The sequence below is a fragment of the Lactuca saligna genome, chromosome 4 (assembly GCF_052625555.1).
Source record: "Lactuca saligna cultivar CGN05327 chromosome 4, ASM5262555v1, whole genome shotgun sequence".
Taxonomy (NCBI): Eukaryota; Viridiplantae; Streptophyta; class Magnoliopsida; order Asterales; family Asteraceae; genus Lactuca; species Lactuca saligna.
This window is the reverse complement of record NC_136420.1, coordinates 8203636-8347814: the sequence shown is the minus strand read 5'-3', so window position 1 is coordinate 8347814 and position 144179 is coordinate 8203636. Positions and strand designations below refer to the sequence as shown.

At 33.5% G+C, this 144179-nt stretch overlaps 4 protein-coding genes, 4 long non-coding RNA genes and 1 pseudogene across 8 annotated transcripts; 5 read left to right on the top strand and 4 right to left on the bottom strand.

Annotated features, from left to right (window-relative positions):
- Positions 1-22871: 22871 nt before the first annotated feature.
- Positions 22872-24879, bottom strand: LOC145044323 (uncharacterized). Its single transcript, XR_013681284.1, has 2 exons — positions 24453-24879; positions 22872-23162 (listed from the first exon to the last, which is right to left on the bottom strand). It is a non-coding gene; the product is annotated as an uncharacterized LOC145044323 (long non-coding RNA).
- Positions 24880-55117: 30238 nt separating this feature from the next.
- LOC145039252 (uncharacterized) lies at positions 55118-61377 on the bottom strand. The gene is made up of 9 exons (XM_078987330.1): positions 61363-61377; positions 61218-61290; positions 60898-61146; positions 60717-60788; positions 59936-60606; positions 59577-59817; positions 57677-59493; positions 56421-57634; positions 55118-55169 (listed from the first exon to the last, which is right to left on the bottom strand). Exons 1-9 carry the CDS (start codon positions 61375-61377, stop codon positions 55118-55120), a joined length of 4404 nt encoding a protein of 1467 aa, XP_078843456.1.
- An 836-nt stretch (positions 61378-62213) lies between these two features.
- Positions 62214-63770, top strand: LOC145044322 (uncharacterized). Its single transcript, XR_013681283.1, has 3 exons — positions 62214-62321; positions 62406-62470; positions 63655-63770. It is a non-coding gene; the product is annotated as an uncharacterized LOC145044322 (long non-coding RNA).
- On the bottom strand, positions 63556-64057 carry LOC145044321 (uncharacterized). Its single transcript, XR_013681282.1, has 3 exons — positions 64011-64057; positions 63862-63937; positions 63556-63760 (listed from the first exon to the last, which is right to left on the bottom strand). It is a non-coding gene; the product is annotated as an uncharacterized LOC145044321 (long non-coding RNA).
- Positions 64058-64837: 780 nt separating this feature from the next.
- LOC145044320 (uncharacterized) lies at positions 64838-65948 on the top strand. The gene is made up of 3 exons (XM_078993188.1): positions 64838-65103; positions 65223-65509; positions 65620-65948. The coding sequence occupies exons 1-3, from the start codon at positions 65050-65052 to the stop codon at positions 65690-65692; spliced, it is 414 nt and encodes a 137-aa protein (XP_078849314.1). The 5' UTR covers positions 64838-65049; the 3' UTR covers positions 65693-65948.
- A 1347-nt stretch (positions 65949-67295) lies between these two features.
- Positions 67296-68705, bottom strand: LOC145044319 (uncharacterized). The gene is made up of 2 exons (XR_013681281.1): positions 68151-68705; positions 67296-67514 (listed from the first exon to the last, which is right to left on the bottom strand). It is a non-coding gene; the product is annotated as an uncharacterized LOC145044319 (long non-coding RNA).
- Positions 68706-74060: 5355 nt separating this feature from the next.
- On the top strand, positions 74061-109373 carry LOC145039251 (cyprosin-like). Its single transcript, XM_078987329.1, has 8 exons — positions 74061-74130; positions 108148-108242; positions 108325-108437; positions 108663-108672; positions 108916-108955; positions 109043-109107; positions 109197-109310; positions 109356-109373. The coding sequence occupies exons 1-8, from the start codon at positions 74061-74063 to the stop codon at positions 109371-109373; spliced, it is 525 nt and encodes a 174-aa protein (XP_078843455.1).
- Positions 109374-123070: 13697 nt separating this feature from the next.
- LOC145039250 (branched-chain-amino-acid aminotransferase-like protein 2) lies at positions 123071-125423 on the top strand (annotated as a pseudogene).
- Positions 125424-135148: 9725 nt separating this feature from the next.
- On the top strand, positions 135149-136592 carry LOC145041154 (Transducin/WD40 repeat-like superfamily protein). Its single transcript, XM_078989105.1, has one exon. The coding sequence runs from the start codon at positions 135245-135247 to the stop codon at positions 136493-136495; it is 1251 nt and encodes a 416-aa protein (XP_078845231.1). The 5' UTR covers positions 135149-135244; the 3' UTR covers positions 136496-136592.
- Positions 136593-144179: the final 7587 nt, after the last annotated feature.

Genomic DNA, 144179 nt, shown 5'->3' with positions numbered 1-144179 from the left:
GTTTTTTTGCCATATGTCATCTTCTCATTCTTTTGGACACATGACATTTTCTAGAATTTTTAAATTTTCTATTTTCCACTTGTCATTTTATTGTATTTTTCATTTTATTAAATTAAAGTTACACATTTAATATATAAGGTAATATATATGTAAGGTATTTATTAGAAGTATTTATATATGTAATATATTAAAGCCTCATTAATTTTAATAATTCAAAAAAACTCTCATTTTTCTTATAAATTCAAAAATTTCAAATTGTTAAAATTTTAAATTTAATTTTTTTTTAAATAAACTTATGTAATACATGGATCTCACACCTAGTTATTTATTAGAATAGATTGAGAACCGAATACTCTAAAAATACAGAATAACAATTATTAATTTAAATATATAAATATTTATTTTTAGTATGTTTCCTCAACTTTTTATTAATGTACTGCATCGTTTGTTTTATTGATATTAGACATGTTCCCCTACTCCAAAAAATATATATATAAAAGAATAGTTTATTATTATTATGATTATTATTATTATCGTTGTTGTTATTATTATTATTATTATTATTATTATTATTATTATTATTATGTTGTTGTTGTTATTGTTGTATTTGATTATGAATGGAAATCGTATAGAACAATTGGTACCTATATTATATTGGAAGTTGATATAGTATATAACAAAATGACATTGTTAACATGAATAACATTTAAAGAAAAGATGCAACTAATTGAAATTCAAAAATAGATGGAAGATAAATAGAAGAATAGAAAAGTTAGCAAGTATATTAAGCATGTGTGTGTGTATATATATATATATATATATATATATATATATATATATATATATATATATATATATATATATATATATATATATATATATATATATATATTTTGTGATAACTCAAACAAAAAAAATGTATAAATATATATTATTTGACTATATTATTAAAATAATATAATGGTGATTAAGTAGGAGTAAATAGAGAAATTATGAAATTTTAATTCCAAAATCCATCACTTTGATTAGTGTCATAAATTTGGACTTTTGGGTTAACTATAAAGGTTACAAACTTGGGCATTATAAAAGGCATGAGAAATAGAGTGTAATGCCCACAAAAAATTGCAAGAAAGGTTGGGGAAACAAAGGAGAAATCGAGGTTTGAAGTTCGTGAAGGTTTTCAATGCTATTTTAGAAATTAAGGTATGTCTCTTCGATTTGAGTTTGATTAAGTTGTTTGAGTAGGTTTATAGGATTTGAGTATCTATTTTGGTTCAATCCTATGTCTCTTTTCGGCCAAGGAATACTCGAATTTGGTGAAAAACAAATGTTACGTTTTGGTAAAAGAAATGGTGAATTTGAACTTGCTTTATAATAAGTTATTCAAAATTTCGTATATGAATATGTTAGTATGAAATGGAGATGATTAACGGTGATTTTATAAATTTCATTTGACACAGTTTTTAAGTTTTACTGTGATAAAATGGTCGAAAACGTTTTTATTGTTCGGGTAAAGAAGAAAAGAATCTGGATTTTTTGTTGAAACGTTACCTTGATGTTTCAAATGATAAAAATGATATTTACATAAATGGTCCCACTATTGTTGATAAGTTAGCAATTTTAGTTCTCACAAATAGGTAACAAATGTGTTACTTGTGTATCATAACAAAAGATATAAAAATAGCCCCTTTAGTTTTTATAATTTGACAATTTTTAGTTTTGTACACCATCACATAAATGGTTGTTATTTTAAATTTGCTATCTTATATTGATGTTAATATTACTTATTGTTATTATTCAAACAAAGTCTTTGTTTTAAGGTTTAGCTATTTTGACAATTGCCTATTAAATCTTTTACGGGTAAAACCTCATTAAATGGGAATGACGATATGAAAAGAAAATGAAGAAAAAGATAATAATATTTTTATTAAAGTTGTTACGCACATTCTAATTAATATGATGAAGTAATTATTGGTTGGCGGAAGGAGACATATGTGTGATGGAACCAAAACAAACACATAAGATGTTTATATGATTAAGCCTTAAAAAATAAATGTTTGTTAAACGTATGGTGCATGTCTGCGAGTAGCGTGACGACATCCGGTTAAGACTAACGCCATCAAGGTGAGTTTTTTTCGTGTTCTGTGGTTGCTCGCACGTAAGTGTTTATCATGTGGTTTATATGTGGCTTTTCAATTATTTATTGATGGTATATTTTATGATAAGTATGGTTGTGTGCAAATGTTATTTTGAGTTGTTTATCTATTGGGTGTGTTTTTTGGGGGGGGGGGGGGGGGTGACATGTTTAGTGGGAATGAGTGGGTGTTTAATCGCCGTGAGCATGACAAATGTGTGTGATCGGCGGGGATGGGAAGTGAGAATCATACTCATTTCCTTGGATATTTAAAATACTTGAGTACAATGGATGATGAGTTGTCTCAAGGAGAAGGGAAATGAACCTTTGGTTCTTTCTCTGGATAATTAATCGTTCTTCTAAATTATGTCATCGGATGATATGTTTTGTTGTATGATTTATTGAAACTATATGATAAAACCTTTTGTTTTTTTAAGTGATGAACATGTATGTGCAACACGAACTCACTAGGCACTAGGCTTACCCATTTAGATACTTTAAATGTGCGCAACCAGAAAACTATTTAGCAAGTGACAGGAAAAAAGTTCAAGGAGAAGGATTGATCCAGAAATCGAATTTTAAGTGATGAACATGTATGTGCAACACGAACTCACTAGGCCCTAGGCTTACCCATTTAGATACTTTAAATGTGCGCAACCAGGAAACTATTTAGCAAGTGGCAGGAAAAAAGTTCAAGGAGAAGGATTTATACAGAAATCGACAGAGAAACTCCGCAAAGACGTAACACCCGACGTTGTTTAGTTGAAGACTTTGTTTTATTTTATTTTGTTTCCGCTGTAGGTTAGTCTATATGTAAGTACTTAATTGATCTTGGGAGATGTTGGAACGATTATTTGTTATATAATCTATACATGAAAATTAGGGTGGGGTTATATATATATATATATATATATATATATATATATATATATATATATATATATATATATATATATATATATATATATATAACATGCAAGCTTGAATTTTTCTAAACAATATTATAAGAATCTAGGGAATTAAATCAGCATAAAACAAAACTGGAAGATAACTACGAAAAATAATTACCAAATGGCAAATATTTGAACAGCCGCCAAAAGTGTAAAACGGTAAAACCTACTATAAAAAAAACCAACAACCAAAATCAGAATTTAAAAATAAAAAGAAATAAAAACCATTTCAGAGTATCTCCAACCTACTCTCAATCTCCATTTGTTCTCGATTTTTTCCCCGATTGTTCTCCAACCCTCCCCCATTTATTCTCCTATTTTGGGGGATATGAATAGTATTACACCAAATATGGTGTTATACTATTCATTTTTCCCAAAATGAGGATGAACTTTGCGTTATCGGTTTTAGTCTCTCTGTTTATATATTTATACATTTTTATTTCAGTTTACGTACTAATTATAAATTAAATATAATATTTAATACTTATAATATTTTGTTATATATTAAATTATATTAATTAATTATAAATATAAAGTTTGTTATAGATATCAATCTTCTATTTAGTAAATTTAAACGTCTTAGTGTTCGTCTCTCTCTAGCATCATTCTAATGAGTTTTATTATTTAAATCTATAAAATTGTATGATATCATTAATATCAAAAATTAATAACATTTCAATGGTAAATATTACTAATAAATTTATAAATAATTTCACAAGAAATATAAATAATTGTTTTAGAACGGTTAAAAGATTTATAAAAGTTTACAATTTCCTACAAAGTGGTAGTTTTCTAATATTTATATTGAGGTTGTAATGAATAACACTGTAACAATATTGAAATATTCACATTCAAACGAAATAATAGAGTAAAATATGATTAAATTTCTAAATTCATTGGAGTTTAAACCTAAAAGGAAAATAGATGAATAATTCAACATTTCATAAAACCCAAAATGTATTTAACTCATCAAAATTCTAACCCAAAAACGAATAATATGAAATAAAGTCATCTAAAATCAAACCCCAAAACCAAATAGTATGTAAACAAAATATGAAATGAATAATATTCAAATCACTCAATTACTCAAACAAAATCATGAAAATCATATATTATTTATCTTGCTTTGAAATTAACATCTTTGGCTTGCCTTCTCTAGAAGTACGATTTGTCATTGATGTTGATTGTCGTTTGTTTGAGGATATGATTGTCAGATTATCAACATCGTAAACATATTACCAGTTGCGTTTTAATTCTTAATGTCCATACATTTTTTAAAGGATGTCCACTTAGTTAGTGGACTTGTTGCAGTGTTTTTATTAAGATTTGAAGCGGGTGTGGCATTATCACCAGTAAACAAAAACAACATCCTAAATGTAGAAAATAAATTCATATGTTAATCTAAAAGTTAATAATATTTTAAAGTTTTAAAATATTAGATTTAGTTATATTATATTTAAAACATTCTAAGTTAATGTGTCTTGAGATCCGACTTCTGCCAATAAAACGTTAAACGAATCGGATTCTGATGCCTACATTTGTAGTACATAGAAATATATTAGTTGGTCAACTGAAATATAAAAAACGAAATTTAATAAGTGTAATGTTTGTAGTATTCTTCGTAAAAGAATGTTTCCTATTCGATGCTAATTTTTTCTTTCCAATTCAACAATGATTGTATTATCAACAGTGAAATTTGATATTGTATAACCATCAACTTTGTTCTTCAAATCATAATGTGAAATTTGAATTTGAAGACCAACTTTTTATCAAAAAGTACATTCAAAGCAAATGGATAAATCTTCATATTACCCTCCTAAAAATTTTAAAAATTGTTACAAAAATAGATAGACAAAAAGTAAAAAATTAGTTTTATATAAATGAAGTTAATATCGATAACCTCATTAAACTTTTGAAGCAACTATTGTGCGGTTTTCTCCAGAAGTTTCTTTATGTCATGATCAAATAATGTAAGTGACACCACACAGGTAAAGTCTTGTACTTGAATGTCGATTTTGAAACTAAAGTTATTGATATAGACAAATACAATAACATAAAATTAGAAAACTTAACTAAAGAGTATAATAATATGTATAAAAGAATTATCAAAAAACTTAGAACAATATATATGTATTTGTTCATCCAACTTGAAGTGTAACAATAAAAAACTTCTTCATCTTGCTTTTGGCCCGCTCCATGAGTTTTGACATCATACGTTAAAACGACTTTTATGACTTTGTTTTGACAAACATAGGTCAGCATATTAAAAAAATTAATATAAAGGATATAATTTTGTTTCTATAACTAAATGAATGAAACTAATATAATTAAAGTAGATTGATTAATTTTTTTCATGAACTCTCAACAGGAATACAATAATAACACGTAATAAGAACAAAGTAAATGCAAGAAATTGTAGATGAAGAAGGAAAACAAGATAAAGAAAGAACCTAGAATGTAATCATGTATATATATATATATATATATATATATATATATATATATATATATATATATATATATATATATATATATATATATATATATACGACTTAAGCCAAAATTCTAAGAAGAACAACTTCAATGTAATCGTATATATCTATATATATATATATATATATATATATATATATATATATATATATATATATATATATATATATTGTTTTTTAATACGGAAATCATTATCTTTCAAAAACAATGGGATCCTAAAATGTTATCTTGGAGATTTTCGATTATTCATTTGGAAAAAAATGATATCATTTATATTGAATCAAAATTTCAAATTAATTGACTTTGCTTAATTAATGAGTTTTAAATTCAAAACCATTATCTTAAATTGATTTATTTTACGTGCGATATAGCAGGAGATAAATTATAAATAATATTGACTTTATTTTTTACTTTTAAATATTGTGCTAATTTAATAGGCTTAGATTAGATTTTATAAGTTAATGACGAAATTATTGATATGCTTATTTAATGAGTTTTTTCAATAAAAAAATTTAAATAAAAGCTAAACAGGTTTGAATTTTGAAGCCAGAAACTATAAATAATGAGTTAAATTAGGAACGCTATTAATTAGAGATACTGATATCTTGTATATAAATAGAATGATATATTGTAATTGATAATGTAACTATTGAATTTAAAAAATTTATAATTATTCATTATTCTATAATTAAATGTAATTATGTTTGAATTTTAGTTGAAGAAGATGATGTTAATGGTGGAAAACATATGATTGAAATACAATCAATATTCCTGATTGTTTCGTTGGTGAATTAAGGGTTCTTTTTTAATAATATTTAGATATTACAATATTTTATGTATTTTTTGAAAAAAAAAACGGTAATGTTTTTTATTATTTTTTTAATAAAAAATGATGAAAATAATATTTAAAACAAAATTTCGAAAATTTTCATTTATTTTGTATTTTAAAAATATTTTTTTTATTTTCAAAATAAATGGCTAGAATTACATCCCATGTATCACAAAATATGATGGTTTCACATGAAACAAACATATCTCTCTCTCTCTCTCTCTCTCTCTATATATATATATATATATATATATATATATATATATATATATATATATATATATATATATATATATATATATATATATATATATATATATATATATATATATATATACACACCACAAATGAGAAAATAACGTATTGACAAAGATCAATGATATCAATGGGGCTACAAATGAACCAAGTTGAACTACAGATAGATTCGATGACTCGATGAATTTTTATGATATCAACAAGTATAATTCGAGAGCTCTAAACTTAAAATACCATCATTATTAGGTTTAAAAATGGATGACAGTCAAGACACAGAGGGATTATATGTGTTAGAAATTGAATAAACAATTAAAGAATTTTAACAGTAAAGAAGAGCTGGATAGACAATATTATTATATCATAATCAACGTTCAACAAACAAGAAACCTACTTGATATTTGCATATTACAAACAGTTAACACAAGATTGAGGCCTTCTATAGTAATGTCCGAAGACAAATATTGCGTTGTTATGAGTTTGTTAGGAATCAACACTATGTTGAATGTTTCCATGAAAATAAAAAGGACAACTAAAAGTTTAAAATATATATGTTTTTCTTGTGTGTATAAATTGGCACCAAGTCTAACTATATATAGATTGATTCCCAAGAGCCAATAACACCAAACCAGAATAAGTGTCATAATCCTACCAATTGAGTAATCTAACTATAAATGCAATTAAGAAAATTAATTAATTAATAAAAATTAAAAGGAAATTGAGCAATCTAACTATAATGTAAAGTGTATTCGAAGAAAACAATCAAAAATTTTGTTTTTGGAAAAGTAACCATCAAAGTCCGGATTGCAAAAAAAAAAAAAAAAAAAAAAATTCTCTGAAAAAAAAATAGTTATAATTTAGACGGGTATTCCAGATTCCAAACCGATATTCCAGATATCGGATTGAAATTTCGGAGTTCGAAAAAATAAACTTTGGAATTTTAAGAACAAATCTGAAATCCGATGAATAATTCGGAAATTTCGAGAAAAATATTTGTTTTTTACTAAAATCTAACAAAAAGTTAAACAAAAACGTAATAAATAGGAATTATATATGATTATAGGGCTTAAAATCAAACATTTGATTGAAAAATAATGATATTAAATACTTCAAAATGAGCAGAAATATCTTTTCAGGTTCAACTTGATAGACTTTATCATTTGGAGTCGGACCAAATTTGTTTGATTACAAATTGGTCTTGGCACCGGAGGTATGCACCAAGGCCAATTTTGCATATCTTTATTTCTTCTGTTCTGGTTGATAGGCTGTGTTATTTCCTTGAAAATATGAACATTTTGTTTGGAGTATATTGCTTGATCAAATGCTTAGAAGAGTTCATTTGTCTAAAAGATGTGTAAATCTGGATTCCAATAGTAGTTGTCATGTTTGTCTTTTACATGATAAGGAGTCCACTAATCATGTGTTGATTAATAGTGAAGTTGCTTCTAGTATTTTGTGTTAGAAAAAGGGATGAATAGATTGCTTGGATTCTCTGAAAGTCGTGATTCACTATCAAATTGAAGTATTTCGATGGTACAGATCGAACACTTAATTGGATGAAATTCAGAGAATGAAATTTGAGAATGTATATGAAAATGTTCTTCAACATATACCAGAATATGGTACAGATCGAACACACTCGATCCCAGCCAGGGGCTCTACCCCTTGGACCCCGCCAGGGGCTGCTGCCCCTGGGACCCCGCTCCCAGGGGCGCTGCCCCCGGACCCCCGTTCGTTTAGGGGTTTCGCCCCTAAATAGCAATGTACTTTAAATCTTGAAAAACCTGAACAAGTGTGCACTCCTACACCATCCTAACTTGTTCAATATTCAACAAGATCACTTTTGGTCAACAAATTTAATCCTATTACACTTAAATAATATTTGATGATATAAAATCACCAACAAACCTCCCCCATTTAAGTGTAATCCTGATTAAACTTAAAAACAAAACATAAACAATAACAAACTGATGCATAAATGAAATGTCGTGACGATTGAATTTCATATTAGTATATTACTCAATCCAAATATTCGAATATCAGGGTGTCTCTAAGGATTGAACCCTTTCTATTCAAAGTGAATACATGAAGATAATACACACACCAGTTTACATTCTCATAATTTCTAACTTGACACTATATTTAACTAGCTTGTGTCCCATCCTTCAATAAGCATATCAAAGCCAAGTCCCAACTTTTTGAAGTAGCTAAACTTCATGCTTATATAGGTAGTTCTTTTATTCTTGCACCTGCAAATGCAATTTTTCAAAGAACTATTAAGAAATAATTTTTCAACCTCCTTAACTTGCAGTACTGAACACATACCTTGGGATGATCATAAAAATGTGTTCCAATCTTCAAGTATTAAGCTTTCCACATTGAATTCAACATCTAATATTGCATTAGATGGGAATTGGGTATCTTAATATAAAAGATTTTAAGTGGACTTTAAACCCATCCCTATAGCCGCCTTGTGCACAAGATCTCTTGCTAACCCTTTGGTTAGATGATCGGCTAAATTCAACTGAGTTCTTACAAACTCCACAGATATCACACCAGTCATGATGAGCTCACGAATCATACTATGTCTAACACCTAAATATCTAGACTTTCCATTGTACACTTGACTATAAGCCTTAGCCAAGGTTGCGGCACTATCACATCTGATAGAAATGGTAGATATCGGTTTGGGCCATAATGGAATTTCATAAATCAAATTCCTTAACCACTCAGCTTCTTTACCAGCAGCAGACAATGCAACAAACTCAGACTCCATGGTTGAGTTAGTAATACAAGTTTGTTTCTTAGATGCCCAAGAAATGGCACCTCCTCCAAGAAGAAACACCCAACCACTTGTAGAGGAGTGATCCTCTAAGTTGTTAATCCAGCTGGCATCTGAATAACCTTCCAAAACAGAAGGATATCCACTATAAGTTAAACCATAATTAATGGTCCCTTTCAAGTACTTGAATACTCTACTCACAGCTTGCCAATGATGTGAACTAGGATTACTAGTATACCTACTAAGCCTTCCCACAACATATGCTATATCAGGCCTAGTACTAATCATGGCATACATTAAACAACCAATAGCCCTAGAATATTCAAGCTGAGACACTGGAGATCCTTTATTTGGCAAAAGCTTGAGACTAGGATCTATAGGAGTGCTAACAGGAGAACAATTCTCAAAGTTAAACTTTTTCAATATCTTCTCAATATAATGAGATTGAGAAATTGAAATCCCATTGTTTCCTTGTTTAATTCTTATACCAAGAATTACCTCAGCCTCCCCCAGGTCTTTCATTTCAAAACTGGATGATAAGAATTTCTTGGTTTTATTAACTTCTTCTAAATCAGTACCAAAAATTAACATATCATCCACATATAAACAAATCATGACTCCTTTTCTAGAAGTATCAAATTTGCTATATACACACTTGTCAGCTTGGTTTAATGCAAAACCATTAGACAAGACAACATCATCAAACTTTTGATGCCATTGTTTTGGTGCTTGTTTCAAACCATATAATGATTTCTTTAACTTGCACACTTTGTGTTCATTTCTAGGCATCACAAACCCTTCAGGTTGTTTCATGTATATTTCCTTATCCAAGTCACCATTCAAGAATGCAGTTTTCACATCCATTTGGTGAATCACAAGATTATGTATAGCTGCAAGAGCTAATAATAATCTAATAGTAGAAATTCTCGCAACCGGAGCATAAGTATCAAAGAAATCAATACATTCCTTTTGTCTAAAGCCTTGGATAACCAATCTGGATTTATACTTATCAATTGTGCCATCCACCTTCATTTTTCTTTTGAGGATCCATTTACATCCTAATGCCTTGCAACCAGGAGGTAAATCAGCCAATACCCAAGTATTGTTATGCATAATAGAATCAATCTCATCATGAATTGCCTCTTTCCAGAAATGAACATCCCTAGAAGCCATAGCTTCATTGAAAGTCTTTGGATCCTCTTCAATATTAAAACAATATTGATGTTGAGAAATAGTTTCATTCCTTGTTCCTTCAACTAAATATAGTTGAAAATCAGATCCAAAAGACTTAGCTTTTCTAGCTCTGGTGCTTTTCCTAGGTTCAGGTACAGAAGTTGCACCACTAGAAACATCTTCAGCTTGAGTAATACTCTTGTTGGAAGATTGATGAATCATGTCCCTTGGTCTAGGTATAGATGTAAATCTTTCTTCATCAAAGATAGCATCTCTTGACTCTATCACTGTGTTTATAGACACAGAGTCATTAAATTCTAAGACATAGAATCTATATGCTTTGGAATGCTCATCATATCCAATAAAGATACAATCTATACCTCTCTCACCCAAAGTTTTCCTTTTGGGTTCAGTGAGCCTTACAACTGCTCTACAACCCCAAATTTTGAGATAACTCAAATTTGGCACCTTTTTACACCAAAGTTCATAAGGAGTATTCTTACTCCTTTTATTTGGAGTTCTATTCAAGATGTAACATGTAGTTAACATTGCCTCACCCCAAAACCCTTCACTTAAGCCAGAATATGACAACATGGAATTAACCATTTCTTTTAAAGTCCTATTCTTCCTTTCAGCTACACCATTTTGTTGTGGTGTATATGGAGTTGTGGTTTGATGTATTATTCCAGTCGATTCAAAATAAACTGGATCATAATACTCACCACCTCTATCAGTACGCAATACTTTTATTAATTCATTTTTATGAAGCTCAACTTATTGTTTATAAATTTTAAATTTATCAAGTGCTTCATCCTTAGAATGTAGCAAATAGATATAACAATATCTAGATGCATCATCAATGAAAGTAACAACATACTTCTTGTTTCCAAGGGAAGGTGTTGCATGGAAATCACATAAATCACTATGTATAAGTTCCAACACCTTGCTTTCCCTAACAACATCTTTGAAAGGTTGTCTAGTGATTTTAGTTAGCAAGCATGTTTTACATTTTTCTTTATTTTGCATATCAAAAGCAGGAATTAAACTCATTTTAGACATGTCTTTTAATCTCTTATAATGAATGTGTCCTAGTCTAGCATGCCATAATTCAAATTTGTAAAAATTATTGCTAGTACTACTAGAAGCCATGCAAATAGAATTATCACTAGAAGGATAATTAATATTAAGCCTAATCATTCCATTACATACATATCCAAATCCTATAAAAGAACCATGTCTTGACAAGATATACTTGTCACTTTCTAACACTTGTTTGTAACCACAATTATTTAATACAATTTCAGACACGAGATTCTTACGAATCCCTGGAACATATAAAACATTGTTTAAACACAAACATTTCCCAGAAGTAAAAGTAAGTAAAACAAATCCTATGCCCTTGATTGGTTCAGTTGCAACATTTCCCATCTTCACAACAGATCCATCTTCAATTGGTTGAAAGTCATTGAACCAATATAGATCTTTGCAAACATGACTTGTTGCTCCCGAATCAACCCACCATGCAACTTTATCATCCTGCACATAAAATGCTTCAGAAATCACAGAAATATAATTCTGAATATATTTAGAATTCTGCAATGAAACAGAAATCTGACCTTGTTGCTTTTCTGGATCCTTGGATCCACTTGGTCCAGCACCATCCTTATTCACTTTGCGAAGACGACAATCTTTCTTGAAGTGACCCGGTTTGTTACAATTCCAACAAACCAACTTAGCCTTCTTGTTGGAAGACTTGTCATCCTTTCCTTTAAACTTCCTTTTTCCATTAGACTTCTTGGGATTCTTTGAACTTTCTCCTTCCACCATGTTCACAGAAGAGGAACCAACTTGGTTCTTGCCTTTAGGATTGTTATCAAGTTCTTGAGTCCTTAAGGACTCTTCAATCCCTAAATGACTTCCAAGTTGAGTCAAAGTTAATTCCTCTTTGTTATGTTTTAGATTATGTTTAAAATCTTTCCAGGAAGGGGGCAGTTTGTCAATTATCACAGCCACAACAATGGCTTCATCCATTTTCAGATTGTGTTGAACAAACTGTCCTAGGATCCTTAACATTTCATGGAATTGTTCCATAACAGGCCTGGAGTCAATCATCTTGTAACCCATAAAATTACTGACAAGAAACTTCTTGCTAGAAGCATCTTCAGCCATGTATTTGGATTCAAGAGAATCCCAAAGTTCTTTTGCAGATTCGAAATTTTGATAGATATCAAAAAGAGAGTCAGACATACCATTGAGAATATGACCACGACATATGTAATCATCATTTTCCCACTTTGATCTCCTTCTTGTTCCCTCCAAAGGTTCATATTCAACAGATTCTGGTAAGACTGGCATGGGTGTACTAAGAACATACACCACTTTCAGAGTGGTAAGGAGAAAGTGCATCTTCTTCTGCCATCTACGAAAATCTTGCCCTTCAAACTTGTTCAATTTGTTAAACTTGCTTGTCATATCCTTCACAGAATCACCACTTGCCATGATTACAGAATACTTCAATTTTTGTTAGAAAAAGGGATGAATAGATTGCTTGGATTCTCTGAAAGTCGTGATTCACTATCAAATTGAAGTATTTCGATGGTACAGATCGAACACTCAATTGGATGAAATTCAGAGAATGAAATTTGAGAATATATATGAAAATGTTCTTCAACATATACCAGAATATTGACCAAAAAACGGATATATCAATCCTGTCTGAAAACTATCAACAGACAGTTACAAACTGTCATAAAACTACCAAACTGTCATTAAACGGATGTCATGGAATAAAGGGTCAACTTTCTAAAATTGGATTTTTGATGCAATTTTTAATATAGCAACATAGTCCAAACGGATGTCATGGAATAAAGCTCGATCCCAGCCAGGGGCTCTGCCCCTTGGACCCCGTCAGGGGCTGCCGCCCCTGGGACCCCGCTCCCAGGGGCGCTGCCCCCGGACCCACGTTCGTTTAGGGGCTTCGCCCCTAAATAGCAATGTACTTTAAATCTTGAAAAACCTGAACAAGTGTGCACTCCTACACCATCCTAACTTGTTCAATATTCAACAAGATCACTTTTGGTCAACAAATTTAATCCTATTACACTTAAATAATATTTGATGATATAAAATCACCAACATTTTGTGCAAGATTGGTAGGTGGTGGGAGCTCACACTTCCTAAGGTTACTTTGATTTTTTGAGTTGTTATACATCTTGGGTCGACTCATTGAGGACGACTGCGTCCTAGAGAGCATGTTTGGATGTGGTTTGCATGGTGTTTTTTGGGTGCTATAGAACAACAAAGGCACAATACTTTTGATTAAATTGTTTCGTTTTTGTTGGATTGATCATAGAAATTCCTCAATTATGTTCTTTGTTTACAAACTTTCTAGGTCTTAGCTCGTTTATAAAATTCAGCCATTAAAAAGGTTTAATTAAATTATTGTAATCTCAAAATTACTTGCTGTATGTCTCGAACTTACTTTTATATTCGAAATCGAAGTCAAAATAAAAATTCGACTTTACCGACGTGAATGAAGTTCCCATTAAAATAATGATTATAAAATTTGGAGTGCATTTTGTAAGTGAATGGAAAATTCTACACCAATTGTTCTTGAATGTCGACAAGTGGCTCTTATATTATAGTTTTATATACAGGCTAATAACATAAACAAAAACATTATATTTTATTAATTTTTTCAGTTTAAATCATCTTCCAAAAAAATCCCTTCGATTAAAATTATATCATTATTATTTATTTTGGAACGACATACATTTTATTAAAAAAACTAGCAAAACACAAAGAACATTACACTAAAGTAGAAGATAAAACAAGATTATGGAGCCAAGAGGTCGAAGCCAATCTAACTTTTTTACGACTATTAGAAATCATAAAATAATGCCTATCAATGACGTAATCAAAAATTAAAGATTTCTAGGTAAAGTCAACCTGAAAAGAATGGAATTCTGAAAACTCCAAAGGCTCCAAAGCGAATTCCACAATACAAAGCCTTCCTTTGCCCACCTGTCATCATGACCGTATTCAGCCAAGAAATCAAAGAATGCATATCGGGTCGGGAAGACCAACACCCCACCATATAACGATATGAGTCCACAACTTAATAAGATCACTACATCCTGTAAAAAGGTGATCAACCGTCTCAACTGAATGAGAACAAACTGGGCTCATAATCATATTCACATCAATAAATACCCTTGTAAGACAATCTCTCTCTAGTAGGGATACAATATAACCGCAGCCGCCAAATACATATATATTCACTTCGATAGGAATGCAATTATCCCAACGAATCTCCATAGCTCCCGAAAACACACTCCTAGAAAAACAGCCTTTAACGACGTGCAAACCACGACATGCGCTGATTTATATTACGCAAAAGAGAGTGATCTTAAAATAGTGTCATCTCTTCAAAAAATTTAATAATTTACGTCACGCATTATTGTGTGCCCTTAGATTAGTGTCTAAAGAAAAAAAATTAAAAATACGGAGGGTACTTTTTTTAAACGCGCGTCCTCTGTACCTGTCGCTTTATAATTTTAATGAAACGCGCGTTTAGACGGGAAACGAAATCCCCAAATTTTTGAAAACCCGCCTTCTACCTTTTTTCTATCATTCATCTTTTAAATCGACTCTCCCATCTCGGTCCATCTCTTTCCTCTCCGATCCGCTTCTCCGCTACTCCTGACCTCCTTCTTATCAGTCTCATCAAACATCTCGTTCCTCACCTTTGTCGTTGACCACTGGTCCTTCCCCATCGGCCATGCTCCTACCGAATGATCATATCTCCAAGAACAATCGGTGGTGTCTATCTACTTTTCTTCTCCTGTTTTTGCACCCTGAAGATGATGACGCTTTTGAAGCTGTTTTCTGCACCTCTATATCATCAGTATTACAACCCTCCTGGGTCAAAATCACTGATTATTGGATCGATTGTGATTTGTCTTTTTAGGGTTTTTTTTTCAGAAGAGACTGGAGGTCCTATACTACCAGAAAGATCAGAGCTTTTTGATGATGATAAACGGACCCATCCACACTCATTCTGTTATCTACTGAAGTTAATCTTCTTTCATTCTGCTGATATTCTTAGAAAAGAACCAGAGCACGAAACCTTTGTAAGGCTGAGAATCATCCCATCTGGTAATCTTCTCTCTCTCTCTCTTTCTCTCTCTCTCTCTCTGTCTCTCTTCAATTTCATCTACACAGAAACACATACATACACACACAAGTATATGAAAAATGAATAATCCTCCCATAAAAATGGCAGTTTGTTGAAGATTACTCTGAGTGGGAGTCGTCGGTACCGATCGCCTTTAGAATCATTCATGCTAAATTCATCAATTGGGAACCTTCTACAGAATGGATCGGTGCTTGTTGACATCTCATTGGTTGATGAGAAATTTACAGCTCAAGGTACCTGCTATGGCTGTATATAGATCTTTCCAAAGTTGTTTGAGTATCATTTTTAGACTACAAGAACTCAATTGATTTTACCTTGTTTCCAGTTTAGTGTGATGCATGTGATCATATATTTATAGTGTTTCTATGTGTGATATTCACTCATTGAGGTGTATAAGTGTTTCAGTTGCATTAGTTTAGTTAACAGAGACACAATAGGTGAAACTGAGGTTGACTTTTGTTTGTGTTGCAAACTAGTGGTACCGATATGAAAGTTCTTGCAGAAAGAGCAACAAAGTCCAAGAAACTCAGTATACATGTCTTAATGTATATGGGATTGTAGTTATTATTTATTATCTAAGAGAAGACAAAATCATTATCCTATAGGTTAAAGAGATCAATTACTCAGGGGCCAGGGGCTGCCTACATCTTACTTCTTCCCTTCCATTTAAACCATTCATGTGAGATGTAGGTATTGATATTGATATTTATTGATAGAGATAAAATAATTTTTCATAGTAATGGGTAAGATCATATTTATAGTATACTAATTTCACTACTTCTATTATCTTAAATGTGTAGATTTACTCCCCTGCACCTTGTGCACCAAGGCAAAGAAACAGAAGAACGGGAAAGAAAGATGAAGCTAGTTGATTTAATTGTGGCAACACCTGGAAGATTAGTTGATTTACTTGAAAGGGCAAAAGTGTCATTACAAATGGTAAGGTATTTAGCTCTTGATGAAGCTGATCGTATGTTGGATATGGGATTTGAGCCTCAAATAAGAAAAATTGTGGAACAAACAGACATGCCTCCACCTCCTGGAATACAAACAATGCTTTTCAGTGCCACTTTTCCTAGAGAAATCCAGGTTTTTAATTTTATTTTATTAATTTGAATCATTTTAATATATAGTTTTTTAATTTATATAATGTTTTCCTGCTACTACAATTCATGGAGACAAAACACAACCGGTAAAAAAAATTAGAGTTATAGTTAAAAAAATGAATAAAAGTTAATTTCTAATTTTTGTTTTTTATTGATAGGAAAGGGAGTTGGCATTGAGGTCATTTAAGAGTCGGAAGACTCCAATTCTTGTTGCTACTGACGTGACAACATGTGGGTTGGAGGTGATTGATGTTGGCTCAAGGGCAGTTTGGTCATTACCGTAAGTGGAGTTCGAGATTATAGCATATGTTCATGTCTTATAAAATAAAAATCTCCAATGGTTGTGGAACAATATTTATCTCTTTGGTTCAGGTAAATATCTACAAGATTTATGCTATGAAAAAAAACATGTTTGTTTGGATCAAGGGGTAAAGTGTAAGTTCTCATCGTTTTTGCAGTTTAGAAATGCTACAAATAAACAACTTCAAAGTGGATTCGATCATATTCCTACCACATGTTCGATAAAATGTAAGTTCTCATCATTTTTGCAGTTTAGACATAGCTGTGAAGTGGATAGAGTAATGATGGAAGATGTTAACATTTTTTTCTTGATGTCTGCTTTGTGCCTTGTAAGGATCCATACATATGAAGTTAAAGGTTAATGATATTTTACTTGTTTGTAATAAAATATCTATTGAGTCACCGAACAAATTCTTATTTCCATATATGATTGTAAGATGTAGGGATGAGCATAGGCGGGTACCCGGCCTAATTGTCTGGAACCGAAACCGGAACCGCCAGTTCTTGAAACTTTGGAACCGGAACCGGAACCGCCGCACCGGTTCCGATACCGGGTACCCGGTTTCTAATTAAGTTTTGTAAAATGAAATCAATAAAAATTATAAGACTAACAATCTGTCGTGAATTAAAAAGTATTTGTGAGTGGTTATTAATAACCATTATTAATTCACAAGCAACAGATTGATATATATATATATATACATATATATATATATATATATATATATATATATATATATATATATATATATATATATATATATATAGTACTCTTCTCGTATTCACTTTTTATTCTTGATTTTGGCAGCTATATATGAGTTGAAATAGTATGGGAAAGAAATTTAAAAACCATTATGTTGTTATAAAATTAGTAATAATGCATACACTCGGGTCCAACTTCATTGACATTATAAAATTCAGTTATTAACAAACTCTGACTCCACATCACTACACTAGCTTTTCAAAAGCACTGAAGGGTCCTCTGTGCTACTAGAGGACCCTTCTGTCAAAACATTCAAACTGTTGCAGTAGTCTAGATTCCTTCAAAGGGGGGTTTTGAATTGAAATTCTGGTCAAAACTCAAAAGTCAAACAGAATTATTTGGTGGCAGTGTTGCTAAATCATTCCAGCAATACAGAAACTTTATAACGTTTGCAGCTGAAGGAAATGCCTTCAAGGACAATGTAGAGAAGCTGGTAAGATTCTTGAATATAATTTTCAAGTTATTACCCCATGAGCTCGTACTGCATTGACTTAACTCCTTAAGTACTATATGTATGTTCATTTAAAGTGATTATTAGTTTATTACAGTTTGCTATTACTAATAAATGTTTTCTTTTGTAAGTTACTTCATTCTATAACTCCTCATATCCAACCATTTAAATGCAAAATATGTTACAACTTTAACTCCAATTGTTAGATATCATCAACCGAAGATAATATATTGATTTGAAGACAAAAAACAATTCATGAAAAGGGTTGAATTTGTACATTTAGAATTCTTATTTTTTTCTTGTGGAGTAGGACCTTGTGATTATTATAAGCAATGAGGATTATTGCGGTTGCATTGTCACCTGCTGCACCAAATTTGTTGTTAACATTTGGGCATTAGGAAATCATGGTACCCGTGATTTCTATGTTCCCTGTGTTTTTTCTGTTTAGGAAGCAAACACAATTAGTGCTTTACACATAAAGTTGACAAAATGTTTATGCATAGAGTGATTGTATTCAAGTCTATGTTAAAAGGCTGGGGATTACATTTGTTAAGCACCTTTTTCTTCATATGAGTTCAATAACCTACAATAATTTAGAATTCATATCATTAATATAATACTTCCCTATATAGAAAAATTCTTTAATTATTGACCATTATAACGAATGAAATACAGTAAGAAATTTTCCTTAATCGTCTTAAATGACTTGAAGTTTATATGTTAAAGTCTATTTTAATGACTAATCCATCTTTTTTCATCACTTTCAACAAGCTAAGAAGCACAACATATACAGGGAAAGAATCATATACAATTATCAAGTAATATATTTGATATATATTTTATATTTTATATGTTGTATAATCAGCAATCACTGATTTCCTTTTCCTTGGTTTTCAGCCTCTTCATAGAGAACTATATGAACTGAATCCCTCAAGCTTCTTTGTGCCCTCTTTCATAAACGCATTCATGGCTAATGATGATGTCAGTAGAAATCAAAGTATCAGAAACATAATGTCTGAACTTGTTTCAGGAGTTTTCACATTCGATATGCTCCACCCAGATTTCTGTGCAAAGATGCTAGCTAAGGTGATACTAATAGTCTTCTATTTCTATTTTTTTTTTATATACTTTACTTTTTATATTCTCTTATCAAATTCTAATTTCTTAGGTTGAAAATTACGAAAAGTGGATTCTAGAAACAAAATCATCCACCATTCGCCTAAACACCATGAAAAAATACCAGATACTAACAAATGACATGGTGCTAATAGTCTAGAAGTTGTTGTTGTTCGTGTCATGGCCCTGTGATGGGTGCTGTTGAAACCAGAATGTATGAACAAGGAATATGAGGTTTTGTAACACACAAGTTTTGGGAATGTGGGCCACACAACAATGATTTTACCTTGTCTATTGTTATATATGTGCCCCATAGGTTGTTTTTTTGCTGTTTATAAAATATTTTTATTTAATATGTATATAGATTTTTTTCCGGTATAACATTTTTTGAACATGTGATGGTTACAGGGATGCTGTAGTTTCTGCTATTATTTTCCATCCAAGTCGTGTCATGGCTCTTAGTGCTTCTTATGGTGTTGATTTCAAGTAAAGTTTTTTAATTTATTTTATAATTGTGAATCTATGTTTGTATAATTAATTGTTGTTTGTGGCTTTGTTTGTTTGGGTTAGCAATGGTGAAGATAAGTTGATTTAGAGGAGCAGATGTAAATGGGCATGAAATGATGTTGGTTCATACAGGAAGAAAGTTATGACTGATGTTGCATTAAGTGAAACAGGTAGGCACGTTACACAAATCTCAAGTAACTAAAGGTAACCACCAACTACATTATTCATTTTGTTGCTAGATCCAAATACCAAATTTACAAATGTATATCTGTTGTTGCTTCTTAAATTTCACTTTATGTTTTATGCGTTTAAGCTTTAAAATCCAAATGGAACATTGTTAAAAAGGATGCAACTCAAGATAATTGAAGGTAATTGAGTTAACTGGGATAAATGCAAAAAATAGCAGGGTACTTTCATTTATTTGTTTATTATAGCATCCTACTTTCAATAGTTTTTTTATGAAGAGATCATACTTTGAAAAACCTACAAAATTATAATATTGTAATTAATGAACTAATGATACGAACAAATATATGAACTAATATTGGAGTTCCTGCTGTTGGCATGGCGTTCCCTGGCTACGTTACTCAGCCCAATGGAATGGGGAATTCAGAAATGACATGGTACTTTAAATATATATATATATATATATATATATATATATATATATATATATATATAAGTAAATAAATATTTAAGATAATAATAGTTAGGTGATTAAATGGTTAAAATTGTGAAATTTTGTTGTAGGCTACCTATTTTGGGTGGTGCTGCTGGGGCTTTTGGTTGCTTCACCTTATATCACAATGGATGGTGCTTATCATGCTATGCCATCTAGCCAGACCTCTGCATTGCCTCCTACAAGGTCTGTTACTTGTTATTATGATTAACGATTCTGAGGGTATTTAGGTCATTTACTCAGAATTTTGCGTTTTCAAGTTTACTAGTAGATCACACTTGCTTGGCTAAATGTTATTTTGTATGCTTTCAAACTTGTCTTCTTCCTGAATTCTTTTTCTTTGTAAGTTTAGCCTTATTCTTTTCTTCAATTAAGTGTTGTCTGGAGAGTGTTGTATGAACAACAATAAATCAACATTTTTTTCCTTCTTTTTCTTGTATGAACAATACATAGTCATAGTTTGACTTAATTAGTTGCTTATTTTGTTTATTAGTTGCTTGTTTTCTAGCTTATTATAGTCACTGATTGGTTTCTTGTTATGCTTAAATCTTAACAGCTATCATGGCAACCTTCAACAGTAGTTTTGGACAGGCACCTTCTTGCAAAAGATATCGTGTACGATTTCTTCTGCTGCTATTGTGGATTCGGGAACATCCATGCTTACTGGTCCAACTGTATGTATCTCACGTGAAGCTTCTGCTAGAATTATTAATCTTAGAGATTTCAAGTTTTTCATATTTCTTGTATCTAATTAGTTTGTAAATTTTCGTTATAACTTTTATTGATTTGTTTTATCTTTCCATGGAACGATTATTTGTATGACATTATATTTTGTGCAACGAATTGTATTTTTGTATATATGATATTTTATTTATTAAGTGACATTAAATGAAAATTTAATTCAAAAATTAGTAAATCTAGAAAAAAAATGTTTTTTTTAAAACATATAAAATACGATACGCAAAAATGTGTGTCATTTTCATTTATGACATGGCCTTTCTTGACAGGGGCTTCCTTGATACGCAATGCGTGTCATAAACAAGCACGTCGTAAGGTTACGACATGCAAATGCATGTCGTCTTCCTTTATGATAGGGCCTTCCTTGATACGCATTGCGCGTCGTAAATGAGCGTCGTAAATGCGCGTCGTCTATAGACGACGCGCAAAAGCGCGTCATCTCTCTTTATGACATGGCCTTCCTTGACGCACATTTGCGCGTCGTCTGAGTGTTTTACGACGCGCAATGAGCGTCGTAAAAGGCTGTTTTTCTAGTAGTGACAACACCCCACTATCCAAAAGGCTCTAGCAGAATAGACTGAAAGGGAATCAAAGACATCAACTAACCAACCAAGTCTATCCGGTTTACTATGCAACTAAAGATCTTGTAATAACCTAGTGAATTCATCCCTTTGAGTCTGTTCAACACCTCCCTTAGAAAAACATCCACTACTAGAAAACTAAGTAATTAGCTACAACATAATTGGTAGTAAATCCGTAGGAAAAAGGCGTTACCTACAGATTTCCTACAAAAAACGGGTTGTAGGAAAAACCCTCGTGGGTAATTTTTTCCTACATATTAGCTACAAATGTTCCTACGCATTACCAACAGAATATTCTGTTACAAATGTAATTACGGAATACCTACGGAACACGTTAACTACGGAGTACTTACAGATTACCTACGGGTTATTTAGCTACGAAACTCATACAAAATACATACAGATTATTTTCATACGGAATACCTGCGAAATGGTTTTCCTACAGAATACATACCAACTACTTTACCTACGGATTACCTACAAACTGCTTTTCCTAAAGAATACCTACCAACTACTTTACCTACAAATTACCTACGAACATATTTTCCTACAAAATACCTACAGATTTTATTGGATTTTATTTCGTACCGAATACCTACTGAATATTTATTTCCTACAAATTTTCTATGAATTTTTTACCAGTTTTTATTACTATATTAAATTTATAATTCCTACCTAATATTTATTTCCTACAATTCAGCCAAAAATCTATTGCTATGTTAAATTTATAATTTAAAAAGTATCCAAATTTTCTACTAACAAAAACCAAATAAATAATTAAAATAATAGTCAAATACCATTACATTCATTACCATTAAAATAGTCACTAACATGCCATTCATACATTCAAATACTCAAAATACCATTACAATACCATTACAAAAACTAAGAACTACTCAATAACATAACATTAATTTAGTGTTTTAAAAAAAAAACTAAGAACTACTTGGTGGATTCCCGGACAGATTGATTTGTTTCATAAAGGCCGCTAATTGTCATTGCACTTGCAATTCCATTTCATTTCGCATTTGTTGCATTGATAATTCATTTCCCTTTGCTTTTCTTCCATGGCTTGTTCCATGTTTGACATTTATTATCGCAACTCATTTACCTAAATATAGCAAGACAATTACATGCGGTTAGTAAATGTAATTCAACTTTAAACCATGATAGTAATGTACTTTACTTTTAATTCAATATAAAAACATATTATTGATAATAACAATGTACATTGTTTTTAATATTCATAATAATAACTTTTAATATGCTTAATAACATACCACAAATGAGACAAATTAAATGAAAATTGATAGTTCAAAATCATAATCATTAATGCCTTTTTTTTGAAGCAGTTATTAATTTAGATACTTATCCGATTAACTTTATAAAAATTGATTCAAATTAATAAAAAAATAAAAGATGTTATAAGAAAAAAAATATGTTTTACAATTAACAAATAAAAATGTTATAAAAAATTAACATACTGGTATAAATTCCTAATTAATGAGTGGTAAAGGAAAATACATATAATGACATTTTAATATATGGTTAAGTAAATATGACAAATCAATTTTATGCCATCGAATATTTTTTAAGTTAAAAAATTTCTTTCGTATCTGTTTGGAAAATAAATGGATTGAATTATATAAATATTTTTATTAACAATCATGTAAAAAATATGAAAAAAATGGATTGTTTTTATAATTACATTAAAACATATACATAAATTTAAATTAACTATGTCACTTTTTCTTCAGCTATTAATATTAATAATAAATTTCACAATTAGTACCGTAAACATATGCACTCCATAGTTGTTTTGGTTGAGATTTTGTTAACAAATAAATGGTATAAAATAACTAATTCACTTTGAAATCTTTATTCATTTTCAATATTTCCTAAATTAACAAATAAATATTAAATAACTAATAGCTGAAATCTTTATTCATTTTTATTTTCAATATTTCCCAAATACTTAAACTCTTAAAACTAATAAAATAACAATAAATTGAAATAATAATGAAAATATCGTATATTTTTGGAGGTAGAATTGTCAAAGGTTTGACAGTTGCTGAATTTATCTACATTTTTGGAGGTTGGTGTCAAATAAAACTATGAAAACTATTGTGTCAAATAAAACTGTGAAATGTGAATTTGGGACAGGGGCAATTCGGTCTTTTTTGTCTATAATTTTTTTTGTGTTAATATAATTCTATGGCTACTGAAATACACATCAACTTCTAAATAATCCAATTTGTGTGTTTGTGTGTTTCCCTGTAATATGTTGTCTATTAAACAATCCAATTAAAAGTCAATAATTCATTCCTTAAATCAAGTTAATAATACGCTGAAAAATTGAAGATTTGCAAAAGTTTGAGCAAATTGAAATCACAATACATACCCGCAGGTGCCGTTGGGGCAGCGAATGCAACTACGAAACAATACTAGCAGCAACTGAGGCGTCTAGAGGCGATAACATCTGCGACGACTAGGGTTGGCCATTAGTTGCCAACGAACGGATGGCGGCGGCAGCGAATGCATTTCCCACCGTTCCAGCGCAACAGGGGTAGCAGCCTCGGTGTTTTACGACCCACGATAGTTTCTTGTCCCCGACAGACGGCTGGATGGTCGCCAGATTGCGAATGAATGCTTGAATGGCGGTCTTCCAAGCGAACGACGGCAACACGCACCCAACTTCATTCCCCGGTGCTAGGATGGACACGAGGTGGTTGCTCTGGTGGTTCGAGGCTCCAACTGTGGTGATGCGCGACTCGGTGGAGGAAGGTAGCGGAACCCGAAGTTGAGAGAGCAATGGTGGCAGCTGAATGCCTCATTAGGTTTAGGGTTAATTAGGGTGTGGACGGGAAGGAAACGGTTATACCCGGATCCTTAAACTAGTTCCCATATTAACACATGTAGTCCCTCTCTTTCTTTTTCTTTCAAAACAAAACCCTAATTTACCCTTTACACCCTTGATTTCAATAATCCTTTTCATTACAAGTCCAACATTTACAAAACAACCCCTTTCTCTATAAATTATTCTCAATTAAGATCTGTAAATTACCATTAACCCCTCCTTCTGAAAATCCTTACAATTCAAGTCCAAAATATAATGATGTTGTGAAAAAAAAATGTAACGATAAAAATGACATTAGACCCTTGAAAAATATAAAATAAAAAAAAAAAAAAACTGTTGGTAATCCGTAGGTAATCTGTAGCTATTTACCTACGGATTACCTACATTTTTTTTTTTCTATTTTTGAAGGTGTAATGTCGTTTTTTTTTTTCGTTTCATTTTTTTTCCAGAACATCATTATACTTTGATTGCTTTGTTTTCAAAAAGTTATACATCATAACGTATGTAGAAGAATGTGAATCATTAGAACTCATTACTATATATGATTCAAAAAACTATTTATGTTTGTTCTTGACCCACAATTAACCTCATTAAACAAATACATAATACTCACATATCTTTTGTACATAAATGTGTGTATTTATTTGTATTTGTATATAGAAACTAATTTTCATTTATATTATATAAAAAAAAATTGTAAATAAGTAGTGGGTTCTAACGATCCATATCTGTGTATGTAAGTTTATGTTATGTATAAGTTGTTGAAAACAAAACAATCAAAGTATAATGATGTTTTGAAAAAAAAATATAACGATAAAAATGACATTAGACCCTTGAAAAAATAGAAATAAAAAAAAAATTGTAGGTAATCCGTAGGTAATACCTACGGATTACCTATCCGTAGGTATTTACCTACGGATTACCTACGTTTTTTTTTCTATTTTTAAAGGTGTAATGTCTTTTTTTTTTCATTTAATTTTTTTTATAACATAATTATACTTTAATTGCTTTGTTTTCAAAAAGTTATATATCATATAAACGTATGTAGAAAAATGTGAATCATTAGAACTCATTATTATATATGATACAAAAGGCTATTTATGTTTGTTCTTGAGCGACAATTAACCTCATTAAACAAATACTTGATATACTGAACATAATACATACATATCTTTTGTATGTAAATGTGTGTATTTATTTGTATTTGTATATAGAAAATAACTTTCATTTATATTATATAAAAAAAGAATAATAAAGTTGTAAATGAGTAGTTGGTTCTAACGATCCATATCTTTGTATGTAAGTTTATATTATGTATAAGTTGTTAAAAACAAAACAATCAACGTATAATAATGTTTTGAAAAAAATGTAACGATAAAAATGACATTAGACCCTTGAAAAATAAAAATTAAAAAGAAATTGTAGGTAATCCGTAGGTAAATAACTATGGATTACCTACGGATAAAGGCTATCCGTAGGTAATCTGTAGGTATTTACCTACGGATTACCTACGTTTTTTTTTTAAGGTGTAATGTCATTTTTTTTCATTTTATTTTTTTCGGAACATCAATATACTTTGATTGCCTTTTTTTTTCCACAAAGTTATCCATCATATAAACGTATGTAGATGAATGTGAATCATTAGAACTCATTACTATATATGATACAAAAAAAAACTATTTAATTATGTTTGTTCTTGAGCCACAATTAACGTCATTAAACAAATACATGATATACTGAACATAATACGTACATATCTTTTGTATGTAAATGTGTGTATTTATTTATATTTGTATATAGAAAATAACTTTCATTTATATTATATAAAAAAAGAATAATAAAGTTGTAAATGAGTGGTGGGTTCTAACGATCCATGTCTGTGTATGTAAGTTTATGTTATGTATAAGTTGTTGAAAACAAAACAATCAAAGTATAATAATGTTGTGAAAAAAATATAACGATAAAAATGACATTAGACCCTTGAAAAATAGAAAATAAGAAAAAAAATTGTAGGTAATCCGTAGGTAAATATCTACGGATAAAGGCTATCCGTAGGTAATCTGTAGGTATTTACCTATGGATTACCTACGATTTTTTTTTTTCTATTTTTGAAGGTGTAATGTCGTTTTTTTTTTTTTTTTTTTTCGTTTCATTTTTTTTCAGAACATCAATATACTTTGATTGTTTTGTTTTCACAAAGTTATCCATCATATAAACGTATGTAGAAGAATGTGAATCATTAGAACTCATTACTATATATGATACAACAAGCTATTTATGTTTGTTCTTGAGACACAATTAACGTCATTAAACAAATATGTGATATACTGAACATAATACGTACATATCTTTTGTATGTAAATGTGTGTATTTATTTGTATTAGTATATAGAAAATAACTTTCATTTATATTATATATATATATAAAAAAAAAAGAATAATAAAGTTGTAAATGAGTAGTGGGTTCTAACGATCCATACCTGTGTATGTAAGTTTATGTTATGTATAAGTTGGTGAAAACAAAACAATCAAAGTATAATGATGTTGTGAAAAAATATAACGATAAAAATGACATTAGACACTTGAAAAAAAAAAAAAAAAAAAAAAACCTGTAGGTGATCCGTAGGTAAATACCTACGGATAAAGGCTATCCGTAGGTAATCTGTAGGTATTTACCTATGGATTACCTACGGTTTTTTTTCTATTTTGAAGGTGTAATGTCATTTTTTCCTTTCATTTTTTTCATAACATCAATATATTTTGATTGCTTTGTTTTCACAAAGTTATCCATCATATAAACGTATGTTGAAGAATGTGAATCATTAGAACTCATTACTATATATGATACAAAAAAAGCTATTTAATTATGTTTGTTCTTGAGCCACAATTAACGTCATTAAACAAATACGTGATATATTGTACATAATACGTTCATATCTTTTATATGTAAATGTTTGTATTTATTTGTATTTGTATATAGAAAATAACTTTCATTTATATTATATATAAAAAAGAATAATAAAGTTGTAAATGAGTAGTGGGTTCTAACGATCCATGTCTGTGTATGTAAGTTTATGTTATGTATAAGTTGTTAAAAACAAAGCAAACAAAGTATAATGATGTTGTGAAAAAAAATGTAACGATAAAAATGACATTAGATCTTTGAAAAATAGAAAATAAGAAAAAAATTGTAGGTAATCCGTAGGTAAATACCTGCAGATAACGGCTATCCGTAGGTAATCTGTAGGTATTTACCTACGATTACCTGTAGTTTTTTGAGTAAATTACACGAATGGTCCCTATGGTTTAGGGTAATTTGCACGTTTGGTTCCTAACTTATTTATTTAACTCGGAAGGTCCCTATTGTTTGTTTTTGTTACATGCTTGGTCCCTGTCTTACCTAAAAAGACTATTTTGCCCCTGATTTTTTAATTTATTTAAATAAACACACTCTCAACCCTACTCTCCTCACCTTACCCTACCTATCCCATCATTTTTCCATATTCAAATAATAGTATTTTTAGGTAAGACAGGGATCAAGCGCGTAACAAACACAAATAGACGGGATCAAACGCGTAACAAAAACAAACAGTAGGGACCTTCCGAGTTAAAAAAGTAAATTAGGGACCAAACGTGCAAATTACCACAAACCATAGGGACCATTCGTGTAATTTACTCCAGTTATACATCATTATACTTTGATTGCTTTGTCTTTTTTCGTTTCATTTTTTTCAGAACATCATTATACTTTGATTGTTTTGTTTTCACAAAGTTATACATCATATAAACGTATGTAGAAGAATGTGTATCATTAGAACTCATACATACACATACATAAATATATGTACATATACTCACATACATACATATATAAATAAATACATACATACACTTATACAACTATATATATATATATATATATATATATATATATATATATATATATATATATATATATATATATCCCTAATTATGATATTTTTTTATTATTCATACATTAAATGTATATTATTTTACCTTATTGATATGTTAAAGTTGTTTTTTTCGTTTGTTCATTTGTTTGTATGTTAAACACATTCGTTACGATTATTATATATTATCATTATGTTTATAATTATTATTATTAATAGTACTATTATTCTAATTTTTAATTTTTTGTTTTTTAAATATTCAAAGCAAAAGGATCAAAAAAAATTTAAGACTTGATTATTGAATAATAATAATAATGGTAATAATAATAATAATAACAATAATAATAATAATAATAATAATAATTTAAAGTCGTTGGTCTTTTGTAGTTATTCTGTAGCTATTTTCTTATGTGGGTAGTCTGTAGCTACTCTATAGCTAATTACCTGCGGAATACCTACATATTTACTTCCGTCGTTATTCCCTAGTTATTCTGTAGGTAATTACCAACGAAATACCTACAAATGTCCGTCCGTTGTTATTCCGTAGCTATTTTGTAGCTATTCCATTATTAATTTAGGGCATCCCATTCCATAGGAATTCCGTTAGTATTATGTAGGTAATTACCTACGAAAATTTTTCGTAGTTATTTTTCTGTGGCAAAACACTTCTAAGGGACTTTACCTCCATACCAATCAAGAAAATATCTCTACCTGAAGCCTATCTATGCAAATCAACGGTATAAATCCAATGGAAACTGACTTAAATGGGAGAATAACTCTGCCAGACATCTGACCAGAAAGTAGTGTATCTCCCATCACCCACCGGAATCGAACAAAAATACATAAGATCAAGACCACTATTCTTTAGTTGAATCAACATACAAATAATACTAATTCAAGCAATAATGGAGGGGCACCCACCATCTATACCATAAATACCTTGGACCATCCTAACCCATGTCATGGAATGGAAAAAACACCAACGGTACCCAAAAACCATACCCTATTAAAAAAAGGCTCCCTACACCCAAACCGACCTCACCTCTATTGGCTAATACTTTATCCCATCTCACCCAAGGCATACGTTTATTAACAATACTCGATGCCCAAAAGAATCTAGCTCTAAGCATCTCCAACAGAAGTATGTGTTCCAACTAGAGGATGGTGTAACATTTCTCGGGGAGAAAGCCCTTTTCATTAATCTACTTGAGGGTAAGGTCGGTGTGCATGTCAAGAACTTCGATGTTGGGTATCGCCTTCCAACGTCAGATTTCTTTCTAGAGATTCTCAGTCATCATAAAGTCCATATCAACCAACAGGTGCCAAACAGAGTGAATAAGATAGTCGCGTTTGAGATGTGTTGTAACAACCGTCAAAAAATTCAGTTTCTTTCGAGACGTGAATAACCTCATTTTCATGTGTAGAGATGACACACTTTAGACTTAGCAGTTAGAAATTAAGTTATGACCTGCTAGAAACTTAGATCCAAACAGAAATGAGAAAAAGTACACTCAATATTCACATTGGTGTGTGAATTATTCAATTATCTTATAAAATGTCAAAGCTTAATCTCAAAACTTAACACAAAAATCAAACTCAGTAGATCAAAGCTCAATGGTAGGTTGAATACCCTAACTTCTTAATTCAAACTTATGAAGTGCTTAACTAGTTTAAGTATTTAATGAAATCAAATTAATTAACTCATAATATGATTTAATTACAAGTCGGAAATATTATCCGCACATCATAATTCAAATTATGAATCAAAAACATAATTCAAACATTCATCTAACCATAGATTCTCATTCTATAAACACTTATTTCATTATGTGAAATATAAAACTTATGTTTATAAAATATAAATTATAAGCTAATTTATTTATCAAACTAATGAATTAGAATACAAGAAGCTATTGACTCATATACACAAACTACTTAAATATAAACCAACAAATAATCCTTGAAATTCATAAAATTAAACCTAAAAATTTATAAAAGTTTAATCCCAATTTAATAAAAATGATTAAGATGACATATTAACTGGAGATGTATCCTTCAAAGAGCCCCATAAAGCCTCTCTTCTCCCCAAAAAATCGGCAATGCACACCCCACCACACCTTCTCACATTTCCAAAATCATTTCATCATTCTCCACACTTTTCTCTTTCTAAAATTTATCTCTTCCTTCTCTCTAGAAATGTCGAACTTAGAAGCAAAATATGTGAGAGAGATTTAGCTATTCCATTCTTCATGAGTGTAGACACATTTTTGGAGTTCGGTGACTGATTTTGGATGAGTAAAACCTCAAATAGACGATGAGAGATAGAGGATATCCAGAAAGATAGAATCTCTATTTTCTTCTCTCTAACCCCCCCCCCCCCCCCAACACACACACACACACTCTCTCTCACTCTCTCTCTCTCTCTCAAATTCATTCCCAAAAGCCACGTATTTACAAGATTAGATGGTGTTTTTGAAGCCACATATCATAGAAAAAGTACATCATATACATCTTTGAAGATCTAAAACAATTTTTACAAGTTTTCTTGTCATTTCCATCTTTTGTTTTCGAACTTTTAAGTATTTTCTTCATCTTCATCTTTCTCCATGTTGAGTGTATGTGCATGCTCACCTACATTTCGGATTTAATGATGATGGACGTAGATATTGACCAAAAACATATTTCATGTTATAGGATGGTGAAGAGCCATGACCCAACCTATGTCAAACTAAAGAAATGAGTTTATCTACAAGTTATGGTGAACATCACCCACATGCACTTCGACTTTTCTTTTAGGACTACATTTTTAAACACATCAAAACCATGCAAGGTCTTCAAACCATGATGCATGTGGTGAACTTCTAGCTTGAATTCTTGATGTTCAAAGTTCATTGCTATTTATTACAATTTTCATGTTATTAAACACCCTCCATGAAGTTTAAACTATTTTTAGTAGTATTTACTATTTATTACGATTTTCTTGTTATAAACACAAATAAATTATAATATTAGGTTATGCTATTTAAAAATAACATTACATATTTCTTCACTTCAAGTCATTATATAATAGTTACAGAAAACTTCTAAGAATTTTCCGTGATTATTTGTTAATTTTCCTTGATTTAATGATCATTCAAGGGTTTAAATGTCTTAGACTCATTAAAAATCATGAAAATGTGCCCCAAAGTTCTTAATTACTATTAGAACCATAAAATAAAGTTTAACAATTTGTGGAATATTTATTTCGATTTTTGTTCCTTTAATCATTATAAAAACTGAAAACCGGGTCATACTCATCCAAATAACATGACATTTTACAAGCATCACAAATTGGGTTACATATGATCGTAATAAAATTTTCAGGATTTTTTAGCACTGATTTGATAGTTAATCATATTTTTTATTGATTAATTAAAGTAAAAATGAAAATAAATGTAATACACCTCCATAAATTCTCATATTTTAAGAGGAGAACCATATCTTTTGTTAAGTTATAAAAACAAATTTTGAAAAATTTGGCTACTGTTTTGTTACTGTTTGATAGTTATTTTGATTTATGTGTTATTAATCATGATAAATTCATAAAACTTCAGTTCCACAATTCCAAAAATCTTTTAAATTTTACACAAACCATATAATGGAAATAATGTGTATGAAAAAAATCTAATAAATTTTCATGACTCCTTACTATTAAATCAAAATTTATCACTTCCTTTAAGATATAAATTGTAATAAATAGTTAAGCGCATCCACAAATCCTAAAACTTTTACATGGACTCCAAACTTAATGTTAGGTAATAAAAACAAATTTGGTTAATTTTGGATCTATTTTGCTAATATTCTTGATTTATGAGACTTAAAATGTATAATAAAACCCTTTCGTATATAATAAATGAGAAACTTTTATGACAAATGATATTGCAAACGTTCTAATGCGTATAAAATCTATTGATACCAAATATGGAGACTATATAAAATATGGTTAAATTATCAAAAACAAATATAACAATTAACTGCAGGGCCGGCCTTATAGTGTAATGAGTTAAGATAGGGCTTAGGGCCCCAATTGTAAGGGGCCCCGTTTAATTTCAATAAGCTTCTCGTTTCCAAAAAAATTATGCTGCAAGATCGAATCGATACATATCCCACTCACCCGACGATTCAACTTCTATTCTTTTCCTCCCTTCTCTAATCGATTCTGCGATTCAAGCCTTCAAGGGTTCAACCGTTCAAGGCAGCAATCAAGCAAGCAATCACTGATTTGCTGTTGTCTTCACTCTTCACTCCTCGGTTCTTCTTGCTTCTTCAATCTTCAATCTTGGTTTCCTGTTGATGTTGATGATCTGGAGAGTGGCGATCTGGATTCTGGACTGCCACTATTCTTCTTAATTCTAATCTGCCCTCACTGAAACAAAGAAACGGTATTATCTTTGAATCTCAATTAGGGTTAATCTTTTGAGTTTTGACGATGGACATTACAGTTTAGTTGTTTAAACAACCACATATTTTTTATTGTAAGTTATTAATCAATGGACCATTTGATTGCATCATGGAATTTTGACATTAGCAGACTACATATGCCGATATCTAAAACTCCCACTCAAAACCACGATAAGTTATTAATCCACGATATTATCTCTGAATCTCAATTAGGGTTAATCAAAGGGTCCTCAAATTTTTGATTCGCTTAGAGCCCCCAAACTCGTTGAGCCGGCCCTGCAATTAAGGCAGTTTATAAAAGTTGGTATCCAAGTATTAATTGAATTCGAGATCCAGGCACAAAGCTTACTAGAATTTTTACATTTCGTAGGATCGAATTAGGATTGGAAATTTGGGTTACTATCAATGGATAAACTGTAGTTTGTCTATCAAGCAAATGTAAATTGCCTATGACCATCATATTGAAAATTCATAGCGTCTTTTTACTACTTTCAAGTTTTGGGGTGAAAAATGCATCTTATTTTTTCTTTTATGTTCGTTGTAATTTATTTAAATTGCATCAAATTTAATTATTGTGATCTTATGTATGTGTATGCTAATGTTGATTCTGAGACCTTATCACATCTAAGTCATGGAAACTTTTCGCAATTCATTGACTCTTTGAGCCGATGGTCATTATGGATAACGTTATTAGGAATTGACAACTCCTCACTCACCTTGATCGTGGAGTTTAGATTACCATATTCTATCTATGTTAAGGATAAACAGAGATCTCGGTAGGGCATCTTTCGGTCTCACTAGGACATGTGCCATGCTAATTAGATAACTCTTAATGCGTGAGTTTTTCATCATTTCTTTTTATTTGCTTCAGCCTCTTTCGGTGAGAACTACACATTTGTTGTTCACAAGTATAGCAATGGTTTGGTGGTGGAGCAGAAGAATTCTCCTTATATTTTCCTTATATTTAATATATAAGATAAATATAGATGTGTTTATCATCTTCTTAAATCTTTAAAATATATTCAAGGAGTTATATTTTTTATTCCTTCTTTTTTTAAGCACCAAAGTTTTTAGACATTATAGATTTCTACCCAATAAAAGGTGTTCATGCTCATAATCACTTAATTAAGCAATTATTAAGCAATTAACGGTGATAAATACTTTTAAACTTTTCTTAAATTAGCATCCTACTTTGCAATTTGCAACTAGTTCCTAACTCCTAAACTTGTTTTCAGAAATATTTTTGTAACACCTATAAAATTCAAGCCAATTTTAAACTTTTAAAAACATTTAGAAACCAACAGTTATTACCAATTTATTTTCAAAACAGTTCTATATCAGAGTATCCCGGAAACATAGTCATAAAAGTGAGGAGCTGTACGATCACGCCTTTGCTTTGCCACGATCCCCTGATGTACCTGAAACAATAAATTTAAACTGTAAACCCGAAATCTTAGTGAGTTCCCCCAAAATACCGATACACATACAGTCCACATAGCAATATCAACATTAACATATCGTATCAATCAAAACAGAAAAGCATGCACTAGGTCCATAACTTTACAAGCTGGACTACCCCCTGGGCCCTCAGTACGAGTCTGGAATGCCTACCGGGCCCTCAGCTCGTATCTGGAATGCCATTGAACCCTCAGTATGAGTCTGGAATGCCAACCGGGCCCTCAGCTCATATCTAGAATGCTCCCGAGTCCTCAGTATGAGTCTGGAATGCCTACCGGGCCCTCAGCTCATATCTGGAATACTCCAGAGTCTTCAGCATGAGTCTGGAATGCCTACCAGACCCTCAACTCATATGTGGAATACTCTAGGGTTTGTTGGCTATCGCACGGAGCAGTACAACCTCGACCCATCCCACATAACATGTCGACATGTAACAAATAAATACACATACAGGAAATCAGACAATATCAAAGGTAGTCCTACAGACTTACCAAACCAGCATATCAACTGGAATACATCACTAGCATGCAATACTAAATCATGATCAACATCTAACACTGCTAGGATAATACATCCAATGGGCCGACCTTGGTGCCTTAGACCCGTTAGTATAATGAGGATAACTCACCTGGCACTACTGAAGTCCCGCAGATACAACCCCAGCTGCTGGTTGACAGATTCCCGCACTGTCAACATAAAACAATACCCAATTAATAATTGGGTTCCAAGCACAAGGTTCAACTCACACTATAAAAGCCCGATAGCCAAATGATGGGCCAAAGCCTAACATATGGCCTAACTTTCCAAATTGGGCCTAGACCTCTACATGGTCTTTCCTTAAGGCCCATCCAATTCTCCTAATCCAATTCCCGTGGCCCAATATCAAATGATCATAAAGGCCCATTTATGGCCCAATTTTCCAAATTGGGCCCAAGACTCTCACATGGGCCTTATCCTAAAACCCATATAATTATTTAGTCCATTTGCTTATTCTTGGAAGTCCATTAAGAGTCCAATTACCAAAGCCCACTAGGAAGGCCCAAATCAGATTAGGGCTTTCACATGAAATGATGATTAGGGTTAAGTGTGCCTACTTAACCCATTAAGGACCTAATCTACTAAGGACTTAATCCATTAAGTCCAATATTGCTTTTAGGTTAATTTTGCCAATGATTATTATTTAATATTTCAAGTTATTAAATAATCTCGTGTGTGTCCCGATTAATTCTCAAAATTAGGGTCTTATGCCATTAGGGTTTTCCAAACCCTAATTAAAGTTTTCCAACCCAATACTAGCCCTTTAGTCCATTGGTTGGGCTTTTAGGTCAAATTGGGACTTATTGGGCCCATTAGGGTTCCATTGGGCCCACTAGGTTTTCTTTGGGCCCATTAGGGTTTCATTGATCCCACATTGTCCAAACATCCCCCAAACGAGGTCCAAACGCAATCAAAGCACACCGCCACCCGACACGGCAGCCGGTGGCAGTAGGAGGCGGCAACCACCACCTCACGGTGGTGGTTGTATGTTTTTTTATTATTATTCCGGTTACAATTACAAAAATACACAAAATGGACCAAAAATAAACTTCCAATAATCACACCTACAATCATCTTGTGGCAGCAGACGGTGGTAGAGAGTGGCAGCCACCACCTCACGGTGGTGGTGGTGGCCCTCTTGTGACTCCGGCCAAGACAACTACACACATGACAGCAGAACTTGTTTCATAATGGCAGCCACCACCTCACGGTGGTGGCGGTGGTTTCCTTTGGTTTCCAAACACGCAGCAACACACCCAAGCTAACTGGATACCCACGAACCGACGGCACATGTCTTCAACATAAACAGCAGTAGCGACACCATTGGTCGGAAACGGCGGCGGCAGGTCATGGCTGACGACAGAACAAAAAGGAGAAGTGAAGAGGGTGGCGTAGCAGCAGCGAGGTTCTAACTCCTCCCGCTTCATCGTCGTCGGCGGTGCTTGCGCTCGTAGGGATCCGACGGCGGAGTAGCAGCGACCAAGTGGCGATCTCCTCACCAAGGCGGTAGCTAGAGGGTCTCGACGCTTCTAGTGGTCCCACGGTTCCAACATCGATGACAGCTCCTCCGACGAGGCTCATTCGACTGGTCAAGATGGTTCCCTCCCATCTACGTGCGACATTCGGTGACATGATTAGTGGTGGCGGCGTCTGAGCGCAAGGAGGGGGGTTGGCGGATGAAAAGTCCCGATGATGGCGGCTGTAGAGGTTTAGGTAGGGTTAGGGTTTCGTAGCTTATATACCCGACACATCCAAACTCATTCCCATAATAACACTCTTAATCCCTCCTTATCTCATTTCTTTCAAATAAAATCCAGAATTTACCATTTAAACCCCTCCCTTTTAAAATCCTTTCATGTTCAGTTCAAAAGATGCCAAATAGCCCCTCCTCTTACAAAACCTTTTCAAAATAAGTCCTTTACTTGCACTTCAAACCTCGAAACCAACATCCCGGTAATTATTGTTTGTTTTTGGGCTATAATAATCTAAAATAATAATAAAATTACCTCTCGGGGCTCCAGATTTATTCTTTAATTATTCTATTTAAACGGGATGTTACAACTCTCCCCCACTTAATTTTGATTCCGTCCACGAAATCGTTTCTTATCATTCCTTACACACCAAACAACTTGAACTACTTGGCTACAACCCCGAGCGAAACTCTAGCCTCTCCAAGGCAACCATATCCAACCCTCGCAGGGTTCGGAAGGGAGGAAAAATAAACGAATCCCTTACAATATGATCACATTTATTCAATCCGAAATCTGGAGTCTCGAGATGGTCTGGCTTCCTGGCAAACTACCCACATTGGATCATTGCCAAGTTCATTGCACTTATCTCCAAACTAGCTACTCAACTGCTAAAACCCTGGGGTTCCCACCCGAAAACAGAATCACAATCCCACATTGCTACCTGTAATTCTATTTTTGACAATAGATTTGGTACTCCTTTAGAGAAATTCATCTTGATAACCAATTCCTAGTGATATAATGAACAATGGGATGTAAACTGGGAGATGAACCCTTTTTGGATCAACAAAACAAATTTTCCTTTGGTTCCTGAATCACATACATATAATAAACGGCTCCTAAGCACAAATACTCATACCTGGCCCAATCAGCCTCGGGCTCCAGGCAAGTGTACGACGGGTCCAATCATCCCTAGGATGGAATACCCTCGTATCAAACACATGTTTGGTCCAATCAACCCTCGGGATACCAAACACGTCAGTTCCACTCAATCGCAGGGTCTGGTCATCCTCACAATGGAATACCCTAGATTGGAATACCACTATATACATAACTCGGGTCTAACCCATAACTTGAAATACAAGGATCTATCCTTGCATCTTATCCAAAATCCTCTGATTCGTCACAACCGAGTAACACTCATCTGAAATATCGGATTCCATCCCAGTCGCAGAGCTAAAGGATTCCCACATAGTTGCCTCACACGACTTTCGAACGAAATCCTTCCCTATACTAGTTGCCACTAGTTATAATGCCTCTGCGACTCTAACAACCTTTTGGTCTAACTGATCGGATCCATACGCCACATCCTGACGTCACCAAATCCAAGGGTAAAAGTGATTGCTAACTGACCAACAGTAGACTTATATCGCAAACAACCTTAAGCAATTCCTTGTTTCCTTGATCTCTTAACTGTAGTGGCGTTCCTACAGTCTTATCGTTGGCTTAACCAGGTCCAATCCCTTTGGGAAAACCCATAAACCAATTCGTGGATTTTCATTTCCTCACTGCTACATCCGAACTGGTGGGTACTACTGCCCCTTCTGCGTCCTAACAACGCACTCATGCGATCTACCTACCTAGTTAATGTTGTGGCTACACCCACATACTTACATCACTCCCCATACTACTTGATCATTAGTGAATGCTACGGTTATCCCCGTAGTCTTACATCACTTTCCACACCAATCGAACAAACACTTGTCCTAACACACAACTGAGCTTAATTCATGGCTAGAATCCCAACCTGATTCCCCAAATTCTGCTACCAAGCACTGAGAAGATGCGATTCCCATGCTGAGGTGTTTTTACCAAACTCCCAACTCACACGACCTTCAAACCAAACAACCATTTGGGTTGTCTCCCCTCCTGATACAATGCGAAACTTATCCCATTTTCAAAACCGATGCCGCTTCTGCATTCTGGGTCGATTCTCCCCCACTTAGATTCAACTAAATCTTCACAATACATGAAAAATTAAGAATTCCTAATCCTACTTACTTTCCAACGATCAATCTGAGGACAACCAGACCTTTCCGACTAGTATTCTTTTACTAGCCAACCACATGTGATCACACACTTCTAAGGACTAGTTGAACACTTCCTGAACCCCAGTGAAACCGACAGTCCCTATTACTTGAACAATCCCCCACTCAAATCCTGAAGTCAAAAAGGTAGATGATCCAAACAAAACTCCCGCTCTCAGGATCAAGAAGTCATATCATGTAGGGTCGCGCACCCTCACTCACTTACCCGCTCAACCGTCTCCAATCCCAAAAGCACAATCGATTGCATAATCAGTCATTTCCGTCCGACACTAGAGATCCAAGGAGAATCGGACCTCACATGATACTTGTGATACATCGACCAACCCGCACTTACCAGCGCTGAAATACTGTCACCAACCCCTACGACTAGCTGACCCCGATCTGGAATACAACCTGATCCTAGGGTCACAAGTCTGCTCAATCCTCCGAACTTGTAAACTGAAAGGGCATAATCCTTACCCTATAAAATGATATTCGAATCCACCAATTACCCATTCTACTTCCGGGTGCAAAACCCCAGCTAAACATAATCATCACTCCCTTCCGGAGTCCTTACAACTCACTTCCGGCCTCAAGCAAAACCCCCCGAAGCCTCAACTCTAGAAACTCATGTACTAGACTCTCCTTCTCAACCCGCGGAATGTAACAAGTACATAATATATCCCTGGTCCCAAGTAATTACAGCTCTCTTCTCATCAGAATATGTCCCAGTAACGAGTCCCGGTACTGGAAAGCTCAACCAGCTCCTCCCCTATCGTTGTTACAGCTGCTAAAGTTGTTGCGGCAGCCATCTCAGCAATGGATGCGTAGCGCTCATTGAAATACTTAACCATGGCGGTCTAAATAGACCCAATCATCTCCGGTAATTTTCCCTAGACAAAACTCGATCACCTCTTCCCAGATGATCTCACTGACACGGTCCTTTGATAATGTTGGCCTATCCTGGCTGCCAGCTCCGGATCCTAACCTGGATCCAGTCAAGACATCTCGTAACCACCATTCTGGTAAGACACCAAAAATATCTCTAATAACCCATATAATGACAAGGAATCAATTCCCAACCAAACCCTAGGGGTTGTGACTTCCTTGCAACGCGTATGGGTCCTGTGCTTTCAGTGGTACGGGCCCATACTACCTTCCACACCTACCCATATTTGTCTCAAGTATCATCATAACGCCCTAACAACCCACCCATCCATGAAACTTCCACCAACCCTGGAGCATTAGTGTATGCTAGCCATACATAATGCTGGACCCCATAGACTTTTGAATATCCAATCCTACCCTCAGCTCCTAATCAAACAAGAACAGAACATAAGGCCAAATCAAACATTCCCAGGCTATACGATCTTAATTATGTATAACTGTTATGCATACACTAAACAACTTCAGCAATGATGTCAATCTCATATAGAGGAAACCCTAGGCTATCAGGCATCATATAATCAGACAATTCTATCATGCAATTCCTGAAGATCCCTAGCCTAGTACTAGCATGCTATTCTAACATATCACAATATCAAATAACTGTATGGTATTTTTGATGGGTTTTTGTCATAAGAACATCCTATATGCTCATACAAACCTTAATGCTTGGATCTAGGTTTCTCTATTGTACATGCAATTAATCCAAGACTATAAACCCTAATACTAGCATGTGATAAATGATATTAGCACAATAATAGGTTTAAGATATTACCTTGATTGTTACGTAGTAATAATAGTCACAATTCCTTCTTGTAATGACTTTAGAAAGCTTAGAGTCACAAATGTCACTTCTCTAATGGTTTAGAAACACCAAGAGCAAGAGGATGAAGAGGAGAAGAGAAGGAGGCTGCCCAAAATCGTCCAAAACCCTAGAAGGAAGCTTCACCACGTTTTTGGGGCTTAAGGGTGCTATTTATACATGTAGGCTATTAGGGATTTAAACTAGGAAACCCTAATCTGACTGCTTAAGCCCTAAGCAGCCCATGGATTCCTTTCCTTAAAGCCTTGGACGATTTCTTATGGGTTTCCCCATAGAATTCGTCTAATCGTATAATGTAAGGTAATCCATAGCCCAATTTCAATTATCTTATAATTACAATTCCAGTCTCTTAAGTTTAATTAATCTCTTTTAGCCACAAACTTAATTCTTATTAATTCTTGACTAATATTAATTAAACAATATGATTTCTCCTTTAATATATTATTCCCATAATATATTAATAAATCATATTTAATCCTTTCTCTCCATAATTCATCCTATCAAGTTGCTTTGGTGAAGGCAACCCAAAAGGACCATGCACCATCGGGTCAAGTACATACCAAAATAGTTATGGACTTAGACACTAATCCAATAGTCTCCCACTTGGATAAGTCTAATAACTATTATGCGTATGACTTCAGATCCTGATCTGCAATCGTAGCTTTCCAAAGCCGCTGTCAACTCTGATCCTATCAGATACGCGTGTCCTTTAGATAAGGGATCATATATTCCTCTATTCTAGATATCGTATAAGACATGATTTCAAATCATTCTTTCTATACTATTTCTCGATTTTCGATTTATGACGACTGACTAATTGAACAAATTAAATTAGCCCTAGCCCGGCCGAGCATTTACGTTTGTCATCACTAAATCATCGAGGGGCCCAAAGATATCGCTTTTATCCTACTTTGGATAAAAGGAACGAATAAACTTTGACTCAATGTTCGCTTGTACTCACTTACCGAATCACACACAATAATATGTTTTATAACACCAAGTTACTAGTGCGTTTACATATTATCAATGTGCAACCGACTCGCAAGATACAACTCACACATCTCGGTTTTAAGAATATAAGATGTTATCGTCTCACCAATCACTCGTGATAAAATCCATAAAGTGATCCAAGTGAGCGTGGGTTTAATCTAATGCTCAAATCATATTCATAAGCACTCATGAACGTTGCAGCAACCATTTGCTTATGTCTAATACTCTTTAGACAATCCATACACCAATTCACGACAGTCTTCATTCATACATACTTCCAACATATGAACGACTGTGGCCCGTTCGAATAATTTGACTATTCTTAACCAATTAAATTATTCAGGAAGTCAAAACATGCAAAGTGAAACACAAGGATAATACTAATCCCATATGGCCCCAAACCCTTGAGTATAAATAAAACACCTTTTAATTATCACCATATCGATTACTCATTATTTGTCGTCTCGGGTAATCAACTTCTTACTTTGTAAAATAGATCAAATGAACACATTTCCAATCATACTCATTTCACAACTCCTAATCCTTTCCACAAGTGTAAGAATATCAAATTCTTGCCACTTATAGAATATGTTAGATTCTAATCTTTTATGCAATGATCCTTTCGTAATGTCATTGCACTAAAGTCACAATGACTATTGCCAATGAAATTACAAAGTTCTCTATCGGAGATTGTTACAAGACAATTCCATAGATGTGATGTCTCTCACTCAAAGTACATCTCTTTGAACATCTTTTTGCATAAAAGTTTCTAACCTAGACATAGATTCTCAATATCTAACTCCCAATATGGAAACCTTTCCATACTTACCATATGACAACTTATTCTTAATAGAATCTTATCTATTCATAATAATGTCGGTATACTCCATTCAATACTATAATTCAAACTACTCACAAGCGACCAATCCTCGATGAACTTGGATTGTCCTTTGATAGTTGTTTAATTATCTTAGTCAAAACCGATTCTTGTCCTTTTTCCCTCTAAATGCGTTAGTCATTTGGAAAATTTTAGAATGATCAAATATTATAGCATTTGCAATCAATCCAATACCCGAAGCGTATGGGACACGATTCATAATGTCTTACAAAAAGATTTGATACTTTATCAATCCTCTGCCTTAATATTCTACGTACTATGTTCTTATAATTCAAATTATGAAGAGGAATCCCGTAATCATAATCGAAATTTAAGAACACACTATGTATCCTTGACTAAATTATTAACATTCCACAACCTAAGCCTTTAGATTTGAAATGAAGCATAATATTATCTCCCTTAATTATAGCAAAACAACTATTCAACTCTTACAACTTTGCAAGGTATGACTCTTGTTTTCTATAATTAATATTGCTAACTTGCAACACCTGCCTTAATAATCATACAATCATAACATTTATGCTCCCACTATCATGATTATTATTATAAACATAACGCTTATGCTCCCACTAGCGTTGACATGTATTCAGAAAATAGCTTAACTTACAGAAAACAATACCTATTGAATTTCTTAAGTTCATGTTTCTAATACTTAATGCTTTGATAATCCTTTATCAAGGCTTCTTAATCTCATACATCTTTATTCAAGATAGCTCATATGTGTCTTAAACAATTAAGACTAATTGCCAAATCTCACAATTCGAATCATGGAGAGGGATACCGTAACCATAATCAAATTTGAGAAAACAATTTTACAATTGCTATCTTCTTAAAATCTCTATTAGTGAAAGTATTTTCTCATAGTCATTTTCATGAAGGAAAAAAATCTTACGACACTTAGATTTTAATGGTGTATGTGTTCCTTTCCATGTGAATTTGTCAAAACCAAGGTTTACGACAAATTCAAACTTATATGGACCGAACTTTCTTAATCTTGATTTCTTGCCTCATGGTAGCACAACTGCCCACCATGTCTTCCAAGTAGTTAAGCAGTTCACCTTTTCCTATCAATGTATTTTTCATTGATCAAGGTCCTTTCCTTTTATGCATTCAAATGAGAACTCATAGTACTCACATGCATAATTAACTCAATTGGAATGGCACAGAAACAAAATAATGTCGACACGATAGGTTGTAAACCTCAAGTCGTGTGCTAGTGATGTTAGATAAGGTTTATTTTGATTTGTTCATGAAACCTTTGAAGACCATTGAGACTCCCACTAACTCCTTGACATATAAGATTCTCTTATCAATAAACATTTCTTGACAAATATTCAAGAGTTAGTGTAGTTTTTATCAAAAACACTTCATAAATTGGTCCTAGTTGGTCTTTGTCTTATCCAAGACATCAAAACTTTCCACATTTGATGAATGTTATAAACCTTCTTAATACTTATCACTCAATGTCACAATCTTAACTCTAAGATTTGTTTTGGAACGAAGTGTGGTTGACTTCTTGATTTAACCATTTCTTCAATTCTTGATTCCTCTTCTTAGACATACAATTGTACTAAGACTTACTTAGAGGATCAATTGAGATATGGTCCTTAATCATTAAGACTTATCAGAAAACATAATAAAAGGTACTCTCCCTTCTTCTTAGAATGGAGAAACTTTTATCTTTCTGCCTACTTGATTCTTCTTATTCATTCTGCTATTGATTTAAACTTTTCAATCAATTCAGAATTACACTTAATCTTACAAGTATAATCATATTTATTAAACCTTTAGTAAATCATGACGAATATCTTTGTTACTCTTATGGTGGACTTGATAAACACATAACCTTGTGTACTTGATTTCCTAGTCCTTCACTTGACACTTTGTCAACAAATTAGTCTAATTTCCAAATGTGAAAGTTTATTCATTCATCATACAATTCTTGTTGTACGATTCCAAATCTATATCCAATTGAAACTTGGGCGATGAGAAATTTTCCCTATTTGGTAAATTCTCGACATTTCCACAAACAACAACATTAAGAATCACATCCATTTGTTGTAAATATACGAACATCAATTTTTTCATAATGATTTCATTGCAAGGAAATAAATAAATAAACACGTCAAACAAAATTTATTTTAATTATAAAAGCAGCGAAAAACATTTGTCCTTACAATGCAAAATCAACTGAAAAACTATGTAATAAATATTCCTAACAACTCTATCTAAGCTCAAAATCTAATCTTCAAATCCATGCAATCGATATCCATTTCTTCGTGATTAGACTCATCTTGCTCTATTTCATCAAGCTTCCTCTCTTTTCATCGATCCTGCAAAACATTCAAATGCAATCTTATCACATTATGTATTAAGAATCAACGAATAGGAACTTAATCGAGTTAGATAGTGGATTTTACCTGAAGTACAGCCATACTCTTTGACTCTCCCATCTTCTGGACTCTTCAGGCTCTTAGGGCAGACTTGTATCCAACGCCCTTTCTCTTGGCAGAAAACGCAGGTCGGTTCTCCTAGAACGTCCTCGGAAGCATGGTTGGTTGACTTTCCCAACAAATATGCTCCATTGCTTTGCCAAATCATTTCTGATTCAGCAGCAATGAGCATGTAAGTTAGGTCAATGAGGCTTTCGTCATGATCCATCATATAATACTTTCTTTTGAACTCATTATATGATTCGGGAAGTGACTGCATAACCCAGTTCATAGCCAACTTATCCAAGAATGACACACCCAACATTATCAACCTATCAATGTGTGATTTCATTCCTAGAATGTGGGCACACACGAATTTACCATCTTCAGGTTTCATTTCCAGTAGGGCTTTAGTGACATTGAACCTTTCAATTCTTCGATCTTGTGGGTTAGGGAGAACAACAGGAGGAGGAGGAGGAGGAAGTGAAGCATGATTTATTGTTCCTCGATCGAATCGTGGAATATCATCTTCATGTGGAAAGCTTGTTCCACGGGATTTGGGAAGACCATAGGCGTCGAACTTTGACATCTACAAAACGAGAGAAAACAAATTCAAGTTAGTTGATTGATTGAGTCCTTAATAAATCGCCCAAAACAGATACTAAGGCTAGGACCCAACACAATACGCTACAACCTAGAAAAGGGATGCCGTAATCTAGTTGTAGAATATTAGAAGGTAAGTGAATAACGATTCACTAATTTTCCACCATGAAAAACGAAAAAGAAATTTAAGTTTTAAATCTATGAAAACTCCTAGATCCTTTGAGATTCATTGAACTTTTCAATGGCATGTTTGAATCTCGATATGCCCCTCTAGTTTATGACTTGGATGCCGAGGATCACAAAGCAGGTGTGAATAACCATGCAAACTTACATGGTGCCCTCACATGTTACGGTCACCTATTCGATGTGCCGGTAAACCACACACGCTCCACCGAACTATGACAAACATTGAGTCACCCTTTTCTACCTTTTCTTAGAACCATTTAGTGTGCCGGTAAACCACACGTGCTCCACTAATATCTTCGCAAGGGCACAAAGTGTAATTTCATGGAATTGCATTAATTCACTTTTTCCTAAAGTAACTAAGATTGGGAATTTGTAAAACATTTAGTTACTTTTGTACTTCATTATACTTATAATGGAAGGTTTTGTCCTATCCTACCTGTTCGGCTAATGACCCTCCACTAGTCAAGAGTGCGGTGGGTAAGAGCGGATACCCATTCAATCGCCATTTTATAGGCAATTTCCTTAAACACCCCTTATAGACCAGCTTCGTGAATGAGGCCTACTAACGGTAATACTGACTTTTACTAATACATATATATAATGTTAGACTTTTAATGTTATATATAGTATAGGGTGTATTTTACACTTTTAAAATACTAGGTGGTCTAATTTAACGATTATACTTTTAATTCAATTAAATTGTAAACCAAAACTTTGAGAATTTATTAAACCTTTTTTAATTATACACCTTAATTAATTAATAAACCATAAGGGTGTGATTTGAACTTTTCAAAACAATACTAGGGTTTAAGAATTTAACATTTCTAAATTAACTTATAATCAACATTTAAATTCAAAAACTTGAGGACAAGTTTTGAAACATTTCAAAACATTAGGGTTTAGAATTTAAATATACATCAAAATTAAACTTTTAATCATAATTTAAATTCCAAAACTTGAGGGCAAGTTTTGAAACAATTCAAAACATTTGGGTTTGAACTATTTAAATTTCAAAAACAAAACTTGTATGTTCAAATTTAAACTATAAAACCTAAAGGGGAATAATCAAAACTTTTCATAACACAAAGATCAAATAACAAATAATATAAATTAAACAATTAATTTCATCATTATCTATATTTGACCTAATTTCAATTTTTTGCAAAATAAGTTACCCAATTAATACAAATAATTCAATCTTTATCATATGAAGAAGTTATTATCTAATCAATTGGTAATTATCTTGTGTTTTGGCAAGGATATTCATTAAGAAACAATAAAATTCATATTTTATAGGTTTAAAACGAATATGGTAATTATCTTTAAGCAAAACAGCTATAAAATCCGAAAATCCCTCTGTCTAACGCTCCGACTCGCCGAGTCACACTGTGGAACTCGCCGAGTAGGGCTGACTCACCGAGTCAGGTCGAACAGAAGGCCAGAAAACGATTTTTCAGCTACATAATGCATCATTACAATAGAAATCAATCTAGGCTCTGATACCACTGATGGGTTTTTGTCATAAGAACATCCTATGTGCTCATACAAACCCTAATGCTTGGATCTAGGTTTCTCTATTGTACATGCAATTAATCCAAGACTATAAACCCTAATACTAGCATGTGATAATCAATATTAGCACAATAATAGGTTTAAGATATTACCTTGATTGTTATGTAGTAATAACAATCACAATTCCTTCTTGTAATGACTTTAGAAAGCTTAGAGTCACAAATTTCACTCCTCTAATGGTTCACAAACACCAAGAGCAAGAGGATGAAGAGGAGAAGAGAAGGAGGCTACCCAAAACCGTCCAAAACCCTTGAAGGAAGCTTCACCACGTTTTTGGGGCTTAAGGGTGCTATTTATACATGTAGGCTATTAGGGATTTAAACTAGGAAACCCTAATCTGACTGCTTAAGCCCTAAGCAGCTCATGGATTCCTTTCCTTAAAGCCTTGGACGATTTCTTATGGGTTTCACCATAGAATTCGTCCAACCTTATAATGTAAGGTAATCCATAGCCCAATTGCAATTATCTTGTAATTACAATTCCAGTCCCTTAAGTTTAATTAATCTCTTTTAGCCACAAACTTAATTCTTATTAATTCTTGACTAATATTAATTAAACAATATGATTTCTCCTTTAATATATTATTCCCATAATATATTAATAAGTCATATTTAATCCTTTCTCTCCATAATTCATCCTATCAAGTTGCTTTGGTGAAGGCAACCCAAAAGGACCATGTACCATCAGGTCAAGTACATACCAAAATAGTTATGGACTTAGACACTAATCCAACAATTTTGGGGTCTACTTACTAGCTCCGACTGATTGTACACCCTGCATCCTTCTTTACTTATTTTGAAAACCATTTCAAAACCATTTTGAAAATCTTTCCTTGCTTTGAGACTGGATTCACACGAATGTTCCACCAATTCACTTAAACCAAGGCCCTGATACCAACTTGTAACACCCGTAAAATTCAAGCCAATTTTAATCTTTTAAAAACATTTAGAAACCAATAGTTACTACCAATTTGTTTTTAAAATAGTTCTATATCAGAGTATCCCAGAAACATAGTCATAAAAGTGAGGAGCTGTACGATCACATCTTTTCCTTGCCACGATCCCCTGATGTACCTGAAACAATAAATTGAAACTGTAAGCCCAAAAGCTTAGTGAGTTCCCCCAAAATACTGATACACATACAATCCACATAGCAATATCAACATTAACATATCGTATCAATCAAAATAGAACAGCATGCACTAGGTCCGTAGCTTTACAAGCTGGACTACTCTCTAGGCCCTCAGTATGAGTCTAAAATGCCTACCGGGCCCTCAGCTCGTATCTGGAATGCCATTGAGCCCTCAGTATGAGTCTGGAATGCCAACCGGGCCCTCAGCTCATATCTGGAATGCTCCCGAGTCCTCAGTATGAGTCTGGAATGCCTATCGGGCCCTCAGCTCATCTCTGGAATACTCTCGAGTCCTCAGCATGAGTCTGGAATGCCTACCGGGCCCTCAGCTCATATCTGGAATACTCTAGGGTTTGTTGGCTACCGCACGGAGCAGTACAACCTCAACCCATCCCACATAACATGTCGACATGTAACAAATAAATACACATACAGGAAATCAGACAATATCACAGGTAGTCCTACAGACTTTCCAAACCAGCATATCAACTAGAATACATCACTAGCATGCAATACTAAATCATGATCAACATCTAACACTGCTAGGATAATACATCCAATGGGCCAGTCTTGGTGCCTTAGACCCCTTAGTATAATGAGGATAACTCACATGGCACTACTGAAGTCCCGCAGATACAACCCCAGCTGTTGGTTGATAGATTCCCGCACTGTCAACATAAAACAATACCCAATTAATAATTGGGTTCCAAGCACAAGGTTCAACTCACACTATAAAAGCCTGATAGCCAAATGATGGTCCAAAGCCCAACATATGACCTAATTTTCCAAATTGGGCCTAGACCTCTACATGGTCTTTCCTTAAGGCCCATCCAATTCTCCCAATCCAACTCCCATGGCCCAATATCAAATGATCATAAAGGCCTATTTATGGTCTAATTTTCCAAATTGGGCCCAAGAATCTCACATGGGCCTTATCCTAAAACCCATATAATTATTTAGTCCATTTTCTTATTCTTGGAAGTCCATTAATAGTCCAATTACCAAAGCCCACTAAGAAGGCCCAAATCAAGGCCCAAATCAGATTAGGGCGTTCACATGAAATAATGATTAAGGTTAAGCATGCCTACTTAACCCATTAAGGACTTAATCTACTAAGGACTTAATCCATTAAGACCAATATTGCTTTTAGGTTAATTTTGCCAATGATTATTATTTAATATTTCAAGTTATTAACTAATCTCATGTGTGTCCCGATTAATTCTCAAAATTAGGGTCTTATGCCATTTGGGTTTTCCAAACCCTAATTAAAGTTTTCCAACCCAATACTAGCCCATTAGTCCATTGGTTGGGCTTTTAGGTCACATTGGGCCTTATTGGGCCCATTAGGGTTCCATTGGGCCCACTAGGTTTTCTTCAGGCCCATTAGGGTTTCATTGATCCCACATTATCCAAACATCCCCCAAACGAGGTCCAAATGCAATCAAAGCACACCGCCACCAGACACGGCAGCCGGTGGCGGTAGCCACCACCTCACGGTGGTGGTTGTAGGTTTTTCTATTATTATTCCGGTTATAATTACAATAATACACAAAATGTACCAAAAATAAACTTCCAATAATCACACCTACAACCATCTTATGGCGGCAGACAGTGGTAGAGAGTGGCAGCCACCACCTTACGGTGGTGGTGGTGGCCCTCTTGTGACTCCGGCCAAGACAACTACACACACACGACACACACATGACACACACTCTTCTGTTTGCGAGATAAGCCCAGCCACCCACCTGGTGGCACATGAAGATGACAGCAGCAGTTGTTTCACAATGGCAGCCACCACCTCACGGTGGTGGCGGTGGTTTCCTTTGGTTTCCAAACACGCAGCAACACACCCAAGCTAATTGGATACCCACGAACCGACGACACATGTCTTCAACATAAACAGAAGTAGCGGCACCATTGGTCGGAAACGGTGGCGGCAGGTCATGGCTGACGACGGAACAAAAAGGAGAAGCGAACAGGGTAGCGTAGCAGCAACGAGGTTCTAGCTCCTCCGGCTTCATCGTTGTCGGTGGTGCTTGCGCTCGTGGGGATCCGACGGCAGAGTAGCAGCGACCAAGTGGCGATCTCCTCACCAAGGCGGTAGCTAGAGGGTCTCATCGCTTCTAGTGGTCCCACGGTTCCAATATCGACGACAACTCCTCCGACGAGGCTCATTCGACTGGTCACGATGGTTCCCTCCCATCTACGTGCGACATTCGGTGACATAAGTGGTGGTGGTCGCGGCGTATGAGCGCAAGGAGGGGGGTTGGTGGATGAAAAGTCCTGATGATAGAGGCTGTAGAGGTTTAGGTAGGGTTAGGGTTTCGTAGCTTATATACCCGACACATCCAAACTCATTACTATAATAACACTCTTAGTCCCTCCTTATCCCATTTCTTTCAAATAAAATACAGAATTTACCATTTAAACCCCTCCCTTTTAAAATCCTTTCACGTTCAGTTCAAAAGATGTCAAATAGCCCTTCCTCTTACAAAACCTTTTCAAAATAAGTCCCTTACTTACACTTCAAACCCCGAAACCAACATCCCGGTAATTATTGTTTGTTTTTGGGCTATAGTAATCTAAAATAATAATAAATTACCTCTCGGGGCTCCAGATTTATTCTTTGATTATTCTATTTAAACGGGATGTTACAATTTTGACTCCATGTAAAGTTGTATTTCGCTTGACTTTAACAATTGGATAATTTTTCAAATAAGTAATCAAAACATTTTTATATAAGTTCCTTCATTGAAGACTTAGACCTGTAACCATAATGAATTTCTTTCTTCTTTGACTACGTCGTTTGGTCACCGTATATGTATCTCATTCTCTTGGAATTATTACACATTTTGATAACAATGAAGTTACTTTTCATTTCTAAACTCTTCTAATATTATCTAGTTGTGTTACGTCTATATGCGAAAGGTTCCGTAAGTCTGTCATGTATAAGTATTTACTGATTTGCATACAAATGGATTGTTTACTTCTCATATATATTTTATTACTTAGGTTCGCAACTTAGGTTGTTGACTTAGGTATCCTGACCTCATTGGTCAGAGCCTAACAGACTCTTCTCTCACGTAGTATATATAGGATGATTAGTTAGATAGAGAGAGAGTATCTTGTAGAGTTTAGTTCCTTCGTCATTGTATTGAACTATTCTTTACTCTCTATTGAAATCATCAATCTTATTTACTCTCGTGTGTTCATCTAATTTGATTGTATTTTCCATGTCATTTTTTATTTGAATTTATTCATTCTTTTTATTCTAACAAAAAGTGTAACCATCGACTTGAATGGAAATGAATTCCATAATGAATTGTTTCCTTCAAATTAAATAAGTTTGATGTCATCTTTGGCATGGAATGGTTGAGAGAAAATCTTGTGAACATATCAAGTGGAAGGAAGATCGTGTGCACCAATCCTCCTGGAAGATAACCATTCATCGTATATGGTGGTAAGAGTAGATTGAAGTCCGGAATCATTACAATGACGAATGATCTAAACGAAAGTCGTAGTAGTCGTGAATATGAATATGTCAATGTAAAGAACTCCAAAATCTGACTTTGTATGAGGAGGTTATGATTTTTCAAAGATTTGAATTCGGAACGATACAACTATGTGTGCAATAAAAATCAAAATGAAAATAGGTTGCCTGTTGGACAAAACAATTTAAATGAAAGTTGTAGTACTTGATGATACAAAACCGAGGATATAAAGAAAGTCGAAAATGGAGCTCATATGTGAAGTTGTGATTTTTAGAACAATAAGAAATTTGGATTGTCAAGATCACAACGCATGTCGTAGTTTGGTTGAACCCCTAATCCCGAAGCCTGGCATGTAGATGCTAACACATGGTAGGGCGCGACGCGCCTTCCGGAATTTTATATGTATATGTCCTTTTTGCACTCATTTTTCTCACAAAAACTCATCCAAATTCTTCCTAATTTCTCCCAAACTCTTGAGGCCTGACTCCATGAGTTCTTTTGTTTTAGTAGCGAAGCTCTATACTGCTAGAGACCCCAAAGAAATAAAGCTTTTGGTTTCGAAGTTATGCCCGTGAAGTGTCTGGTTTTCCGCTAAACAACCTATAAGTTGAGTTATACTTACTATGCTTTAAGTGTAACTTATATTTATGTTCATAGTCGTTATTATGAACCTATAAAAAAGATTTATCAATAACGCCAATTGTTGTACTAATTGATTTACTTACAATAATGATGTCTAGGCTAGATTTGTGAGGTATTAAAGTGGAATTTCCAAACAATATATCTTTATATGCCAATCGGATCCTACTTCCAATATGATCTTACCTAGTTGTTCCTTTTCAACTATAAGTGAGCATTATTTTGGGAATATTGATAAATCTGAGAAACCATTATTATAATCACAAATAATATAAACGATAACCAAGACGTAGTAATGTTTATATGTGGCCCTTTTAAAAGAAAAGGCGGATGTATTAAGCGAAGCAAAAACATAACCAAAAGTCTTTCACCTTAACCAGGTGAGTGCGTAGTTACTTTCAAGAGTATAATCTTAATAACAGTATTTATTACTTAAAAGATTTAATAGGCGTTGAATGTATCATCTGTATTTTGTGCTATTTGTATATTATGATAGCATTATCAGGAACTGCATTGGATGTCGATTACTTTTATTATAGTCTTTTTTTAGTTATAAAACAAGACTTGTAAAGGATGCTTAGTTAAAATTAAGTTGAATAGTGAATAAGTCTCATTATGTGGTAGAGTGTGAGATTAAAGCGGAGTGTAGCAATACTCCTCTTTTTAGACAACCATAAATGGTGTATCAGTTTTGGACAATCGACATGTAATTCTGATTCATCTATTAGAATAGGATGACAACACTTGGATAATCTATATTGTCTTGTGAATTACGTTGCTAGTATGGACTTATAACCCACAAATGTTAAAGGAGATTGATTTTGATTTGTTTTCCTTATTCTATATTGTCTACTAATCTAGTTTCCTTTTTTTTTTTTTTTTTTTTTTTCTATTTTTGCTTGCTATTCAAGCAATATTCATGTATATATTTTCAATGGTTCTTCAATTATAATAGAATATCTGGAACACAATTCTTTTTGTTAACCTTTTCTTGTTTTCTTTAGATGTAGATAAAATGATATACCATATTTATCAATACTCTAAACATTGGGTTCCTTTAAATGACTTACACTAGCCAAGGAATCCCCTAGTTGGGTAGTCATACAGTCACTCAAAAGATTCATCGGGTAAGGTGATTCTTCCAGATGCTTGTTTAATTAAGATTTGTGAGCATCAGTTGGACAGGGTATGTACGGGTTGACAGTCTTATAAATATCTATGTTGGTTTAATTATCTATGTTGTCTGGTAATGGTTGTTTTGCAAGATTATTATATATGATTATTTATCATTAAAATATTATTCGTTTAAAAACTCTATGTGTCACATCAGGTTTTCCAACCTGACTCGCTCAATTTATATGCATTACATGTAGTAGAACTAAAGTTGCTGAAAACTAAATAAGATGTTGAGTGAAATAAGAGACAAGCTTGTAATAGTATTAAGGATCTTATGTCTTTGCGTTGTAACATATGTTGGATATGAATTATGACATCCATAGTGTTTTTAATATTTTGAAACAATATTGTTATCTCATAAAAATGTTTTATTTAACTGGGATTTTCCACAACAAAGACACATAATATTTTAAAGTGTAAAGAAAAAGTTTTTTTTTTGAAAAATAGGGGATGTCACAGTTTAAGCTTGGGGTGATTTGTTAGATGTCATTTTATGCATATTTTATATTAGTTTTTATTAGTGTTTTGCATCATATTTTATGCATTTGTGCTTTGCATTAGTTTGAATAATTTTTAAATCATTTTTTCACCGAATTCTCGTACTGGTCATATTTTTATGTTATTTTCAGGTATTTCGAAGGAAGCAATAAATGGGAAGCTTTTGGAATCAGCTCGGATGCATTATAGGAGCTTAATGGAGCTGGAAATAGATGATTGATGTTGAGGAATGATTAGAAGCTTCCTTAATCGAAGAAATAAGTCAATAAACTGCGAAATATGGAAAACAATATCGTGTTTCCCTAGGAAACTATCGTGTAAAGGCATCGAAGTATTCTTTTGGATAAATATATGGACTTTGGAGCTTTTAGGCAAAAACAAAATCATGTTATTTATCGTGTTTCTCGTACGCGACATTTTTCGACTTGGAAATCCTTGAAGACCCTCCACGACCACAAAACACGAATGTGGGACAAGAAACACGATCGTGGAAGTTAAAAACATGATCGTATAATAACTTTAGAGGCCAGAAATAAAATTGTACTTCCTTTAATTAGCTTTGGATGCGCGTATTTCGGAAAACACAATCGTGTAAGTCTTGTGTCATTATTTGTTGTTGTTTCTGACCTATAAATACTCCCTTATCCTCTTAGTCAAACCCTAGACGACTGCAGATGAGTTTTAGAGGCTTTTTAGATAGTTTTTTCAACGTTTTTCATGTCTTCTAGCAAGATACGAAGATCTGAAGATTGCTATCCTACCAGTTAGTTCAATTAGTTTAGTTTTATCTTTTAATTTACTTTTTATTGTTTTAGATCCGATTTTAGTTGTGTCTGGTTAAAACCTTAGTTTTTCAGTACTGCAAAGATTAGTACTTTTTATGTGATTAATAATTAGATTTGGTTTTATTATGTGATTCTATCTAGATGTTTCAATTTTAAGTTTAATGAATGTTTGATTTTAGTTCTTTTCAGATAGATCATCTGATTAGGATTAAATCATTCCGATTAATCAGTTATTAAAATTCATAATTGATTTAATAAGGCGGTAATAAATAACAGTTCAGTGTTGAGATTTGATTCTGATATAAACTGAAAATCACATATTTTTCACTTTGAGGCGTATGAGAAATATTGAATATTGTTCTAAATTTTACACAAATCATAATGCTTCTTTTCTAACTTGATTAAGAGTTTGTTTAATTAGGTTAGTAAAAAGTTAAGCATAACTGAAGAACTTGTTTTAGTTATTTAATTTAATAAAAGAGAACTTACTAAAGCTTGTTAGTAGTTTTCAATACCAACTTAGAAAAAACACGTCTTAAGTAAGCAGATCCGGATTGATTGCATAATTAGAAATGTTGCGTCAGAATTGAAACGTCTTTTTATTATTGAATTTTTGTAAGGTTATTTCACTGCAATTTTTAGTTTTAATTAACAAGGAAAAATCCCCCTTTATATTTTATGTTTTTATACTATGTCCCTTACGTAAAGAAGTATTAAATGTTAGGTTGTGTCATTGAGTATTCGATTATGTTTCCATGTGCTACCTATTAGTGCAACCAAGTAGTGATTTTATTTGTTAAGACACTAGCCGTCTACCCGCGCAAAGCGGCGGGGCACGTGAGTTCTTTCGGTGATATGTTTCCATTACAAAATTGTTATGTTAAAAAAAAGTACATGTTGAAGACAATATAATCAAACTATGGTGTTATTTGTTACATCATGCATCAAATAACCAATAAAAAGCAACCAGTCAAGACGATACAAAATATTAATCGTGCAATACTTCTTTATACACCACATTTGCTGTATAAACCCCATCACCTTTTGAATTTTCGTTAGGCTGTACTAATACTTTTGTATTGCAACGTGAAACCCCTCTGGACAATGCAACATAAAGTTGTCCATGCGAGAATACTGGTTCTGGAAGATAGATACCTACATATGGAATTGTTTGTCCCTGAGCTTTATTGATTGTCATTGCAAAGCACAATCGAATAGGAAACTGTTTCCTCTTTAGCTTGAATGGGAACATATCATCATCAGATGGACATAAAGGAATCTTAGGCAAAAATATCCTTGTTCCTGCATGTTGACCAACAGCTATTTCTGCATCAATAACATTTTGCTGAAAGCTTCTACATATCAATCGGGTGCCATTACACAACCCATTTGCTGGGTCAATATTCCGTAACAGTATTATCGGACATCCAACTTTTAATCGAAGGTAATGCGGAGGTAAACCACTAACACTGATCGAGTTTAAGAATTCCAACGGATAGAAGCCATTTTTATCATCTATGGCTTCATCGACACTATAGTAAATTCTCTCTTCTCCTTGAAACCGATCGATCATGTAATCGTTAATCGCATCGACACTATCATTTTTTGTAGATAATATTGCCCGCGATATGATATAATCTGATTCAGACCTATTAAATTCCAATGAGGGAAACACTGCATCAATCAAAGAATCTAATGATTTTTCTTTATCAGTGTATGGAATGACCATATCATCAGGGATGCGAATAAAACTTCCGTCCACTGTTTCTTCAACTCCATCACCAACCCGTAATAGAAAGTTTGAGAACCATGGATCAGTAAGTGCTCTCATATTTATTGTTAACCGCAACTTTATAATCGAAGACCAAAGAGGCGACATTCGTAGGCTAGAGTCTACAATTTGTGCTCGTGTCCCACGTCTTACGACTGGCAATACTTGTCTGAAATCGCCTCCCAGAACCATTATCTTTCCACCAAAAGGGAGTGCCACCCCAGTGATATCTTGCATTGTCCGATCAAACGCCTCCACCACCTGTTGCTTTGCCATCGATGCCTCATCCCATATGATTATTTTTGCAAGCCGAAGTAGTTGAGCGGTACCGCTTTGTTTTTGGATTCTACAGAATGAGTTATTATCTGGAGTTAGAGGAAGTTTGAAATGCGAGTGAGCTGTTCTCCCCCCAGGCATGTTATTAGCCGCAACACCCGATGAAGCTGTGGCGAGTGCAATATGACCAAGTTTGCGTATATTAGCAAGTAAAGCTTTGTACAGATATGTTTTTCCTGTTCCGCCAGGACCATCTATGAAGAACACTCCTGTACAATCAGTACACACATGCCTCATGATCTCATCATATGCATATTTTTGTTCAGGATTGAGAAACTCTTTGGCACGCAAATGGTCATCTTCCACAATTATAGAGCATTCTTCTTGTACCTCTCAAAAAACTCCAGACTGAAAATTCAAATCGGTGTTTACAGTCGGGAGATCAAAGTTATCAAGCTTGTTACCCATAGACTGTAGGAATACGCTTATGTTTGTAAGGACCATATTTTGTACTCGATTGACATTATCGTATTGTCTACTATAATCTTCGGAGAGAGAATTGTAGTGGGAATTCCATATCTTGCGAACATCTCCAGGATCACAAAAAACTAATATCGTTGCAAACAACCTTCTGAGAGCATTTGGAAACTGAAACAAGGAGGCCTCTACAAGACACTGCGATAAACTATCATCTGTCTCTATTAACCCTCTTTCAAGAGCCGCTTTTCGAAATGTGGGATGTCTTACGTTATTGACTGTGTACAGATCTTCAAAACATGTAGGACCCCTAACATGACATAATAACACACGTAGATAGTATCGCTCACCTTCAGCAGGATTTGCAGAAACCAAACGACCAACTGCTCGTGATACTTTTCGAGGATTCCATAGACGCGATTCTTTATTCCATGTGAAGTGTTTGGGAAAATCTTTGTATAAATATTCTCTTGCATTAACGTTATCTTTATTCATCTTGAAAAATGCAGTCAACATTGATCTCTTATCTTTCTCCCTCTCAACAACTGATTTCATTGCATCATCATCAGTGAACCTAACCAATTGTTGGTTTGGAAGATGCAATTGCAAAGTGATCACATTAGGGTGGATTTGATTAAGAGAAAAGCTAAAAATTCGCCATACTGCTTCTGGAGCGGAGACGTATCGTGCATCCTGAAAACGTTTTATCTCATTGATAACAACAGGTTGTGCATCTGGATCAATATGGATAACTTGCTTGTCATGACCCTTGTAAATATACTTAAAGATGTATTTCACTGATGTTATACTCGAGCAAACCTCAACATTTAGATGGCAGTTGAACATCATCAACAACTTTGGGTTATATGGGACAACCCATCTATTATCCATCATAATACCTTGTTTATTCACAGCAATTCCATTATCTCTCCTTCGATAAACCGGATATGTGTCCTTTCCTTGTGTTGTGGCTTCGTTGAATTGTCGAGGGTATCTAAAACGACAGGTTGGTGGATCACCTTGCATACAAGAACATTTTTTGTTTAATGTACCACAAGGACCATGTATCATGTGTGATTTGACCAGATCGTGTAGTATAGGATACTTTGTCGGGTTTGGAATTTCGGCACACACATACTTGTCATAATGGTCTGTATTGGTGAGCTTCCATTCAGGTTTCATTATTAAGAGAAAATGAGCATGTGGTAAACCACGTTTCTGGAACTCTATTACATAAACATATGCACTCACCACACCAAGGACGTGCCTCTTCAAGAGTTGTTCCTTAAGGTCATGTAACTTAGCACGAAAAACTCTTGCAACCAGATCTGGTCTATCTTGTGCTGTTTGAAAATGAAGTAACTCATTTTGGATTTCAGGCCAATTCGGATTGCACGTTATTGTAAGGAATATATCAGGTTTCCCTCCATCTTGAACTAAAGCCATAGCATCGAGAAATCGTCGTCGCATGTCACGAGGACCTCCGATGAAACTTGCTGGCAAAACAACACGTTGCCCAATCATACTTGCTTGTACCTCACCGGCATTGACACAATCCACAACACCTTGGTATAACTCCGCTCTTATTGTAGATTGGTTTTTTCTACAAAATTCCAAACGCGAAGTCTCAATCTTGATGTAGATATCTACCACAAATTGTTGTAATAATCTCCCTCCTAACATAATTACCTTCAAGTTTGATCGAATCTGCAACTTGTAACAGTAGTACTCCCGCATAGTTACAGTTTTCCTACCCGTTCTTATATCAGTCTCTACATAATGATTAAATTGAATAAATTATATCAATTTTTACATTTGTAAAATTTAACAATATTAAAATTGTGGCTATGCGTACCTTCTAGATCTTCATCGAAGATTTGGTCGTCATTAACCATCTCATTGAATGAAACCCCTTGCCTTAGTATGTTAGAATGCCATCCAGGTTCACCATTTGGAAAGAATAAAGGATAACACAATGGGTCATAACATCCCCAATAAGATTGAATTGTTTTTGGTTTGTCGGACCTTCCATATACTATAATACTTCTTTTATATGCGGTTATGTTGTCATTGCCTTCAATCCAAATACCAGCAACCTGTGAAATTATACAATAGAAAAAATATGATTAAAACTGGTACGTAATTTGCATAGTTATATTTAATACATGAAACATCTTTTTTCTCAAAAACATATGTACATAATTAATTTCAAACCTCGGATGTGGTTGGCCGGTTGTACACCCTTTGGTCTAGTTCTACTGATGCATTTAAAGTGACTCTGTAATTGTCGAGCGGTCCTAGATCAGCAAGGCTACGAAATATTGCAACGTATGGGTTTGTAGCAAGAACGCGAGTCAAAATTTCAACAATTGGTTTAGCAAGATTCTTCCATTCGAGTCTATTTGACATCTCAGCTTCAACATCGTAAAAATACAATTGTAAGAACTTAGGTTCATCCTTTTTCCTTGGAACTAACTGATCGATTCTATGGTATATCCCTCCATTCACACAAAAAGTGTATACCCCAGATGTCATATTGGCCATCGATTCATCCACTTCTACGCCCATAGATGCAAATGAATAGTTGGTGTTGTATGCACGTATATTCTTTCTAAACAATTTGCCTAATTTTGTTTCTGAGGTGAAAAGATTGTGTAATTCGTCAGGAATAGATGAGTCTGCCAACTTTGTCTTTCCACTCATGCAACAAAAGCCAGCAGATTCAAATTGTAGTCGTTTTGCCCCACAATAACTACATATATCATTGAACTTCACCACACGATGTTTTTTACGGATACCGGCGAAAACAAAACTATATGGATCATCCGAGATGCTACCATTTTGTACTGATGGAGTGACATTGCCATGGATACAACCTTGTGGATCTGTAGACATTTTATTCATTAGTTAAATGTAATATAAATAAAATTAAAATAATTACACATAATTATTAGCCAATATATATGATATTTTTCGGTAAAAATCAAATACTGACCTATTGATGTTGAAATTTGAGTTATCAATTCATCGCGTGGAGGTAGTATTACGTCAGGCTGACTTTGAATACCTACGTATAAACAAAAATTTCTCATTAAGAATGTAAATTATGAAAGATTATGGTTAAATGTAATGTTGTACTACTTAGATTGTAATATGATAACTTTAGACATAGTTACCTGGTTTTGTTATGGTTGGTTCCGTCTGACGTTGATAAGGGTTTCTATTATAAATCAACTTTTTTTGACCAAAATCCATTACACATGTAGGAGATGCATTGGTAATATCCACCAGATTCCTATTTACTGTTGACACATTTGACAAAAATGTTGCGTTTTGACTATTTCCTTCCCCATTAGCTATTCGTCTCATTTTGTTTTTCTCCTTTCGTCGTTCGTAACATGCCTTATTATATGCTTTTCGTTTTTCTGCAATATTTTTTTAAATGAAAAATGTATAACGATGATATACTAATAATGATTGTAAATATGTGATATACCTTTTGTATTTTCTGCATCAATTTGGATAACATTATTATGTTTATTTTCTTTACCGTCAAACCTCATTGCAAACTGTAAAACACACAAAAAAATGTATACTTTATTTTATACATAACAAATCAAAAAGTATGATTATTCAAATACGAAATTTATTACCATTTTTTTTTGTTATAATAGTTTAGATCAAAACCAGATTTTATTTATGTGTTTCTGGTAATGTGAATGGTCTATAAGGAGATGATGCTTGAGTTGCCGACATATATTGGTTTGATGATACTTCTTTTCTTAGGTGAAGCTAGTTACTTTGAAACACGTTGCATCTAACTAAAAAAATACTATAAATAGTAGACTTTTTCATCATATAGTACTTGAATAAGAGATAATTTAAAGTTAAATACACATACCTGTTTGATTTTGATGAATCCGATAGAGCAGATGGTTTTTGTGAAGCCGATAGAATATATGTAGTTTATGCATGTACAAAGGAACACAAAGTGAGTGTGAATGGTGTATAATCGAGAAAGTAAAAATCGTAAATAGTAAACATACGCAGTAGCAGACTGTAGAACCGATGAAGCCTTCTTATATGTTAAATTATAATTATAGAATATGTTTGCAATTGGCGCCTATGGTTCATCTACTACGCAAATATCTCTCTCTCTCTCTCTCTCTATATATATATATATATATATATATATATATATATATATATATATATATAGGTTAAAAGTTTGTTATGAAAGGATTACATATAGTTCATACTTATGTGTATATTTATAATAAAATTTGAAAATTCGTAATCCATTTTGATTTACTTTTATCTTATTAGTTGAAAAGTATTCAAAATTATACAGGGAAACAAAATAAGATTTTTTGTTTTGAATTGGTTTTACATGTAATTCAATTTTAATTATTATTTTTGTAGATTCTTAAAAAAAAAAAAATAGGAATTGCATGAAAAAACGTATAAAATTCTCTTACTTTTTCCTTGTTTTTTAATACAGGTCTAATAATTTAATCAGAGTTGGAAGTGGATACAGTTTGATGGACGAAAACCAGTTATCACTGAAAAACGATGAAGTAGCATATAGCTTTAATTATGGGTATGAATTTTTTATTTTTATTTTAGTAACCTATTTGGTTTTTTAGCATTTATTTATTTTTTTAAAATTTTAGTATGAATATAGGTTAATCCAGTTGGAAGTGGATGCAGTTTCATGGGGATAAACACTTATTACTGAAAAACGATGAGGTAGTTGATCGAGAAAGGATAGAGGTGAATATCGATGGATGTGGATTCGCATATGAAATCAATTGTGTTCGCATCTATGAAATCAGTTCGCATATGACATCAATTGAGTTCGCATTTGGTTTTGTGGGTCAAAACAGTTCGCATAAGAAGTTCACGATTTGTTGTTTGAGGTTAATTGATTTTGATTTCGCAAGCTTGGAGTCGGAGATCTGGATTGTGTTCGCATCTATAGAATGCGAGGAGAATTTAATGGTGATATTCAGTTCGCATTTGGTGACACAAGTACGTGGTTGATGATTTTTGGTTGGTTCGCATTTGAAATCAGTTGGTTTCGCATTTGGGTTCGTATCTGGGTTTCTCAAACAACTGAAATGCGAATATGAGACAACTGATTAATTTCTCAGTTAATGCGATGAAATGCGAATGAACTCAAAGACGGATGGATGCAAGATGCGAAGAACTTGAATGAAAATGCGAAGTTTTTAATGTATAAATGCGAATTGGGGAAGAAAGCTAAGAGTTTCGCATTTGGCCCCTGATCTTTTCAAGAAATAATATAAGTGGTCCAACTTCGCAAAATGGGATCATAAAAAGACAAAAGTGCAGAATTTTCATTTCGCATCCCTGTAGTCTTCGCAAAATGGAAAATTTTACCCAGTTCCACCTTATAAACCCTGCTATAAATCTCACTGCCATGAAGTATTTCCCTTATATATATATATATATATATATATATATATATATATATATATATATATATATATATATATATATATATATAGTAAGTCAAAAAGAAAATAAAAACACCACATTCACGAATGAAAAGTTAACAAATTAACAAAACCAATAATAAAACTTAAAACTGATAAAAGATATAATGTGGTAAAACCATATGTGTTAAAAGTTCCACAACTGAATTGAAAACACGGGAATTAAAAAAGTTTTCAAGAAAATCTTTTTCTAATACTCTCATCAATATCTAGCTCTAATCCTATCAGCTTCATACATTTGTGGTTCAACATCAAAGTCGGTTAAAACAGTATAAACCAATAAATTACCTGCAAAAACATGAAACATGTGGCATAAAATTTAATAATATGTATTTACAATTTGGAATATGTTGATATTAATATAAATTATATACTGATCATATTTTTTAACTGACCCAAATTGTTGTGGACCAGCTTCATGCAAGAAACATAGAGTATGGATTTGTTGTATGTTGCAACAATAACCTTAATCATAAGGTTTGCTGGTACGTTATACAACAATAACTTTGTTACGTTCCCCCTATTAAAAGGTAATGCTGTTTAAACTCTTATAATGAATGATAATAAATTTAATAAAAAACTATGTTGTTTTAAGTGTTTTTTGAATACATATATACTTACGTCTCATCTTGGAGAATTAACTCAAATGATCGCAGCTGTCTGATTCGATTTCCCCATACTATTCTTCCAACCACATCTAAAAAACATATTTTCTTGTTAAATTTATAGTAGATGATATAAAAATGATTAAAGAAAAGATATAAATATACCAACAAGCCTTCTTTTATTTGTATGATCTTGTGCAACAGTTGTGACAGCAGACACAATTGGATAAAGTGGATATCCACTGGCAAAATCGCTTGCTAACCGAGTAAAAGTTGTGGCATGGTTTATCATTATCGCCTTATCACTGGTGCAGATTTTGTACTGTTGGTACATTGGATTGTCCAAATGGTATTCATCAACTTGGAAATGTTGCACAGAGAATACATTTCCTTTCAGATTCATGTTTCGATATCCGGGCACTAAATGGCGAGGTATGATTGCTAATATTTTTTCTCTATGGTGTAAATAACAAAATGGTAATGGTATTATTTACAAAATTAAACTTTTAATAGAAGTTGAATATTTTAATTGGAAAAAAACCTTACCTGGCGATCTATCATCCACAAGAGCATCCTGTTGTTTTCCATGTCCTCCCAAACATACAATACTCTAACACTTGTAATGTTCCACCATTCATATATTTTCCCCAAAGCAGAAAATTCATTAACAGTAGTATGATAAATATCCATTTCAACTGAAAAACACTTCAGTTAATAATTGCTATACTTGATGGTTTTTCTAATACATATTGCTTGTACTATGAAATAAAGTAAAAGTTCAATACCTGTTTGATTCTGATATAGCATATAGAACAGATGGTTTTATGAAATCAATGGAACAAATGGTTTGATGGTAAAGTATGGAAGCAAGATTCGTAATCTTAAATACGTATATATGTACAGATTACAAAACATGTTTGTTATTAATGGATGAGATAGATTTAATGTATATCATCAGTTTTTTTTTTTTAAATGACAATTTAAAAAATCCTAATCAGTTTGGATAGAATTTGAAGTGCTTATCTGATAAGCACTATGATAATTTCGAAGTTAGTGTTATCTTTTTCTAATTAATAATGATATAAACTGTAAAGATAATTTCGAAATTAATATGTTGACTAACATTGATCCTTAAAATTTGGGATATGAATGGTTTTGAGCGGGAAAATATTGACACCTGGGTAACCCTCTACAATAAATACCTATGTTTGCTTCTCTGAAATTCGATAATGACTTGATTCTTCCACCTGGGAAGAAGGTATGTTCACATATTTTTTGTTTTCTCTTTTGATTTAATTGTTACGTTGTAACTAATACTACTTTTGACATAGAAAAATGGCCATAATGTCGAACTCAAGTAGCATTGTAAATAAGCAGGAATGTGATCAAATCATCCTTCAACTTTGTATGCATGAGAAACATGAGAAAGAAAAGAAAAGGGAATGGGCATTGCTAAATTGGAATTGGGATGAGGTTATTGATATTCTAAGTTCTGAAGATGAAAAGCTGGATGATGAAGCTGTGGAAAAGTCTGACACATTAGATTCAACAAAACCAAAAACTTTGTCACCACCACTGAAGAGACCCCGTGTCAAAGTTCAAAGCCGAAACAGATGTTATAGGCTTCGTGATGAAGAAGATGGTGAATTTCCTGTTGATGTCGGGTAAGATCATTTGTACTTTGTTTTACAAACGATCATGAAAAACTGTTTTTTTTTATATATTTCAAGGATCAAGAAACTTATGAATGCCTTAAATTTTATTTTTTTGTCAGGAGTGGTTTGATTACTGTTGCAGCTGAAAACCAGCCATCTCAGGATGATGAAGATGCAGTTGTTAACACCTAAGTTTTTTTAGTAGATTTATTTGATGTTGGAATTTTTATGGTTGTCTTTTTTTTGGATTGTTTCAAATAAGTAACATGTTTTTATGGTGTTGTTTTTCCTTTGCTATTACATTATTATTTTCTGGGGTATAAATGCATGCCTTGTTTTTATGTCTTTTAAAAGGCAACCAATGTCACACAATCCATAGGTATTTATTGTAGAGGGTTACCCAGGTGTCAATATTTTCCCGCTCAAAACCATTCATATCCCAAATTTTAAGGATCAATGTTAGTCAACATATTAATTTCGAAATTATCTTTACAGTTTATATCATTATTAATTAGAAAAAGATAACACTAACTTCGAAATTATCATAGTGCTTATCAGATAAGCACTTCAAATTCTATCCAAACTGATTAGGATTTTTTAAATTGTCATTTAAAAAAAAACTGATGATATACATTAAATCTATCTCATCCATTAATAACAAACATGTTTTGTAATCTGATTAAATGTCACACATATGACATTTAATCAGAAAATCGATCATTCTTCAAATATGACATTTAATCAGAAAATCGATCTAAAAATGAGACATTTGGTGTTTATCGATTTTTCAGGGTCGACGGGTTGTATGAAAAGCGAAGGCTGAGTAATTGAAAATTAGAGGATCGATGGTTGCTACTAATTGCTTGTAACTGGTATTGGTTTCATATCGATGGATGTGGATTCGCATATGAAATCAATTGTGTTCGCATATATGAAATCAGTTCACATATGACATCAATTGAGTTCGCATTTGGTTTTGTGGGTCAAAACAGTTCGCATAAGAAGTTCACGATTTGTTTGAGGTTAATTGATTTTGATTTCGCAAGCTTGGAGTCGGAGATCTGGATTGTGTTCGCATCTATAGAATGCGAGGAGAATTTAATGGTGATATTCAGTTCGCATTTGGTGACACAAGTACGTGGTTGATGATTTTTGGTTGGTTCGCATTTGAAATCAGTGGGTTTCGCATTTGGGTTCGTATCTGGGTTTCTCAAACAACTGAAATGCGAATATGAGACAACTGATTAATTTCTCAGTTAATGCGATGAAATGCGAATGAACTCAAAGACGGATGGATGCAAGATGCGAAGAATTTGAATGAAAATGCGAAGTTTTTAATGTATAAATGCGAATGAACTCAAAGACGGAAGAAAGTTTTTAATCTTAAATGAAATCATAGTTTCCTAATAAATTAATTAACAAAATACTTAACCCGAAAACAAAATCGAAAACAAAAATATAACCACATAACGTGAACCCACCAAACCAATTACGAATGTCAAAGAAAGACACATGAGAATTAACAAAAAAAAAAAAAAAAAACTTTCATTCACAAATGGTATAATGCATAAATAAAGCTTATTTTTTTCATTTACATAGAAAATATTAAGAACAAAACACTCCCATGTTCTTGTACATGATACATACAAAACAAAGAAGAAACTATTATTCATATGGTACCTTCAAATATAAGAATGATACAATAGTCAAATATGTATATGATAAAATTTGAAACAAATCAATCCAAATTCACAAAATTTTGTCAGTTAAATTTTTTTTGTTGTCTGACAATAAATGAAACCAAAAACTTATGCATTGCAATTTTCAAAAACAAAACTTACAAATGGGTTTACCCCAAACAATAACAAAAACTTACATATTGCAACTTTAAAGAAAAAACTAAACATTCAACTACAAGAGCTCTAAAAACCCAACAAGAAGATCATATTCAGATCTTAAGAAGCTTACCCACGATTTCTTTGAGATGTTGGTTTATATCAATCCATTTCAAGTCCTGTAAACACACATAAACACAAAGTTAGACATACGCATAGATACAGGACGATGGTCAGCAGCACCGGAATTTTAGAAGGATGCATAGAGGAAACTAATATGTGGAAGCTATGAGGTAGCTTTTTGATAGAGAGACAGAAAGGGGAAGTGCAAAGAACGATAACAAAGGTGGTGGGTTTAGCAAGCAAAGATAGCCATGGAAGGAGAAAAAAGGTAGTGTCTCGCAACAACAATGATCTAGGAATTTTTATAAACAACTAATTGACTCTTGGTGATTTGCAAGATAAACATAGACTCATACAAACACACACAACCAAATTGAGAAACGATAAGGAAAGAAAGTAATACCTTGAACTAAACAAATTAACAAGCTCTCTAGTTGCTTATTTCTTTAAGAACATCAAACTAACTATGAAATTTTCAAATATAATAAGAACCTCTATTATCAATTGCAAAGAATACAATATAAAAAAACGATGATATAGTCATAAAGAGAGTAACAACTATCTGACATTTGTGTTAATTTTCTAGTTCTAATGCAATTTCATCTACCGGAAGGACTTAAATGAGAGAACTTGAAACCAACATTTCATGATCAGCTACAATGAGATCAAAATCTACAAAACTAACATCTGACCTGCAAATCCCACACCAATATCCGATATTCAAATGATGGAGTAAAAACCCCAAACCCAATCCCCAAGAAAAAACAAACAATATCTTACCTTCAAACACAGATTCAGATTAACCCATCTGCAATTTTTTGGGTTTAATTAAGAATCAGTTCTAAATGAAAACTAAAATCGGAAACTATTAAAGAAAACCTACATGGCTTCGAATGATCTGCCGAATCTTTGAGTAGTCCACATCGGTTTCAAGGTTGAAGCGGCGATGCATATATCCTTAGGTTTCCAACGAGTGATGGAGATATGAATGAGGTGATGGTAGTAATGAAGTAGTGAAGACGAATGTGTTGATATGTGTAGGGTTTTAGAGATAGGTCTTAATAAGGTGTAGAAGTGGTAGAGGTGCGTTGGGGATGGGTAACAGTAGATATTGGTGAACAGAGAAACGTAGGCGAAGGAGGGTAGAGGCGAAAAATTATTGGGTGGCGGTGATAGACGGAAAGAGGCAGAGTGCCTACATTGGTGGTCAGACTGTGCGTGGTTAACGTTAATTTTAGAGAAGTAGGTAGGTGACAGAGAAGGTGAAGCATGCGTGACTGTGGGTGGAGATTATAGAGGTGACGGAGTTGTGCGGTTGTGTGGCTGGTGAATTCCAACAGCTAGGGTTTTTCCATTGAATGAAGGAGATAATGTATAAAGAGATTGAAAAGCCGGTTATGGTTGTTGACCGATTAAACTGGCTGAAAGAAGGCCAGATCGGCTTCCTTGAGATAAATAAGGATTTTAACTTGGGGATTAAATAGCTTAGTCAAAATTCATGCATAGGTGATTGTACACTAAGTTTAAAAATTTAGACGATTTCAAATTTAATATTATTTTATTAATGGTTGTTTGTAATATTAGCTTAATCGTTTGTACGTCTTAAAAAAATAATATTATTATATTCAATCTATTTATAGAAATAGTTAGATTTCTTTTATAAGTAGTAAAGATATACGACGCATATAACAATAGTCAATCCAATACAAGTAGCAAATATTAGCAATAATCAAATACCAACGAAGCGACAAACATACCCATCAAATATGTGCAAGAATCAAACATTAATCCATTATAAATATGAATCCGTACAGTAAAGCAAAACGTATCGTGCCAAAAAAGGAAAGCGAGCTGAAAAAACTTGAATCCGAACCCTAAAAAAATGAATGCAAAGACAATAAAATCGAACTAGTCAAGACTAAGTCCGGACCGTAGGAAAAATAAATAAATAAATAAATAAAACGTCCTAGACTAAATCGATCAAAGGACGAGTTTGTTTTTTATTTTTTTTTATTTTTTTTTACATATAACCCAAAGTATGCATTCCTCTTGAACATACAGGAATGGCCTGAGGTAGTGGTTTATTATTATGTCACAATCTATACTCATCATGATCATTTTTGTCGGCGAACTCAAACTTAATTCTATATTTCACACCATACATAATGTCTGTCCTAGTTACTTATGATGTCAAACACTTATATTAATTTAAAAGGTTATATTATAATTGTTTTTTTTTTTTTGGAAAATGAACTTCCATAACGATGGTTTTCGGACCATCTTTCGCGCACCTACTAATCCCGCTGCAAACATAAGGTTTTATCTCATGCCCTGAAATTACTGTAGACGAACCTTCATGACCACAAGTAATTGTTTGTAACCGTTTGAGTGTGTTTATTCTATTCATAATTCAAATGACATATGTATATATATGTATGTGAGCATGTATGACATAAGTTGATGTATTTATATATGTATGTGTGCATGTGTGTAAAAAGTAGTTATAATAAGTACAACTTCTCATGGACAATAACAATAAGAATATAATGCAAGTTGACAAGGATACTCCTTGAAAGTTATAATTAACATATGAACTATCTCTGTTCCCATAACTTTATAGGTTTCATATTGAGATCGTTTGTGGAAAATTATATATATATATATATATATATATATATATATATATATATATATATATATATATATATATATATATATATATATATATATATATATATATATATATACTATCCGTCTATCCGCGCAAACCGACGGGCGGCGAATAATTTGATCTCTTTAGAGTTATAATCATTTTGCGTTCACTTCAAGAAATGAATATTAAATTACATCTATTTTTCAAGAGCATTATCATACCATATTAAGGGGTGTTTGGCTAAGCTTTTTTTAAAACAACTTATTAGGTTCCACGTCACTATAAGTTAAAAAAGTGTTTGGATTAAAATAACTTATTCCGGTGGGGAACCTCTAATACGTGATTTTTTCATAAATTACCTTATACTTAGTTATTAATTTATAAACTAATAAACTAATAAGCAATAAGTTTTTTTTGTCAAACACCCCCTAAATGGTTATTACTTCCATTTATACATATACAAACCATTTGTACTGTTTATCATCCACTTTTTTTTTTCTTCGTTTTCCTTAATTCCTTTATTAATTTAATGTCCTACTAAGTAAAATGCTAAAATATATAAATAATAGTTTATAAAAATAACCTTTTAGAATATCAGGTGTTGTGATTCAAAAGTCGATAAATAGGCCTTTGAGAAGGCCAAAATACTCAGGTGTCAACTTGTTCATTGTGATTTTAAACCAAGTTTGGTCATAAATTAAAATATTTCCAACGATGGTATGTAATTCAAGGATTCATATTGATTTAGGTTCTCGAAACCTTAAAATATTGAACAAAATCTATATAGAACCTTATAATAAGGACAATAATCACCGTAATCAGGAAGTCCATGTGATGAAACTTGATATTATAAGGACCAATGATGAAAAAGGTTTCATTTTTAGACTAAACAAGATGAAAAATATACAAACTACCTTAATCATGTCAAATCTTGTGTTTAACCGTTCTTTATTGCAAAAGTAAAATGCTAAAATATACAAACTAATGATAATATACTGCTCTAACTGGCCCTCTTAGTATAGTTCTTTAAACCTGCAAAGCTAACACATTAAAGAAACATAGTAAAAACCTTTTTAGGAACAAACCTGATATAATAAAACCTTCACCCAATATATTTATAAGATAAAAATACAAAAAGTTAAAAATGATGAAATCAATTACAAGTAAGGATTAAAATAAAAACATGTTAAGAAAGAGCCATCTGCAGGAGGGATATTTGAATCAACATGTATTTTCTGATGGTTTCAAATTTTGAATTATCCGAAATTCAGGGAAGAAGATAAAATTTGTTGAGAAATATAAGGATTCAAAACACAGGTTAAAATTTAATATTATTTTATTGATGACTACTTATATTATTAGCTTAATGATTTGAACGTCTTAAAAAAATAATGTTATTATATTCAATCTATTTTTAGAAATAATGAGATTTCTTTTATAAGATAGTATATATATATATATATATACACCCTAAGAACCCCTATTTCATAAGTAAATATGTGCTGTAAATATTACTAAATATGTTAAAATCCTACTTTTTATCTTTTTGGTAAGAAAAAGGCAAAATCGTAATTTTTTAGTATAATATTTTCATTCATACATTCATTCCATATTTTAACACAAAATTTATGTAAAATCACTTACGGGTTAATACACAAAATTCACAATTTAATACAATATATTTTACACTAGTTCACATTTTCAAAGAAGTCAAACTCAAACTCAATCATCACCACCAACACCACATGCCGCCACCAACCACCTGTGTCAGCATCGGAACCATCATTTCTTGTAAATTATATTTATACATAAAGTCATGCAATGAGAGGTTAAATATTACATTCATAATTTAATAAACCTAATAATTCACTCATTTTGAATTTAATACAAAACAAGTATAAAAACTAATGCATCCTTATGTACTTATATATATATATATATATATATATATATATATATATATATATATATATATATATATATATATATACACACACATAAGAACATTAATACAAAAATTCATACATAAATCATTTATATTTTAACACAAAATTTATAAAAAGTTCGTAGAAAATGGTGTCAAATCACAACTTAATATAGTTTGTTACCGTTTAATACATAAAATTCATAGCTTAATATAATAAATTAACAATTTAATACTTTGAAATGTCATATTTTTTAACCTAAAACTTACATTTATACTTTCAGATCTGGAAGTTACTGCTTTGCTCAAAATTTAATTTACACAACATCCATAATTTAAATTTTATTTAATTTATTTAAAATTAGAAAAAAAAATCATATATGTGTATAATGATTATTTCTTCTTATATTTTAGAAGCAAACATAAAATTGATAAAAACATTCATAGCTTAATACAATTCATTTACAATTTAATACAATTAACTCACAGTTTAATATATAAAATTCACAATTTAATACACAAAATAAATTTTTTAACATACATACTCTCAACTTAAAACTTACATTTATACGTTCATATTTGGAGACATTTTTGTGTATTAAATGGTGAATTTATTATCTTAATTTATGAATAAAATTTACCGCTTAATACATAAAATTCACAATTTAATACAATACTTTCATAGCTTATTTACAAGTATAATATCATATTACTGTATATTAAACAACTAATTCAGAATTTAATACATGCATAAATTATCTCATATTTAATAATGAAGCATCAATAGAAAAACATATACATGAATAATGAAAGATGATAACTTATCTAAAATCAGAGAAAAACATGAGTGAGAAATAGAACATATCCTTACGCTACCACCACCACCAGCAACAACACCACCAACTACCCTATGTAGCAATCAATCATCGCCACCAACAACCATCAGTTCCAATATCGCTAACATCCTTCCTTCAAAAATCAACTATGGTTAAAAAATATATCAGAATTCATAGTTTAATTCAGCATTTAAGACACTAGGTCATAGACCAGATCAATATTTTAGACACTAATTCACACTTTAGTGCATCAAAAAATACATATTCATAGCTTTATAACTTACATATTCACAAATTAATACATAAAAACACATTCACCGCTTAACAACTTATTGGATTTCGTTGAGGCATTTCATTAAACACTTTTTCTACACCATATACATAAATCCAAAATCACCATAAAACATTAGATCTTACCATATATATAAGATGACATTAAAAACAGTTTATACACTCATTCATAGCTAAATTTACCATTCTTACTATTTAAATTCTAAAAAAAAACTTCTCCACTAGCATTTATAGTTGAATTCACAACTTAATAATTTACCTAATTTCATTAAGTCGTTTCATCAAGCACCTTGTGAGCATTACTTTTTTGCAAAATTTTATTAGTTTACCATCATCGAAGACTAGATCTAATGCGGTGGCGTAACTGCTGCTGACCACCATGAAATAGACCACACACAAAAACACCAGATCTAACGTAAAAATGCACAAACATATTAGATCTGATAACGATCTGGTTGTGTTTGAATATAGATCAGAGGACAACAGATGGATGTGAGTTGGATAGAAATAGATCTAGTATAGATGCAACTGAGATTTTCATCGGTGAGGAACTACAATAGAAAAAAACAAGTTCAAAGAGTAGATTGATGGCTGCGGTTTGTGAGTTTTGATGCTCCGACAGCGGCATCAGTGATATGATAACAAATCTGATGTGTATCTAATGACGAAATGCTAAAATAGTAGCAAAACCTTTGTGAAATAACACCAAAATACTCAGAACTATAACAGATCTGACCAGATCCACAACAAATCTGACCAGATCTAATGTGAAAGAAGATAGTGACAGTCATCAGTGGTGTTACAGTCGATGGTGGTGGTGGCCCCTTATTTTTCAGATCTGGAATCACTACAATAAAGGGAGGTGGAGATAGTAGGGTAGTGGCGAAGGAGGAGGGAGATGGATGTTGGGTTGTCCTCAACAACGGTGGTGGCGGCAATTGCGACGGTGTCTCCGGCGGCGACAGTAGGTAGTGTTAGGTGTGTATTCTTGAATGTTGGTAGAAATGTTTGAGAGAGTATGAATGTTTAAGAGTTTTTGACTTTGAGAGATAAAATGAGTTTAAATCTATTTTTAAGTTTTGTTGTTTAAATGAAAAAACTATCCTTAATAAAAAAAGGTTTTTAAGTGGTTCTTAACATTTAGGGGTTCTTATTTGATCTTGTACCTACACACACACACACACATATATATATATATATATATATATATATATATATATATATATATATATATATATATATATATATAACGCCCGTAGATTCGGGCTAGTCAATTTAGATACAATGAGCGTCAAAAATCACTTTTTGATAGAAGATTATTTATAATTAATAATCTCAACCAATTTATAATATATGTCACAAGGGTTCTGTACATATAAAGAACGTCGAAATCCGAGTTATAATGAAGAAGTTATTGTTGGATTAGTGTCTAAGTCCATAACTATTTTGGTATGTATTTGACCCGATGGTGCATGGTCCTTTTGGGTTGCCTTCACCAAAGCAACTTGATAGGATGAATTATGGAGAGAAAGGATTAAATATGATTTATTAATATATTATGGGAATAATATATTAAAGGAGAAATCATATTGTTTAATTGATATTAGTCAATAATTAATTGGTAATTAGTTTTGTGACTAAAAGAGATTAATTAAATTTAAGGGACTAGAATTGTAATTATAAGATAATTATAATTTGGGCCATGGATTGCCTTATATTAAGGGGTGGACGGATTCTATGGGGAAAGCCCATATGAAATCGTCCAAGGCTTAATTAAAAGGCTTCATGGGTTGCTTAGGGCTTAAGCATCCAAATTAGGGTTTCCTTGTGAGATAACCATAATAGCCCAACTATATAAAGACCCCTTAAGGCTCAAAAACGTGGCCAATGTTCTTATGAGGGTTCCATACATTTTTGGGCAGATTCCAACCTTTCTCCTCTTCATTCTCTTGCTTATGGTGTTTGTGAACCATTAGAGGAGTGACACTTGTGACTCTAAGCATTCCAAAGTCAATTCAAGGAGGAATTGGGATTGTTATTGCTACATAACAATCAAGGTATGATCTTAAACCTAATTACATATTAATATGATTAATTGAATGCTAGAATTAGGGTTTGTAGTCTTGGATTCAAAGCATGTACAATAGAGAAACCTAGATCCAAGCTTTAGGGTTTGTATGAGCACATAGGATGTCTTATGACCAAAAACCCATCAGTAGTATCAGAGCCTAGCTTGGTTTCAATTGTATTGATGCATTGTATATCTGAAAAATTCGATTTTTGGTGTTCTGGAGGCTGGACTCGCCGAGTCCAGGGTGACTCGACGAGTCCAGGCTTGAGTCGACGAGTCAACTCGTCAGATAATGCTTATCTCGGGATTTCTTGCTGTTTTTACATATGGATAGTTACAATATCATGTTAGATCAATATTAATCCGATTATATGATATATTTGACTATATTTTTGATCTAAATGAAGATATTTATCAATTAATAAGATAATTGTTTCCTTATAAAATAATTGATTAATTATTTTGAGTAAATTGAGAAATTGTTTTGCAAGAAATCATTAAATAAATCAAATATGGATAATTATGTGATTAAATGTTAATTTAAAATTATTTGTTATTTGATCCTTGTTGTTATGAAAAGTTTCATATTTTTCCCCTTTAGGTTTTATAGTTTAAATTTGAACCCAAAAGTTTTGAAGTTTTGAAATTTAAATAGTTAAAACCCTAATGTTTTGAAAAAGGTTTCAAAACTTGCCCTCAAGTTTTGGAATTTAAATTTTGATTAAAAAGTTTAATTTTGATGTATATTTAAATTCTAACCCTAATGTTTTGAAATGTTTCAAAACTTGCCCTCAAGTTTTGGAATTTAAAAGTTGATTAAAAGTTTAATTAGGAATGTTAAATTCTAAAACCCTAGTAATGTTTTGGAAAGTTCAATTTACACCCTTATGGTTTTATTAACTAATTAAGGTGTATAATTAAAAGAAGTTTAATAAATCCATAAAAGTTTAGGTTTGCAATTTAATTGAATTAAAAGTATAATTGTTAAATTTGACCACCTAGTATTTTAAAAGTGTAAAATACACCCTATACTATATATATAACATTAAAAGTCTAACATTATATATATGTATGAGTAAAAGTCAGTCTTACCGTTAGTAGGCCTCATTCACGAAGCTGGTCTATAAGGGGTGTTTAAGGAAATTGCCTATAAAATGGCGATTGAATGGGTATCCACTCTTACCCACTGCACTCTTGACTAGTGGAGGGTCGTTAGCCGAACGGGTAGGATATGATGAAACCTTCCATTATAAGTATAATGAAATACAAAGTAGCTAAATGTTTTTCTAATTCCCAATCTTAGTTACTTAGGCAAAAGTGAATTGATGCAATTCCATGAAATTACACTTTGTGCCCTTGCGAAGATGTTAGTGGAGCGTGTGTGGTTTACCGGCACACTAAATGGTTCTAAGCAAAGGTAGCAAAGGGTGACTCAATGTTTGTCATAGTTCGGTGGAGCGTGAGTGGTTTACCGGCACATCGAATAGGTGACTGTAACATGTGAGGGCACCATGTAAGTTTGCATGGTTATTCACACCCGCTTTGTGATCCTCGGCATCCCAGTCACAAACAAGAGGGGCATATCGAGATTTAAACATGCCATTGAAAGTTCAATGAATCTCAAAGGATCTAGTAGTTTTCATAGATTTAAAACTTAAATTTCTTTTTCTTTTTTTCGTGGTGGAAATTAGTGAATCGTCATTCACTTACCTTCAAATGTTCTGCAATTTGGGTTACGGCATCCCTCTCCCGAGTTGTAGAATATTGTGTTGGGTCCTAGCCTTAGTCTCTCATTTGGGTGATTTACTAAGGACTCAATCAATCAACTAACTTGAATTCGTTTTCTCCCGTTTTGTAGATGTCAAAGTTCGACAACTATGGTCTTCCCAAATCCCGTGGAACAAGCATTCCACATGACGATGATATTCCACGATTCGATCAAGGAACAAGAAATCATGCTTCACTTCCTCCTCCTCCTCCTATTGTTCTCCCTAACCCACAAGATCGTAAAATTGAAAGGTTCAATATCACTCAAGCCCTTTTGGCAAGTAAACATAATGAAGGAAAGTCGGTGTGTGTACACGTCCTATGGATGAAGTCACACATTGATAGACTAAGAATGATGGGATCCGTTGTCGGTGAAGAGATGGCTGTTGATTGGGTTCTTCAGTCACTTCCTAACTCGTATAGTGAGTTCGTAAGAGAGTACTATATGATGAACCACGACGTGACCCTTATTGATCTCACCTATATGCTTATTGCTGCTGAATCAACAATGGTTTGGCGTAATAGAAAAGCAAAGTTGATTGGTGAATCTGCCTTTAAGACCTCTATGGATATAGACAATGGCAATGAAAGACATTCAATGATCAAAAGGTTTGATCATAAGAGAAAGGCGATGTTTGAAGTAGTTCCATGTGTTGTTCCTAAAGAGTCAATTTGCTTTTATTGCCAAGAGAAGGGGAATTGGAGACGAAGTTGCCCTATTTACCTAAGAGATCTAAGAGATGGAAGAGTCAAAAGTATGACTATGCTTCAGGTAAAATCTACTATCTAACTCCGTTAAGTTCCTATTCATTGATTCTTAATACATGATGTGATAAGATTGCATTTGAATGTTTTGCAGGATCGGTGAAAAGAAAGGAAGCTTGATAAGAGAGCAAGATGAATCTAATCACAAGAGATGGATCTCGATCGCATGGACTTGAATATTGGATTTTGAGCTTAGATAGTTATGATAGAGTTGTTAGAAATTTTCCTTTTACATAGTTTTCAATAGATTTTGCATTGTAAGGACAAATGTTTTTCCGCTGCTTTAATAAATAAAATAAATTTTGACTTATTTATTTATTTGTTTACTTCCTTGCAATAAAATCATTATGAAAATTGATGTTTGCATATTTCTACAACGAATGGATATGATTCTTAGTTAAGTTATTTATGGGAATGTCGAGAATTTACCAAATAGAGAGAGTTTCTCATCGCCCAAAGTTTCAATTGGACTGAAATTTGGAATCACGCAACTTGGTTGCATGATGAATGAGAAATTTCATATTTGGAAATTAGACAAATTCGTTGACAAAGTGTCAAATGAAGGACTAGGAGATCGAGTACACAAAGTTGTGTGTTGATCAAGTTCACCATAAGAGTAACAAAGATATTCGTCATGATTTACTAAAGGCTTAGTAAATATGATTACACTTACAAGATTAAGTGTAATTCTGAATTGATTAAAGGGTTTAGATCAATAGTAGAACGAATAAGAAGAATCAAGTAGGCAGAAAGATAAAAGTTTCTCCATTCTAAGAAGAAGGGAGAGTAGATTTTATGCTTTATAATGGGTCTTAATGATTAAGAACCATATCTCAATTGATCCTCTAAGTAAGTCTTAGTACAATTGTATGTCTATGTAGAGGAATCAAGAATTGAAGAAATGGTTAAATCAAGAAGTCAATCATACTTCGTTTCAAAACAAGTCTTAAAGTTAAGATTGTGACAATGAGTGAAAAGTGTTAAAGGTTTATAACATTCATCAAATGTGGAAAGTTGTGATGTCTTGGATAAGACAAAGACCAACTAGGACCAATTTATGAAGTGTTTTGATACAAGCTACACTAACTCTTGAAAATTTGTTTTTCAAGAAATGTTTATTGACAAGAGAATCGTATATGTCAAGGAGTCAGTGGGAGTCTTTATAGTCTTGAAAAGTTTCAAGAACAAATCAAATAAACCTTATCGATCATCACTAGTACACGAGTTGAGGTTTACAACCTATCGTGTTTCTGTGCTATTTCAATTGAGTTAATTATGCATGTGAGCTCTATGAGTTCTCATTTTAAACACATAAATGGCAAAGCACGTTAATCGATGAAAGTTACATTGATAGGAAAGGGTGAGCTGCTTAACTACTTGGAAGACATGGTGGGCAGCTGTGCTACCATAAAGGCAAGAAATCAAGATTAAGAAAGTTCGGTCCATATGAGTTTGAATTTGTCGTAAACTTTGGTTTCAAAAAATTCACATGGATAGAAACACATACACCATTTAAAATCTAAGTGTCATAAGATTTCCTCCTTCATGAAAATGATTGTGAGGAAATGCTTTCACTAAGAAAGATTTTAAGAAGATAGTGATTGTAAAATTGCATTCTCAAATTCAATTATGGTTACGGTATCCCTTTCCATAATTTGAATTGTGAGGTTTGGCACTTAGTCTTAAGTGTTTAGACACATATGAACTATCGAAGGCAAAGGTGTATAAGTTCAAGAAGCCTTGATAAAAGATTATCAAAGAACTAAGTATTAGAAACATGGACTTAAGAAATTCAATAGGTATTGTTTTTCTAAAAGTTAAGATGTTTATGAATACATGTCAAAGCTAGTGGGAGCATAAGTGTTATGTTTTACAATAATCATCATGATAGTGGGAGCATAAATGTTATGATTGTATGATTATTAAGGCACGTATTGCAAAGTTGGCAATATTAATTATAGAAAACAAGAGTTAAACCTTGCAAAGTAGTAAGGGTTATAAAGTTGTTTTGCTATAATTAAGGGAGAGAATATTATGCTTCCTTTCAAATCTAAAGGATTAGGTTGTGGAATGTTAATAAATCTAGTCAAAGGTACATTGTGTGTTCTTAAAATTTCGATTATGATTACGGCATTCCTCTTCACAATTCGAATTTTGAGAACATAGCAAATAAAACATTATGCGTCGTGTCCCATACACTTCGGGTATAGGATCGATTGCAAATGCTTTAATGTTTGACCATTCTAAAATTTTCCAAATGTCTAGCGCATTTAGAGGGAAAAAGGGATTAGAATTGGTTTTGACTAAAATAATTAAACAACTATCAAAGGCCAATCCAAAGTTCGACGAGGATTGGTTGCTTGTAAGTAGTTGGAAGTATAGTATTGCAAAATATGGAAATGTTTCCATATTGGATGGACCATATCGACATCATTACAAATAGAAAAGATTCTATTAAAAATGAGTTGTCATGAGGAAAATATGGAAGCGTGTTCATATTAGGAAGTAAATATTGAAAATCTATGTCTAGATTAGAAACTTTTATGCAAAAGGATGTTCAAAGGAATGTACTTTGAGAGAGAGACATCATATCTAAGGAATTGTCTTGTAACAATCTCCGATAGAGGACTTTGTAATATCATTGGCAATAGTCTTTGTGACTTTGGTGCAGTGACATTACGAAAGGATCGTTGCATAAAGTGTTAGAATCTAGCATATTCTATAAGTAGCAAGAATTTGATATTCTTACACTTATGAAAAATGATTTGGAGTTGTAAAATGAGAATGATTGGAAATGTGTTCAATTTGTCTATTTCACAAAAGTAAGAACCATAGGTAAACATTGTGTGCATGCTAGGAGCATGGGACAAGTGTTGGAATTCAAGTAAGAAGTTGATTACCCGAAACGACAAATAATGAGTAATCAATATGGTGATAAATAAAAGGCGTTTTATTTATACTCAAAGGTTTGAGACCATATGGGATTAGTATTATTCTTGTTTTTCACATTTGCATGTTTTGACTTCCAGAATAATTGAGTTTATTAAGAATAATCGAATTATTCGAACGGGCCACAGTCATTCATATGTTGGAAGTAGATATGAATGAAGACTGTAATGAATTGGTGTGTGGATTGTCTAAAGAGCATTAGACATAAGCAAATGTTTGCTTATGAATATGATTTGAGCATTGGATTAAACCCATGCTCACTTGGATCACTCCATGAATTGTATTACGAGTGATTGGTGAGATGATAACATCTTATATTCTTGAAACTAAGATGTGTGAGTTGTATCTTGCTAATCGGTTGCACATTGATAATATGTAAACACACTAGTAACTTGGTGTTATAAAACATATTGTTGTGTGTGATTTGGTTAGTGAGTGCAAGCAAGCATTGTATCAAAGTTTATCCGTTCCTTTTATCCAAGGTAGGATTAAAGCGATATCTTTTGGGCCCCTCGATGGTTTAGTGATGACAAACGTAAATGCTCGGCCGGGCTAGGGCTAATTTGATTTGTTCAATTAGTCTATCGTCATAAATCAGAAATCGAGAAGTAGTACAAAGAGAATGATTTGAAATCATATCTCATACGATATCTAGAATGGAGGAATATATGATCCCTTATCTAAGGACATGCGTATCTGATAGGATCAGAGTTGACAACGGCTTTGGAAAGCTACGATTGCAGATCAGGATCTGAAGTCATACGCATAATAGTTATTAGACTTATCCAAGTGGGAGACTGTTGGATTAGTGTCTAAGTCCATAACTATTTTGGTATGTACTTGACCCGATGGTGCATGGTCCTTTTGGGTTGCCTTCACCAAAGCAACTTGATAGGATGAATTATGGAGAGAAAGGATTAAATATGATTTATTAATATATTATGGGAATAATATATTAAAGGAGAAATCATATTGTTTAATTAATATTAGTCAATAATTAATTGGTAATTAGTTTTGTGACTAAAAGAGATTAATTAAATTTAAGGGACTAGAATTGTAATTATAAGATAATTATAATTTGGGCCATGGATTGCCTTATATTAAGGGGTGGACGAATTCTATGGGGAAAGCCCATATGAAATCGTCCAAGGCTTAATTAAAAGGCTTCATGGGTTGCTTAGGGCTTAAGCATCCAAATTAGGGTTTCCTTGTGAGATAACCATAATAGCCCAACTATATAAAGACCCCTTAAGGCTCAAAAACGTGGCCAATGTTCTTATGAGGGTTCCATACATTTTTGGGCAGATTCCAACCTTTCTCCTCTTCATTCTCTTGCTTATGGTGTTTGTGAACCATTAGAGGAGTGACACTTGTGACTCTAAGCATTCCAAAGTCAATTCAAGGAGGAATTGGGATTGTTATTGCTACATAACAATCAAGGTATGATCTTAAACCTAATTACATATTAATATGATTAATTGAATGCTAGAATTAGGGTTTGTAGTCTTGGATTCAAAGCATGTACAATAGAGAAACCTAGATCCAAGCTTTAGGGTTTGTATGAGCACATATGATGTCTTATGACCAAAAACCCATCAGTTATGACATGTCGAAGTTTTACGGCTAAACCGGCACGACACTGCGTAACGTAAAAAGTGAATTTTTGATAAACTACTTTTTAGCCTTAGAGATCTAAATGAAAGTTGTAGTATACGTTAAACTGAAAGTGTGCATAAAAAGAACGTCGAAATCTGACTTCTTATGAGGAAATTATGAATTTTCTAAGATTTGGCGTAGTACTGTGCAGCCCGAAATTCGAATTTTAGATCGGTTGATTTTTAGCCAAAATAATCTATGAAAGTTGTAGTACTCGTAAATACCAATGCGTGGATATAAAGAATGTCGATAATAGAGCTCGTATGTTAAAGATATAGACGAAAGTTAGTCCATACTCTTCGAGCACAGCGAATTCGATACAATTTCGTAAATCTAAGATAGAATGAGAATTAGCCAACAGGTTCTAAATGAAAGTTGTGGTACTCATAAATACCAACGTGTGGATATAAAGAACATACGTACGTAGAAGATACAGACAAAAATTAGCACCTACTCTATGATCAAACCCCTATAAATAAAGGATAAATTCTTCATATTTTCTTTACACCTTAAGCATTTCTTTCTCTCTCTCTAGACTCCCAAAACCCCTCTAAATTACTAGTAACCTCAAGGTGCTTGAGGAAACCCCCGGAGCGCCCGAAGGCTCCAATAAAAAGAGCTTTTCGACCTAGAATCTTTGCTCCAGCGGATCCTGGTTTTTAGCAAAACTCGCTGTAAATGAAATACGCCTACCCTACTTTAAATATAGAATATATTTTAATATAATATCGTTATTATGAACCTATAAATAATATTTATCAGTGATTTAAATTCGTTATACTCATTAAACCACTTACGGGAGAGGTGTCTAAAATAGCCACGTTGGGTTTGATTGTTGGATTTCAGAAAAACCATATGCCGAAATGGTCATGCCTGACCGATCGTTACTTGATAGATCATGAAGTAGACAATGAGTTAATGATGAATCTAGACTAATAATTAGTCACAATAAATATTAGACTAAAATCTAGTGGTAATAATATTAGGTTTCGTCGAAGGAAATAATTTTTAAGAAGCGAAGCGATGTCTGAGTTCGGAATCACCACCTTAACAAGTGAGTGGATAGTATCTTTCATGAACATGATTTTAATACAAGTATTGATTGAAGTATCAAATGTATGTTTATGTGTGAAATATTTGATTTTGCATGAAATACGTCTTAAAAAGCATACCTGATAATATATGATGATTTAGGATAAAGAATAAACCTAAATTAATTATGAGAAATATTGGATAGTATCTTCTTATGAGTACAAGTGAGATATACACGGAAAATAGAACTTTAAATTATGTCATTGATCTAGGAGGATGGATTAGACATAGTCATTCGTCCCTATTCCGAGAGTATAGATTGCGCACGGGCATTTGTCATTAATCTGGGAGCATGGATTAAGACATAGTCGGTTGTCCTTAGTCTGAGAGTATGGGTAGGAAATAATTGTTTGTTATTAATCCGAGAGTATGGACTTAATAGACAATTGTCCCTAGTCCGAGAGTATGGAATATGCACGGTTATTGATCCGAGAGCATTGATTAGATCCGGGAGTATGGATTAAGTAAAAAAGATAAATTTTAAGGTACGAGAGTATGGATAGTGTCGTTGTGAGGATCTGTGACATCCCCAAAATCTCGGCCAGAAAAGACCGATTTTCATTTATGCTTTTAAAATAATTTCAGAGTAAATCCTTTTGATTTGAAAGAGTTGCGGAATTTGTTCCCAAAAACAAAACATGATAAAACAATGTTTACCAAAGCATTTCATAAAACAAATGTATTTTCATTATATAATCAAAACTCGGGGTGTCATGTTCCGATACATACCAATAAGCATAAACGATAACATTACAAGTCATTCAACAAATATATACATATACAGACTTGTAAACAAAACAACTTGATGGTTCGTCCATCTTATGCTCTCGCGCCACTTCCTGTAATACAAATAAAACTGAGTGGGTCAGGCTTGGGAGCCTGGTGAGCATATAAGGTTTTCAACCCACAATAAATAATTAAATTAATTTTCATCAACCAACAATAACCCAATTACCCATTCATGTTATTCTCACTTTATGTCCTTAAAATAACTAATACAAGGGACCTAGTCTAAGAATATTTCATCAGGGAGACAACACATGCTTCGGGGTTCCTCGGCAATATAAGTCAAATAAGGCAACCATGAGGGGGATGGAATACAGCGAATGAACACCCAAGTTCATTAACACCTACAGGTTATGAGCCCGCTAGCGTTCCACTGGACTGTCTAGAAAAGTTCGTGGTTGTCATCTAAATTCCGCTAGATGACTAGATCAAAACAACATCGAGGCCTCTCATCTGTTTATTACACACCAACTATCTACCCATGTTCTACCCAACATATTAGTAGATAAAACATACATTTTTATACATATTTTCAAAACCTGTATAACATGCTCAATCAATACATTTTCCACATAACAGATGAGGCATACCCACATAACACGTATTTCATAGAGAAATAAACAGATCTATAAGTTAGAAGAAAGTGAATATACATTCACACACATAACAACAAAATATACACATAACACGTATTTCGTATGAAATACTTCATAATTATGCGTTAGAAGAAAGTAACCACACACTCACTTGATCAGAAGATGATCGATCAGCACTACGGCTCGTAGAAGTAGTAACCCTCAGCAGATCTGGAAGATCTCTACAAAAATCGAACTTCTCGCGGGCAGAGCTTCGTCTCGGGAACCGCACTTCTCGGGATCTCGGGACTTGCTTCGGGGCTCGAGAAAAATACCGGGGCTTTGGGGTATTTCTAGCACGCAAATCGATGCAAAATGGGAGAGAGAGGAGCGAAAAATAGCAAAGGAGTCGGCTGCCCTCGCATCCTATTTATAGGAGGCTGAGGCCTCGCAGTACGCGGGGCGTACTGCTCCGAAACGTCACTGCTTACGTATCCGAAGTCCTCGAGTGCGAGTGTCGACATACCTCGGGTACGTGGGGCGTACTTCGGATGAGTCCGGTGACTCCTCTTCGGATAATGCCGAATTTAATAATTAAATTTAATTATTAATTATTTAATAAACTTCGAAAATTTATATCTTCTTCATACAACTCCGTTTTCGACGTTCTTTATATCCACGCGAACGTGAGACTACGCTCTACAACTTTCGTTTAGACTCCGTCGGCTAATTTTGACTTTATTTTTATTATTTATTTTTAATAGGCCGGGACAGAAAATTTCGTTATAAATTCATAACTTCTTCGTTTGACGTCCGTTCTCGCCTAACTTTTTATCACTTCGATACTAACAACGAGATCTTAGATTCTCGTTTAGATCACTAAGGCTAAATATCGCTCTAAGGTAAATTTCACTTTTTACGTCATTCAGCGTTGTCGGTTCTGTAGCGAAACTTCGACTAGTCATAACTTCTTCGTTATAACTCGGATTTTGGCATTCTTTATATCTTTGGAAACCTTGTTTCAACTACTACAACATTATCCAAAGATATCAAGTTTATTTTACACTTAAATTTTGACGCTTATTTTTATTCTTAATTAATCAAACCACATAACTAAGCAATTAAGCACAAAACACATAATACTCAAATAATACACTCTTATTATTTCAAAACGGGTTACAAAGGTTAACCTAGACTACTTCATTGCTAAAAATGGCAAGCCCGGAAACACAGGCGTTACAATTCTCTCCACCTTAGAATGATTCTGTCCCCGGAATCACACATCAACAAACAAATGCGGATAGCGACCCATCATGTTACTCTCCGTCTCCCAGGTGAGATTCGGCCCATTCGTGTGTTTCCATCGGACAAGCACTGACTCGACCATCTTGCGTCGCTACTTCTTAGTCTTTCGGTCAACAATTGCCTCTGGTTCTTCGATCAACCTTTTGTTCTCATCGATTCTCAACTCCGAAAGTGGAATTATGTCGGGAACTTCCCCCATGAACTTCCGTAAATAACACACATGAAAAGTCTTATGAATTCCATTCAGTTCTTCTGGTAGTTCGAGATTGTAAGCTTGGTTCCCAATCCTGTGAAGAACTTTAAATGGTCCAATAAACCTTGGACTTAATTTTCCCCTTTTCCAAATCTTATAAGTCCCTTCCACGGCGAGACTTTAAGCAAAATCGAATCCCCAACTTCAAAAGTCATCGGTCTTCGCTTTTCCTCAGCATAGCTCTTTTGACGATCCTGAGCCGCTAACATTCTTTCCCTAATTATTTTCAACTTTTCAGCAGTTTGATGAACCAACTCCGGTCCCATAAACTGCTTTTCCCCAGCCTCAAGCCAACAAGATGGCGTACGACACTTTTGTCCATACAAATATTGGTAAGGTGCCATCTTAATGCTCGAGTGAAAACTATTATTATAGGAAAATTCTACCAATGGTAAATGTTCATCCCAATTACCTAGGAATTCCAAGGTACATGCTCTCAGCATATCTTCAAGTGTTTGTATCGTTCTTTCACTCTGACCATCAGTCTGTGGATGGTAAGCTGTACTCAAACATAACTTGGTACCCATTTCCTCTTGTAGACTTTTCCAAAACCTTGAGGTGAAACGACTATCACGATCCGATACATTTGTTAACGGAACACCGTGAAGCCTCACAATTTCTTTTACGTAAGAATTTTCAAGCTTTTCCATAGACCATTTCTCCTTGGCTGCTATGAAATGCGCACTCTTAGTGAATCGATCAACGACCACCCAAATCATGTCGTGACCATTCTTTATTCTAGGCAGTTTAGTGAAAAAATCCGTAGCAATGTCTTCCCACTTACCCATAGGCATAGGCAATGGTTCTAAACTCCCGTACGGTTTCTGATGTGGTGTCTTGACTCTTGCACACGTCACACACTCAGCCACATACTTTGCAACGTCAAGCTTCATCGTCGGCCACCAGTAGTAGGGTTTCAGGTCCCTATACATTTTAGTGCTACCGGGATGACTCGAGTACATGATTTTGTGAGCTTCTTCCATCAAAAGATCTCTGATTCCTCCTGTCTTAGGTATCCAAATCCGATCTTGGAACACCTTCAGTCCATGACCGTTTACACCGAACACCAACGTTTTGCCCAAACGTTCCTCCTTTCGGTCATTCTTCTCAGAAGCTTCACTTTGAGCTTTCTTTATACTTTCCAAAATAGTCGAGACAACTTCAATTCTCAACGCTCTTGGCCTTTTTCTCTCAACATTGACTTTCCGACTGAGAGCATCAGCAACAACATTAGCTTTACCGGGATGGTAAAGTATCTCACAGTCGTAGTCCTTGAGTAACTCTAGCCAGCGTCGTTGCCTCATATTTAACTCTTTCCGATTGAAGAGATATTGGAGACTCTTATGATCAGTGAAAAGTTTGCACTTCGTGCCATAGAGGTAATGCCTCCATATCTTTAGAGCGAAAACTACCGCTGCCAACTCCAAATCATGAGTCGGGTAGTTCTTTTCATGCTCTTTCAGCTGTCGAGACGCATATGCTATCACCTTTTCTCTTTGGGTCAAAACACAACCCAATCCAACCCCAGACGCATCGCTATAAACAGCGAAGTCTTCAACTCCATCGGGTAGAGAAAGTATGGGTGCCTCGCATAGTTTCTTCTTTAGCTTCTCGAATGCTTCTTTATGCTTCTCACTCCAAGCATAAGTAGCTCCTTTGTGGGTCAAAGCTGTCAACGGAGTAGCAATCGAAGAAAAACCTTTGATAAACCTTCGGTAATATCTGGCTAATCCTAAAAAGCTTCGGATCTCTGTGGGACTTTTCGGTTGTTCCCACTTCATTACAGCTTCAATCTTTGCTGGATCAACCATTATCCCTTCTTGGTTGACCACGTGACCCAAGAATTGGACTTCACGAATCCAAAAATCACATTTGGAGAACTTTGCATACAACTTCTCCTTCTTCAACGCTTCTAACACTTCTTGCAAGTGTTTGCCATGCTCCTCCTGGCTTTTCGAGTAAATCAGAATGTTGTCTATGAACACTATCACAGATTTATCAAGGAACGGATTACAAACCCTATTCATTAAATCCATGAATGTTGTTGGAGCATTGGTTAGTCCAAACGCCATAACCAAGAACTCGTAGTGTCCATATCTAGTTCTGAATGCAGTCTTCTCGATATCTTGCTCTCTTACTTTTAGATGATGATATCCTGACCTAAGATCGGACTTTGAGAAATAGCTCGAACCTTGCAATTGATTAAATAGGTCATCAATTCTTGGCAACGGGTATCTATTCTTTATTTTTGCCTTGTTCAGCTCTCTGTAATCGATGCACATTCTCATACTTCCATCTTTCTTCTTCACAAATAACACCGGAGCTCCTCAGGGTGATGAACTAGGTCTAATGAAACCTTTGTCCAATAACTCCTGAAGTTGCATCATCAACTCCTTCATCTCCGTCGGTGCTAATCGATAAGGTGCTTTTGCAATTAGCGTTGTTCCAGGCAAAAAGTCAATACGGAATTCCACTTGTCGATCAGACGGTAATCCAGGAAGATCTCCGGGAAATACTTCCGGATAATCACACACCACTGGAATACTCTGCATCACCTTCTTTTCCTTGTTAGCATCAATCACGAATGCTAAATATGATGTACATCCCTTGGTCAAACACTTTCTGGCTTTCATTAGGGAAATGATTCCAGAATTCACTCGGTGTTTGTCCCCATACACCATAAACGAATCTTTCCCAGGCGGGTTTACTTTAACTATCTTCTTCTTACACAATATCTCGACATCATTGGAACTAAGCCAATCCATTCCCAACACGATGTCGAAACCATTAAGTTCGATAGGTAATAACTCTTCGTGAAACTTATTCCCATTAAGGTCGATTAAGATGTTTTTCATACGATGGCTAACAGGTACAAACTTGCCACTAGCAACTTCGACTAATAAAGCATTATCTAGTCTATCAACAGGCAAAGCTAGTTTTCTACAAAATTCATGCGATATAAAGGAGTAGTTGGCTCCAGAATCAAATAAAATTTGGGTAGGCAATGTGTTTACAAGAAAGGTACCTGAAGCGACATCAGCTTCATCTTTCGCGGCCTCAAGTGTCATTTGGAAGGCTCTCTGTAACGCCCGGGTTTTAGGGCTAAGCATTTTTGTCAATGTAATAGTCTAGGTCAACTATTGTAACTCTTTTTGAAGTAATAAATATGAAATATTTGAGTATTATGTGAATTATGTGTGTTTATGTGTTTATTATTTAATTATAAATGTATAATTAATAAAGAATAAAAATGAGCGTCAAAATTAAAGTGTGAGATAATCCCGATATCTCTTCATAAATTTGTAGAATATGTCTCAAGGTTTCCGTACATATAAAGAATGCCGAAATCCGAGCTATAACGAAGAAGTTATGACCCGCCGAAGTTTTACAGCAAAACCGGCACGACACCGGAAGACGTAAATAGTGAATTTACGATAGAAGACTTTTTAGCCTTAGAAATCTAAACAAAAGTCATAGAATATGTTAAACTAAGAACATCAATAAAAAGAACGCCCAAATCTGACTTCATATGAAGAAGTTATGATTTTTCTAAGATTCGGCTTAGCAGTGCACGGCCCGAAACTCGAATTTTAGTTCGAGCGGTTTTTGGCTTACGCGACCTAAATGAGAGTTGAATATCTCATTCATAGGAACTCAACGGTAAAAAGACAGACGAAAACGGAGTCCGTATGAAGGAGTTATGAACTCTTCGCGATCATTTAACACTCTAAACGCCTCCTACTGTTAAATTTGAGATCGGTCAAGAATTAGCCAACGGAGTCTAAACGAAAGTTGTAGATCTTGATTTTACCTACGCGTGGATATAAAGAACATCGAAAACGGAGCTCGTATGCGAAAATTATGATTTTTCTAAGTTTGAGGGCTGATACGCGATAGGGGTGACGTGGCACCACCAGAATTGGACACGTGGCACCACCAGAAGGCCACCACATGGACCAACTCGGTGAGTAGGTCCCCCCTACTCGGCGAGTCCATCAGATTTCTCCCCTATAAATAGAGGTGACGGGTTCCCTCATTTCCTCACCCCTCACCCCTCTTCTTTCTCTCTCTAAACTCTCTCTCTAAGCTCCCTAACCCCCCTAAAAGCCTAGGTAAACCCCCTAGCACCCGAAGGAAGCCCCAAGGCTCCCGGAGTCCCGAGAAAAGAGCCTTTCGGCTCGGGAACGCTGCTCCAGCGAAGCCCGGTATTCGAGAAAAACCCGCTGTAAGTGAGCTGTACCTATCCTATCTTTAGTTTAGCTTATGTTTTAATATAGGAATGTTATTAGGTCCTTAAAATGATTATTTGGGCTATTATTATGAGTTATATTGAGTGTTATTAATGCTTATATAATAATAATAATAGTCAGACAATTAATTTGTCGCGGTTATCATTAGACTAAACCCCAGTGGTATCAATACTAGGTTTTATCAAAGGAAAATCGTTGTGAGAGTATCGAAGCGCTGTCCGAGTGCTGAGTCACCACCTAATCAGGTGAGTACATAGTTACTTTCAACTTACACATAGATATGAAGTATTTAATAAAAATTACATGCTATGTGTGCATATTATCTGAATACTTGCTATCTATGCTGGATGAACGTTTTATACATGTTTTCAAAGATTTAAACTGTATATGTATTTTATATCTACAAAATGTGTTGGGTAAAACATGGGTAGATGTAATAGTTGCTGTGTGACAAAATAAAATAATGAGAGGCCTCGTTATAGATGTTATTGATGATCCAGTCATCTAGTGGAGTATAGATGACGACCACGGACTATTCTAGACAGTCCAGTGGAACACTAGCAGGCTCGCAACCTGTAGGTGTTTATTTGAACTGTGTGTTTATTTGAACTGTGTGCTCACCAGATGTACTCCATCCCCCACATGGTTTCCTATTAGGACATTTATTGCTGAGGAATCCCCTTAGCAGTAGTGTCTGTCCCGATGATGATCCTTAGGCTAGGTCCCTTATGATAGGTGTTTAGGGACGTAAAGTGAGGATAACGGGAACGGGTAATCGGGTTATTGTTGATTGATGAAATTAATAAACTTATTTATTGTGGGTTGAAAACCCTATGTGCTCACCAGGCTCCCAAGCCTGACCCACTCAGTTTTATGTATTACAGGTAGTGGCGCATGAGCATAGGTGTGATGTTTTGGACGAGGGATTACAGATATAGGCCTGTAGATATGAAATAATGTAGTAAGACTTATATTGTACTGTTTATACTTTTGATCTGTACGAACATGACATCCCGAGTCTTTTAATGAAATACATTTCTATGGAAATGCTTTTGATAAATCTTTATCATATTATTGTTTTGGGACAAATTCAGCAACCCTTTTATTAAAAGATAACTCTGATTTTGAAATAAAGTATAAACAAAACCGGTCTTTTCTGGCCGTGATTTTGGGGATGTCACAGTTGGTATCAGAGCATTAGTTTAAGCGAACTAGGAATTTGTAGGATTTCTAGACTTAAACTTAGAATGCTAAGCGATGACTGTGAGGCGTGAGCACTAGGTTATTTTAGGAATTGTGCCTAAAATGCTTTTATGTGCTAAATGCTTTATGCATGATATGCTGTTATTTTGTTCGGATCTATGGTCTGTTGCCGACCGGATCTGGAAACCTTATGTGTTTAGGATTCTAAACGTACGACTACAATATTAGAACTAGCATGTAAACGTTTCGGAGTGATAAGGACGATTTAAAACGTCTCTCCTAAATAAAGATCTAAATTCACCTTATTCGGTGTATAGATCAAGATGGCAAGGACCCGTAGCGGAAACGTAAACGCAAATGGGAACAGACACCAACCCCCCGTGATCGAGCAAATACCAGTTGTGACAACCTGATATTTCAATTCTTTGTAACGACCAAAGTGGGTCAAGTATTGTAACCACTTCTGAGTAATAAAATTTACTTTCATAATAAATGTACAAATAAGTCCTATTTATTTTCCTTCTATGATTAAATGTCTTTAAACCATGATCGTACGTGAAAAGAACGCCCAAATCCGACTTCATTTAGCGAAATTATGAATTTTCCAAATTCGACTCAGCAACAGACAGCTAAAAACTCGAATCAGAAATCGAGTGACTTTTGACCGGAATGACCTAAACGAGAATCGAAGGTCTCAACAATGGTATTCTAGCGGTAAAAGGTCTGGCAAAAACTGACATCAGATAAAGAAGTTACGAATTTTCAAAGAAATTCCTTAAACACGATAGATTTTATATTTAATAAAAAAATAATTTTGGAATTTTCCGACGGAGTCTAAACGAAAGTTGAAGAGCGTAGTCTCACCTACGCGGGGATATAAAGATCATCGAAAACGGAGTTCGTATGAAGAAGATATGAATTTTTGAAGTTTATTAAATAAATTAATTATTTATTTAAATCAATATTCGGATATTATCCGAAGGGGAGTCAGCATACGCGTTACGCGCCGCGTACTGCTATACGCCCCGCGTACCCGAGAATGCTCGGTCTCAAACAGTCCACGTCGCACGATCCGAAGACCCGACCCGACGTCCCATCCGACCCGCGTGCCAGCGATCCGTCCCATCCGACCCGCGAACCCAGGAACCCGTCCCATCCGAGGCAGAGGCGGTCGTGGCTCGGTCACGCATGACGCACGCGTACGCGCTGCGTACTAGCGTACGCCCCGCGTACCGAGGTAGACCAGCCTCCCTATAAATAGCATGCGAGGGTTTCCAAAGAAGGGGCTCATTTCTCTTCTCTCTCACTCTACTTTGCCTCGTTTTCCGTGCCCTTTCAAACCCGAAGCTCTGGTCTTTTTGGCTCAAGTCCCGAAGGTCGATTTTACTCCCGAGATTCCCGAGAATCCCGAGGAAAATCCGTTTCCCGAGACGAAACTCTGCCCGGTCTTCCATCTCGCTATCTCCAAAACTTTCATGTGAGTTTCATACCCCTTAATCAACCGTTTTAATTATTCTAAATACTTTTATATGCTTTCAAAGGGGGGGATTACAAGTAAAACACATGAGTATTATCATGTGTTACATAAAGAAACTCTTTTATATACTGTTAAATACTCAAATCACATTCGGTTTATAAACTTTTAAAGGAACTTTTATATATAAATACAACACATATGTTACAATAGTATTCGAATCTTTTAAAATATGAAGTTGTTGTAATACATGTGTAAAACTAAACTGTTCTTAAATTATTCTTTTCTAAGTATTTCTAAACAACCAAAGCACACTTTTCGAAACTATAATAGGTATAGTTTTACGAATAGATTTCTAACTCTTATGTACTAGAAACATATATTTCAAGAGGTTTACCTTCGTATACAAGAACAAACGTAACATTTTAACAAGTTAATCTGTTTTTATACCACGGGTTTGTGAGACACTAACTTCATGTACGTTCGAGTACACATCTCAAGTCCTGTATTATATACCAGAATCCCTTGGAGGGGGAGCATGGTGTTTGTGTATAGATCTATACGGGCTTGACAACCCGCGCCCTGACTGTTAGCTACAGTCCACCGTTTGGGGTGACAAACGTCATAACATTCCAACGCCTGAAGAACGTTGTTTATAGGCATTTCGAGTCAATAGTATGGTTATAAAACTCACAAGGGGTATTAAAAACGCATTGATTTACAAGGTTTTCAAACTCATTTATTATTTTACTTTTACATACCTTTTGGAAACAAACATTGGTCTCGAGTGAAGGCTACTTTTATGCTAGTAGAAAATATAGGATTTTCTAAACACACATAAGAAAAGATAAAACATTTCATTTCATTTAAACATTGTCATTTAAATACTTATGGAATTCACCAGCTTAAATGCTGATCAACTCTTTCAAAATTACTTGTATGTCCCAGGGATTCAGTAAATTTCAGGTACTAGTATGCTTTTGAAGAAGAGATGCTGCGGTGCCAGTTTAATCTCATATTTTGACATCATATTGTAATTGGTTTTGAACATGTAACTTTTGACAAATGTAAACTTTCAATTATATATATGATGGTTGTATTGCTTTCTTTACTATGTATTCATTTGTTACGCTACCACATGAAGTCATCCACCCCCGAACGTTTCCGCCGTTCAGGTTTGGGGGTGTGACACCAGTTGTGGAAGCCGCTGCCGAACCAATAACGATGGCCGGAGTGCAAGCGATGATCCAGGCAATGTTGGATCGTCAAATGGAGGAAACCAGGCGTTTGCTCCAGCAAAATCGAGAGGAAGCGACTATTCAAATCGAACAGCCCGAGTTGAACGAAGGGCAGACTGAGGAAGGAGACTACAGTGGAACTGTTGGTCAAGTCAACCCACCAATAGTCCCACAAAACAACCAAGATGACGAAGTCGAGAGGAATGGATGCAAGTACAAGGATTTTCTGACTTGCAAGCCATCGACTTTTACGGGAAAGGAAGATCCAATCGGGGTCATGGATTGGATCTCGGAGATGGAGTTAGCTTTCATGACGTGCGGTTGCAGAGGAAAGCTACAGACCACGTTTGTAGTGCGTCAGTTTCAAGGAGGCGCTGTACGTTGGTGGAATACCTTGGGGAAGACTTTAAGCCCCAACAAGCCCCTGCAACTGACATGGGCAGAATTTCTGGTGCAATTCAAACGAAAGTACTGCTTAGCTCAAAACCTGCTAGAGTTAGAGAACCAGTTTCTAACCCTGAAGAAGGGAAGCATGTCAATCGATGAATACACGAACAACTTCACAGAAAAGATGGAGTTTGCCTTGCGTCTTGTTCCGTATGAGCTGACGAAAATTGATAAGTACGCAAAGGGACTTCCATGGGAGTGCGCGGTGCCAGTACGTCAGGCACCTACTTTGGAGGCAGCTATCTGGGCTGCCAAGTCTGTGGAGGACATGATTAAGGGAAGAGCTGCCAGCAAAATCGAGGTTGGTGAGAAGAGGAAATTTGAAGGGTCTGCTAAACCCAACAAAAAGAAGAGCAAGTTCGGTTCAAAAAAATTCAGGGGAGGAAACGAATTTAAATGGTGCGAGAAGTGCAAGAAGAAGCACTCGGGAAAATGTGGCGATGAAGTAACCTGCTACAAGTGTGGGAAAACGGGGCACTATGCCAATGAGTGCACCACCAACAAGAAGGTGTGCTACGAGTGTCGTGAAGAAGGGCATATTGCTAAGGATTTCCCAAAGAAGAAAGATGCGGGAAGGCCCAACATACCACCAAAGCCAAAGGCGAGAGCCTTTCAGATGACGCTCGAGGCTGCGAAGGAGGCAGCAGACGTTGCTTCAGGTACCTTTCTTGTAAATGGTTTGCCTGCAAATATACTATTTGATTCTGGAGCCAATTACTCCTTTGTGTCGCATAAATTTGGTGGAAGATTAGCATTGCCTGTAGAAAAACTAGATAATGCCCTGATTGTAGAAGTTTCCAGTGGTAAATTCGTACTTGTTAAGAATCGTATTAGGAACATCGTCATTGACCTAAACGGAAATGAATTCCATGAGGAACTATTACCCATAGAGTTAAACGGGTTCAACATCGTTGTGGGTATGGATTGGCTTAGCGCCAATGATGCCGAGATATTATGCCGAAAGAAGATGGTTAGGATAAACCCACTCGGAAAGGAATCATTTATGGTGTACGGGGACAAACGTAGAGTGAATTATGGAATCATCTCCCTGATGAAAGCCAGGAAATGTTTGTCCAAGGGATGTGCATCGTACTTGGCATTCGTAATCAATGCTAAGAAAGAAAAGAAAGAGGTGCAAAATATACCGGTTGTGTGCGATTATCCGGAAGTCTTTCCAGAAGATCTTCCCGGATTACCACCTGATAGACAAGTGGAGTTTCGTATAGACTTGTTACCAGGAACAACACCGATAGCAAAGGCACCTTACCGATTAGCACCGACGGAGATGAAGGAGCTCATGATGCAACTTCAGGAGCTGTTGGACAGCGGTTTCATTCGACCTAGTTCATCACCCTGGGGAGCTCCGGTGTTATTCGTAAAGAAGAAGGATGGAAGCATGAGGATGTGCATAGACTACCGAGAGATGAATAAGGCAACGGTGAAGAACAAGTATCCATTGCCGAGGATTGATGACCTATTCGATCAGCTGCAAGGTTCGAGCTACTTCTCAAAGATCGATCTTAGGTCAGGATATCATCAGCTGAAGGTGAGAGAGCAGGATATTGAGAAGACTGCATTCAGAACAAGATATGGACACTACGAGTTCTTGGTTATGTCATTCGGACTAACCAATGCTCCCGCAGCATTCATGGATTTGATGAATAGGGTTTGTAAACCATTCCTCGATAAATCCGTGATAGTGTTCATCGACGACATTCTCGTCTACTCGAAAAGCCAGGAGGAGCATGGCAAGCATCTATGAGAAGTGTTGGAGGTGTTAACAAAGGAGAAGCTTTTTGCAAAGTTCTCCAAATGCGACTTTTGGATACGGGAAGTCCAATTCTTGGGCCATGTTGTTAACCGGGAGGGAATAATGGTTGACCCCACCAAGATCGAGGCTGTAATGAAGTGGGAACGTCCGAAGAATCCCACGGAGATTCGAAGCTTTCTAGGATTAGCCGGATATTACCGATGATTTATCCAAGGCTTTTCTTCGATAGTTGCTCCATTAACAGCTTTGACCCATAAAGGAGCTACGTATACATGGAGTGAGAAACACGATGAGGCATTCAAGAAGCTAAAGAAGAAGTTATGTGAAGCACCAATACTTTCTCTACCTGATGGAGTCGAAGATTTCACAGTTTATGGTGATGCATCTGGAGTCGGGTTGGGTTGTGTTCTGACCCAAAGAGAAAAGGTGATAGCATACGCATCTCGACAATTGAAAGAGCACGAAAAGAACTACCCCACTCATGATCTGGAGTTAGCAGCGGTAGTATTTGCCTTAAAGATATGGAGGCATTACCTTTACGGCACGAAGTGCAAGCTCTTCACTGATCATAAGAGTCTCCAATATCTCTTTAATCAGAAGGTGTTGAACATGAGGCAACGACGCTGGCTAGAACTTCTCAAGGACTACGACTGTGAGATACTTTACCACCCAGTTAAAGCAAATATTGTTGCTGATGCTCTCAGTCTAAAAGTCAATCTTGAAAGAAAAAGGCCAAGAGCGTTAAGAATTGAAGTCGTCTCGACGATTGTGGAAAGTATCAGGAAAGCTCAAGAAGAAGCCTTAGAAAAGAATGACCGAAAGGAAGAACATTTGGGAAAAACGTTAGTGTTCGGTACGAACAGTCGAGGACTGAAGGTATTCCAAGATCGAATTTGGGTACCTAAGACGAGAGGAATAAGAGATCTTCTAATGGAAGAAGCACACAAGACCATGTACTCGATTCATCCCGGTAGCACTAAAATGTATAGGGACCTAAAACCCTACTACTGGTGGCCGACGATGAAGCTCGATGTTGCGAAGTATGTGGTTGAGTGCGTAACATGTGCGAGGGTTAAGGCACAACATTAGAAATCGTATGGGAGTTTAGAACCTTTACCTGTACCCATGGGTAAATGGGAATACATCACCATGGATTTTGTGACTAAACTGCCCAGAACGAAGAACGGAGACGACATGATTTGGGTTGTCGTGGATCGTTTCACCAAGAGTGCACACTTCATAGCCGCCAACGAGAAGTGGTCTATGGATAAGCTCGAAAACGCTTACGTGAAGGAAATTGTAAGACTTCACGGTGTCCCTCTTACGATTGTGTCAGATTGTGATAGTCGTTTCACGTCGAGGTTTTGGAAGAGTCTACAAGAGGAGTTGGGTACAAAGTTGTGTTTGAGTACTGCTTACCATCCACAAACTGATGGTCAGAGCGAAAGAACGATTCAGACGTTGGAAGATATGCTGAGAGCATGTACCCTCAAATTCCAAGGGAATTGGGACGAACACTTACCTCTAGTAGAATTTTCCTACAACAATAGTTTTCACTCGAGCATCAAGATGACACCTTATCAAGCCTTGTATGGACAGAAGTGTCGTACGCTATCTTGTTGGCTTGAAGCCGGAGAGAAGCAGTTTATGGGCCCCAAGATAGTCCATGAGACTGATGAGAAATTGAAGGTGATTAGGGAAAGAATGTTAGAAGCTCAGGATCGTCAGAAGAGCTATGCCGACAAGAAAAGACGACCGATAACCTTCGAAGTTGGGGATTCCGTTTTGCTTAAAGTCTCACCGTGGAAGGGACTTATACGATTTGGGAAACGAGGAAAGTTGAGTCCAAGGTTTATTGGACCGTTCAAAGTTCTTCAGAAGATTGGGAACCAAGCTTACAAGCTGGAATTGCCCGAAGAACTCAATGGTATTCATAACACCTTCCATGTGTGTTATTTGAGGAAATTAATGGGAGATGTTCCCGACATAATTCCAATCTCAGAGTTAAGGATGGATGAGAATAAAAGGCTGATCGAAGAGCCCGAGGCAATTGTTGACAGTAAGACTAAAAAGTTACGACGCAAGATGGTCGACTTATTGCTAGTCCGATGGAAACATTTGAATGGGCTGAATATCACTTGGGAAACAGAGGATGACATGATGAGTCGCTATCCACATCTGTTTGCTGATGCATGATTCCGAGACGGAATCATCCTAAGGGGGAGAGAATTGTAACGCCCGGATTTCAGGGCTAAGCATTTTTGTCAATGTAATAGTCTAGGTCAACTATTGTAACTCTTTTTGAAGTAATAAATATGAAATATTTGAGTATTATGTGAATTATGTCTGTTTATGTGTTTATTATTTAATTATAAATGTATAATTAATAAAGAATAAAAATGAGCGTCAAAATTAAAGTGTAAGATAATCCCGATATCTCTTCATAAATTTGTAGAATATGTCTCAAGGTTTCCGTACATATAAGGAATGCCGAAATCCGAGCTATAACGAAGAAGTTATGACCCGCTGAAGTTTTACGGCAAAACCGGCACGACACCGGAAGACGTAAATAGTGAATTTACGATAGAAGACTTTTTAGCCTTAGAAATCTAAACAAAAGTCGTAGAATATGTTAAACTAAGAACATCGATAAAAAGAACGCCCAAATCTGACTTCATATGAAGAAGTTATGATTTTTCTAAGATTCGGCTTAGCAGTGCACGGCCCGAAACTCGAATTTTAGTTCGAGCGGTTTTTGGCTTACGTGAACTAAATGAGAGTTGAAGATCTCATTCATAGGAACTCAACGGTAAAAAGACAGACGAAAACGGAGTCCGTATGAAGGAGTTATGAACTCTTCGCGATCATTTAACACTCTAAACGCCTCCTACTGTTAAATTTGAGATCGGTCAAGAATTAGCCAACGGAGTCTAAACAAAAGTTGTAGATCTTGATTTTACCTATGCGTGGATATAAAGAACGTCGAAAACGGAGCTCGTATGCGAAAGTTATGATTTTTCTAAGTTTGAGGGCTGATACGCGATAGGGGTGACGTGGCACCACCAGAATTGGACACGTGGCACCACCAGAAGGCCACCACATGGACCAACTCGGCGAGTAGGTCCCCCCTACTCGGCGAGTCCATCAGAATCCTCCCCTATAAATAGAGGTGCCGGGTTCCCTCATTTCCTCACCCCTCTTCTTTCTCTCTCTAAACTCTCTCACTAAGCTCCCCTAACCCCCCTAAAAGCCTAGGTAAACCCCCTAGCACCCAAAGGAAGCCCCAAGGCTCCCGGAGTCCCGAGAAAAGAGCCTTTAGGCTCGGGAACGCTGCTCCAGCGAAGCCCGGTTTTCGAGAAAAACCCGCTGTAAGTGAGTTGTACCTATCCTATCTTTAGTTTAGCTTATGTTTTAATATAGGAATGTTATTAGGTCCTTAAAATAATTATTTGGGCTATTATTATGAGTTATATTGAGTGTTATTAATGCTTCTATAATAATAATAATAGTCAGACAATTACTTTGTCGCGGTTATCATTAGACTAAACCCTAGTGGTATCAATACTAGGTTTTATCAAAGGAAAATCGTTGTGAGAGTATCGAAGCGCTGTCCGAGTGCTGAGTCACCACCTAATCAGGTGAGTGCATAGTTACTTTCAACTTACACATAGATATGAAGTATTTAATAAAAATTACGTGCTATGTGTGCATATTATCTGATTACTTGCTATCTATGCTGGATAAACGTTTTATACATGTTTTCAAAGATTTAAACTGTATATGTATTTTATATCTACAAAATGTGTTGGGTAAAACATGGGTAGATGTAATAGTTGTTGTGTGACAAAATAAAATAATGAGAGGCCTCGTTATAGATGTTATTGATGATCCAGTCATCTAGTGGAGTATAGATGACGACCACGGACTATTCTAGACAGTCCAGTGGAACACTAGCAGGCTCGCAACCTGTGCTCACCAGATGTACTCCATCCCCCACATGGTTGCCTATTAGGACATTTATTGCTGAGGAATCCCCTTAGCAGTAGTGTCCATCCCGACGATGATCCTTAGGCTAGGTCCCTTATGATAGGTGTTTAGGGACGTAAAGTGAGGATAACGGGAACGGGTAATCGGGTTATTGATTGATTGATGAAATTAATAAACTTATTGATTGTGGGTTGAAAACCCTATGTGCTCACCAGGCTCCCAAGCCTGACCCACTCAGTTTTATGTATTACAGGCAGTGGCGCATGAGCATAGGTGTGATGTTTTGGATGAGGGATTACGGATATAGGCCTATAGATATGAAATAATGTAGTAAGGCTTATATTGTACTGTTTATACTTTTGATCTGTACGAACATGACATCCCGAGTCTTTTAATGAAATACATTTCTATGGAAATGCTTTTGATAAATCTTTATCATATTATTGTTTTGGGACAAATTCCGCAACCCTTTTATTAAAAGATAACTCTGATTTTGAAATAAAGTATAAACAAAACCGGTCTTTTATGGCCGTGATTTTGGGGATGTCACACTCTCGCCTTCAGCTTTGCTGGAATGTTGGGCCTAGTTGCCTCCTTCTTCTTCGGACAGTCTTTCAAAATATGCCCCTCTTCATTACAACGAAAACACATCCTTTTGTTGTTCGGACATTCATTGGAAAAATGTCCAACCTTTCCACACTTGTAGCAGGTTACATCCTCGCTACATTTCCCAAAGTGCTTTTTCTTACATTTATCACACCACTTCGCTTCGCCTCCTTTTCCTCCAAACTTTTTCAAATCAGATTTCGAAAATTTGCCTTTCTTACCGGAACTAGATGTTCCCTCAAACTTTCTCTTCTCACCAACTTCAACCTTGTTGGTGGTTCTCCCCTTAATCATATTCTCTACAGACTTAGCAGCCCAGATAGCTGCCTCTAGAGTATGTGCCTGACGTACTGGCACCTCGTACTCCCATGGGAGTCCCTTCGCATACCGGTCCACCTTTGTCAGCTTGTCTGGAACGATACGCAAGGCAAACTCCATCTTATTGGTGAAGTTATTGGTGTATTCATCAACTGACATGTTGCCTTTCGTCAATGTCAGAAACTTGTTCTCTAGTTCCAACAGATTTTGAGCTGAGCAGAACTTGCGCTTGAACTGCACCAAGAACTCTGCCCATGTCAATTGTAGTGGCTCATTTGGGCTTAAAGTCTTCCCTAGAGTGCTCCATCAACGAACGACTCCACCTTGGAACTGACGCACTACATAGATAGTCTACAACTTGCCTCTGCAGCCACAAGTCATGAAGGCCAATTCCATTTCTGAGATCCAATCCATAACTCCAATTGGATCCTCCTTTCCATTGAAGGTCGATGGTTTGCAAGTTAGAAAGTCCTTGTTCTTGCATCCCATTCCATCATTCCTTCCATCATGTTGTCTCACCTAACTATCGGTGGGTTGGCTTGACCAACAGACCCATTGAAGTTTCCACCTTCCGAGTTCCCTTCATTTAATTTAGGCTCTTCCACACGAATTGACAGTTCTTCACGATTCTGTTGAAGCAACCGTCTAGTTTCATCCATCTGACGATCCAACATTGTTTGAATCATCATCTGCACACCAGCCATGGTTATTGGCTCAGGTGCTGCTGCTACGACAGGTCTTTGTTCAATCACTGGTGGTTGATTCCTGTTTTCATCAGCATTTCCAACTCCACTTCTTGTTCTCACCATTTTTTGATCTACACACCGAATAAGGTGAAATTAGATCCTCATTCACGATAGATATTCAAATCATCCTTATCACTCCGAAATGTTTACATGCTAGTTCTAATATCGTAGACGTACGCTTAGAATCCTACACACATAAAGTTTCTAGATCCGGTCGGCAACAGACCATAGATCCGAACAAATAATATCATATATGGCAACATATAACATTTAGCACATAAAGCATTTTAGGCAACTTTCCTAAAATAAACTAGTGCTCGTGTCTAAAATATAACAGACACACATCTCAAAACTCCACTTAGCATTCTAAGTTTAAGTCTAGAAATCCTACAAATTCCTAGTTCGCTTAAACTAATGCTCTAATACCAACTGTGACATCCCCAAAATCTCGGCCAGAAAAGACTGATTTTCATTTATGCTTTTAAAATAATTTCAGAGTAAAACCTTTTGATTTGAAAGAGTTGCGGAATTTGTTCCCAAAAACAAAACATGATAAAACAATGTTTACCAAAGCATTTCATAAAACAAATGTATTTTCATTATATAATCAAAACTCGGGGTGTCATGTTCCGATACATACCAATAAGCATAAACGATAACATTACAAGTAATTCAACAAATATATACGTATACAGACTTGTAAACAAAACAACTTGATGGTTCGTCCATCTTATGCTCTCGCGCCACTTCCTGTAATACAAATAAAACTGAGTGGGTCAGGCTTGGGAGCCTGGTGAGCATATAAGGTTTTCAACCCACAATAAATAATTAAATTAATTTTTATCAACCAACAATAACCCAATTACCCATTCATGTTATTCTCACTTTATGTCCTTAAAATAACTAATACAAGGGACCTAGTCTAAGAATATTTCATCGGGGAGACAACACATGCTTCGGGGTTCCTCGGCAATATAAGTCAAATAAGGCAACCATGAGGGGGATGGAATACAGCGAATGAACACCCAAGTTCATTAACACCTACAGGTTATGAGCCCGCTAGCGTTCCACTGGACTGTCTAGAAAAGTTCGTGGTTGTCATCTAAATTCCGCTAGATGACTGGATCAAAACAACATCGAGGCCTCTCATCTGTTTATTACACACCAACTATCTACCCATGTTCTACCCAACATATTAATAGATAAAACATACATTTTTATACATATTTTCAAAACCTGTATAACATGCTCAATCAATACATTTTCCACATAACAGATGAGGCACACCCACATAACACGTATTTCATAGAGAAATAAACAGATCTATAAGTTAGAAGAAAGTGAATATACATTCACACACATAACAAAAAAATATACACATAACACGTATTTCATATAAAATACTTCATAATTATGCGTTAGAAGAAAGTAACCACACACTCAATTGATCACAAGATGATCGGACAGCACTACGGCTCGTAGAAGTAGTAATCCTCAGAAGATCTAGAAGATCTCTACAAAAATCGAACTTCTCGTGGGCAGAGCTTCGGCTCGGGAACCGCACTTCTCGGGATCTTCGGGATCTCGGGACTTGCTTCGGCGCTCGAGAATAATACCGGGGCTTCGGGGTATTTCTGGCACGCAAATCAATGCAAAACGGGAGATAGAGGAGAGAAAAATAGCAAAGGAGTCGGCTGCCCTCGCATCCTATTTATAGGAGGCTGACGCCTCGCAGTACGCGGGGCGTACTGCTCCGACACGTCACTGCTTACGTATCTGAAGTCCTCGAGTGCGAGTGTCGACATACCTTGCGTACGCGGGGCGTACCCGAGTACGCGGGGCGTACTTCGGATGAGTTCGGTGACTCCTCTTCGGATAATGCCGGATTTAATAATTAAATTTAATTATTAATTATTTAATAAACTTCGAAAATTCATATCTTCTTCATACAACTCCGTTTTCGACGTTCTTTATATCCACGCGAAGGTGAGACTATGCTCTACAACTTTCGTTTAGACTCCGTCGGCTAATTTTGATTTTATTTTTATTATTTATTTTTAATAGGCCGGGACAGAAAATTCCGTTATAAATTCATAACTTCTTCGTTTGACGTCCGTTCTCGCCTAACTTTTTATAGCTTCGATACTAACAACGAGATCTTCGATTCTCGTTTAGATCACTAAGGCTAAATATCGCTCTAACGTAAATTTCACTTTTTACGTCATTCAGCGTTGCCGGTTCTGTCGCGAAACTGCGACAGGTCATAACTTCTTTGTTATAACTCGGATTTCGACATTCTTTAAATCTTCGGAAACCTTGTTTCAACTACTACAACATTATCCAAGGATATCAAGTTTATTTTACACTTAAATTTTGACGCTTATTTTTATTCTTAATTAATCAAACCACATAATTAAGCAATTAAGCACAAAACACATAATACTCAAATAATACACTCTTATTATTTCAAAACGGGTTACAAAGGTTAACCTAGACTATTTCATTGCTAAAAATGGCAAGCCCAGAAACACAGGCGTTATAGGATCGGCGGGGGTGGTGTAAGAGTTGCTTATATATGGTGAAATTGTATACTTTGTGAGTTCTAATATATATATATATATATATATATGTGTGTGTGTGTGTGTGTGTGTGTGTGTGTGTGCGCGCGCGCGCGTGTGTGCTACTGGATTAATGGCCCAATTTTCCATAATGGATCCACAAAGGCCCATTAGTGGCCCAATTTCCATATGGGCCTTATCCTAAGCCCATAATTTTCCTTATTACAATTCAGATTACTTCAAGTACCCCTTGGGACAAACTTGGTCAAAGACATATATCGAAAGCTAAAGTCAACAGTCCAAGTTGACCCAACTCGTTGAGTTGTCCTTCAACTCGTCGGGTTTCTCCATCAATTGCACAGATTAGGAAAAACCAGGTCAACTCACCGAGTTGACCAACAAACTCGCCGAGCTTATTTGTAAACTCGCTGAGTTCTCCAGAAACCCGCATCTTAATACATTAAGCACTTAATCCATAAGGACATGACTCCAAAACATAGTTCTGGCTTCCTTGAGTTGGAAAACCACGTAAAGTTGCCAACTTTGTGTTCATACATGTCTAAATGAACCTCTTAAGCTTAGAATATACTTAATAATGGACTTAATGCATGCATGACACCAAAATCATCATAAAGTTTGCACCTTTAAGCTAAGGGTATCAAAACCAACTTAGATTTGAAAGAACAACCTCTTAAATGACTTTGCTCCATCATCATCCCCCAAAAGAGGAAAAAACACTAAAAAAAACCCAAAATGAGGAGATCTAATCATCTACAAATCAATGTATGAACTTGATACCTTAAACTGACAACAAGAAATAGAATGATTATGGATCCAAGACTTCCTTCTCCGAGCTAGAAACTTCTAGATCTTCTTAATTCCTTCATAATGCACAAAATGAACACTAAACTTCCTTCCAATGCTCAAAAACTTGACAATGGAGGCTACAACTCGTTTTAGGGTTTGGATAACAATGGAGGCTGATAAGGAGGCCATAAAAATGACTTAAGGGCTTTAAATAAGGTGCAAGACCCTAAAAATTAGGGTTTCCTTCCCAGCTGCCAACTAGTCGAGTTGATGCTCCTCACCTCGTCGAGTTGGTACAGTTAATTTGTGCGATTCTCCATCTTCAACACGTTGAGTTGGTCCCTCCAATTCGTCAAGTTAACCTAGATATAGGGTTATTCTCAATAATTTCTCTTCAAGATTTCGAATGTTACACATTGCTATCTTTTTAGTTTAGGGTTTTTGTAGTTTCTCTTATGCAATAAATTTTACACTTTTTCGATTTTTTATATAAGAATTCTTTCCTAACTTTCCGAATCTATTGTTATACTATGGGCGTGTTCGGCACGGAGCATCTAAGAGCTTCTAGCTTTTAGCATTTGACAAAATGCTCCGTTTTGAACAGAAAGCCTCGTTTGACACTACTACAAGTTTCTAGCGTTTAGTTTCAACAAAACTTTTCAAAACCAAATGCTACTTCACGTAGCATCTAACAAAATGCTACTAGCTACAAACTACCCGTTACATGTTATTTTTGCCGAACACATCCTAACTAATATTAGGATTTGTTTTGATTTTCTTTATAAATTTTGTGGATTTTTTGTTGATTACTTTTTGACTTCCTAATTTATAGTTGGTCTTTGTTTTGTAACTAAAAGGCGATGCAAAAAAAATATGAATTAACATATGTTCATCGATGTACATTAAAGCTCGGGGGCCAAAAAGATAGTGAAATAATAAACCAAACATACACACACACACACACACACACATATATATATATATATATATATATATATATATATATATATATATATATATATATATATAGAGAGAGAGAGAGAGAGAGAAGAGATAAAAGAGATCAACATCAAACTCCATTTGAAGGAGCAAAGCAATGAACTGTGCATTTCTTTCCCTCGATTTGAATCGCTTTCCTTAGTTTGATCGATCCACACACAACTTCTTCTCTCTTAGAGATCCATAGCAGGTTCTCTCCCTCTTTTCCAGCCTCTCCAATCGATCCCAATTATTATATCTAGTATCGAAGTATGCTATTCAAATTAAATCGACAATCCCTTCATTTCCTTGCTCCCAAAAAATATGTAGGATTGATGGAGATCTTTTAGTTCATGGTAACATTTTTTGTTTTACCTAATTCTCTTTGGTTTCAATTTAAATGTAATGCATCAATCAAATGCATGATTTTTTTAAATGACTTGAAACACCAAAGTCGACATACAACGATTTGATTCATGATTGACTTTAATGGACTTTGAACAACAATCAAGAGAGAGAAATGATGGAGGGAGACACTGAAGCAAACAAGCAAAGTGGAAACAAGGATCTAAAAATTGAACTGAAAAATCAAAGTTATTGGAGCACCGAATGGATGGAGTAGCTGAAAGGCTGTGGGAATTAGCGGATTTGCATGAGAAAAATAGTGAAACTGCGAAATCAATCAAATGTCTTGAAGCCATTTGTCAAAACATTGTATCGTTTTTCTCATCATCGAATTCAAAACTCATCTGAGAATCGCTACTATGCTCCACAATCACTCCCAAAACATTAAGTATGCCAAATCTCACCTTGAATGATCCATTAGTCAAATCTTCTCTCCTCTACTTAAATTGATTTAATTTGCATTGGTTCATGTTCAGTTTACCACACTTCCGAATTCTAATTTAGCCACGATGTTACGAAAATTTCCAGACTTCACGAAGCTATGGACATTTATTTTTGTTTAAGTTGTTGTACCGTTTTTAGACACATAAAAACTTGTTATGGTGCTAGCGTGGTTATCCTATATTCACTAAAAATGGGTATCACAATTGGTACCTGGTTACTTATATTGAATTTAGGAAAGGATAAAGTGGAGTATTTAGTACTATTTTTTTCCATAATTCAACACAATGCATTAAGCAACACTTATTCTTTACAACAACTACTCCTAAAGTTCATCCTCTTATGCTTGCCCTAAACTACAAACTAACACATGGATGAAATTGAACAGTTGCATTCTAGGTGTCTGACGAAATGCCTAAGTGAAACTGTCATTCATGTTTTGCCGTTATATCCAAACAAATTGAATAATGATCACCTTATAGTATGTTTTGTGATATCACTATTAATGATGTTTAAGATCTTGCAATTTTCATCCAGGGAAATATATTGCAATTAAATATGGAATTGGTGTTATCTCTGATTTCTTTAGCCAAGATTCTATAAGACTTGGTAATTTTACTATCAAGGAACAAGTAAAGACCAAAGTTTAAGAAATTATGCATCTTTTTATTAAAATTTCTTCATTTTGACAATTACTAAATTATCCATTTTTAGGATTTCATAGAAGCAACCAAAGAGCATGGAATCAATTTTGTTGCAGTAAAGTTTGATGGTATTCTTGGCTTTGGGTTTCAAGAAATCTCTATTGGGGGTTCTCTTCTTGTTTGGTACTTCACGCACTTTCCAAACTTTTTCTTGGAGTAAACTACATATTTCCCCTAAGTCTGTTCTGAAGTTTTAGTTTTGGTTCTAGATAGTTCTCTACTGCAATGTTGGTTCCTTTATGAGTTTGTTCAATTGTAAGAGGAAACTATTCTGGAAAAAAAATGTAATTTTGAACAAACTCGGGGACCAAAATGTAATTTTTAATGTTTGATGGTTGGCTATATTAGGTACAACATGGTTGAGTAAGGTCTTGTTTATGAACCTGTGTTTTCATTTGGGCTTAATTGAAATAGTAAGATAATGAAGGAGGTGAACTTGTGTTTGGTGGTATTGACACTATTTATTTTAGAGTTGCACACACTTATCTCCCTATCACTCAAAAAGGATATTGGCTGGTTACTATTCATTATATCCATTTTCAATTTTTATTTTTTATTTTATTAAAATTAATTACTCATTTGGTTGTTTTTCTTGTTATAGTTTGAAATGGATGATGTCTTTATTAGTAACGAAATAATTGGTAATTTTGTGGCATTCTTTTATCCTTTCTAATACTTAAATTGTGTTTTTATAGTTTATGATTATCAGAATTTCTATTTTTTTTTAGGATTTTGCACGAATGGTTGTGCAACAATCATTGATTCTGGAACCTCTTTGTTGGCTGGTCCAACGGTATGTATAGTTTACAATTTCCAGGGGTAAAATAGACATTTATACACATTCATACATGTATATTCTGTTGGCTAGAACCTCTTTTTTAGGTTTGTGTTACCAAAATCAATCAAGCTATTGGTGCTCATGGATTAATGAGCCAAGAATGCAAGACTTTGGTCGAGAAATATGGAAAGTCTATAATTGATATGCTCTTATTTGAGGTACATTTTTTTAATTTTCATTTTTATACACAAAATAACATTCAGTTTCTTTTACAATTATAATTCAATCGTGATCATCCTAAACTATCATTCATGTTTGAAGGTTCATTCGTAATTAATTATAAAACTTAAATGCAATATCAAAATAATGTTCTTATGTATTTGAATGGCTTATGCACATAGTTATTCATATACACATGCATATATTTCTTCTTATGCATATACTTATTCATATGCATTTACTTATTATTATGCACATTCATATACATATACTTATTATTATACATATACTTATTATTATGCATACGCACAAATCACATACTTGTTGTTATGCATATGCATATACATAAGAATAATCATATATGTTTAACTGCCAAATGCATATACATATGCATATGCATATGCATATATTTAAGTCCACATGATTATGCCTTTGTATAAGTGCACATATATATATATATATATATATATATATATATATATATATATATATATATATATATATATATATATATATATATATATATATTAACAAGCATTAGTGCACATGGATGTGCATATGCATCTTAAAATGTATATGTATATGCAAATATATATATATATATATATATATATATATATATATATATATATATATATATATGCACATATGATGCTTATGCATATTCTTATGTATATGTATATGCATATGCATACACCTATGTATATACATATACTTATTCATATGCATAGCATATGCATGTACTTATTATAATGAATATACATAAACTTATTATCATATATATATATATATATATATATATATATATATATATATATATATATATATATATATATATATATAGGCTTAGGTTATTTTATTTCTATTGTGTGCCAAAATGCACATATTTGGACCAACGGATGGAAGTGATCAATAAACATGATTTGAGAGTTCATGATATTACAATGGGATAACATGTACCATATAATCATACAAATTTTAGCAAAAGGGTATTTTGGACAATTAACTACAATTATAAAAGGAAATTTTTGGATTTTTAGGATAATTAATTCTCATAATTTAAAAAATCTGATTTTTTTTAATTAATTCAATTTTAATTCTAACGTAATTGTAAATATAATCGATTTTATTCTATCAGAATATTTTTTTTAAAAGAATGACGCTCTTTCGGAATTTTATTCTATTAGAATATTATTGAAGAATAACAAAATTCTTGAATTTGTGGTTGAAAACTAACAAGATTCTAATATATAGTCTTATTCATCCAAACTTAAATACAAATTCATACATATTTTTACAGACTAAAAGTCTTATATATTTTAATATAATTATATATATATATATATATATATATATATATATATATATTCTAAAAGAATGTCAACAAAAATAATTAAAATTCTTAAAAAAATAACAACATTATTAAAATGTGAGTATGATCAAACTTTATTCATTCTTCAAGTTATTCATACTAGGTCTTCAACGCGTTTTTCTAGCCATTCCTATAACAAATACAACAAAAACTAATAATGGTTAAAAACATGTTACTTGCAACTAATTATCACTCCATATATTCTGGAAGAATATATAGAATATGAGAGAATACATAGAATGTATTCTGACAGGATACATAGATTTTATTATGGCAGAATATATAGAATATATTCAAAAGTATCGTATTTACTGCTAATATAATTTTAGATTACAAATACACAATAACGAGGGACAATAGAAATCGGAATTCAAAATCACAAATCGAACCAAAATAATACACAAAAAAATTAATGACCTTTTTAAACAATTTTCTAGAACAAGATGAGTAGCTTTCACCAATTTATGTTGGCATATGATATCAAACCTTTACTATGTTGGTAATAAACAAAATTAATTCACTGTGTTGGTATATGAAGTCAACCCCATCAGTATATACAAAATATGGTATGAACTAGTAATGTAAACAGATCTAAGTTATGAAAAGAATGAAATTTAAAACCCTAGATTTACATGCACTCGCTGGCAAAAATCATAGCATTCTTTTGTAGATTATTCTACCAGAATATAACATTCTTTGTTGAATATTCTAACAAAATAATATACTTGTTGCATAATATTCTTAAGGAATGAATCATCTATTGGAAATATTATAAATGTTTGATGATATGTCAACAAATATAATTGAAGTTGTAATCAAGATACTGGAAAAAAAAAAGACAATTACGTGTCATATCATGGAGTTTAATCCTTAATAAAAAAATTCACAAATAATAACAAAATGTGTGTATGATATAAAATGTATAAATTCTTGCACACTTTTCCACATGTTGCTTATTTAATCAGGTGATTACAAATGATTTTGAGAAGGGTTTTCTCATTCATACAATGTTTATGTTCTTACATGTCTCAAATGTGTGAAAATCTCTTAGTGTGAATCAAGTCATGACCCTAAATTGATTAAAAAACAAATTCTAATAGCAAAGATTGATGCTACTCACGTAATTAACAAATAAGGAGTTAACATCCACAAAAAAATATCAAAAGGTTTAATGAAGACAATAAAAGAAATACTCACTTCTTCACTTTTTAGATCAAACTTATTTAACGAGAGTTGCAATTCATTGATCCTTCTTACCTTCCATGCGACATGAAACCCTTGGGACTTGCAAGAACACTACTTCCAATCCAACAAAAGAGACATAGTAACGCAACCAACAAACTGTTAGTCTGCCTGTTGGAAATAATTTGAGACGAGAAAATGGAATTAGGGTTATGGATATGATGGATTTAAATAACGGTAGGCGATGTTGATGATCAGAGAATACCGATGTTGGTGTACGACGGCAACTATAGACCGATTTTGGTGATGGAATACGAAGCCAACGAAAGAACAGGGAGGAAGAAGAAGATACGATAGTGGAAAGATGAGGGATACAGAGGCATGTGTGAAACGATGATGAATGGTCGATGGTTATAAAGAAAAGATATAAGTTCAATATATATTTATCTTGTTTCCTTAATTACAAGTGCAAAAAACCAGAAATACCCTTTTGATTTAATTAATTATTTTATTATTTGCTAATTTGTGATTGGTGCATTTAGGAACACAATAGTTGCTAGAAATATTTGAACCTAGCTCTCTCTCTCTCTCTCTCTCTCTCTATATATATATATATATATATATATATATATATATATATATATACTTATTCATATGCTTATGAATATACATATAGTTATTAATTTAAATATATGTATACTTGTGAGTATGTATATTTCATATATTTATTCTTATGCTTATGCATATACATAATAATCATATATATTTAATTGTCTTATGCATATGCATATGCATATTTATATAGTTATTCATGTGTATATGTATATGTTTACTCATATGTATATAGAGGCATCAAAAATGTTTTTTATAAAATGTGCACGTGTATATGCACATGTTTTCTAAAAACGGGCATGTGCATAAGCACATGGTTTTTAAAAATATGCATGTACATAAAAATGAATATGCATTAAAAATACAATTTTTTTTGAAAAATTCTTTTTTTAATATTAATTTCGAAATGTAAGAAATGTTTTTTGTTTTATTTTGAAAGTGCATTATTGTCTTTTGGTTCTATTTCGAAAGTCCATTGTTGTTTTTGGTTCTATTTTCAAAGTGCATTGCTTTTTTTGGTTATATTTTGAAAGTGCATTGTTGTTTTTGGTAGTTCATTGATGTTTTTGGTTCTATTATCAAAGTGTATTGTTGTTTTTGGTTATATTTTGAAAGTGCATTTCCATTTTTGGTTCTATTTTGAAAGTTCAATGTTGTTTTTGGTTTTACTTTCAAAGTGCATCGTTGTTTTTGGTTATATTTTGAAAGTGCATTGTTGTTTTTAGTTCTATTTTGAAAGTCCAATGTTGTTTTTGGTTATATTTTGAAAGTGCATTTTCGTTTTTGGTTATATTTTGAAAGTGCATTGTAGTTTTTGGTTCTATTTTAAAAGTTCACTACTGTTTTTGGTTCTATTTTCAAAGTGCATTGCTGTTTTTTGTTATATTTTGAAAGTGCATTGTTGTTTTTTGTTCTATTTTAAAAGTGCACTGTTGTTTTTTGTTCTATTTTAAAAGTGCACTGTTGTTTTTGAAAATGCATTTTTCAATGCATATACACAATATATATATATATATATATATATATATATATATATATATATATATATATATATATATATATATATATATATATATGAAAATGTATTAAAATTTCATTTTTTTGAAAAATTATTTTTTCAAATATTTATTTCAAAATTTAAGGAATATTTTCATAGATTTAAAAAATAAAAACAAAAAAACTTTAAAAAAAAAAATTAATTTTCAAATATATGAAAATATACCTTATATTTCAAAAATAAGATTTTAAAAAAGAATTTCTCAAGAAAATGCATTTGGAATGCATATTTATAATTTTTATGCATACATATATTAAAACAAATACGCATATATACAAGCATATATATTTTTTTTCAATATTTTTTGCACTCCTCTTTTATATATATATATATATATATATATATATATATATATATATATATATATATATATATATATATATATATATTAGCATGCACATGTGAAATTTGGTAATTAAATTCATTGTAGATAAAAAGTTAGAGAGAGAGAAAAAAAAAGTTCAATAGACAACAATTATTAATCAATGAACCAAATAACCAATCCAAAGTGTTGAAATTTAAAGCGATCAACAGTAAAAGGAAGAGTTGTAGACTTTTACAATGGATGCACACGCACCGAATTATAACAAACTCACTTCATTTTTTTCATTTAAAATTTTTTTATACCATTTTTTTGTCGAAAAAAACCGAATATACCGTTGTTCACGATTTTTTGTCTTATTTTCATAGAGATCGATGATGAAATATAAAAAATGGATTTTTTTTTTTTCGAAAAAAACACACTTCATTTTCTTTGTTGAAAAGTTAAGGTCTATTTTTTTATAGAAAAAATTTAATAAATATATCAAAATTCATATTTTTTTTGTACTTTATAAACATAGATTCATATTCATGTGAAAAATAATATTTCAGTTTAGATTCACATTGTGAACCTGCTCAGATTAATATTGTGAACCTGTTCAGATTCACATTGTGAACATTCTCAGATTTACAATATGCATAATAGCAAGTCAGATTCACAATGTGAATCTGAATTGATCGAGTTTTTTTCATCGTAAATGTTAAAAATTGAAATATTTACAGCTTAGATTCACAGTGTGTGAATCTACACTGATCAAGTTTTTTTTTTTTTTTTTTTTTTTTTTTTTTTGAACATTCTCAGATTCATAGTGTGCATAATAGTAAGTCAGATCCACGATGTAAATTTGAACTGATTGAGCTTTTTTCACATTGTGAATGTTAAAAATTGAAATATTTATAGTTTAGATTCACAGTGTGAATCTATACTGTTCGAAATTTTTTTTAGTCGATGTTAATGTTTGTTAATAGAGTACAAAAAATTAATATTTTTGGTATAATTAGTTTTTTTTTTTGATAAAAATATACTTAAATATTAAAAAACTAACAAAATAAAGTGAGTTTTTTTTCGAAAAAAAGAGTTAGTTTTTATATATCAACATGAATTTCTATGGAAAGATGACAAAAAATCGAAAACAACGGTATATTCGGGGTGTTTTTTTATATATAAAATATGGCCTAAAAAACATTTTAAATGAAAAAAAAGAATGAGATTTTTTGTAAGGATGTACATTTTTTGATTAAAAATAAAAAAATAATCAGTATTCAATTAAATAATAATACTTAATAAATGTCAGTTTAAAAAAAAAAATAATAATAAAAAAATAAATAAATAAATAAAAGGGTAGATATGTTGGGAATTTTAACCATAACCTAACCTATTTATTAAACATGATGGATGGATTGAATTGTAATTAAATTTCAATCCAACCTACTAATTATTGGAATGGATTTGAGTTGTGCTGATTGGTTAATATTGAAATTATTAGACCTATTTAAAATATACTTATTTCAACTGTATAAAGAAAAAAATTCCAATATTACATGCTATGAAACAATTATTTAGCTCCCATAATTTACCAATCAATCAATACTTTGCCTAATTCACACACTAATAATCTATGTTTTGATGGAAGCTTCTGGCTACTTAGATTTCCTATTTGTTATCAAACCACGTGATGTGTTTTATATTGATTATTTAGAAAATTGCCATTAAAGTGTACACTCAAGAAAGTGTAATGTCGGAGACGCAATCCAGTTTCATTAATTTAAATCCAAAGTTTTAATATAATATATCCTATAACTCTCCAAATCCTTCATATGATATTTTATACTTAAAAACTTTAAATAGACACAAAATATATACATCCAAATTTTGAAGTATGCAACCCTGAGCTCTTGGAGGTTTTATTTATTTATTTATTTATTTTTTTATCATTTGGATTTGACATTTTCATCAAAAAGCTCCTCTCTCATTTCATGATGGTTTTGTGAGACACAAAATCGGTTTTTACTCAAAACTAAGGAGTATTTAAATACAATTCATTTCATGCCAATTGAATTAAGGGGGAATTTTTGGCTTCAAATTTAACCACATATTTTTTTGGATAAAACTTCAAAAATAGTCCCTGTGATTTTCGAAAATATCAAGTTTAGTTCCTAAGTTCAAAAAACCTCACGGATCGTCCCTGTGTTTTAAAACTTTTAACATTTAGTCCTTCCAGCTAACTCCGTTACCATTTAGCCGTTAAGTCAGGGGCATTTTTGTAATTTCACTACACAAGGACCATTTATGAGGTTTTTAATTACTTTTTTTAAATAAATAAATATATAATATTTAAAATGCAAGGGGTCCCACCCCATCTCTTTCTCTCTCTCTCTCTCTCTCTCTCTCTCTCGCTCTCTCGCTCTCTCTCTCTCTCTCGCTCTCTCTCTCTCTCTCTCTCTCTCTCTCTCCGTTAAGTCAGGGGCATCACCCCAAACACCCTCTATTATTTTTTTGATCGACCCTTGTTTTCCACGAAGCCACAACTCCGGTAAGATAAGCTAACAGTCTTATGGCAAGTTTGGTGATGATCTATAGTTTCATCTCCTTGGATTTTGGAATATGATCAACCATCTAGGGCAGACGAGGTCGATAATTAGGTAGTGACGAAGAAACCTATGATGCCTACTTATGACGAGATTTCTAGAGTTGAAGAGATTGATAATTGGACGACGAGCAAGGAGCCCATGCCACTCACCAGGTCTTCTAATTCCGATCCTGGGTTTCGAGATTCCTGTGGTTCTGAAGACGATCGTTGGAAAAGGGGAGTTGTGACTCGTGATGGTGATCAGGAACGACCAACGGAATGCCGACGTCTGGTGTTAGATCCACCAAAGGGTGAAAGTGCTCCAGTTGAGCCATCGGCGCACAACAATAAACTGAGTCCGTTTGGGGCAACTAGGCCCAGGGGTTGAGAAAGGTTTGGTTCACAAGTAAGTAGATTTGGAAATTGATGCTAAGAAAAGTAGCAATCGGCCCACGAGTTCACGTTCCGGCAGTTTAGTAGAGGGTCGGACTGCATTGCAACCACATGGATTAGAGAAGACAAGGCCTAAGGTGAACCCTTTTGGCAATGCTAAACCCAGAGAAGTTTTGCTTCAAGTGAAAAAGGTATTGATTACAGAAAGATTAATGTATAGTTGGAGCTTCGTCGGCTTGGCAGGTTAGTATTCCTATCTATTATTTTCTATTCTTCTCTTGATGCTTGATGAACATCTCTGATCTCTTGCTGTGTGAAATTGGGTATTCCATTCAAGCATCATCATCATCATCATCATCGAGAAACTGTAGAAATATTGCATATTAATCTTCATACCTGGTCTTTTAGTAACCTTTGGTGTTTCTATTGTGAATACCCATCGTCATAATAAATTGTTGAGCCTTTTAATTTTTTGTCAGGCCTGACACAGAAGAAGCGATAAAGAATTTGAAGGAAGAGATAGATTATCTGAAGGGAGAATATAATTCTGGTTCAGATGCAAAAAAACAAATTTAATGGAAATGGAAACCAAAGCAATAGTAGTTAAGTGACAGGATACTTGAAAAAGAGAGGAAACTGGAACAACTAAATCATGATCTAGATTACAAAATCTGGTTCGGTCAAAAACCAGTTGAACGAACTGGTTTGGGGTTGATTGATGATTCCAGTAGTAGAGATCATTCATGGGTAGGGAAGGGTGATAACAGAGAGACAAAGATGATAGGCGAAAGCCATGAAGAAGATGAAAAAGAGAATGAGGTTGAGGAGGATCGGTGCACATGTGGAGAGAGAGAGAGAGAGAGAGAGAGAAGTGTGGGACCCCTTGCATATTAAATTTATTTATTTATTAAAAAAAAGTAATTAAAAACTTCATAATTGGTCCATGTGTAGTGAAATGACAAAAATGTCCCTAACTTAACGGTTAAATGGTAACAGAGTTAGCCGGAAGGACCAAATGTTAAAAGTTTTAAAACTACAGGGACGATCCGTGAGGTTTTTTGAACTTAAGGACTAAACTTGATATTTTTGAAAACCACAGAGACCATTTTTGAAGTTTTATCTTCTTTTTGTTACCCCATATTTGAATTTTCAAATGTTTTGTGATATGAAAGAAAAAAGGAAGTCTTGTGAGAAAAATTGGCATTCGAGCCCATGAACATCCATACCTAAAAATGTTCACTTTTAACCGGTCCTTGTGGTTTTTTGCATTATAGTCCAATGGTAACAAAATAGTATTTGTTAGGTGTTATTAAATATTAAAGATTTATAAAAGGTATTTGTAATGATAAGGAATATCATGTGAAATATGTGAAGTTGTAGAGAGTGAATCACATTTGACCCTATAACTGCTAGTTCCTTTATAGAAACGATATCAAAACGTGTCATGAGTCTGTTTTGTCGGTGTTTTCTGTTTTTTGGGCTTTGTCTTATTGACAGTTTTAGCTCACACAAGCACTAAATTCGTGTTACCTAACGTATTATACAACTATTTAGCATAAATCAATAAAAATATCTCTTTTTTGTTCACCGCGGACGTAGTCAATCATCCTAATCGTACCAACCACAGAAATTGATTGTGTCTTTGTTTTTCGTTTACATTTATTACTCCCTTAAAGAAATCTTTTATCGTTTGTTGAAATACTTAAAAAGTTAAACTTTAACGAAATCTTGTAAAACACAGCAAAATACGATGATGTTTATGATTGTCAAGAAAAACCGTGTTGTTTTTAATAGATACGCCAATTTTTGTATTATAAGTTAGATAGTTATTATTAACTTTTTAAAACAGAATGATGTCTACTTATTTACACTCAACACCCTAATTGTTTACAATTTTGAAAAAAAAAAAAGGGAGGCCAAAACAAGGTCAATAAGGGACCCATGTGTGATATTTTTCTAATTTACAACACGATGTCTGTTGAATTGCAACAGAAAATTTCAGAAAAAACATGTGAACAACGCTAATTGTCATCGTAGACATCGTAGTCTAAATTAATGGAAAAGATGGTCAAATTCCTGCAATGAAATGTCATATTATGACCTTTTTTTTCCAAACACTTGATTATATAAAGGATTAAGGCAAAAGTAACCCTGAAATAAACACGGGTTTGACCCAAAAATATTAATTCAAAGAAATCACAAACTATTTATATGATGAAACAAGTCTAAGTTGAATTAGTTCAGACTTTTGTTATTTTTCAAATTGGTTCTAAAACCATCTAAAAGGGTTTGGTACTACAGGGTTAAAGCGATATAAATGATAATATATTAAATTTAAGCATGGTAATTAGTTCAGACTTTTATTACTTTTCAAAGTTGGTTCTAAAACAATCTAAAAGAATTTAAAGGGATATGCATGATAATATATTAAATTTAAGCAGAGTAAGTTGTTATGACTCGTGCAATGAGTGGAGTTTGAATAATTAATTTGGGGATCGAAACTAAAATCACTGTTTTTATAAAATACAAGAGGGTTACAACCCAAATTTTATATTTTTAAGTCTAAGATTTATAAAAGTTAGTGCCCAAATACTACTTAAAAAAAAATAATAATAAATAAACAAATAAAACTAAACAAACAAACAAACAAATAAAACAACCCCTTCTCGCCCTTAATAAGCCTCAGCCAAACTTCAGCCACGAACTCGTGAAGTTTGGTAGAACTTTAATGCCCCCAGTAGCCCTTAATAATCTTCATCCATGGACTCGTGAAGCTTGATAGAACTTTAATCACTGAAATGCTTAACCATTAAGAGGCTTGAAATAGTCAGAATAATTTAATTTTGTTTGGTAAGATTGTTCAAGTCAATGAAAATTTATTTTATCATTTTACCTTTCTGCTTATAAAACTAATTACTTACAAACTATCCAAAAATTACAAAATTGATACCAAATTACATACCAAAACTTAAATAAGATATAAATTTTGAATAAAGGAGCAAATTTTAACAATCCCAGTTCATCAAAACTACTTTTATTCCTTTAAAAATGAAAAAAAAAAAAAAAAATTATTATGATTTTTGGGATGCTACAAATGGAGGAAGAAGTGGGTGGCGGCGTCAACCGAAAAAGAAACACTTGGCGATAAGAACCCCGACACTGTTGATAGCCAGAAAAGAAGATGGTGTTTGTCTGTGTATTTTTTTGGGGTTGCCTATGTGTTTAGAAAGAAAGAATTAGAAGACGACTTCTAAGAAAAATATAAGGGTGTTTATGTTATTGGGTAATAAGGTTACAAAAAATGGTTCAAACATAATTTTTAGTTGAATGGTTTAGATGCCCATGCCCAGTTGTCCAATTCAATTAAGAAGCTTAAATTTGACGAATCAAACACTCTTAGTAGTTGAACCATTTAGAGGGGTTACGTGTGAATAGAAGTATTAGCAAAGTGTCAAACATGGCTAATAATATGATAAGTACGCTAAAACCCAAAGTGTTAATTCACACTGTTCTAGCCCTAAAGTATATCATACTAAGTAAAGAATTTGTTTGAAAAAATGTCTATCCTTAAATGGTTTAGAGTTCAAGTTTCTTGATGGACAGATATATAGTTAAGAAGGAATGATGAACTTGATCTTTTTTATTCTTCTATAGATGCTTTTGACCGATGAGTATAAACTAGAATGTTAATTTTTCATAATCAAGTTTTTTGAATATTCGTTCAAAATAAGAAACACTACTAGAAAAACAACCTTTAATGACGCGCAAACAATGACACGCAGTGATTTACGATACATAAAAGCATGCGTCCAAAAATTAATGTCATCTATTATAAAATTTGAAGGATAAAAGACACGCATTTGTGTGTGCCCTGAAATTAGTGTTAGAAAAGAAAAAAAAAAAAAAAGAAATACGGAGGATGCCTATTATAAAATGTGTGTCAAGTAAGTGTGTCGCTTTATATTTTTTTAATGAAACACGCATTTTGAGTGGGAAATGAAATCCCCAAAAAGTAAAACCCCGCCTTTGTGAAAAATTAACCCCCCCTTCCAATCAGCAAGAAAGAAGCCTAGGTCTTCGTGTTCCTTTCTCTCTCTCTAACCTAAAACTCATCTTCTTCGTTGTAGCCTTTCTCGCCGTTACATCCATTGGCGTCATTGCCACCACCATGCCGCTCTATCTCCCTCCGTTTCTCACCCGCCTATTGGATCCCGAAAATTAAAACCCCCCGCCTCTTCCAATTAGCAAGAAAAAGCCCTAGGCCATCGTCTTCATAGCATAATTGCTCTTGATTTTATGATCAAATGCATCGAGACGAAGATGATAACGATCTGCATAAAGAATCCAAATATGTGAAATAGAGGCAAGGGACGATTCTACTTCTTTTTTCAAGAACCCTATTCAACATATGCCGACTCTCACACACGCATAGACTTATCACTATCTTTATCTCTCTCTCTCTCTCTCTCTCTCTCAAACACACACACACACAAAATTGAAGGGACGATTCTAGAGCTTTTTTCAAGAACCATTCAAAATGTAAAGGAGTGCTCTCTACAATAGTTTGGCGACTTCATCTCACCTCACCTCGTCGGCGACTGTGACTCCTCGAAGATTTAGGGTTGTGCTCGGTGTTGTGCTCAGTGATTCAACAACTAACTGAGGTCTAAGGTTATGTTGTTGTATCAAATTTTAAAGTATCATCCTCAGATGCTTCAGATGTTCCTTTGAACACGAAGATAACAGCTGACTGTTAATGCCGTCATTTCAATGGTGTGGAGGAGCTTCCTTTGCACCCACACATCCGACTTCTCTTTCTTCAACCAAAAACCCGCCGCCGTTCGCCATCCTCAATGGCCTGTAAAATAGGTCACCAAGTCCAAATTCATAGATTCACTCAACGAAATTAAGAATCACATATCGGAATCAGATTTTGTAGCGGTTTCGTTGAAGAACACCGGTTCTTACTTGTCCCCGTGGCATCGAATTCTGCCATTCGACACTGCTGAAACCGCATACCTGAGGGCCAAGTGTGCCGCTGAAAGGTTTCAGATTCTTCAGTTTGTTGTTTTCCCTTTTTCTATTAGGGCTTCTAATAAGCTTACAGCTCATCCGTAAGTCTGCAATAATCATATCTCACTATTTACATGCATATATCTTGCTATTTACATGCCTCAATAACACTTATCAGAACAATAATAAACAGATTGATGATCAACACTCTTTTCTCAATTCATCTCTAGGTTCAACTTCCATTTGTTCCTGAGGGATAAACTAAAAACAGGGATGCCCTGTTACAGGTTTTCATGTCAACCATCGTATTTAGCTTCAATGGCTCAAGATGATTTTGACTTCAATCTCTGCATATATGATGGTAACCCCCATCTCTTCTTCTTCCTCAAAACAGTCTGAAATCTGATCAACATGCTTTTATCTAAGCTCGCTTTTCTTTTACCCTCCCCATTAAGGTATATCTTACTTGTCCATAGCACAAGAATCAGCAGCAAAAATTCAAATCGAGGATATGATGTTTGGTGATTGTTCTGTGATGGAGAAATAAGGGTGTGTTCATAGGCAATTTAAATCTATAATCACTATCAAAAGATTATCTTCCATGTTTTTGTTGGCTTTGTTGGCATAACAAACAGGTCATAATTCAATGATATAGTTTGTTGACCAAATTGGACCTTCCCCTTTGCCTCTTCGTGATGTGGGTTAGCATCCTCTCTATCATTGTACATTGTTTTTGTACTTCTTATTCAAATGTTGATAAACAACATTTTATTTTAGGTTATTTTTGTCTCTGAGAAATTTGAAATTGGTGTGGGCTATGACTGCAATCCCATGGTTTTTGCAGCAGATGGAATAGGATCATGGTACAATTCTGAGTTTTAGTTTTCAGGGTTAATTGCAAGAAAAAGAAATAAAATTTCATTTGTTTTTTTTATCTATGTTCTTAGGAACTTTGTGAGGTTCCTTGATGAAAAAAAGTCAGCATCTTCTACTGCAAGATATGGCTCATAGGTTCTTCTTACACTCAAATCATTTATTTCTTAATAGCGCGTTTGGTCTTTGAAGAATAATCATTTACAACTTACTACTGATAATTCAATTTTATGTAAAAATAAATAACAAAATAAGAATAAACAAACTTACGGGATGTCGGGGATCAGCAAGTAACTTGGAAATGATCATACGATGATTAATGAAATCTGATGTGGTTGTTACAGGGAGTTTTAGTATGTGATGATAATGGCCTCTAGAGCAATTTTAAGGCAGAGACGGCTTCTTCTTCCCAATTATCTTTATCATGTCTCCGTTAGTTCATTCTCCACCATCCTTGTCCTCATTTAATCTCAAACTAATTATTCTTTTTGTTTTTTAGGAGTCTGATGGAAATAAGGTTGTGAAAAACATCATTTATGGTCCTGGAAAAAAGAAGTATCGTTATTGTAAGGTAACTGATTAGCTTTTTATGCTTGCAAGTTGCAAATGCATAATTTTATTTTCCATCTTTAAAAGCTCATGACGTTTATTTGATTTATTACACAGCATATAGCAAAAGTACGACTGCCTGGATTAAGTGATGATTTGAAAAAAAAAGGAAAACACTTTATATTAATTCGGAATCTGATTGATTCATTGGTAGTTGACACAAATTTACAATGGTTTTTGTTAGACAGTGTTTTTAATAATCATGGTTTATCTTTATTTGTTGTTTGTTTTTAGCAATCTTTTGACAAGGTTGTCCCTTCATCCTTCCATGAACTAGGGTTAGTAGACCTGGTTTCTGTATACAGTGAACTCTCTGCATCAGAGAAACCCCCTCCTATTCTTGATATTGCTCATCTTCAACAAGACCTTGAGGTTTTCAATTTTTTTTGTTTTCTTTATGTTTTCTTAAATAACTGTTTACTGTTTTACGTTGTTTATTGGCTGCATTACGAGGTCTTTGTGAAGATCTTGACATTCCATTCCAAGATTCAATGCTCATGTATGTCAATGTTTTCTACCAGTTAGCTGTTACTTAGATTAAATTACATTTTTGCTGCCCCAATATAGCTGATTTTTGCAATTTTGGTCCCGAAATTCTTTTCATCCTTATTTGAGGTTCTTGTAACGTTTTTGGTCCCTGAGTAAAGCTGATTTTTTTCCAGTCTAAATCAATGTCATATTACTTGGAACAGGGACCAAAAACCTCAACTAAGGACCAAAATTGAAAACAAATCAGGTATACACAAGGACCAAAAAGGAAATTTACTTATCCTTTTTGTATATCCAGATGGGAAGCTGGTCCAAAAAGTGTTGATGGGATTTGGGCTCCATAATGGTACAAAAGTGTGCACAAATCTACACGCTTTGTACAACCAGTAAAATATCCCCCTGTATGTACTACTTAATTAACTCTTGCTTCTGTAACTGCTAAAAACACCAACTTTTATGATTTATGTATGATTGAAATATTGAATAGAAAACGATTGGTTACTAAGTTGCTTTCTTTTCTCTTCAACCTTTTCCACCATCACTTTATGATGTTTTGGAGCAAAGTCAACCCTTTTATAACATGCTTAAAAGTCATGCAAGAAGCACAAGATTCCCAAAGATTCCAACACCATCTCTCCCTGTTGCTACTAATGAAAAGATTCTTGTTTGGGTTGGTGATGAACTTTTACCCCGTGACAATGCAATGGTATGTATGCCCATTATATAAATATAGTAATCTTTACTTTTATGCATTCTTATTGTTTGTTTTTTTTTGTGACCTTACATTAAAGGTTTCAGTATTTGACTCAGTTGTCCAAGGTGGCGATTCAGTATGGGAAGGACTTAGAATTTATAACGGGAAAGTTTTTAAACTTGAAGAGCATTTAAACAGGATGTTTGACTCGGAAAAAGCTCTAGCTTTGAACAATGCTCCAACTCGTGATGAGGTTAGATATCTCATATATCTTGTTCATGGTAAAGTTTAGTTTATTAAAATGTTGATTTATTTTGAATTTAATTGTGATAGATTAAGGAGTCTATATTCAAGACTCTGATTAGAAACGGGATGTTTGACAATGCACATATTCGTTTAAGTCTGACACGTGTCAAAAAGGTGACATCAGGGATGATCCCGGGTTACAATCTTTACGGGTGCACCATAATTGGTAATAACCAAATTTATATAAAAAAAATTGTTTCTTTCCACCAAGTCTTTATATGTCATGATTGGGAATCTATACATTATACTGTTACTACTACTACCCAAGTGCAACATATGATAATAATTAAAAAAAGAAGCAAGACCAAGTTACAGAAACTTAAACCGTTTAATCTTTCATGTCATCTCATCTTTAACCACTTCTTCAAGGTTTGATGGAGGGATTAATGTTCACATCACTGAATTCCAAACCATCCTTGTCCCATACCCTCGTATCCAAGATATCATATTTTGGCATGGCTATAAGCTTTGGAGGAAACGAGACTCAAGCAAAAGTAAACACAGAGAGTTGTTAGTACGTAGTAAGCTAGATGATGCAATTGTATATAAATGAGTTCAATTTTTTATAACATTTACTCACTTTTAGAATAATTATTTGTATTTGACATATCAGTGACATGAATTATCTTTGTTATTTATGGTATTTTAATTTGTATTATGAGATTTTTAATGTATTATTTAATTTTAAAATTAGTAAATATATAAATAATATTTTTTTTAAACATTTAAAATTATGATACGCAAAAATGTGTATCATCTTCATTTATGACATGGCCTTTCTTGACAGGGGCTTTCTTGATACGCATTGCGTGTCATTAACACGCGCGTCGTAAGGTTATGACACATGAATGCGTGTCGTCTTCCTTTATGACAGGGCCTTCCTTGATACGCATTGCGTGTCGTAACGCACGTCGTAATTGCACGTCGTAAATGAGCGTCGTAAATGCGCGTCATCTCTCTTTATGACATGGCCTTCCTTGACGCGCATTTGCGCGTCGTCTGAGCCTTTTACGACGCGCAATGAGCGTCGTAAAAGGCTGTTTTTCTAGTAGTGAAAGCACAATATGCATACCTGCAAATTAATCAAACGTGGATAATCCCGAAAACAAAGAAAGTTTTAGTTTTATCCTTTACGAATATTTTTTAAGAATGAGAAGACCATTTTCAAAACACACATATCTTTATAAGTATTGAATTCTCATATTTATTAGTTTTTACATGACTCTTAGAAAAATATATGACAATGTTGCAGTAAGAATGATTATTGTTTTGATAAAAATTATTTTTATTGATAATATGCAGTAGTATTTTTTAAGAATGTTAATTTTAAAAAAAATCTCTTAAATAAATCTGTATTTTTTTCATCCAAAGAAAATTATTGATTTTAGTCTTCTCACTTCCTTGATACTTTTCTTTGAGAGTATTTTAAATCTCCTTAGCAGTTTTACAACTACGAATGTAGTTGTAAAGAACAGGTGGCAAAGCACCTATCAACTCTCTCATGCATCGCTTTTCGTTGTTCTTCAGTCTTGTTTGTTGATCTTCAACAACAAAAGTAGTTCTACATAAACCTATGTTTTGAACATTCAAGGGAGGTTGAACTGTTCCACTGATGCAATTCCACAATTCTTCATCAAGCCCATTCAGATAATCCTGCATACGATCAGCCCTATGATCATAATATTCAGGAATTAACATTGGAATTTTAGTTGATGATCCTAGCAGATGAGAAAACGAAGTCATTGAATTGAGATTGAAGTTCGCCTTTGATGAACAGATGAAGTTTTTAGATATTTTTGAAATAACAACGAGAATTTGAAAACAATTATCTGAAATGATTCACAAAATCCAGTAGAGCACTCGATTCAACAATTCAAATGCAGAATCGAATCACAATCTTAGATGTAAGAGAATTTTTCACTTTCAAAAAGCGCGGAAACTTTTGAACCAAAAAGTTGATTCAAAAACTTTTTGAACAAATAAAAATCAGATCACATATGATTTTTGCTCTGATACCAATTGATGAATCAATTAATCGAGTAAGATATTAATCAGAGTTGATATTGAAGAAAGTATGAGAGATTGAACACAGGAAGTAAATAAGATTTTGCTTCAGCTCTATTACGCTTTGTGTTTACAGAGAACAATAGAACAGAGTGTAAAAACTCTATCTAACTCTAGTAAATGATCCTATTTATAGGACACATAAATCGTACAAAAAATATACTAAGGCATAAACACTTAAGCTTCGTATAAAAGCGGCCTAGTAAAATAGATTACACAATATACGAAGAGTACAAAACATACTTCGACTAATTACAACAAAAACAATCCTTACATTGTACCCCCAACATCTTAAAATCCAAAATCTATCTATCCATCTATATATATATATATATATATATATATATATATATATATATATATATATATATTGGGTGAGGTTCAATAGAGAACCATTATTAACCATATAACAAGTCTTTTTTTTTCAACTTTTCAACTTTATTTTTTATCAATAAAAAAACTAAAAATACAGAAATTCATAACTTTTTATCAATTTTCCAATGAAATCAAATTCGATAAAAAAATTACTTTTTCCGTCAAATTCACAGTGTAAATTTGTGCAGATTCACAATGTGAATCTGAATTCACACGTGAATCCGAAAAATATTAGCATTGACAATATGAAGTTATGAATTTAGATATTTTTTTGTTTTTTTTTTTCAATAAACAATAAGCTTTAAAACTTGAAAATGTATTTGGTTTTTAGAGAACCATTTATAATGGTTCTCTATTGAACTTATATATATATATATATATATATATATATATATATATATATATATATATATATATATATATATATATATATATATATATATAGGGGAGGGTCCAATTGAGAAAAAAAAGGTTGATAACGAAGGAATTAATGTAAGCCATTTATTTTGAATCTTCCGCTTAAGCGTTCCAACGTACCGGACCGACGTAACAAGTCATATTCATATATGAATATGTATATGAAGATGTATATTCATATATGAATAAGTGTATTTGTATATGAATACGTGTATTCATATATAAATAAGTATAGCACAACCGGTTATCCATATCAACTATCTCATGCATCGCTTTTCGTTGTTCTTCAGTCTTGTTTGTTGATCTTCAACAACAGAAGTAGTTCCAAATGAGCCTATGTTTTGAACATTCAATGGAGGTTGAACTGTTCCACTGATGCAATTCCACAATTCTTCATCAAGCCCATTCAGATAATCGTGCATACGATCAACCCTATGATCATAATATTCAGGAATTAACATTGGAAATTTAGTTGATGATCCTAGCAGATGAGAAAACGAAGTCATTGAATTGAGATTGAAGTTCGCCATTGATGAACAGATGAAGGTTTTAGATATTTTTAAAATAACAACGAGAATTTGAAAGCAATTATCTGAAATGATTCACAAAATCCAGTAGAGCACTCGATTCAACAATTCAAATGCAGAATCGAATCACAATCTTAGATTTAAGAGAATTTTTCACTTTCAAAAAGCACGGAAACTTTTGAACCAAAAAGTTGCTTCAAAAACTTTTTGAACAAATAAAAATCAGATCACATATATGATTCTTGCTCTGATACCAATTGATGAATCAATTAATCGAGTAAGATATTAATGAGAGTTGATATTGAAGAAAGTATGAGAGATTGAACACAGGAAGTAAATAATATTTTGCTTCAGCTCTATTACGCTTTGTGTTAACAGAGAACAATAGAACAGACTGTAAAGACTCTATTTAACTCTAGTAAATGATCCTATTTATAGGACACATAAAGCGTACAAAAAATATACGAAGGCATAAACACTTAAGCTTCGTATAAAAGCGCCCTAGTAAAATAGATTATACAATATACGAAGAGTACAAAGCATACTTCGACTAATTACAACAAAAACAATCCTTACATTGTACCCCCAACATTTTAAAATCCAAGATCTATCTATCCATCTATCTATCTACATATATATATATATATATATATATATATATATATATATATATATATATATATATATATATATATATATATATATATATATATATATATATATTGGGTGAGGTTCAATAGAGAACCATTATTAACCACATAACAAATCTTTTTTTTTTTCAACTTTTAGACTTTATTTTTTATCAATAAAAAAACTAAAAATACAGAAATTCGTAACTTTTTATCAATTTCCCAATGAAATCAAATTCGATAAAAAACTTACTTTTTCCGTCAAATTCACAGTGTAAATTTGTGCATATTCACAATGTGAATCTGAATTCACACGTGAATCCGAAAAATATTAGCATTGACAATATGAAGTTATAAATTTAGATATTTTTTGTTTTTTTTTTCAATAAACAATAAGCTTTAAAACTCGAAAATGTATTTGGTTTTTAGAGAACCATTTATAATGGTTCTCAATTGAACTTTTATATATATATATATATATATATATATATATATATATATATATATATATATTTATATATATATATATATATATATATTTATATATATATATATATATATATATATATATATATATATATATATATATATATATATATATAGGGGAGGGTCCAATTGAGAAAAAAAGGTTGATAATGAGGGAATGAATCTAAGTCATTTATTTTGAATCTTCCGCTTAAGCGTTCCAACGTACCGGACCGACGGAACAAGTCATATTGATATATGATTATGTATATGGAGATGTATATTCATATATGAATAAGTGTATTTATATATGAATACATGTATTTATATATAAATAAGTATAGCACAACCGGTTATCCATATATCAATATGGCGACGGTGGGTGGTGGAGGTGGTTGGTGGTGGTTGGTTGTGGTAGTGGTGGAGGTGGAGGTGGTGGTGGTGGTTGGTGGCAGATGGAAAGTGGTGCATTCAGATATGAATACACTTGTATTTATATCCGTATATGAATATTATTCATCTTCCGTCGTCAGGTACACCAAAGTATTTTCCGACAAAAATAAATGATTGACTGAGAATGATTCATCTATTCTCAACTTTCTTTATTTTATAAATGAACTTACCTCTCTCTCTCTCTCTCTCTCTATATATATATATATATATATATATATATATATATATATATATATATATATATATATATATATATACTAGTTGTGAGACCCATATGTTATACGGGTTGGATAAAACAAAAAAAAAAATTAATATAAAGGTTTAACAAAAGTTTATTTAAATTTGAAATTTAAAATGAAACATATTAAATACTATATGAGTTGTAATATTATAATTTATTGATTATTTTCAATTAAGACAATTATTAATTAAAGTTAAATATGATGTTTTAATTAATAAAGATAAAAAAAAATAAGAAAATAACAAATGGAAAAAACATTCATTCAAAAATACCACAAAATGACATCATAAGATATTGACATGTGACAAAAAAACAATAATGTATTATGGAACCAGGCGAATACCCGCGCGTTGCGCAGAAACACTTATATGGTTGAAGTCTTTATAAATATATGTTTTTTTAAATATAACAATAACGTTATTGTTAAATTTGATATAATAATTTATATACTAAATTGATATAATATATAGATTATTTTAAACTATATGATAATATATATATATATATATATATATATATATATATATATATATATATATATATATTATAACTGCATAATCTCAATCGTTTGAATAACTTCTATCAGCGAGTTACTCATGAATAAATTTAAATATAATATATGGTATAATGTTATTTATAGTTGTTGTTATTAATAATTAATTTTTAAATTTTATTTGCTTAATGTTTTGAATTTCTATCATTATAACTTGTTAAAATATCAAACATTTTTTTTAAAGGTAACAATATAATTATTTATATACATTTATTTTTAACTATTTTTATTGTAAATTATTTTAAGCTACTTATTTGAAATTTTTTCACGATTATAAAAATATCTTTAGGAAATCTTTTAGTTAAATTGATATTACAATTTAGTTTTTGCATTTATTACTACAATTTATCACTTTTAACTATTTACAAAATATTCTTTATTTTTTTAAGTGGAACTTAAATTTATATTTAAGTTGACACTGTAATTTTATATTTAAATTAACAATTTAAGTATTTTGTCCAAATTGTTCAAAAATTATAGCTTTAAACTGATAATGGTTCATATATAACAACATTTTAAATTTATTAAATTAAGTATAATATGTTAAAACTTAGAGACATAAGTTTATAAGTATAAGTACAGATATTATTTTAAAATTAAAATTAGTTTATTTATGATTTCACTTTAGGTTTGATATTTATTTAAACTTAATAACCAACTTATAATCATTATTAGAAAGACACTACAATTTATCATTTTTAATTATTTATAAAATATTTTTTGGGTTGTTTAAGTTAAACTAAAATTTATATTTAAGTTGACCCTATAATATTATATTTAAATTAATAATGTATATATTATACAAATTGTTCCAAAATTGTATCTTTAAAATGCTAATTGTTTACATCCAACAATATATTAAAACTAATAGATTAACTATAATATGTTAAAAGTTATAAAATATAACTTTATAAGTAGAAGTAAAGATATTATTTTAATAATGAAATTTAATTTATATATGATTACACTTTAGGTTTGATATTTATTTAACCTTATTAACCAACTTATATTTATTATTAGAAAAAATTTAAAAGTCAAGGAAGTTTCAAATGAATGTGGTGAAAGGAAAAATACATCATTTATAAGTAGAATTAAATATATTATTTTAATAAAAACATAATTTTATAAGTAGAAATAAAGATATTATTTTAATATTGAAATTTAGTTTATATATGATTACACTTTAGATTTGATATTTATTTAAATTACCAAATTATAATTATTATTATAAAGAAATTGAAAAGTAATAGGAGTTTCAAATAAATGCAGTGAAAAGAAAAAAAAAATGGGGGTCTCAAATGCATGAGATCAAAGAAAAAATGATAGTTATATATATATATATATATATATATATATATATATATATATATATATATATATATATATATATATATATATATATATATATATATATATATATATATATATATATATATATATATATATATATATTGTTTAGGGAATGTGTGATAGAAATCTAAGAAAAAGAAAAAAATAAAACTATTGAATTGAGGTGAACAAAAAAGGTTGCTTTCCATAGGAGTCACTAGTCTTCCACGGGATGGGAGCGCACAAAAGTGTTCCACAACTTGCAAGCCAACCAAAGGCATATGCTTTTTAGTTTTTTTGTTTTCTAAATATTTAGAATTTATATAATAATCTGAGTAGTATTCTTAAATGAACCTTTGATTTTTAGTTTTCTGTGTTATCAATTTCTATTATAGAATTTGTCTATTTTATTATTATTATTATTATTATTATTATTATTATTATTATTATTATTATCTATTTCAGAAATATATTTTAGTGAATTTGGATTCACAAAACCCAATCCTCACCAAGGGGATAGTTAATTTTTTTACAACTCTATGTATGATAAAATTAATATTTTGTTGGGTTAACCGTCATAAAAGATTTATTTATTGGATTTTTATTCATTAAAATTTAACTTTACTTTTTCTTCCGAAAGGATCACACATTTAATATTTGTTTCTAAAGAAAACTTTAATTTTTTTCCAGAAAAAAAGCCCTTATATTTGACAAAAAACTAATAAAAATGTCAAATGAAAAAATAAAAAATATTCTAAAAAGTAAAAAATAAAATTGAGACTCAGGAAAAACGTAATATATAATATCTTTTATGATTTTTTTTTCTTTTTTCAAAATAGACTCTTATGGATAACTTTACACATTATGGAGGAGTTTGATATTAAGCTTTTAGTTTTTGGTTTTAAAAAAAAAAACTTGAAGAAAAGAAAATTCCTTAGACAATAATATTTATAGTTTTTAGTTTAAACAAAATATTGCCATCAAAAACTATTTCAAATAAGTTTTAAGAGTGTTTAACTTTTGTTTTTTCATATTATTATAAATCTTTAAAAGCTAAAACCTATTTTTGCCAGCTTTTCTCTATAATTAAATGTCACAACTTCCTGTTTTTAGGCTATGAGTTTAGAGTTTGTATATTATTTTACATACGATTTTTTTTTCGACATGTAGTTTAGAGTTTGTATATTATTTTGTACTATAATTTTGTTATTTTTGTTTTCATATTCATTGACTTATTGTCTCCAAAGTCGGAGTATCAAAAGCTGAAAATTTTGAGTTATTATTTTTTTTTTTGTAATTTAAGAATTTTAAAACATTCATATCTAATTCGTTTGAAATCAGATTCAGTTATTTCCAACATGTATTTTAGAGTTTGTACATGATTTTAGACTATATTTTTGTCAATTTTGGTTTCATATTTAATGAGTTACATCCTCCCGAAGTCGGAATATCAAAGTTGGAAATTTTCAACTTTTCAACTATCAAATTTAGACTACAATTTTGCTATTTTTGGTTTTATATTCATTGAATTATAGTCTCCCAAAGTCAGGATATCAAATCTGAAAATTTTCAAAGTTCAACCCATTAAGTAATTACAAAAATAAAAAAAAAAAAGTTTTCCTAGATTTTTGGATTTTCTGGTTAGAATCACTTTACCTGGTTTCACCCCACCCACTTTAATGTTCCCACGTTTTTTGGTTCTAAACTCACTGCACCTGGTACTGTAATCAGAACCGAATCGAATTGGTTCCTATATACCGGTTTGGTTTCTGTTCCTACCAAATCTTATTAACCGATTTTCGGGTTTTCTAAATTCGGGTTGGGTTTGGACCAACTTTTATCCTTAGTGTATACCCCTACCACATGGTAGGGGTGAGGTGAGGTCACACTTTCATCATAGATGGGAAAACCATACCTTCGGTGAGGTGAGGGTGAAGTGTTTCACCGTGCAATTCTCTCTCTCTCTCTCTCTCTCTCTCTCTCTCTATATATATATATATATATATATATATATATATATATATATATATATATATATATATATATAAAACATCGCTTGGGGAAGTGAGGGTGAACATTTCGTGAGTTTTGAAAAATAAAATGGTGTTGAGGTAACATATGAAACATAAAAGGTTAAATGTGATCATACCATCTAGCCTTAATTAGGCTATCAGCATTTCATTATAGCTTCGAGCTAACAAATAATTTTACCGAACAAATCATGTTCATACCATATTATTACATGTTAAATAGACAAAACTACATAAGTGGAATAACGAAAACCAAATTTACAATTTTATTTTATAAAATAATTAATTTATGTTATTTTGTTTTATGTTCTACTTACCCAAATAAGTTATATATATATATATATATATATATATATATATATATATATATATATATATATATATATATATATATATATATATATATATATATATATATATATATATAAAAGAAAATGAGAAAAACTAAAAAAGCAAATAAAATATGTTATCTAATTCTAAATTTTGAGTTTGAAAAAACCGAATAAAATTAGTTCCTTATTTATGCTTTTGCAAATCATTGGGTTAAGACAATGAGACATGATTTTTTTATTTATGTTTTTTATTTATTCAAATAAAATAATTTGATTTTTTTTAATCTTAATTTTAATTGAAGAAAAGCATCATAACAAATGACATAAAAATAAAATAAAATTGTTTTTAAGTGGATAAATAAAAAATATAAATAGAAATATCCCCTCTTAAAACAATAGATGAATTGATAAAAGAAAAAACGTAAATTTTTATTTACTCTGTCCTATAATTATAATTCATCTTTCTTTTTTGTTTTTCCCAAAATAATAGTCTCTTTTTAAAAATAAATAACATTTTTATAAAAATATCTCATCATTATTACTTAACCAACTAAAAATTTAATAGAACATTAAATACAAATTAAGGATAAAACTGTTATTTTATTGAATAAAATTAATGATAATTAATATTTTCTTTATTTGTGTATTTTTAATCTGTAGACAATAATTTTAGGACGGAGAGAGTATTATTTTGTTTTCATATAATATGTAATAAATATAATAAACACGTAAAATGTTTTTCTCATTATATAGTTATACAATTGAATAACTCTTCTTTTCCTAAAATTAAAATGGAAAATGAAAGGTAAAAGTTTTAGTTGCTACTGCAAAGTACAACTCACTGTACCATTCCTCATTGGGGTCCACATGGGCCCACCTCTCCAATTGCACTAGCACACGCTTCTTTATGCTAAAATAGGCCGTCACCTAGCCTCTTATATTCCATTTCCCTTCTCCTTCATCCCCACTATTCTCTCCACCGTCACCCATTATTCACTTCAGGTCACCGGATTATTCATCGACGACAATGAGATTTCATCCATGTCCATGCACATTGTCTACCCTTTCACCACAACATGATCAAGAACCTGAATTATCAGATTCTCAAAGAAATCAATCCGATTCAAAGTCTCTTTCTTCACAACCGAGTCTGCCTTCAGTTGCTTCGTTAACTTCGCATTCCCAACCACCATCAACCACCGCCAACTACCACTATATCACCACTTTCAAAGCCCACACCTCCTCTATATTCTCCCTCGCCCTCACCGGAAAACACCTCCTCTCCGCCTCATCTGATGGCCAAATCCGGATATGGCCTAGAGACCCTTCATCGATATCATCATTATCCCAATCTCCACCACTTCCACCAATCGCTTCCGGCGAATCTTCTGTGAAATCCATGGTGGTTCACGGTGACAGATTATTTACCGGCCATCAAGATCATAAAATCCGCGTATGGAAATTAGACGAAAAACAAGAAACGATCAAATGTGTTGCGACGTTACCGACACTCAACGATCGTCTCTTGAAGCTTGTGTTCGCGAAAAACTACGTTAAAATACGGCGGCACCAGCGGTGCACGTGGGTGCATCACGTGGATGCTATCTCGTCTCTGGCTTTATCGAATGACGGTTCATTAATATACTCCGGTTCATGGGACCGGACGTTCAAGGTGTGGCGGACGATCGACTTCAAATGCTTGGAATCTGTATGGAATGCTCACGATGACGCCATTAACGCCGTCGTGGTGTCTCATGATGGGTACGTTTACACCGGCTCAGCAGATCGGAAAATTAAGGTGTGGAAGAGACACGGCGGTGAGAGTAAACATAAACTGGTGGATACTTTGGAAAAACACAAATCGGCAGTGAATGCTTTGGCTTTAAGCACTGATGGATCTGTTTTATATTCCGGTGCGTGTGATCGGTCGATAATTGTATGGGAGAAAGCCGGTGGCTGCGGTGGCGATGGGTGGCAGATGGTGGTGGCTGGTGCACTTAGGGGGAATACTAAGGCGATTTTATGTATTACGGTGGTGGCGGATGTGGTGTTTAGTGGGTCAGCGGACAAAACGATTAGAGTATGGAGGAGGGGTATTGATGGTAAAAGTTATTGCTGTTTGGGTGTTTTGGAAGGGCATAAAAGTCCAATCAAGTGTTTGGCTGCTGCAGAGGAGGTTTGTACTTCTGGAAGCTCTGGTGGTACATCTTATCTAGTTTTTGGTGGGAGTTTGGATTGTGAGATAAAGATGTGGAAATTATGGGTACCATTTCTTTGAATATTATTATTCTTTGACCAAATTTGTGTGATTATAAATATTTTGAGGATTTACTTTAAATATTTTAATGTTAATATGAGAGTGATATGTTTTTTTTTTGGTATTTTATTAATTACTAATTAGTAATACGTATTAACGATTATTGCATAAATTGTTATGAGTGGAAGTGGATTTGTACTTGAAATTATGCGAACGAAGTATACAACTTTTTTTTTTTTTTTTTTCAACGGGTTAGTGGCATCTTATATTTAGAGTATCTCCGATAGTTAATTTATAATCTAACGTAATATTATTGGTATTTTATCATTTAATTAATTTTTTTTATATATAAATTTAAGGTAAACTACACGGATGGTCCGTGTGTTTTAGCATAGCTTGCTTGCTTGGTCTCTAACAACATTTTTTAACTCGAACCGTCCTTAATTATAATTTTGTTGCACGCTTGATCTCGATCGGTTCTAAAAAGAATGATTTACCCTTATTGATTTCTTTTTTCTATTTTAAATTATATATTAATTAAAAAAATATTAATTAAATGTGACCTACCACCGAACCCCCTTCTCCCTCTGCTTCCCTCCTTGTGTTTAGTCCCCAGAAAATCCCACATAGGGGTGTAAGTGAGCCGAGCTACTCGTGAGCTACTCGGGATCGACTCGTTAAAAGCTCGACTCGAGATCGAATTAAACAAGCCCGAGCCGAGCTCGAGCCTAAATATGAGGCTCGTTTATTAAATGAGCTCGAGCCGAGCTTCAATTAATGGGCTCGCGAGCCTAAACGAGCTTAAACGAGTCTCTCTCTCTCTCTCTCTCTATATATATATATATATATATATATACACACACACACACACACACACACACACATACATACACACACACACACACATATATATATATATATATACACACACACACACACATAGAGGCTTGTTTAGGCTCGATTAGGCTCGCGAGCCCACTAAATTATTCATGAGCCGAGCTCGAGCTTCATTTTAAGGCTCGAATCGAGCTCGAGCTCGAGCTCGAGCTTCCTCAAATTAAACGAGCCGAGCTCGAGCTTTGTCAGGCTCGGGCTCGGCTCGGCTCGTTTACACCCCTAATCCCACACATTGACCGCTCCACCTCCCCCTCCCCATCCCCGCACGACTGTCTTCTCCGGCTGCAATGTAGAATATTCTGGTAATCCCCCAACATAATTGGAACTTGAACCTTAAATTCATCTAGGATGCAAACCTGAAACTGAAACTAAAATCGAAATTGAAAATTAAATCAAACCCAAAAATCAAAATCAAATTTGAATTCAAACCTGAAACTGAAATCAAACTGAAAATTGAATATGAAACTTAATTCCTGGAACTCAATCAACCTTAAACTGAAAATTAAACCTGAAATCAAACCTAACCGGTGTTGTATAAATCAATCTTGTACGTCAAAATCGATTCCTTACCTTTAAAATCAATTTATCACATTCAAAATCAGTGGCTGTTGGGTATGAATCAATCTCATACGTCTATATCGGAGGAAAGAGGGAGGGTATCCGTGGTGGAAGGGAAAAAAGTTGATGGAGAATCTGAATCATCACTTGCAATCTACTTCTCAGAATTATTATGCACACCATAAGAAATGAGTGTCAGGTTTCATGGGGTTTCTGCGAGGTGGTCTGGTAGGGATGAAGAGAACACTTTCTAACTTGAAATTTAGTGGAGATGAAGAAAGGTTTGAAATCGGGTTAGGATGAAGAGAGATCTCTGGTTATACTATGATCTCTGGAGAGCATTGACAGGGCAACGATGAAGGTTTTAGGTGGAGGAAGTTGTCGAAGGTGAGAGGTTTGGTACGCCAGTGGAGATGATAAGAGGAACCGATCGATGATTAAATGGGGTTGACTTTAGGGCTTTTTCCATGTAATTACATATATAGTCCCTTGGGTTTTTATGTTTTATTAAAAATTTAAAAACAATAATTACAAAAAAAAAAGGGGGGGTATATCAGTAATTTTAGGTTTATTAGGGACTAAATGCGAAACCAAACCAAACCATAAGGATGGTCCGAGATAAAAAAAAAAAAAAAAAAAAAAAAAAAAAAAAAAAAAAAAAAACTTGTTAGGGACCAAACACATAGATTACCCTAAACCATAGGGACCATCCGTGTAATTTACCTAAAAATTTAATTAATATATCATTATCTATTTAAAATGTTCTATATAACCCCCTCCATTTAATTAGTCATTTTTAAATATATAATATATTTTAATAAAAACTATTTTAATAAAGATTATTATTATAAATTTATATTTCATAAATAAAATATCATTAAATATTTGATATAATTAATTAACTAGTAATAAATAAATAAATTAAAAAACTAAAATATACTTAAGGAGTAGAATGAGTAGAAAATGAGGGGCTGAATGTATAAATGATTAAACTATATTGATCACTTAATATATATATTGAATGGTTAATAAAAATAAGAAAAAAATATACATATTCCAATAGAAATAAGTGTTCAACATAAATAAGTGAATAGTAATAAGCTTTAAGAAACTTCCATTAGAGATAAATGATTTATTAATATATTAATTAGAAATAGTTATAAATAATTTATAATTAATCAAAGTTAATTTGGTATTAATTTTAGGTTAATTAGAAATAATTATAAGTTGAAGGACTATAGTTGTAATTGTTCAAAAGATGAGCAGATGACAGGTTCTAGAACCCTCCTGCTAGGGACGGTTTTAGAGGCTCTTTAGGAGCCTTCTGGAAGCCTTCATGCGGATAAACTATAAACCAGATAATTGTTGGATTTTGAGCATAACAACATTCTTATGTGTTCATGCAATCCTAATTGCTTTGGATCTAAGTTTTCTCTAGTTATACATAGAAATAGATATTCCAAAGCAATAACTCTAATACTAGCATACAATTTCAGGAAAAACAATATGAAACTTAGGGTTAGAATGTTACCTTCCATGTTATCTAGTAATAACAAGTAATCCATAGATGATCTTGACTCTTGAAAGCTTGAGTGCCCCAAGTGTTGCACCTCTAATGGAGTCACAAACACCAAAAACAAAGGATAAGTGGGAGAGAGGACAGGATTTCGGCTAGGGTTTCTCTTGGAAGTAGTGGCCGACATTGGGAAGTCAAGGGTCTTTAAATAGCTGTGGCTGCTAGGGTTTTCAGGTGGAAACCCTAATCCTTCCTTAGGCTCCAAGCAGCCCATGAACTTACCTTCTAGAAGGCCGTGGACAAAATCTATAGGGCCTCCTATAGATTTCGTCCAACCCCTTCAAAGGGAGCTCATCAGTTCAATAATGTAACTATTAATGATTTGCAATATCAGTCCCCGCACTTTTAATCAGTTCCTTTAATCCCAAAATTAATACCAAATTAAATTCTGATTAATTACTAATTAAATAATATGATTTCTAATTAATATATTATTCTTATAATATATTAATAATCATAAAATAACATCTCTCTCTCTCTCTCTCTCTCTCTCTCTCTCCAAAAGTCACTCTATCAAGTTGCTATGGTGAAGGCAACCCAAAAGGAACATGCTACTATCAGATCAAGTACATACCAATTATAGTTATGGGCTTAGACACCTAATCCAACAGTCTCCCACTTTGATAAGTCTAATAATTATAACTGCAAGCATGACTTAAGAATCTGATTAGCAATCGTAGCTTTCAAAAGCCGTTGTCGAACTCTGACCAAGTCAATGACGCGTCCTTTGGATAAGGGATCATATAATCATCCGTTCTACAAGATATCGTGTGGACAAAGACATGGAGCATAATCATACTCAATGTCCAACAGTTTGTTTCCCGATTTCTGATTTGTCTGACATAGAACTTAATTGAACACATCAATTTAGTCGTGATCGGGCCCGGCACATAAGTTAACACAAAATCATCTAGGGGCCCAAGATATCGCTTTTACCCCTAGAGATAAAAGGAACATATAAAATTTAGCTTATATGCTTGTACTATTTACTCATCAAATCATACACAACAATGTGTTTTATAAAACCAAGTTACTGATGTGTTTAAGCATTATCAATGCACAACTAACTCGTAAGCCACAACTCATATATCTCGGTTTAAAGATTATACGATATTATCATCTCACAATCACTCATGATAAATTCCATTAAATTATTCAAATGAGAGTGGGTTTAATCTAATACTCAAATCCTATTTTAGGAGTACTCATGAAAGTTGCAACAAACCTTTGCTATGTCTAAGCACTTAGACAATCTACAAGCCAATTCATGACATCCTTACTTCATAACTTACTTTCAAAGTATGAACGACTGTGGATAATTTGAACAATCCAATTATTCTGGAAGTAAAACATGAAAAAGTGAAACAGAAAATAAACAATTGACAAAAGATAGTAAACTTTACTCATAAATAAATCTTCCATTAATTAATCATCAAATGTTAGTTATATTATAATATTACAAGTTTCTAAACATCTATCTAATCACCGAAACTAATATCGTCCTTCAGACCAATGTTCTTCGCATGCTAAACGTCCTTAATACTACTCAGACCCTTCGTTAGGGGATCTACAAGATTCTCTTCTGACGATACCCTCTTGACCACGAGGATTCCTTCTTCTACACGATGTCTGATGAAATGATATTTTCTGTCGATATGTCAGGATTTGCCATGATTCCTTAGTTTCTTGGTTAAGGCAACCGCTGCTTCGTTATCACAGAAAATTTCCATTAGCTCTTTTATAGCTGGCGCAACTCCAAGGTCTCCAATGAAGTTCTTCAACCATATAACCTCCTTTGACGCTTCGCTCGCAACAATGTAATCTGATTCGCATGTTAAATCAGTCACAGTCTCCTGATTGGAACTCTTCGAAGTCACTTCTAATTAATTTAGGGTAAACACCCAGCCTGACTGAGAACTGAAGTCATCTCGGTTGGTCTGAAAGTTGGCGTCACTATACCATGTCACTCTCAAGTTATCACTTCCACCAAGTACAAGGACCCAGTCCTTAGTCCTTTGCAAACACTTAAGAATGTTCTTAACTATTGTCCAGTGAGCTTTACCCGGGTTCCCTTGATATCGAATGACCATGCTCAAAGCAAAAGCCACATCTATGTGAGTACATGTCATAGCGTACATGATCGATCCAACAGCGGAAGTATATGGCCCTCGACTCATTTCTGCTACCTCAGCATCGATACTCAGACTCTGATTCTTCCTTAGCTTGGTATTACTCTGGATTGGTAACTCCCCTTTCTTGGAATTCTCCATGCTAAAACATTTTAGCACCTTGTCCAAGTAAGTACTTTGACTAAGTCCTTTTAGTCTTTTACTCCTATTTCTCAAGATCCTTATCCCTAGAATATAAGAAACTTCCCCTCGATCCTTCCTAGCGAAACACTTTCCAAGTCAGGACTTAACTTCCTGTAAGGTCAAAACGTCGTTTCCTATGAGCAGTATGTTATCGACATATAATACTAGGAAGTTAACTATACTCCCACTAGCTTTGACCTACACACAAGACTCATACTCACTTCTAGAGAAACCAAAATCTTTGACTTTCTCATCGAAGCAAAGGTTCCATCTGTGAGACGCTTGCTTCAATCCATAAATGGATTTCTCAAGATTGCACACTCTATTGGTATATTTAACATCCACAAAACTTTATGGTTGACACATATAAACATATTCATCCAGCTTCCCATTAAGGAACACGGTTTTTTACATCCATTTGCTAGATTTTCATAATCATGAAACGCAGAGATGGCTAATATAACCCTAAAAGACTTGATCTTAGCCACTGGTGAGAAAGTCTCATCATAGTCAACCCCTGGGGTTTGAGTAAAGCCCTTCGTAACTAGCCGTTCCTTGAACGTATGCACCTGTCCATCCATGTCGATCTTCTTCTTGAAGATCCACTTGCACCCACCTATCTTTCGACCTGGTACATTGTCAACCAAGTTCCAAACTTGATTGCCATACATGGACTGGATCTCGCTGTTCATTGCCTCTTTCCATTTAGCAGACTTAGGGCCTGTCATGGCTTCCTTGAGTTAGTAGGCTCATCCAAATTTACTAGTGTACTATCACTGATAAACGTATCACCTTCCGTAGTAATATGAAAACCATAAAACTTCGGTTCCATTCTAACTCAAATGGAACGTCTAAGAGGTAATCACTCGTCAATCGGTTCAACAGTAATCTCCTCCTTTGGTTAAGCGCTAGTGTTAGAGGTTCCTTCATCGCTTGACTATTGAATCTCTTCAAAATCAATTGACCTCCAACTGTCCTCTTGGAATATGAGTTCCCTCTTGCGGTAAACCCTTCTCCTTGCTATGAAGATCATGTTGTCACTAGTTCTGTAGAAAAGATATCCAAAGGATTCATGTGGGTAGCCGATGAATATACACCGCTCACTTCGAGGTTCAAGCTTGTCGTGAGTCTCTCATCTTACGAAAGCTTCACAACCCTAAAACTTGATATGTTCCTACAAGGGAACCTTCCTTGTACACATTTCATGAGGTGTTTTGGCAACCTTCTTTGTCGGGACTAGATTAAGGATATGGGCGGCAATCTCTAAGGCATACCCACAGAACAATATCGGAAGCGAAGATCGACTCATCGTGGAACAAACCATGTCCAACAAGGTTCGATTGTGTCTCTCAACCACACCATTCGGTTGTGGTGTCCTAGGAGGTGTCAATTGTGAAACAATTCCACATTCCTTAAGATAGTCGTGGAACTTGATACTAAGATACTCACAACCCCTATCAGATCTGAGCATCTTTATCTTCCTGTCCAATTGATTCTCCACTTATTGTTTAAACTCTTTGAACTTTTCTAAAGTTTTTGACTTATGCTTGATTAAGTAGATATATTCATATCTGCTATAACCATCAGTAAAAGTCACATAGAAGCGATTCGCATCTTTTATGGCGGATCTGAAGGGCCAACACACATCTGTGTCTATGAGATCCAACAATCCCTCACCTCTTTCACAAGTACCAGTGAAAGGTGATTTAGTCATCTTTCTAAGTAAACAAGATTCGCACATGTCATCCGACTTTAGGTTAAATGACTCCAACACTCCATCCTTTTGGAGTTGGGCTATGTGCTTGTTATTGACATGTCCAAGACGACAATGCCACAAGCATTCATTGTCTAAACCATCAGACTAATCAATATGCAACATATTATTTCCTAAATTATCTACAACCATCACAGCTACATATACACCATTACAAGGCAATGCTTCAAAATAAAATAAACCATTATAATATGCATTAATAGAACCAATTTCATTATTAAATGAAAATCTAAAGCCTTGTCTGTACAAACCATGAAAATAAATAATATTCCTTGTCATTTCTGACGTGTAGCAACAATCATTCAAATCTAATCCTAACCCACTACTAAGCACTAAAGAATAAACTCCGATCTTGGTGACAGGTGATGATTTCCTATTCCCCATTATCAGGTTCATCTTCCCATGCTCCACATCCACACTTCTTCTTAGTCCCTGAAATAAAAAAAAAAGTGAAAATGTATCAAGGACCCAAGAACTAGCATGTGATGAGTTTTTAGATAGAATAGTATAAATACCTGTGAAGGCGGGCTTTGTCTTCCCATCCTTGATGTCTTTCAAGTACTTCGGGCAGCTTCTCTTCCAATGTCC

Excerpts from the sequence above, each read along its gene's own strand:
- LOC145039252 (XM_078987330.1), bottom strand. Across the intron at positions 57,635-57,676 it reads ATAACTTTGATCTCCCGACT|GTACAAGAAGAATGCTCTAT; the intron begins GTAAACACCGAT and ends GTTTTTTGAGAG. Across the intron at positions 55,170-56,420 it reads TTCAAGCTAAAGAGGAAACA|GATAGCAATCTTCAGATCTT; the intron begins GTTTCCTATTCG and ends ACTAACTGGTAG.
- LOC145044320 (XM_078993188.1), top strand. The coding sequence starts at position 65,050 with ATGTTTGCTTCTCTGAAATTCGATAATGACTTGATTCTTCCACCTGGG. Across the intron at positions 65,104-65,222 it reads TTCTTCCACCTGGGAAGAAG|GAATGTGATCAAATCATCCT; the intron begins GTATGTTCACAT and ends GTAAATAAGCAG. Across the intron at positions 65,510-65,619 it reads GAATTTCCTGTTGATGTCGG|GAGTGGTTTGATTACTGTTG; the intron begins GTAAGATCATTT and ends TTTTTTTGTCAG.
- LOC145039251 (XM_078987329.1), top strand. The coding sequence starts at position 74,061 with ATGGATGTTGGGTTGTCCTCAACAACGGTGGTGGCGGCAATTGCGACG. Across the intron at positions 74,131-108,147 it reads GTCTCCGGCGGCGACAGTAG|GGAAATATATTGCAATTAAA; the intron begins GTAGTGTTAGGT and ends ATTTTCATCCAG. Across the intron at positions 108,243-108,324 it reads ATTTTACTATCAAGGAACAA|GATTTCATAGAAGCAACCAA; the intron begins GTAAAGACCAAA and ends ATCCATTTTTAG.
- LOC145041154 (XM_078989105.1), top strand. The coding sequence starts at position 135,245 with ATGAGATTTCATCCATGTCCATGCACATTGTCTACCCTTTCACCACAA.